The sequence below is a fragment of the Felis catus genome, chromosome A3 (genome assembly GCF_018350175.1).
Source record: "Felis catus isolate Fca126 chromosome A3, F.catus_Fca126_mat1.0, whole genome shotgun sequence".
NCBI lineage: Eukaryota > Metazoa > Chordata > Mammalia > Carnivora > Felidae > Felis > Felis catus.
This window is the reverse complement of record NC_058370.1, coordinates 26,493,387-26,622,651: the sequence shown is the minus strand read 5'-3', so window position 1 is coordinate 26,622,651 and position 129,265 is coordinate 26,493,387. Positions and strand designations below refer to the sequence as shown.

The 129,265-nt window shown below is 46.4% G+C and overlaps 4 protein-coding genes and 1 long non-coding RNA gene across 9 annotated transcripts; 3 read left to right on the top strand and 2 right to left on the bottom strand.

Moving 5' to 3' along the window:
- Positions 1 to 8,181: 8,181 nt before the first annotated feature.
- On the bottom strand, positions 8,182 to 13,586 carry LOC111559887 (putative testis-specific Y-encoded-like protein 3). The gene is given in 5 exon segments (XM_023252173.2): positions 8,182 to 10,588; positions 10,590 to 10,693; positions 10,695 to 11,209; positions 11,364 to 11,508; positions 13,488 to 13,586. Coding segments are annotated over 5 exon segments (963 nt in total). The 3' UTR covers positions 8,182 to 10,488.
- PLAGL2 (PLAG1 like zinc finger 2) lies at positions 13,584 to 27,257 on the bottom strand. Of its 2 annotated transcripts, none has more exons than XM_023251350.2 (3): positions 27,108 to 27,257; positions 21,295 to 21,671; positions 13,584 to 18,717 (listed from the first exon to the last, which is right to left on the bottom strand). In XM_023251350.2, the coding sequence occupies exons 2-3, from the start codon at positions 21,552 to 21,554 to the stop codon at positions 17,487 to 17,489; spliced, it is 1,491 nt and encodes a 496-aa protein (XP_023107118.1). In that variant the 5' UTR covers positions 21,555 to 21,671; positions 27,108 to 27,257; the 3' UTR covers positions 13,584 to 17,486. The 2 variants fall into 2 exon arrangements, with proteins under 2 accessions (XP_023107118.1, XP_044909703.1); XM_045053768.1 differs by lacking the exon at positions 27,108 to 27,257 and adding an exon at positions 24,414 to 25,822.
- A 56-nt stretch (positions 27,258 to 27,313) lies between these two features.
- On the top strand, positions 27,314 to 54,207 carry POFUT1 (protein O-fucosyltransferase 1). Of its 2 annotated transcripts, XR_002154580.3 has the most exons (8): positions 27,314 to 27,541; positions 29,194 to 29,315; positions 33,597 to 33,779; positions 35,157 to 35,269; positions 45,559 to 45,751; positions 47,571 to 47,813; positions 48,786 to 49,013; positions 50,631 to 50,769. XR_002154580.3 is itself a non-coding variant. In XM_003983628.5 (7 exons), exons 1-7 carry the CDS (start codon positions 27,409 to 27,411, stop codon positions 50,817 to 50,819), a joined length of 1,176 nt encoding a protein of 391 aa, XP_003983677.1. In that variant the 5' UTR covers positions 27,316 to 27,408; the 3' UTR covers positions 50,820 to 54,207. The 2 variants fall into 2 exon arrangements, 1 of the variants encoding a protein (XP_003983677.1); XM_003983628.5 differs by lacking the exon at positions 48,786 to 49,013 and having other exon boundaries at positions 27,316 to 27,541; positions 50,631 to 54,207.
- Positions 54,208 to 77,822: 23,615 nt separating this feature from the next.
- Positions 77,823 to 119,364, top strand: KIF3B (kinesin family member 3B). 3 transcript variants are annotated; one of them, XR_006595251.1, is made up of 10 exons: positions 77,823 to 77,967; positions 100,758 to 102,226; positions 105,242 to 105,343; positions 105,558 to 105,680; positions 105,799 to 105,917; positions 111,785 to 111,898; positions 112,577 to 112,682; positions 114,855 to 115,033; positions 115,920 to 116,245; positions 118,170 to 119,364. XR_006595251.1 is itself a non-coding variant. In XM_003983627.6 (9 exons), the coding sequence occupies exons 2-9, from the start codon at positions 100,823 to 100,825 to the stop codon at positions 116,014 to 116,016; spliced, it is 2,244 nt and encodes a 747-aa protein (XP_003983676.1). In that variant the 5' UTR covers positions 77,823 to 77,967; positions 100,758 to 100,822; the 3' UTR covers positions 116,017 to 119,364. The 3 variants fall into 3 exon arrangements, 2 of the variants coding, with proteins under 2 accessions (XP_003983676.1, XP_006929918.1); XM_003983627.6 differs by having other exon boundaries at positions 115,920 to 119,364; XM_006929856.5 differs by lacking the exon at positions 77,823 to 77,967 and adding an exon at positions 96,241 to 96,499 and having other exon boundaries at positions 115,920 to 119,364.
- A 2,027-nt stretch (positions 119,365 to 121,391) lies between these two features.
- On the top strand, positions 121,392 to 128,679 carry LOC123384330. The gene is made up of 3 exons (XR_006595249.1): positions 121,392 to 125,267; positions 125,934 to 126,074; positions 127,589 to 128,679. It is a non-coding gene; the product is annotated as an uncharacterized LOC123384330 (long non-coding RNA).
- The last annotated feature ends 586 nt before the right edge of the window (positions 128,680 to 129,265 follow it).

The window sequence follows — 129,265 nt, the reverse complement described above, 5'->3', positions numbered from 1 at the left end:
GGAGGGGCAGAGAGAGAGGGAGACACAGAATCCGAAGCAGGCTCCAGGTTCTGAGCTGGCAGCACAGAGCCCGACGTGGGGCTCGAACTCACAGACCGCGAGATCATGACCTGAGCCGAAGTCATACGCTTAACCAACTGAGCCACCCAGGCGCTCCTACTTTGTGTAACTTTAAACCTTATCATGGGTATGTATGTGTAGGGAAGAACATAGTATATATAGGGTTTATACTCTTCATGGTTTCAGGTGTCCATTGGGGGTCTAGGAATGTATCCCCTGCAGATAAGGGGGAACTACTATATTTTTTTAAGTAAGCTTTACACCCAATGTGGGGCTTGAACTCACAAACCCAAGATCAAGAGTCATATGTTCTACCAGCTGAGCCAGCCAAGCAGCCCAGGGCTACTGTATTTTAATCTCCTTCATTGGCTTATTGGATATTCCTTCCTGGTTTGATATTTTAATGATTACTTTAGGATTTGTATATATATCTTTAACTTATCACAGTCTACCTTCAAGTGATATTATACTACTTTACATAAAGTATAAGAACATTAAAATAGTATGCTTCCATTTCTCCCTCCCCAGCGTTCATATTATGATTGTCATTCCTTTTTACTTTATAAATTCCACAATATACTCGTGCTATTTTTATTTAAACAGTTGTCTTTTAAGAATTTAAATAACAATAATAAAAAAATCTTAGCTAAGTGCCCAGGTAGTTACCATTTCCAGTAGTCTTTGTGCTGTTGTATAGATCCAGATTTCCATCTGGTATCTTTTTCCATCTGCCTGAAAGGCATCCTTCAATGTTTTTTATAGTGAGGATTCGCTAATGATTAATTCTTCTAACTTGTGTATGTCTAAAACATCTCAATTGTACTTTCCTTATTGAAAGATATTTTTGCTGGGTATAGAATTCTAGGTTGACAAGTTTAACCGCCCCCCCCCCCCCAGCTTCCTAGTACTTTAAAGATGTTACTCTGCTCTCTTTTATTGCTTGTATTACTTCCAACAACAGATCTGATGTCCTCATATTTGTCCCCTCTATATGTAACAAGTCTCTTTTCTCTGACTGCTTTTTCTATATCACTGGTTTTGAACTATTTGATTATGGATATTGATGTAGTCTTCTTCATATTTCTCATGCTTAGAGTACATTGAGCTTCTTAGAACTGTGTGTTTATTGTTTTCAGTAAGTTCAGAAAGTTTTAGACCATTATATCTTCAAATGTTTTTTCTGTCCCCCATCTCTCTCCGTTCCTTCAGCAGTTCTTTTTTTTTTTAAAGTTTATTTATTTTGAGAGAGACAGAGATAGTGCAAATGGGGGACGTGGAGACACACACACACACACAGAGACAGAGAGAGAGAGAGAGAGAGAGAGAGAGAGAGAGAGAGAGAGAGAGAGAGAATCCCAAGCAGGTGCCACGCTGCCAACACAAGGCCCGATGCAGGGCTCAAACTCCCAAATTGTGAGATCATGACCTGAGCCAAAACCAGGAGTTGGATGCCTAACCAACTGAGCCACCTGGGCACCCCTCCTTTAGCAATTCTAATTGTCCAGTATGTTAAGCTATTTGAAGTTGTCCCACCGCTGATGCCCACCCACTGATGTTCTTTTCTTTTCTTTTGTTTTTTAAATTATTTTTTCTGTGTTTCATTTTGAATAGTTTCTGTTGCTATTATGCCTTTAAATTCACTCATCTGTCATGTCTGCTCTGCCATTAACCCCATCCAGTATGGTCTTCATCTCAAACATTGCCTTTTTAATCTCTAGAAACTTGATTTAAGTGTTTTTTATATCTTCCATACATCTACTTAACTTTTTGTGTAGAATATGCAAAGCATACAATAATTTACCATTCTAGCCATTTTAAAGTGTATAATTCATTAAGTACATTCATAATATTGTGCAACCATCACCACTAGCTATCTCCAGAATTTTTTTTTAACATTCCAAACTGAAACTCTGTACTCATTAAACACTAACTCTTCATTCTCTTCTCACTGTAGCCCCTGGTGACCACTACTCTACATTCTGTCTCTGAATTTGACTACTTTAGTGGAATCATACAATATTTGTCCTGTTGTGTCTGGCTTATTTGACTTAGCATAAATGTCTTCAAGGTTCATCTACATTGTAGCACGTATCGGAATTTCACTCCATTTTAAGGTTTATATTCCATTGTATGTATATACCACATTTTGCTTATCCATTTGTCCACCAGTGGACAGTTGGGTTGTTTTCATTTTTGGCAATTGTGAGTAATGGTGCTATGAACATGGCATACAATGTATACAATGGTATATAAATATCTGTTCAAGTCCCTGCTTTCCAATTCTTTTGGGTATATACCTAGGTGTGGAGTTGCTGGATCATGTGGTAATTCTATGTTAAAGTTTTTGAGGAACCACCATACTCTTTTCCCCAATGGCTGTACCATTTTACGTTCCCACTCTGAAAGTTCCAATTTTTCCACATCCTCACCAACACTTCTTTTCTTTTTTTTTCTTTTTGATAATACCCATCTTTGTGGGTGTGAAGTGATATTTCATATTTTTTATTTGTATTTATCTAATGATGAGCAATATTGCACATTTCTTTATGTGCTTATTGGCCATTCGTATATCTTCCTTGGAGAAATGTCTATTCACATCCTTTGCCCATTTTTTAGTTGAGTTGTTTGTGTTATGTTATTAAGTTCTTTATATATTCTGGATATTAATTCCTTATCAGATATATGGTTTTCAAAATATTTCCCCCATTCTGTGAGTTCTCTGTCCTTTCTGTTGATAATGTCCTTTGAGATACAAAGGTTCAATTTTGATGAGGCCCATTTTATCTATTTGTTTTGTTGCCTGTGCTTTTGGTGTGACATCTGAGAAACCGTTTCCAAATCCAACATCATGAAGCTTTCCCCCTGTTTTGTTCTAAGGGCTTAATAGTTTCAAGTCTTACAGTTGAGTCTTTGAGTTAATTTCTGTATGTGGTATAAGGTAAGGGCCCAACTTTATTCTTTTGCATGTAGATACCCAGTTTTCCAGCACCATTTGATGAAAAGACTGTCCTTCCCAGTTGAATGGTTGGCATTTTTTTGTCAAAAATCATTTGACTGTATTTGTGAGGGTCTATTTAACTTTTTAAATGCATGAAACACAGCTATAACTTCTAATGTCCTCAATCTACTCATTTTAACATCTGAATCTGTTGTGGGTTGGTTTTGATTGCTTGTTTTCCTCATTATGGATCATGTTGCCTGCCACTTCATCGACCTGATAATCGTTGATTGGATGCCAGACACTGTGAGTTTTACCTCGTTAGGTAGTGGATGTTTTTGTAATCCTGTAAACACTCTTGCGCTTTGTTCTGTGACAGTTAAGTTACTCAGAAACAGTTTATCCTTTTGGATCTTGCTCGTACGATTTTTTTAGGCAATTCCAGAGCAGTGCTCATTCTAGGGCTAATTATTGGCCGCTTTTTTTTTTTTTTTTTTTAACGTAGACTTCATGCCCAAGAAGGGGATTGAACTTCATGACGTGAGATCAAGAGCCACATGCTCTACCGACTGAGCCAGCCAGGAAGCCCTTATTGGCCACTATTAAGGCAAGACCTTTCTCAGTATTCTCCCCAATACTTCATGATACTCTCCCCGGTGCCATAGCTGTGGGAATAGACACTATTCCCCACTCGTGAGCACTAGGCACTAGGCACTAGTCCCTTTAATCCCGCCTGATGGTCTTTACCTGGCCCTAGTTAGCTTCCTCATATGCTTGTGCTGGTTAGTATTCTGATGAACACTAATTGGTCAGTGTCCAGAGCCTTGAAAACCACTGTTTCATGTATTTTATCTGATTTTCTGGTTGTTTCAGGTGAGAGGATAAATCTGATCCTTGTTATTCCATCTTGGCTAAAAGCAGAAGTCTACTGCTGCCTTTTTTTTTTTTTTTTTTTTTTACCTGTAAGACCACAGGGTCTCGGTGAAGGACTGTATCAGTTCTGGTAAGTGAAAAGGTCACTCACACAGTAGGTTCTCATTTATCCCCTTTTCACCTACCAAAGGTGATTCTAAAGACGCTGACTCTTAGGAAACTTAGTTAGGCAGTGAGTTGGCTAGACTTAAGGAACTCTCAGGTCCAGAAACCTTGCATTTGGACCTGCACTAGCCCAGAAGTCAGCGCCCTTGAACCCGGAGGGCCATCATGGGGTGAAAGTGCCACTGGGGGCATCCCACACGAGGGCTGAATTATGACTGTGAGCTCCTAGAGTTAATGACCTTAGCTATCCCACTGGACATCGTGGACATCCATTTCACTTTCCTGCTCTGATGCTTGTCCTGAGCAAGCCGTGACATTGTGCTCTCTCTTGCCATAACTCATTCAAGAGTGAACATGTTGTACCCAGCTCTGGACAATTAGATGCAGGATCTGGAAAGTCTGGAAAGATGCAGCATCACAGAAAGTTTCTGTGAAAGTTTTTCTCCATTTTTTAAAAATTTTAAGTGTTTATTTATTTTTGAGAGAGAGAAATAGAGCGTGAGCAGGAAGGGTCAGAGAGAGAGGGAGACACAGAATCCAAAGCAGGCTCCAGGCTCTGAGCTGTCAGCATAGAGCCCGATGCGGGGCTTGAACTCACGAACCGTGAGATCATGACCTGAGCCAAAGTCAAGACGCTTAACCGACTGAGCCACCCAGGTGCCCCAAGGTTTTCCCCATTTTAAGGGAGTCATGGGAAGACACAATCAGCCTTCTCTGGAGTTACTGTCTCCTAAAATGAGTCTTGGAGCTAGTGCAACCATCTTGGCACCACGTTGAAGATGAAACCAACAGGAAAGACAGCAGATCAGAGAAGAAGTCCTAAGTCCTTGAAAACATAATTGAGCTCCTAAATCACACAGCCCCCAAAGCCCATCTCACCTCTGGATGTCCACGTAAGGAAAAACATCAATTAAGGTCAGAGTTTCTGTTAGATGCCACCAGAAGTATTGTTGCTGAGCCAGCCACCTGGCGGGCTGGAGGTATACATGGAGGTGGGACACCTTAAAGGAACTTTCTCCCTCTACTAAGGAACTTCAAGTTCTTTGTTAGATGAGAAACAGGCTGAAAACTGCAGAAAGACATGCCCAAGGCCACACAGTGGGGAATCAAGAGCACACAGGCCTACCAGCCTTCCAGCTGGTGCCTGGTGCCTACTCGACCACAGCCCTGTGCCCTTGAGATCCTGAGTCAGCATTGATGAGGGGGCTTGTAGGGTGGGGGCCTCAAAGTTCACCAACCCAAGTCAGCGTACAGTTCTGCTGAGCAAGGGCAAGCAGATACCAGAGACTTCCTTGAATTTTTGTGTTGAAATCACGTCCTTGGAGGAAAAAAATCAAAGTCCCCCAAACCGTAATCAGGGCAGTTACAGGTAACGACTGATTGCAATAGTTTCGGAACAGATTTTTCTGATTGTAAAAACTTGTCCAAAGTTCCTCCCCAGGCCAACAAAGTGGGCGGACTCCTGAGAGCAGAGGCGAACAAAGACCTGAGGTCAGAGGTTCCTGGTGCTCTCCATGCCAGAGCAGGAAGCCCCTCCTCACATTGACCTCCTTCCTCCACCCTTGGAGCGTGTGTGAGGCAGGCAAGCAGCTCTGTAGGAGGAACCAGGAATGAGCCCAGACACTGCCTAGAAAACAGCTACAGTGGCCGCACAGAGTTCCTATCCCCACAGATATCATCTTCCCCTTGCCCATCTAGAAGACCCTTCTAAACTTTGAGGATGTTAAAGTACTTACTGATCCCACAAAGAGTGTCTGAACCCTGAGCTGTGCCGGCTGAGGGGTATCCAGCAGTGAATAAAACAGGTCCTCACATAGGTAGAGAAAAAGGCAGGTACATAAATGAATAAATGCATATAACATTAGGTGGTTGTAAGTGCCCTAACAAGAGCCAAACCACAGAAAGGGAGGGACAGCCATGGTGGTTTTGAGAAGGGGTCATCAGGGAAGACTTCCTGAAGAGGTAAAATTGTAACCAATGAGCTGAGAAACCTTAATGAATCGAGAGCCAGCCATGCAAGTATCTGGAGAAGGTTCCAGGCAGAGGGAAGAGCAAGCAACGTTCTGAGCCTGGTTTGAAGACCAGAGGGAGGTGGTGTTGTTGGAAAGTGATCTGGAGGAGGCGAGGCAGAGGAGATGAAGTTAGACAGGTGACAAGAGGTCAAATCATGAGGCTCTTGAAGGTCATGAGGAACATGTTGGTTTTTCCTCTTGCATGAGGTGGCAGCTTTGGAGGGTTTGGAGCAGAGGAAGGACATGGCCCAACCCTGGTCCTGAGCACCACCCTGGCTGCTGTATCCATGTAAGCCCATGGGACATAGCAGGTGCTCACTAAATGTCAGTGGTTGGATTCACTGCTTTCAGCCTCACCATTGGACTCTTGAAGCCACAGAGGGCACAGATCAGAATAGTCCTCTTGTGCCCCCCAGTGCCCCATATGGAGGGGTACTCAGACACATGAATGAGTGAGCAAGCAGGAGTAGGTTCTGAAGACAAGACTCATGCCCCAGATGGGTGGCTGGGACACATGGTAGCCACAGCCCTTTGCTGAGGTCAGTCACAGGGTGAAAGAAGGGTGCCACCGGCGTGCAGCAGGAAGATCAGGTAAATGCCTGCTTTGGTAAGCACCGTCATCTAGGGCCTAAGAATGTGCAGGATGCAACTGGGCCCAAATTTAGGTTGCAGGAGCCAAAGTTGCACCTGCCAACCACCAGTGCAGGGCAGGCAGACGACATGGGGCACCAATTTCTAGGATCACCACGATGTTTAGAGGCTCACTCTGATTCCCCTGGGAGCATCACGGACAGGTGTTTGGCACAAAAAAAAGAAACCCAGAGAATGTAACCCAGCCAGGCACTGGTATCCAAAATTTGGGTTCTAGGCTGTACTTGGAAGGTGGCAGATTGTTGTGGTCAAAGACGATCATGGAGGGCTTCCTGGAAGAGCTGCAGCCTGAAGTTAAACCGAAGACACTAGAGAGCTGGAGTTGCAGATACTCCCCTCTCCTTGTGTCCAGCTGCCCTGTGAACTCTCTTACCTCCGAACCACATCTAATATTCCTCCTCACTATCCATGGGATAATTAATGCCTTGGCTTTGAATTCAAAGTTCCTATTTCCAGAAAATGGCCTTAACTTACCCCCCCTCCCCACCCAGCCTTGTCTCTTCCAAGCAGCCACACCCAGGGTACATGCTATGCCCTGAACACATCACGCATCTTCTACCCCAGTGCCTTTGGTCAGGTCATGCCATTTGTCTCTCAGGAATTCCCTCTCCAGCCCCACTTTACCTGAACTACTGCCTTTTCCTCATACCCCAGCTCCTGTGTCCCAACTTCAGGGAAGTCTCCACCCTCCGATCTATCACTCACACTTGGGGTGAGCTGCATGCCAAGCTCGACTTGGTTGGGTTTAGTCTCTTTGGGGTGATCATTCTGTACCGGTTAGGCTACAGACTAATAGCGTAATTGTTAGTCGTGCCTCTTTCGCCCCCAGATGTGTTCCAACTCAACAACAAATTACATGGTTACCCTGCACTGCCCTCGCCCTTCTCTGCCCAGCTGAAATCCTCTGGGCAGGAACTATGCCTCATTCTTTGCTCTGTCAGGGCCCAGGGTAATACCCTGACACATCTGGATACAGTCATTCACTCACACAAGTGATTTCTGAGGTGTGACGGGGGCAGAGCAACAGATGGAAAGGCCCCTGTTCTCCTGACCCATCAGAGGTGGAAGGAAGAAGAGAGGAAAACAAGACCATTTCAGGGAGTGACGACGATAGGGAGAAGGCCACGAAGAGGAGGAGAGAAGATATAGAAGGAGGTAGATGACTTTAGACAGGCAGGGTGGGGAAGGCCTCTGGAGAAGTGGATTTGACTGAGGCCTGAAAGAATTGAGGGAGCTAGAGATGAGAATATCTGCAGGTAGAGAATTCCAGAGAGAGAAAGGCAAGTTCAGAAACCCTGAGGCCGGGACGTATTCAGTGTGTTTAAGGAACAGCAGAGAGGCGGGTGCAGGGTGAGTGAAGAGGAGATCAACAGGAGATGTCAGCAGGGGCCAGACAATGCTGGGCTTTGTCAGCCATGGCAAGGAATCTTCTTTTTTTTCTGCCAATGGAGGGTTCTGGATCGGGGAATATCACGATCCAAATCATTTTTTCCCCCAGACTGAGAGGTCTTTATTTTTCAATCACGCAGATAGAAGACAGAAGTGCCATGACTCCTCTTCTGATTGGATAAAGCCACCCCATGAACATTTCTCTGTTTAGAGGCAGACACGTCAGTTACAGCGATGTCAGTTACAACACGGTCACCAGGTACCGAATCATCAAGACCTTACCGATATCATTCTGGCGGTTACCCTCAGAACACGGTAACAGTTTCTAGTCGTAAAGTCCTACAAACCCCTTATTCATACTACTTCTAAGTACAGGGCTATGTTAACAGGCCACAACAACTTGATAACAACCATGAATAGCCATCTGAGTTTCCAAATGGTGTGGTGTAGAAACATTACATGGACATTCTTGTAAATGCTCTCAGCTAAAAGCAACAAGCAGGCCTGGATAGCTCAATTTCTCCACTGAGTGGAAAAGGGGAAGTAGATGCCTAGGGTCTTACTTAAAAGCAGTGAAATGAACAACATACAGCATTAACTTTATACATGCACAGGTCATACCTGAGCCAAGAGAACCTCTAAAGTTGCAGTGTTCAGTTAGTAATTCTTCTAATTCAAAAAACATCTTGGTGAATCAGAAAAGTTCAGAAGAATCAGGGGGCTCTCCTCCCTACACCCTGTGGGCTCTCAGCCACCCTGCCTTTCCAGCGGGCTCTGGCTTCAATTGCATTCCCCTGCCTAAAGCATCCGCCACTGTGTTTTGTGTCAAGCCCTCCCCTCCCCATACCCAGGTCCTGGAGAGCAGAGGACAAGGCCTTCCAAGGGAAGGGGGACTCCAGGAAGAGCTAAGCTCTTCTACCTATACAATCCCACCATGGGGGGTTAGACCCAGTGGAAGAAGAAAGGAGACCAGGGCTAGAGTTGGTCTAAAAGAACCCAGCACCAAACAAAACGATGAAACAGCCCCGCTCCTGGGGACCCTTGCTGAAGGGGGTAAAGAGGCTGCAAAGATCCAGCCCAGGGGTCTACAGCACAGCCCTCCCTCTCTGGAGCCAAAGAGGGGCAAATTCAACAAGAAAGACAGTCTCCTTAGCTGTTCTTAAGAAGCTTGCTTCTTCAGTTGTTTGTTTTTGAGCTGTCATTTTAAAGAAAATGAGAAGAAATATGTGAGATCTGAGCAGGTATGGACAGGTCCCATGACTAGAAACAGCCCTGCTGTAGTGCAACCTGGCAGCCTAAAGACGGGCAGAGACTGGAGATGGGGGCAGGGGCCCAGGGGATTCTGTGTGGGCCCAGTGACTGGGGCTCAGGAAGGTAGGCTTCTGGGAAAGAACCCCCATCATTGCCCCTGCCTTGAGCACATGCCCGGATATGCCAGTGTGGCAGAGTTCCTAGGGGGCTGGGGGTTTTCTTGCGCATTGGCAGGCGATTGTTGAGGTCCTTACAGACCTGGGAGCAGGCAGCACCGGTGGGAGCCTGGGTGGAACTCAGAAGGGATGATGGCCAAACACTGGCAGGATATCACAGATCTTGATAAGCGGATAGCAGGCCGTGGGGTAGTACCAATGCAGGGGTAAGAAAAGCAGTGTGATCACAAAGAATGCCTTGCCCACTGCTTCACAGCCTTGACCTCATCATGTGGTCCTGTAGTCCTGAGGCGCTGAGGCTATGGAATGTCCAAGACTGGCTGACAGGCAGCACCAAATGCATCCCCTTCTTGGATGATGAGACTCAGCTTGCCATAGCCAATATTCTGGATACATAAATACGAAGCCCAATGTGTTGTGGCCTTGAAGTAGTGGGCCTCCAAGAGGCCCTGGTCCTCCTAGTGCTGACTTGTGGGTGCCCTTGTCAAAAGTGGGAGGGAAGGGGGCGCCTGGCTGGCTCAGTCAGTAGAGCATGAGACTCTCGATCTCAGAATCACTGAGTTCAAGCCCCACATTGGACATAGAGCTTGCTTTAAAAAAAAAAAAAAAAAAGTGTGGAGTGGGAAGGCTATGATCAGAAGCAGGCTGGGGCCACAAAGATAATGGGAGTACACATCCATAGCACTGGGTGCCTGGGTAGAACTGTGGCATGTGACAGCTATGTGATGCCCAAAGGCCGCATGGAAACAAAAGAGCTTGGCCACGGAGGCCACAATCTTGGAGCAGAGTCCACTGAATGTTCGGAGGGGCCAGGGTGCATGAAAGAGAAAGCAGACAGCAGAGCTACGTCATCGGCTTGAGCACAGGTCCACAAGAAGCAGAAGGCAGTCTTATGTAGGTGTCAGGTCCTAGCGCAGGGCTTAGCCAGATTGGTACCTGCAGGACATAGGAGGGGCCTCTGTGCGCCACCTTGCTAGACCTCTGCTGGCTCCGCGGGAGGTGAGGTGGGGGGTTGGGGGGGGGTGTCTTTCCCCAGTAGGTAGTACTGCAGGAGTTTGGGCCACAAGTCCTCTAATAATCTGGGCAACCTTGTCAGCCTCTGGGAGGTTGTTCTGTGAGAACCCGCTGTAGAAGCTGCGAACAGTGTCCCAGTTCCTGTGTACCAGAACAGGGGGTTCCTTGGCCCTGGTGCCATCGGATGAGACTTGCAACTGACACCACCGGTCCTGAGGATCTGCACTCATACTCCTTCACGAACACCTTGTTCCAGAAAAAGGGATTGTTCCAAAACTTGAAACTGCAGCGCGTCCTGGCATGCCTGCGCTCCCTCACCTCCAAATTCACCAAGTACCAGGGCACGTCTTCATCACGAGGAATGATCATGTCTGACAGATGCGGGTGGTTCAGAAAGGCAGTGACCCAGAAGCCAGAAATATTCTGGATGATGAAGCGCCTACGTACCAAGTGCAGACGGCGCATGCGTCCAAACCTGCGCTCCAGCCGCAGGTAGGACCAGTCCGCCTGGGCGCTCACAGCCTCCAGCTCCCACTGGATGGCCTCCGGCAGGTCCGCGGCTGGGCGTTCCAGGTTTATGGGCCCCGCTGCACCGCCTCTCCTACCTCCGGGTCCTCCTCCCCCACCAGCCCCTCCGCTCCTCCGCCCCTTCCAGGAAGATGGCGCCCTGCCCAGGCGTCACTTCCTCGGCCTTCCCGCCGCCTCCCGACCGCGACCCCGCCCCCCAACCTCCGCGCGGCGGGTCTCAGGGGCCTCGGTCCGACTAGGCCCGGTGACAGGCGGGGCGGTCCCGGGGGCGGGGGCGGGGCGCCCGCGTGCAGCGGCTTCGCTGACCCAGCGGCGAGGTCGGGCGACGGGCGCGTGGCGGTTCTAGGCCCCCCGCCGTCTCGTCCACCATCACCTGAGGTAGCCTCTCGCCTGGAGGGGCTCGGGGTGCGTGGACGACACCGCGGGTCCCGCCGGAGGGGCGGTACGGCAGCTACGGGACCATGGCGGGAGGTGGGAAGGCGCGGTCTCCCCCTCGGGGCGCGCTCCGCTCCTCGCGCCCTCCTTCGGGGTGTGATTCGCAGAGGTCCCCCTAGCTGCGAGGGACGAGGGTCTTGCCGGCCTGGCTGAGTGGCACTGGGCTGCCTGAAGGGGATGCAACCGCAAGCGCCGGACGGAACTGGCCCCAACATTAGTAGGACAATGGCAATAAAGATGGGGTGAATTGCAGGGGTGTACCCAGCAAGGAATAGTTCCGAGTGGGCACCAAGGATCAGGCACAACTCCGGTCCCGGACACATAGAACTTTCCATCACAGCGACCACGCCGGGCGATTACTCTTCCCGGCGGTGGACACTGGGGGCCACCGGGCACCCACACTCGACTGTGGTTTGGGGCAGCTGTAGGAGACTTGCCGCTTTGCACAGGGTAAATTATTCAAGCATATGCAGAAAAGACTATGCGGACTCAAACTGGAAGCCGCAGACGATGGTAATTACCTGGCACGTGGAGGTGCTCGAAGTACTTCTATAGAGAAAGGTAGAAACAAACTTGGGAGTACAAGGATCTGGGGCAAGGGAAGGTCTCAAACGCTGGCAACGGGGAGCATATTGGCATCTGTATGTACAAACTATCTTCCTGGGCTTGTAGACTGAAAGATGGACATTGTTTCACCTTGCCCAATGCCCAGAGGCTGCCTCTTGCTCTATACCAGACATTTCACAAAAGTGAACCCGTCTGAAATGCAGGGAATGTGCTTGGATAGGATAAGAGCCTGGATGGACCAGCCTTGCAGCCCTGATCCTGTAAATGCATCTGCACTCCTGTGGTCTTGGCTCCCAAACTTGTGGCTTATGGAGGTCAACACACCTAATTCCCCCTATGCCCGGAAGTCCCTGCTACCTCCTCCAGAAAGCTTTCAGTCTCCTCCTGCCCGATGAATAGGGTGGCGCTGAGCCCCCAGACCCATCCTGGGGTATACACTCCCTAGAGAGCAAGGTGTATTCCCTTGGGGCTCTAGCCAGGAATCTGACCCATTGGGGTGGACATTCAATCTTTGTCAAGTAAATGGAAGGCCAAAGAAATGAAGGGCTAGCCCACTGCCTTTGTACACAAAACACCCGTAACACACATTAACAGTTGTTAACGTCCCGTGGACTCTTGGGCTGGACTCAGGACTGTGTGGCTGTGGACAATGGCTTCAGACCACAGAATAGTTAATCTGAGCCCTGGATAGGAGCATCTCAGTATGAGTTGCAGGGCCTATGATGATGAGAACTACCTTCGTTAGACTGGCAAAGCAGCAAGGTCAGAAGCCACGTCAGCCTTTCAACAGTTTGTCTGAACCCAGTGAGTAGGTACAAGTGTGACAAGGTCAGGTCCTAGCTCTGTCACTTGCCAGCTGTGCACCTCAGGCAATGGATGACATCTTTTCTTGGACAACCAGTATCCATTCTTCATCCTAACAGAAGCCCCAGTTTCCTTTGAGAAACCACTCCTATCTCAGCCTTGCAATTGCTGGCTGGCTTGGGGGAGAGCACAGAGCCCTTTCAAGGCCAGTGAGACAGGAGATGCCTGGGAGGTGGGGGGCACTTCTGTGAATACAAGGACTCCTCTCTCCTTTCTCTTTCTGGTCAGCACTGAGAATGACGGATATGGAGTCATGGCAGCAATTGACTCCTACACAAAGGGATGAGCCACTTTGTAGGGCCTGAGGATGAAGTCCCGACTACACAAGAGGGTGGAGAGAAATAGGAATGACCAACCATGTTTGAGTTGCTGGATCCATCCTAAAGACTGTGCTAGATCTGGCATTTTTAGTTACATGAAATTTTCGTGAGGCCAATGAGAGTTTCCTCTTGCATCCAAGTTTAAGTGATAGCATGATGCCACTTAGCTCAAGATCTTTCATTTCAAAGTATAAAGTCTGTAGGTGCTAACGTGAAGGCTTGCTACTGTCTGCCCCACACTCACCATCCCCTGGGATGCTAAAGATGTCTGTTGTTTCCAGTTCTTCCCCAGGCACTCTCCAACCCTTGCCCAATCAGACAGGTTCACAACTTCCAAACGCATCATTCAGAAGTTTTTAATAAACAACTTCATTATAAAAACTTTTTTTGAAAATGTAATTCTGTAAAACATTGAAAAATCTACTTTAACAAAGATACGCCCTGTGCATTTTCTAATGGCACTTATATTTTACAATTAAAAACCTTGTTTTATATAAAGCCAAAAATACTCCAAGAGGTTATTCACTGTGTTTACAAAGTGCTAGAAGGTTTTTGTCTTGTATTTTTCTCTCTTTAAATAATCTGGCATTACGAAAGAGTGGCCCCAAAGCCTTGATCACCAGGAGGGAGGGAGGCAAATGAGAAGTGGTGTCTCAGGAGTTCTAGTGCCAAATATTTAGAGGTGGAGAGGGGCAGCTATGGAAGTGAGCTTGCATCTGAAGAAACCGGGCTGGGATACTTCTTCCAGACCCCTCCACAGAAGCACTAAATTATCACGGTGAATCCTTCTCCTGTTAGAACCGGGACACCCCTTCCCTTGCCACAGACCCTCCTCTCCAGTGGTGAAGGTCATAGCCAATTCCTTCCACAGCAGGTTCAGAGCTCCAGGAGAGGCCAGGGTGAGGTCCCAGAGGAATCTGGACTTTTCTGGCCAACACCTGCCTAAGGCAAAGTTTCTTATTACATAAATATCCTTGTTAAAAAGCAAAATATTGATCCTGTACAATATAAACTGTTAAAAAAAATCGTGCTTAAAGACAGCTCCTAGATAAGAGGGAAGGTAGAGGGAATGGGGAAAACAGCTACCAAAAAGAAAGGGGGGTGGGCAAGGATTCAGACTACTAGGAGAAGTTTAGGGCAGTGGAAAAATTTCAACTTAGGACAATATCTACGAGCAAAAAAGTAATCACACCTGCTTCCCGGATTTCCATTAAATGCCATTTGTATAAGGTTGGGGGGAAACTCATTGGTGCTCCTTTTCCCACCTCTTCCCTCTTTAAAAGATGTGCACAGATCCTGAGCTGACACAGCTGGGTAGGTCATCCCCTGGCCCCCAGGACTGCACTCAACCTTCACCAGCTGTGTGCAGGATGCGAGGTGCCTGCCCCCTGTTCAAGGCAACTCATCGCTGACAGAGGTTGGAGGTGGTGGGGAAAGGGGTCATTACCCCTTTTTCCTGGTCCCTGTTTGGTCTCTGCCACATGCCATGGCTCCTGTTGTGGGCAGACACCCCTCAGGCTCTCATGGCCTCAGTAAAGGTACTGAAGTGGGTTTGGTACTGAACGTAGGATAAAGCTATTCTTATCCTTTGAACAACCAGGCCAATAAGGCTTTTTTTTTTTTTTTTTCTTTTTTTTTTAACTTTGGGAAGGGAAGTTTAAGAAACAGCTGGGTGGCTATGGTCCAAAAAAAGGTGAAGGCAGATGTTCCTCTGTACCAGCAAAGTTCACAGTGATAGGGAAATTCCTTGTGTGGGGTGAGAGCACTGACGGAAGAGTAAAGGAGAAACAGGATGGAAGGAGAGGGGAGAAGGGACAAGGCCCCACTTACAAGGCTTTAAATAGTTGCTCTGCCTGTTCTAGGAGTTTCCCAGCATCACTAATGGGGGAGAGAATTCAAGGAAGGGACAGGAAAGGACAGGCAGGAAGAGTGGACTCTTTAAGCCTGAGATTTTATACTCCATGGCCAGAGGCCCACTTGCCTCTATAAATGAGGTGTGCACGGAAGGTGGCAGGGAGCGGATGAAGGGTTGCTGGGTCTAGTGATGAAGACCAGAGACAATAAGGAGAATGGCAGCACTGAGTCCTGCTTGGATCCTCACGTACCATTTCCTATAATACGAGTCCCAATAACATGCACAGCATGCAGGAGGTGGCTGCGTACCAAGGTGGACGCTTTTAAAAATAAACCTTAATTAGTCCCTGGGACTCACTGAAACGAATTTTTAGAAGCAAATCACCTAGTCTGATCCTAACCTTGCCAGACATTTTTATATCTGGTTTGTTTTTTCAAAAGTATGCCAAGCTACCCTGCCTAAATCAAAACATGCTTATTCACTCCACATTGCTTCCAATCGAGGGCCAGGGAGCTACATTTTAAGGCTTGCACCTCAAAGAGTACTGGCCTGGGCTGAAGCAAAAGCCTGGGTCTTGGACCTGCTCAGTTCCTGATGATAAAGCAAAGTGATGTCTAGAAGGAAAGAGGGGGTGTGAGGACTGAGCGGAGGCCGAGGCAGTTCCTTGGTAGTTTGTCCTGAAACCCTAGTGGAAAAGCCAGCATGAGGCACCGCTGAGAAAAGTGCCCAGAAACTACTGGCTGCATGTGTAGAAGTTAACAGTAAAGAGGTAGAAGTGTGTTTCTGAATCAGACTGGAGGTGTCTCATGAGGGTCCCACATTGGTGGTCCCTGAGCTGCCTCCCTTCTGTGAGTGGTGAGAGTAAAGCCCGTGCGGAACTGAGAAATGAAGCAGGGATGGGGTTCGGCTGGGCAAGGGCTGTGCTTTCTGTGGCAGGGAGCCCCACAAGCCAGAAGAGTGAGTCATCTGTTGCGAGAAACCCTGCTAAGTATTGGGGGCAAATTGAGGGGGGGCCACAAAAGGAAGGTGGGATTACTTTGATGGGGAGCAGAGAGGCCTATGCACAGTGGCCCTGAGTCCACTGTAACTGCAAAGTAGAGGAGTGGGGAGACTGTGGATAAGAACAAAGGTTGGTATGGGAGCCAATGACGTACCCACAGGTTAGGACTCAACTATCTGCCCAGCCCTAACTTCCTGAAGACTGTTCTTGCAACAATTCCACAACTTCCTGGAAAAGGGACAAGCAGGAGAGACACATCAGGGGTTCATACCCTCTCCTTTGCTAGCCAACCAGCTTAGAACCCGAGTCCCTCCTTCCAAGACTAAGGATAACAGCTCATGATGTTTGGGGTGGGGGCTGGGGAATGGGGGCGATAGAAGCGGGCATGCCTTTCATTTCTTGCCCTCTCCTGTTCAAGAGGAGGAGGAGGGCTCATGATGTACTTGGAGAAAAACAGAATTGCAGACCTGTGAGAAACCTGCTCCAATCTTCTTGCCTGTCTCGCAGACACTGCCGAGGAAGGCAGGAACAGACAGTCATGGAAGATGGCAGAGACTGAAGCAGTCCAAAGTCAGTTTATTTCCCCACAGGGGAAAAATGTGACCTCAAGTGAAGAGAAGTCAGTGAGACCCGACTCCGCCTTGTAAACAGGGCTCCAGTTAACACCGGGTACCAAATGGTTCCGGCTGGTGCCAACTGGACTGGACTGGTGGGAATGAATTCACGGCGTGTAAACAATGTTCACTGCAATCATTCTAAGGCTAACAGCTTGGCAAGGGAGGTGAAATGGTGTGTCTGAGGCGACTGTGTAAACGGTACCGTTGCTGGACAACACTGACTGGAAATGGAGGTGCTGCTACAGGAGGGACGGGGCTGGTGGGCAGGACAGAGGCCCTCTCTCCTGCCTATTGGTGGGAAGCAGGCGACGGAGCCAAGTGACCCTTTGCAGCAGGGCCTGACCAACTGCCGTAGGGTCTGCAGGTTGGGACCAGAAGGCGGGCTTCTTGGGCTATTTCTCTCGAGGTCATCCAAAGTGAAACGCTTTGTGTCTCCAAGAGGCCTCCCCCTTCTCCAAAGAGGAGGAGGTCTGACACTTTGGAGAGGGAGAGGGCGAAGTGTGGCTCCCGATTCAGATCAAAAAAAGTAAAAGTAAAAATACCTGAAGTTCTATGGTATGAGATCTTTTCATGGGGTTGGGGCTCAAGGCTCCTCCTAGAACTGATCCTGGAGCTTGAGCCCCCAAACCAAGTGCTCCATACAGATACTGGAATTTTTTTCTTTTTGAACCCAGCTCTGAAAGCTCAGCTGCCTTCATGGGAGATGCAGATGGGGTGGGTACAGAGGCTCCCTGACAGAGCCTAAGACTGGGCTGAGGGCCTCCTTGGGGGCTACTGGAATGCCTGGTGGAAACGAGGCAGGGTGGTGGTGCTCAGGCCAGAGGTGAAGACAGGAGGCAAGGAGTGCAGAGGTCCAAAGTTCAGTGGTCCGCCAGCTCCCGGGGAATCTTGAGGCTGAGCTTGCAAAGTGGTGAGTAAGGGCTGTGCCTCGGCCTGGGAGTAGCCCATGACCAGGCCTCCGGTGGCCCCGGGTGGGTTACACGGGGGTAGGTTGAGTGGAAGAAAGCCCAGTAAGTGGGAGAAGTCCACATTAGCAGCGCAGAGGGCCTCAGAGAGGTTGGCGGGGCTCTTGGTGAGCAGTGCTTCATCTAGGAGGGCCGCAGCTGCCGCCGGCTGAGGTGAGGCGGGCTGGGGTTCAGCGGACGAGAGAGACAGGCTTCCAGGAAGCTCCGCCAGAAAACTATCCACCTCCACTTTGGGCAATTTGTCGGGCAAGTATGAGGTAGATCCAAGCTGGTATTTTGGAGGAAGCTGAGCTGGGGAAGAGATAGGTGAGGATTCCAGGGGGTAGCTCATACCCATGGGCAGCGTGTTGTGCACCAGAGAGTGTGGCATGCCCGTGCTGGGCATGGTAGGGATGTGGGCGCCATACATGCCCATGGGCAACATGCCAGGGAAGGCCTTGGCCCCCATCACGTCCCGAGAGGCCATGCATAGCACAGGGCTCAGCTCTTCCTTCACACTGACTGTGGAGCTGCAGCTGAGGAGGCCTAACATGTCCACTGGCTCTGTCTTGATTTTGAGCAACTCCTGCGAGTGGCTCTTCTTGACATGACGTGTCAGGTGGTCCTTGCGGCCAAACCGCTGGGCACAGTACTGGCACAGGAAATCCTTCCGGCCTGTGTGCACCACCAGGTGCCGCCGCACATCCTTACGAGTATAGAACCGCCGGTCACAGTGGTCACAGGGGTGCTTCTTCTCCTTGGCACCACCTGCTACTCGGCGTGAGTGGGCCTTCAGGTGCTCTAGCAGGGCCTGGGTACTCTCAAAGGTCTGCAGGCACACCTTGCAGCTGAGGTCACCGCTGCTGGCGGCATGCATAGCCAGGTGGCGCCGGTAGCCTAGCTTCGTATTGTAATTCTTACCGCACTCAGAACAGTGAAGGGCCTCTTTGTTGGGGTCATGGGTCTGCAGGTGGTTCCGCAGATGGTCCTTGCGGTGAAACATCTTATCACAGTACATACACTGGTGGGGTTTCTGGGCTGAGTGGGTGGCCATGTGCCTGGGGGTAGGGATGGAGGATAGAGGAGAAAGAAAGGAGATCACAAGGGCTGGCCAGACAACTGAGGTGTCCATTAACAGGGAAGTAGATACAAAAATTATGGTAGAGACACGCAAAGGAATACTATGCCAACTATATTCTATAGATATCCTCACCCACCTGCAAAATCACATATGTACTCCTAGTCTTTGCAGCACTGTTTGTAGTAGTAAAAAATCAGCAACAATCTAAACGTCCGTCAATAGGGAATCGGTGAAATAAATTATAAGTTCAAAAAATGACTCAAATAAAAAAAAAAAAGGCAGCTTTATATGTACCCACGGGGAACAAACTCCTAGGATACAATGAAGTGGTAAAAAGCAGTGGGACAGGACAGTGCATGCAGAATGGTACTACGCATAAGAAAAGAGGGAAAACAGATGTATGTTTGCTTGTATGTGCTTAAAAATATTTCTGGAGGGATATATAAGAAACTAACACTGGTTCCTTATGGGGAAAAGAGATAGGGAAGCTTATGGGTTTGATGGAGAATTTCCATTTATACCTTTTGACACCTTGTGAATTTTATGTGAATGTATTTCCTTTTCAAAAAATTATATTTAAAAAATTTTAAATGACACCATAAAAGAAAATTGAAAAGAAAAAATCTAAACTTCTCTATCTGGAACAATCCCAAAACATAATGAAGGGTTAAATCAAAACAGGAAGTTCAGTTTGGTGCGTGTAATCTAATCCCTTGTGAAAATAAAAAGGGAAGGGAATACATATTTCAATGTCTTAGCATGGATACACAAGAAACTGACCCCACTGGATACCTCTGGGGAGAATGGTAGCTTCCAGCATAAGGACAATGCATTTTTCACTGAATGCTCATTTGTACCATTTAAAGTGTTTGCCGTGTAAACCAGCAACATTTAAAAAAGTGTTCCCATGGTATAGTACCTCAGTGTTCCTTGGTTTACCTGCTCCCATCTGGAGGGACAGGAGCTCAGAGTGCAGGAGTTACAATCCAGAGCTCTACGGGACTTTCAGAATCAACTCAGTAAGACTTCGAGGACCCACCATCTGCCAGGCCCTGTGTGAGTTGTCATTAACCTTGTTCTCCACAAGAGGCCGAAGCACAGGACAGTAAGCGGCAGTAAGATATCCACGTCAGTAAGTGGCAGAAACTGAATTTGAACACAGTCCTTGAAACCTGGGTTCACTCAGGTATACCACAGCTGTCTCTAGTATAGCACCCAGTGATCCTTCCTACCTGGAAGGTATCAAGCGCAGCCATTACCCTCAGGCTAGGTGTGAGTGCTCACACCACCAAGAGCTACTATTAACCTCCTGTGACATATCAGACACGGTAATGTACGAGAGGGAGGTGTTGATGGACCCACAGTCCATTTTCCTCATTTTACAAGTGAGGAAACGAAGGCACTAAGAGGTTTAGTGACTCGCCTAAGCTCACGCAGTGACTAAGGTTGGAGTCAGAGCTCCTGCCTCCCAGACCCTATAGGACCTTTCCTGTAGCCTCTCGCAGACACCCAGATTGTCACTAAGGAAGCCTAAGAGGATGGCCCCAACTGGAGTCCACCTCAGACACAGGAGCACACAGTTATCAAAGCATTCCTGAGGACCACAGAACCTGGTCACGCTGCCCTATTACCTGCTTTAGTTCCTTCCTATCAACTGTTTTCCAGACAAGAACTGAGGCTTTCTTTGGTCATCTTGTTCATGCATTTACTTGTCTGCGGTCTGTCCCCACTATTGAGATAGACTCAAGGAGCACCCCCATCTGGCTCACTACTCTGTCCAGGGCACTTAACACCATGTGTGGTATGCAGCAGGAGCTCAATAAATTATAGTTGGCTAGATGAGTGGATGAAGCAGTGTGCATCAGGCAGTCTATCTCATTTGTAAAGGGCATATTCCTGTTCCTCTGATGGAAAGGCAAGGATAAAGTCAAAATCACTCTGGGGCAGGCGCCCCTCCCTTCCAAGCTCCTCTGCCATATCTACTTTATACTAGCACTTTCACATTCTATTTCACTTTATGTAGGGCTCTTGGGCTTAAAGTTTCAGGAAAGCTGCTGACCGAGAGGACGCCAGAGATTCCACAGAGACGGAAGTAATCATGTGAGTAGCAGGCTGGTTCAGAAGAGGCACTGCAGGACCAAAGATGCTATGGGACTTTGGGTAAGTTACTACCCCACTCTGAGCCTCCACTTTAAAATTTACAGATGGGACCAGAGGGTCTCCTCTTCCTCCTCAAGTTAAGACTGATTTCTAATTTCTGGCTAACATTATCTGGCATTACCTGGCAAAGGTGGGGAGAGTAGTATTGAAAACATCGTTTAATCTAGTTTGTTCATGACGGTCTGATATTTCCCCATCAGAGTCTAGTGTCTGAATACAAATACCACCGGTAGCTTTTAGTGAGGGATTTCAAATTGTTGGTGTTCAGGGTACACTTATGGGCCAATAAACGTCTACTCTTCTGTCACAGATAAAGCCTCCCACTCAGTGGAGTCTTTCTGGCTTTGTCCTCTGGGAACCTCAGGGCAGGAAGAGGTATGGGAGCATCACCTACCTATACAGCTTGTACTTGGAGGCAAAAGCCTTGCCACAGTGCAGCTGAGGGCAGCTATACGGTCTCTGCTCTGGATGGGGGAGGCTGTGAGGCCTCAGCTTCTCCCCATTTGAGAAGGGCGTCCCCGAGATTTCGCATTGGCACTTCACTTGACTCTCCGCCTCCCGGCCCCGAGGCCTGGGAACTAGTTTCCAGCCCACTTCCTCCTCCTGCTTTGCATCTTGAATCCAGGGGGGGACGCTGGTGAAAAATGTGGTCATGGCAAGACTAATGGCGAAGGGCCATGTTATTCAGAAAGCCTCCCCATCAGCTCCACACGGGCTCTCTGCTCTGTCACAGCCTCCAACGCAGCAGCCTTCAGAAAACAATCTCTTCACCTGAAACATCAGAACACCTGGTGTTAGGGAGCCCAATACCATGAAAACACGGGCTCTGGAGGCAGACAGATCCCGTTCCGATCCCCGCCCTTCCACTTCAAAGCCACGTGACTTTCAGCCAATTACTTCCCTGAGCTATCTCATTTACAAAATGAGTTTAATAATCTCCTAAATCATAAGGATATTTCGAGGATTAAATGAGATAATGAATACACAGTATTCAGCAGAAGGCTGGGCACCTAATAAGTGCTTAATGGTAACTACTGTTATTAGTTCTACCTAGGCTAATAAGAAACGAGATAATCTAAGGAAGTAAAAGCCCTAAACTCCAAATATTCTCTTCCGACTTCACTTTGATATCCTTTCCACTAAATTTAGAGATGGCAGCTCCTCCTCCTTCTCCTCCTCCCCCACTACTTTCCACAATTCTCCTCCTCATGAAGGTGCTAAAGAGCAATAAAATGCCCAAAAGGCAACAGAGAAGGAAGAAGCTTTTGCTTAGGAAATTTACACCCTGGAAGGACAGCCCCTGAGCCAGATGTGTTTCTCAGTGGCACATCAATAAGAGGTTCTGCCTGAGGAGGCAACAGCAGACTCAGCATTTCTCCTAAACCAGTCCTGGTCCCATCCCACCCTCCACCACCTCTCTGGGTCTCCCAGGCCATGCTTCTTTAGCAAAGCCGTCCAACACGCCACGTGCCGAGCAGCCCCTCCTGCAGACCTTTGTAGCACACATACATTTCTCCATTATGAGCAGGAAGCATACTAGCATTAGAACTCCTCCACCAAATTGATTCTTTGAAGGCTCAGATCACAGTTCTTTCATTTCCATACACTTAGCATCTAGAAAAGGACTCTCAACTTTCTTACCGTTCGATGAGTAAATTAGTCACTGAATGCAAGTTGATGCAAGGCTCACTTATGCTCACAAAGTTCTGGTTTAAACTGGTGTCACAGCTCTTCCAAAGTGGGGAGCCAATACCTTGAAGTCTGATCCTCTCTCTTGTTGAGGCAGGGGGAGGGGAGGGGTGTGGGAAAGGGGAAAACTGGAGCAAAGATGACAGAACTTTTCTCCTGACATTAATTCAGAGAGGATGGAGATTACTGTACTGACTCTCCAAAGGGGGACAACAGACCCACATTCACACTAATAAGATTACCAACTGCAAAGCAACTTGCTACAACAGGGGGATTCCTTTTGAAGAAGTCATGCCAAAATTTGGTCATGAGGCTTTCCCATGTGAAGGGAGCAAAGGACAGTGGGGACTGTCCACGAGAATCTGGGGAGGGCTCCAACCGCACAAACAGCTGTGGGCCACAGAATGCTTGCTCAGCTCATTAGCACCTGCTGCTTACAGTGACCATTCATCTAACAGACTGGCGGTGAACGAGATGATGGGATCAGCGGGTTCATGCCCCAGAGAGCTTTGCTCATCATTAACGTGAGCTACGTCCTGTTCAGGAACCATTCCTCTTGTTGAAGAAACAGTGCAGTGTAATATGATAAACATTTCCCCATCACGAGTGGAGATCTGCCCAGAAAGATCTGCACAAAGGTGGCTGCATTTTGCATGAGTCACATGCCGGGGAGGGGTAGGCAGTGCTAAAAAAGTAGTCCCACTTGAGCCTTCAAGTCATCGTGGCATATCTGCCTGCTTCACTATAAATCTCCAAGGCCTCTGACGTCTGCCTTTCATGGGTTAAGTCCCTCCTTCTCAAGGGTGGAATCACCTGTTTATAAAACCAGCGATTACTACGCTACCTTGGAATCGGGCAGGGAGCAAGCGTGAATTCGAACATCTACTTTGGAGGGAATTTACCCCACCCTCAAAGTCAAGTTCTGCTCCCCGCTGCTATCTAAAACCGTGCATCTCAGCCTCTGAAAAGCTGGGAACGGCAGCCAGAGGGAAGCAGGTCGCATCACTTTGGCCGACACGAGAGGGGAGCCTAGCCCTGGAAATTCCACACAAACTCAGAAAGAGAACAGTACGTCCCCCACCTCCCACACATACACCTCTTCTGTTCTCCTGAACAAGCACAAACAAGACAGAGCAGTTTAGTATGCCGCTTCTGAAAGAGTGAGTAATGGGCTTCTAGGAAAGAGGCTGGTGGTGGCTAAGGAGAGCTCAAGAGGTTGTAATGACAGAACCAAAGGAGGGAGGCAGCCATGTGCTTGCCTTGATCTGCGTTTAATGGGGCTATGGCCTTAAAAAAAAGAAACAGCCAACACCCTGATCCTATTCCCCCTAGCCTTTCAAAAAGGCACAGGGGAAGCCCTCACCCATAGTCACCGACAGGCTGCTGCCGGTGTTACCTTAGGAACCCTTTTGGGAATCTAGTCTCTCTCCCTCTGTCCTTTGTCTGCAAAGTCCTCTCCTCTAGGAAAATTCCTGGGCCTCTCTCCTTCAGACTTCCTGGGCAAAACTGAAAGAATCCTGCTTCTCTTTCAGAGCCGCTCTTCTGGTCTCACACTCTAACCTTAACAACTGTAGAGAAGCTGACGGAACCTGTTCCCATAAAACAAACACAATCAATCCCTCCCAGTTACTGGTATAACTCGGTGTATTTTCATCCAAAGATCGCTTCTGGCGCCTGATCTCAAGAGGGAGGTAGTGCGGAAAGAACCTTGGACTTGCCATCCGAAGAGCTGCCACTTACTGGCTGTGAAAGCAGGCGCAGGTTACTTTGTTTCTCTGAATCTCAGATTCGTCAGTTTCTAAGATAAAGACGTCTTCTCCTTACCTAGAATGGTCTCACAGAGGACGCAGCGTCTGACACAAAGTGTGCGCACACATGCAGTGCCGTCTACACTGTGTCTGCCTCTTTTCCGCACAGGGCCCGAGCAGCACTTCTTTTTTTTCCCCCTTTAATGTTACTTCTCAGGCCTCCGAGTGAGTTTCCTTCCCTTCACATCGCCCCAGAACGCAGCCTTCCCCTTTTCCCTCGCCATCAGCCGCCAGCACATCCCCTCGAGCCAGTCGCCCTTGCGCTCCCTTCCTCCAGCGCCGTATCCCCGTATCCCACGTATCCCCGTATCCCGGGCCGGAGCTCTCTCTCTGAGTCCCTTCTGTTACTAAGGCTCCGCGCCCCAAACACAAGTGCTTTCTAAAAACTCCCGAAGGCCCTCTTTGGCAGCGGAAAGGAGACAAACTGCTCTCCAGTCTGTCTGTCCTGCTGTGTGCCATGATGCCTGCTGCCCTCTGACGAAACTATAGTTTTTATGGTGTTACATCATCTCTATAGAAACTGCGTTCTTTCTCCATTATTAGCCTGTTTCCTCATCTGTAAAGCTAAAAATACTTACCTCACAGGCTTGTTGTGAGGATTATTTTAGTCAGGTATGCAAAGGGCTCAACATAGGGCTTGGCTTGCTGTAAGTCCCCAACAAAAGGCAGCTATTATCTTTGCCTTTGTACTGAGTTGCACGTTCCCACCTTCTGCTGCCACACTAAATTGTCCCAACCCTCCCCAAACCGTGGAGAGGCAGCCCCCCTGCAGCAAGGAAAGCGTTAATCTCTAAGTGTTCTTAACTAGAGAGACCCATAGAGGATTAACAGCTCCACTTCAGTGACTACCCTAAAATAGCTTTTATCCCTCCCGCCCGAGAGCTACTTGGGGATCTGAAGAACTCAATTCAACACCTGCCCAGGAGGAAACGTACCCGGGAACACACCCTGGAACGTTCTTTAGGGTGGACAGACTCTTCCCTTAAGCAGAGCCCAAAATAGCAACTGGGAAATTATAAATAGACCAAGAAAAAAAAACCCAGGTCTTGACCCCAGCACCAGAAACAAATCCAAAAGACACACCGACTGGCTGGAAAACAGCGAGAAAGGGGAAATGAGCATAGCTGCCCCCCTCACTCACTCTCTCACACACACTCCAGAGTGGTGGGAGAATTAAATTACAGGGAGGCTGGAGAGTCTCAATGACTTGCATCATTCCAAGAGACATCAAACAGGATTAGCAGGGGTTGGATTTACTCTCGGGCTGCTAGTTCTTCTGTCACTGTAGATGGGCCCTCTTCGGAGTCCCTTTGATTCACTATTTCCTCTGAATCCCGCTGCCCCCCACTCCTGCGGAGGCCTTGAGCAAATGGCTGCAGCTCACTACAGCCCCATTTTCATTAAGAGGAAACCTGGTTGGACACCCCCTAGTATTCCCAACCCCCCCCCCCACGCAATCTAGTGGCCTCACCTTGGGGGGCAGGGTTAGAAATCCAAGGCCAGACTCTATCACAGTCCCAAGCTAGCAAGATGGAACAACACACAAGCCAGGAGATGGGCTACTCGTGCAGGTGAAAGCACCAGCAACTTCCCCCCCCCCCCCCCACCTCCCCAGTTGTCCTTACAGGTCCCTTTCTCCCACCAAGCTGGGGCCATAGCAGGGGACTGGATTTGCAGGGAGTAACCAGGCTCCTCCGGCAGCTTCTAGACCACTCCACTGTGTGGTGGGAAAGGTTAAACTCCCCGGGAGCTGGGAGAGATGGGAGTGGACGCCTGCCGGAGAAGGGAGAAGGCACAGAAATTCAGGGAGAAGTCTGGAGGAGGTCTCAGGGATGGGAAGGAAGGGCAAGTGTGATAAAGAATCATTAGCAACTTAACTGGGTCTCTAAGGGACCTCCCCCCGGCCAACAGAAAGAAAGAAAGAAAGAAAGAAAGAAAGAAAGAAAGAAAGAAAGAAAGAAAGAAAGAAAGAAAGAAAGAAAAAGGAAGGAAGGAAGGAAGGAAGGAAGGAAGGAAGGAAGGAAGGAAGGAAGGAAGAAAGAGATGGGTTATAAAGGCTGGAGGATTCCAGGGATTGAAGATAGAAGTGAATTCTCTGAATTTCAATGGTCTCAAAACGGGTAACCAAATAGATGATAAGGTTTGGAAGTGTAGTCACTGAGGAAGGAATTATAGGTAGGGCTTATCTGGGTTCTCCAGAACCAGGTATTTGAGGTAAGTCTCAAAATGGGCTATGCGGTTCTGGAAAACGAAACAGAGAGTAAAAAGCGACTATTTGGAGCAGGAAAGGGGGTTATGTGGGTCTGAGTAGGCGTGTCTGAGGGGAGGGAGCAGGTGCAGCTTATCTGCGTCCCCCAGACCCGGGTCCCTGGTAAGGTCAGCAGCGCGTTATCTGGGTCTCCAGGGAGCCTGGGGGTCAAGAGTAGGGGACCCTCAGGGCTGCGTCTCCAGGTCTCGGTAGGGAGGGAGCCAGTGGGGTTTCTTCCGGTCCCCCAACCCAGGTATCGGTTCCAGGGAGAGATTTCGTCACCCTGGGGCCTATCTGGGCCCGAACTGGCGTGGAGGGGGGCCCCGGTCGGGGGTGTAGGCGACCGCGCCGTGGGGCCCGAGAGGAGAGGCGCCGCCGCTCCGGGTGTCGGGCGCGCGGGCGCAGCGAGACGGCCTCCCGCCCCGCTCCCCGCCGTCCCCCGGGGCCCTCGCCGGCACTCACCGCGCTCGGGGCCCCGCGCCGCGGGCCGGGCCGCGCTCGGGCTCCGCCAGGCCCGCTCAGGCCCCGGTAGTGGCGGCGGTCGGGCCATTGTGCGGTGCATTGTGGGAGCCGCGCGAGCGGGCGCTCGGGCCGTGGAGGGGGCGGTGCCGCGGGCTCTCTATGGTCCCGCCCGCCCGCCGGCTAGAGAGGCCGGGGCGGCGCGCGGGCGGCGCGCGATGACCGCCGGGAGCGGGGCGGACGCTCGCGCCCCTCCTTCTCTCCCCGCCTGTGGGCTACCCCGCGCTCGGGCTCCGGAGCCGTCATGGGCGCCGCCGCGTGGGCACCGTCGCCCCTGCTGCTGCGTGTGTCTCTCCTGATTCTGATTCTGCCGCTCCCGGGGCTGCCCGCGGGCTCCTGGGACCCGGCCGGTTACCTGCTCTACTGCCCATGCATGGGTAAGGCCTCCCGAGCCCTCTGCTCAAATAGGGAAACTGAGGCCCAGAGAGGAGAAGGCCCTCTTCTGAGGCACTCAGAGATACCTTGACATGTCCAGGACAGAAACCCAGCGCAGGGCATGGCCTGCTCCTCGCCTCCCTACCCCAGTTGCAGTGGCCCTGAGGGACCTCTGTGTCCAGCCTTCCAATGTGGCAGATGAGGAAACTGAAGCCGGAAGAGGTGATGTGTCTTGTGCAAGGTCTAAGCCATCCCAGAGTTCAGTAAATGGAGTTTGCTGGGGCAGGACTTGATATGACTGACTCAACGTTGGCTCTGGACGATTTTTTCACCAACCAATAGTATTTATAGGACCCTTACTCTGTGTCCAGCCCTGTTTTCTGCTCTGCGGATACAGCAGTGATAAGCTAGAAAACGCCGTGCCCCTGTAGAACCTTCATTTTAGCGGGGGAAAGACAGACAATAAAAGATACACATAAAAAATAAGTAACTATGTGGAGTATCATAGAAGAGGATGAACACCGCGGGAAAATAAAATAGAGAAGAGCAAGGGGGAATCTAAAAGCTGGCTGAGGGGTGCAATTTAAATGGGGTGGTGGATCGTCATCGTAGAAGTCATTTCTTTTTCAGACCCTGCAGATCTTGATGATTTGGCTCTCTGCGCATCATTACCACCACTCCCTTCTCCCCAGGTCCTCCAGCTGCAGCCACTCTTTATTCCCTCTCTGTTTTTCACACATAATCAGGTCCTGAAGTTTGTGCTATTCCCTCTGCCTGGAACACCTTCCCCTTCACTTCTGCCAGATCAACTCCTTCCCATTCTTAGGTCGCATCTTAAATGTCACCAGAAAGGGCTTCGCTGACTCAATGCAAATAATCTCCACTTTATTGTCTATCAATCACCAAACTTTTTCTGTCTTGAAATCATCAGAATGTGTCACTGTATACTTGTTTACATGTTTAATGTCTCTGTAGCTGGACTGTGATTGCCTCGAAGGCAGAGACTTTATCCTTCTTGCTCAATCCCGTATTCCAGTACCAAGCAGAGAGCCTGGCACATTGTGGCATCTCTCTATTTGTGGAATGAATGAATGGATGTCATGCTAGGGACAAGGAAAAGAATCAGATAGGGTCCTCACCCCAGGCCCCCAAGGTATTTACAGGCTGAAGACACAGCCAGTACAAAGGCCAGGAAGTGAGAAAGGACATTTGAGGAAAAGTGAAGAACCGGAAATAACTCCAGTCTGAGGTGGGAGGCAGAGGAGGGGATTCAGGATAGCAGAGGGTTGGTGAAAGGATCCCAGTGAATGAGGCACTGGAGTTGCCCCTATCACACACAAGTGAGTGGAGATAGAGGTGGAAAGGCAATTCTGGATAAGAGAACCCCAGGAGCAAAGGCATGGGGTGAGGATGGAAAGTGTAGAGCATGTTTGGGAACACCAAGGCACCTGGAAGGTCTGAGGCAGAGGGGTAGGACCTGAGGGCCTTGATTGTCAGACCCAGGAGTCCACACCTGGATCCTATGCTGCCAACTCCCCTGGCTCTCCTTGGTGTCCCAGTCCTCCTCACCCCTGGCTCTGCGTCCTTTCTGGACCCTGCATGCCCCATGCCCTTCATGCCCCAGGCCTCACCTCAACCACCATATACCATCCAGGGCGCTTCGGGAACCAGGCCGATCACTTCTTGGGCTCCCTGGCTTTTGCAAAGCTGTTGAACCGCACCTTGGCTGTACCCCCTTGGATTGAGTACCAGCATCACAAGCCTCCCTTCACCAATGTGAGTACCTCCCACTGACCTTAGCCCTTGTCCATCTTACCCCAGTCCTGCTTACCTCCTCCTGACCCCAAGTCCTTCTCTGGGGCTTTACCTCCCACTCCTCTGAGCCTGCCCTGCTCCCCACCCAGAACTGTCTTCCCTGGCTACCTGGCTAACACTTATCCAGTGCCTTCGGTCTGCCAGGCACTGTCCTGAGCACTGCAGGAGGACTAGCTCTTTTCTCCCTCGTTACATGCCTATGAGGAAACAGGTTCCCTGAGGTTAGGTAACTTGCCCAAAGTCACACGGCTTTTAAGTAGTGTAGAGCTGGAACTCAAGCTCATGTCCGTCTGACTCCAGAGCCTGTGATAGGAACGTAAAGCTCCATTTCCACCCCTGATTGGTCCCACCCTCTGGGCATCCCATTAGTCAAAGGGTGATGGATGCTAGTGTCAGTCTGAAGGAGAAACTGAGGCACAGGTTAGTTAATAATGTGTCCAAGGCCATAAACCCAGGCGGTCTGGCTCCAGAGCTGCCCCACCCCATCACAGTGATACTCAACACCCTCTAATTCCTTGCTTTTTATTTGTGTCTTCCACTGATCCTATGTCTGTCTTTGTTCACACTGTGTCCCCCAGAGTCTGGCAGTAGGAATTGAATTAATCTGATGAACTGACTTTAAAAGTTTTTAATAAACTTTAAAAAACGATATTTAGTATGTACAAAACACTGTATTTCATTCTTACAGCTTTTTCTCTGCGTAGGTTTTATTTATTTTTATTTTTTTCTTCTGCATGCCTATATTTAGAGAGGTTTTTATCAGAAGTTAAAAGCCAGAGTACCTGAGATCATAGTTTGGCTTTGCCACTTACTGGCTGTGTAGACTGGACAGAGTACTTGATCTCTTTGTGCTCAGTTTCCTCATCCTTAAAAGAGGCTGATAGTAATTGTGGCCACCTCCCATAATGAGTGAGTGATTGTAGCATGCCTTGAACATTGTATGCCTCTCTCTTAGAATCAACTAAGTTCATAGGGGCGCCTGGGTGGCTCAGTCAGTTAAGCGTCCAACTTCGGCTCAGGTCGTGATCTCGCGGTTTGTGAGTTCGAGCCCCATGTTGGGCTCTGCGCTGACAGCTCAAAACCTGGAGCCTGCTTCAGATTCTGTGTCTCTCTCTCTCTCTGCCCCTCCCCCGCTTGTGCTCTGTCTCTCAAAAATGAATAAATGTAAAAAAAATTTTAAAAAGAATCAACTAAGTTCATCAACGCAAAGTGTTTAGGACATAGGAAGTCCTCAGTAACTGGGAGCCACTGATGTGCTGATTTTTTGCACTCAGTGTTATAGTTTAGACATTGTCTGTTCATCTCACTCTGGCTTGTTTTCTTTCTCTGGCTTTGTCTTCTCAGCCAAAAATCTTTCTGAGTCTCTACTTCTTGCTTTTTTTGGGTTACTCAACCCGTCCAATTACTCTCCTCTTCCCCACTGGGGCTGTTCTCACAGAGGTCACCAGGGACCTCAGAATTGCCAAATCTAGGTGTCATTTCTCAGTCTTTCCCTCAGCTATTCTCCTGGTGACACCTGGTCCTGTGAGCCTTTCTCCTTCCTGAACGTCCCTACTCTCCTGTCTTCTAAGACACAGCCTATTCCTGCTTTAGCCCTGACCTCTCAGCATTTTCCTCTTTGTGTTGTATTGGAGGCTTTTCTCTCTCCACTCACTGTTTAAATATTAGTGTGTCTCCTCCTCCTGTTTGGGTATTAGCTCTGTGACCTCAGTTGAGTTATCTGGATTCTGTCTGCCTGGGTTTCTTCATAAGTACATTGGAGATAGTTATATTCCTACCTCTTAGAATTAGATGAGCAAGTCCATGAAATGTGATGAGCATACTAAGTCAGCACTCAATAAATATTAGTTGCTGTTATTACCATCATTTGCTTTGTTGTAAATTTCTGTTAAATCTTGTGGCTTTCACTGTTTTCCACGTACCTCCCAACTTACCTGAGGCCCAGATCCTCCTCTGATCACAAGCCTGTGTTTCTAATTCCTAAGCCCTTGAGTCTATTTGGATGTTCCACAGATACCTCAAATTCACAAAGCCAGAACTGAACTTGGCATCTTTCCCTCACAAACCTGTGTCACCTTCTATATTCCCAGCCTTAGTTTATGTTACCTCCATTCACCTGGATACCATGCCAGGAATCTAGAAGTCATCCTGAATACCTCCTTTTACCCGCTACTTCATCTTCCTTTACCTCTCCTAACCTGTCCATGCCTTCCATCTTCACCTGGACTTATGCTCAAAAATATATGTTGAATGAGTACTTGAACAAATAAAGGGATCTTTGCAGTAGCCTCCTGATTCCTCTTCCTCCTCTAATCTTACCATCTATATGTTCTCTCCTCTGCCACTAGAGTGATCTAAGAGGCAAATCTATTATTTCTGTTTAAAATCCTTCAGCAAGACCTAGTTGCTAATGGTTAAGTGCCCCAAAGTCTGTTGGAATGCCAATGGCTTGTGAAGGAAGGGTGCAGTGGTTAAATCAGCTTGGGAAATTATATTCTCAATACCCCAGCCTCCCAAACTGGAGATTCAAACTACGTATTACCATACTGCAAAGTCCTGTAGTAAAGAAATCAGCTCAACACAGTGTTTCCCAGGTCTGTGTAACTCTGGAGCCTTTTGATTGCAGAACTCTTTATTCTCCTGAACTAGTGGAACATGCTTGGGAACCCTGAGCTATTGGATAAAGTCTACATTTTTATTCCATGGTGTTCTAAAAAACTTTTTTAAATCCAGAAAAATACAGAGATTAATACAGTCACCATCCATGTACTTACCACTAGAAGTGATCGTTGTTAACATTTTCTTCTTTGCTTCATCTTTCTTTTTTTTTTTTAATAAAAGAAATAAAATATTATTACAGATGAAGTTGTTAAAAGATAAAGCCTCACATGGCTCTGGAGGCTAGTCCTGCTCCCCTCCCAGTCCCAGAGGCAACCACTGTCATGGATATAGTGTCTTCAGTGTGACTCCTTCCAAGGTCTTTCTTGTACTTCTGCTGCGGCACTGAGCATCCTTACACCCAACTCCTGATGCAAAGTGGGAGAGCTTCTCTAGGGAAAATACATAGAGGTGCAAGGAACATTTTAAATTCTAGTAGATGCTGCAAAATTGCATTCTAAAGTGGTTGTTCCAAAACGTATACTTTGACTACCAGCCAGGTACAGCAGTCCCTGTTTCCCCACATCCTTTCCAAAAACTAAAGTTTTTAGGTCCTGGGTGGCTCAGTCAGTTGAGCGTCTGACTATTGATTTCGGTTCAGGTTTCATGGTTCAGAATATTGATCCCCATGTTGGGCTCTGAGCTGATAACATGGAGCCTGCTGGGAATTCTCTTTGTCTCAAATAAATAAACGTGAAAAAAAATTTTTAATAAAGCTTTTTAAAAATGTTTAGGGGCGCCTGGGTGGCGCAGTCGGTTAAGCGTCCGACTTCAGCCAGGTCACGATCTCGCGGTCCGTGAGTTCGAGCCCCACGTCAGGCTCTGGGCTGATGGCTCAGAGCCTGGAGCCTGTTTCCGATTCTGTGTCTCCCTCTCTCTCTGCCCCTCCCCCGTTCATGCCCTGTCTCTCTCTCTCCCAAAAATAAATAAACGTTGAAAAAAAAAAATTAAAAATGTTTATTTATTTTTGAGAGAGAGAGAGCACAAGCTGGGGAGGGGCAGAGAGAGAGGGAGACACAGAATCCAAAGCAGGCTCTAGGCTCTGAGCAAATTACTGTATTTGCCCAGAGCCCCACACGGGGCTCAAACTCACAAACCGTGAGACCTGAGCTGAAGTCAGATGGTTAACCAACTTAGCCACTCAGGAGCCCCTAAAGTTAAGCTTTTAAATCTTTGCTGGTCTAATGAGTGAGAAGTGGTCTTGTAATTGCAATTTGTTTTTTTCTAATTACTAGTGAGTTTGTATATCTTTTGAGTGTATTGGCTATTTGGGTTTTCTTTGCTGTGTAAGTTGTTCACTCCTCTCCTTTGCTCACATTTTCTCTTACAGCCTATGTCTTTTTTCATCTAGATCAGCAAGCATTTTTGAACACAAGGGGTGTTACTATTTCTTTGTTAGTTTGCAGATAAATTCTCCCAGCCTGTTTCCGTTCTAAGTTTGGTGTCCTTTCCTAAAAGTTTTTCATTGGCTCACAGTCTGAGTTATCTGGGTCTTGGATGCATGCTTTTATTAAATGTCTTTAAAAGAGCCACTAGGATACTGAAGAGGGACCTCTGCCTCTCCTTTTCCACCTTTTCCTGTAGCTCCATGTGTCTTACCAGAAGTACTTCAAGCTGGAGCCCCTCCAGGCCTACCATCGGGTCATCAGCCTGGAGGACTTTATGGAGAAGCTGGCACCCACTCATTGGCCCCCTGAGAGGCGAGTGGCATACTGCTTTGAGGTGGCAGCCCAGCGAAGCCCTGATAAGAAGACGTGCCCCATGAAGGTGGGTCTGGGGGACCCTTTATGCCTGTTCCACGTCCTCTAGGCCCCTGAGACGCTGTGATGGCAATATGTGGGGGATGGCACTAGAAGGGCTTAGAGTAGAAAGATGGAGATTTAAGTCCCATTTGTGACATTTGTCAGCAGTGTCACTTTGGGCAGAGTTCCTTGATTCCCTTGAGACTTTATTTTACCAGCAAAATAAAGACACCAATCCCTGCTCTGTCTCACTCATAAATGTCATGAGGGTCAGGTGTAAGAGTGCTTGTAAACTGTGAAGTGCCACATCAGTAATAATAACTAATACCCATATGGCACTTACTACGTGCCAGGTACCATGCTTAGAGCTTTACACATGTTAACCCAGTTACTCCTCAAACTGCTCCACTAGGGAAGTACGATTAATATCCCCATTTTATAGACAGGACATGAGTGTAACACAAAGAGGTTTGGTATTTTCCCCAGGGTTACATTAGCAAACAAGTGGTGGAGCTGGGATTCAACCCCAGGTGATTGGGCTCCATTGTCCACCCTCTTAACTTGTATACTTTCCTGCCTTTCAGTGGGTAAATAAGAAGCTGTCATATTTTATCAGGAGAAATTTATAATTTTCTGGCACTTTGGGAATAAGACAATCCCCAGTATGTCTGTAGGTGCTTATGCTAAAGTCTGGGGAGGGTGGTTGGAGGAGCCACAAAACTTGAGAAAGGAAGACTTGGCTTACAGCCCCAGCACTGGCCTCACCTTGGGCAAGTGTTTTACCCTGTCTGGACCCTGGTTTCCATCTTGAAAATACAGGCATTGAGGGGCACCCAGGTGGCTCAGTCAGTTGAGCTTGATTTCAGCTCAGGACATGATCTCACACATGGTTCATGAGAGTGAGCCCCATATCTGGCTGTGCTCTGACAGCCTGGAGGCCGCTTGGGATTCTCTCTCCCTTTCTTTCTGCACCACCTTCTCTCTTCCTCTCTCTTAAAATAAATTTTAAAAGCATTTAAAAAGAAAAGAAGAAGGGCGTTGTATTAGCTGGTCTTAAAAGTCTCTGGAAGCTCTAGTCCAAGATCCAAGGCCCAAATCCAAGGTTCACTCCCTCCCCACTTACCCCACCAATGCTGCAGCTTCAGTGGGATATGGCATGTAAAGGAGGAAAGACTCCTTTAGACACTGGTGAACATTTCCTGCTGAAAACCAGGTTGGAGGCCCAGCTGCTCTCCTCAGGTCTCCAGCCCAGGCTTTACAAAGTGGCATTCCTATTGGGCCATCCCATGAGGTGTTTCAACCTGTGTCCAGTCCACCAGAGTTCCCCCACCCACAATTCCTTGGCCCCATCCCCAAAGGGCTTTCCCTCCTCAGTAAGCCTTTGATCACTCTCTTTCTGCAGGAAGGAAATCCCTTTGGTCCATTTTGGGATCAGTTTCATGTGAGTTTCAACAAGTCCGAGCTTTTTGCAGGCATTTCCTTCAGCGCCTCCTACAAAGACCAGTGGATCCAGAGGTACTTGGAGGGGGCAGTGTTGCTGGGTTTAAGGGAGGGGCCTGGGGCCCATGAGCATTCAGCACCTTCCTGACCCTCTTCCCCTCCACCACACCCTGATGTATGAGACCAAAGGTGCAGCCGTTCTATCTGTTGAACTTGGGATCCTATGTGATCTGTTCCCATCTCAACGCCTGACACGGTGGGACGTTGACCTGCCACAAGGTTGAGCAAGAGTTTATCGGCTGATAAAGGATGTCATAAAAAGATTATTGTGCAGTCACATGGGTCCCGATTTCCTCCTCTAGGCGTGAGAATCATTCCCCTCTTAACCTTCCTCCTCACAAGGTGAAAATTGGAAGCAGCGTCTAGAGAAAAGCAGCTTCAGGTGCAGACTGAGAGATGATGTCATCCAGATAATAATTGGATGTGCTTTATTAATTGTGCTACGGTAGGCCCTATTAAAAAAAAAATAGGTTAGCAGGGCACAGGCACAGGCTGTGAAATATTTATAGAGCGTCTGTCATGTATGAGACATAGTGCTCAAAAGCCAGAGGTGATATATAAAAATGAAGAAGACCCAGCCTCAGCCCTCAGGGAGCCACAGGCTGGTTACAATGATGATAACTATCAGAGTGCGCTTGCCTTGATGCTAGAGCATGGCAGGAATGAACGTGGGCTTGAAAGTCAGACAGGTTGGGAGCTGTGAGGGACATACGAATTCACACAGGGTCACAGCACTTGGCATTCAGTAGACCAAGGACAGACTGATGTAGAGAAAGGAGTCACGCTCATGATAAGTCAGACCTGGGCTCTGATTCACCCCTGCCTCTTTCTCAGGCGACCCTGAGCAGCCTCTCCAGCTGTCTGGCCTGAATGGAAGGAGCACTATGGTATCTGCTTCCTAGAGCTTAGAGCGCATGGCACATAGTAGGGGGCCAACCAATGTTAGCTGTTACTGTTGTTATTCACATGCTTTATTTCATACAAGCCTTTGAGAAACTTCATGAGGTGGGTATCATGATCAATTTCCATTTGGCAGGTAAGGAAACAGCTCAGTGAGGTAAAATAACTTGCCCAGGGTAACTGAGCTGGTGAGAGGGCAGCTGCAGTCCAAATGTAACTCTTTAATAGATGAGAAAGCTACTGTTTATTTAGTGCCTGCTGTGTACCAAACACTGTTCCAAGTTTTCCTTTCACTACCTAAGTCTTCTAAGGTTACTTACTCGATACTTCCACAAGTCTGTATGACAGGCATTATTGTCTTCTGTGCTTTACACTTAAGGAGATTGAAGCAGAGAGGAGTGGAATCATGTGTCCAAGGTCACACAGCTTGAAGTGACAAAGCTAGGATTTGAACCCAGGCAGTCTAATTCCAGAGCACCCATTCTTAATCACTGTGGAGAAAACAGCTGTGCCTGGAACAGGTGGCAATTCCCATTTGGGACTTCCGAGCTAATTAAGGAGCTACTGAGGACACTTGGTCATGGCAGGTTCCACTCCTCCCTCATGATTGGTCTAGGACATTCCCATTTGATCACCTACTTGGTTCTTCCTATTCAGTTCTGAGTGACCTGGAGCTATTACCAAAAGGTAGATCTGCCCTCCAAGGGTGGAGATTTTTCTCCTATTGACAAAGTGCCAGGAAAAAAGTATATGACACCAGCTCCAAAAGTAGTTCCAAAGCAAATTCCAGAAAACCAGAAATATCACACAAGCCTGGTTGGAAGAGAAGGTACAGTGCTGCATGGATGCATCAGTCAGGGAGTGTTGCTAAAACGCTTGCTCAGTGCCTCACCATCTTGTTTGAGTTCACTGAGTTGTAGGAATTGCATGATGGCTTGGGAAAGCTTGGGCTTTACAGCCAGAATTCCCTCCCCTCCCCTCCCCCCCCCCTTATTTAAGAAGCACCTGCTGGGTGCCAAGCACTGGTCTGGACACTGGGGATACTGGCAAGAATAAGACAGATAAGGTCCCTGCCCTGATGGAGCTGAGTCTAATGGGAGAGACAGTGAATAAGCCTTTACAGAAGATAATTCCAGAAGACAAAGTACTATGAAAGACACACACAGATGTTGTGTGTGAGACCTTGTCTCAGTCAGCTCAGGCTGCTATAACAAAATAGCACAGACTAGGGGTTTAAACAGCAGGTGTTTATTTCTCGTGGTTCTGGAGGCTGGGAAGTCTGAGACAGGATGCCAGTATTGGGTTCTTGCATTGGGTTCTGGTGATCTCCCTGGCTTACTGCCTTTCTGCTGTGTCCTCACATGTTAGAGTGAGAACAGGCTCACTTATAAGGCGCTAATCTCATTATGGGGGCTCTACCCTTATGGCCTCAACTAAACTTAATTGCTTCCCAAATGCCCTACCTCCTAATATTATCACCTTGAGGGTTGGGACCTCAACAATGGATTTGGGGGGACACAAGCATTCAGTCCATGAGAGACCTGAAGAAAAAGACCCATCCGTGGAAAAAGCTGGAGAGAAAGGTAGTTCTTCATGGTGGGGACACGGAGAGCAGAGGCTCTGAGGCAGGAACAAGCTTAGTATGATCGAGGGGCAGACAGAAGACCAGTGTGGCTGGTGTGGAGTGAGCGAGGAGGAGAATGGGAGACTGTGCCGTTGTCTTTTGCTGCATAATAAACCATTCCAAAACTTAGTGGCTCAACAGCAGTGTATTATTATTTCCCAGAGTTCTGTGGGTTGACTGGGCTCAGCAAGGCAGTTCTTGTGTTCTTTGATTTTCCATGTTCTTTATAGAATCCCAACTGTACAAAGTTTCAATTCATGTTAAACATCAAATTTCTTGGTGTAAGTATCCTTTAGAATACCCATCACAGATTTGGTGGGAGATTTTTTTTTAACTTTTTAATAAAGAAGAAAATTAAATTTACTCCTAATCCACCACCCTGTCAAAAAACACTCTTTGCATTTTGATGTATGTACTTCCATTCTCCAGTGCTTTTTTTAAATGTCTTTTTAATTTTTATTTTTGAGAGAGAGAGAGAGAGCACGTTGCATGAGCGGGGGAGGGGCAGAGAGAGAGAGGGAGGGACAGAGAATCCCAAGCAGGCTCCGCGCTGCCAGTACAGAGCTCAAACTCATGAACCGAAGATCATGACCTGAGCCAAAGTTGGATGCTTAACCGACTGAACCCCCCAGGCACCCCTCCAGATACTTTTATACAAATCTACTTACCTATACAGATGAACTTAAAATTACTGCATGTAGTTTGTAATTGAATATTGTTTATCATTTCTGAAGAATAATTAATATCAGTATTTACTAGGTTAGTAAATATTGCTGGCAGGATTAGTTCTAAACATAAAAATGTGAGATTTCAAAAAATGGTTACCATGGTGTATATATGTGTATTTGTGCCACTGGAGTGTGTGTGTTATTTATTCATTTACCATTGTAACCACTTTTTTAAGTGTACAATTCAGTAGCATAAGCACAGTGAATTGTGTGACCACCACCACCATCCATCTCCACAACTTTCTCATCACCCCAGACAGAACCTCTGTACCCATTAAACACTACTCCCCATTCTTCCACACCTCTGCCCATCCCTCTATTCAATTTTTCTGTCTTTGAATTTGCCTGTTCTAAGTCTCGTATAAGTGGAATTATATGATATTTGTCTTTTCATGCCTGGCTTATATCACTTGGTATAAGGTCTTCAAGTCTTGTCTGTGCTGTAGTATATATAAAAATTTTAGTCCTTTTAAGGCTAAATAGTTCATTGTAGGTACAGACCACATTTTGTTTATCCATTCATCTATTGATGGACACTTGGGTTAGCTGGGCATGTCTTGCTTTTTGGTCAGCTTTCAGCTGGGGCTGGAGTCTGAAAGCTCAGCTGGACTGCACGTCCACAAGGGCTCGCTCATGGCTAGCAAGCAGGTAATGCTGGCTGTCACCTGGGAGCTCGACTGGGGTAGTTGATTGGTGTGAGTACACTTGACTTCTCCATGTGACTTGGACTTGTGACAGCATATCAGCCAGGTTGCTGAGGATGCATCCAAGGGAATGAGTGAAGAATTGATCTGCCACACACAAGGAGATTGGAGAAGCGGGCAGGGGTCAGACTGTGCTGGGCTTTGTAGGCCCTGCTGATGCGGTCTGATAAGAAGCCTGAGTGCTTTGTAGGGGTGAGCTGGCGAGTATACATATTTTAAACATTTTCTAAAATAGCGGACACTTGCTCGCTGTAGAAAGTTGTCCTCTGGGCCCGCGGGTATGAGTGTAGGGAGAACGGCATTGGAAAAGGTCAGGCTCTTCCCTGGCTTACTGTATGATTAGGCAGATTGCTTCCCTTCCCTGGCCAGTGTTCTAACTGTAAAATGAAGGAGGAGAGCAAGATCAGTGGCTTCCATACTGTTCCTCAGAATTCTTAAGAAGTGCCTGTAGTCCCACGAGGCTGGCAGTGCAGAGCCTGCTTGGATGGGCTCTGGTCCCCTCCCCCACTGCCTTTAACCAGTAATTCTCTTGTGTAACAACTGACAGTTTGGATGGCCACAGATCTAAGTGTATCAGGCATAATTTAAGCTACATGTTACAGAAAACCCCAAATAACAGCAGATTAACAAGATAGAAATGTATTCTTTCTTTTTTAATGTTTTATTTATTTTTTATTTTTTTAATGTTTATTTTTGAGAGAGAGGGAGAGGGCAAGCAGGGGAGGGCAAAGAGAGGGCAGGGGAACAGAGGATCCAAAGCAAGCTCTGTGCTGACAGCAGAGAGCCCAAGGTGGGACTCAAACTTACGAAGCATGAGATCATGACCTGAGCCGAAGTCGGAAGCTGAACCGACTGAGCCACCCAGGCACCCCAGAAATGTATTGTTTTCTTAAGTAAGAGAAGCACTAGGGTATGCAACCCACGGCTGGAAGGCAGCTCCCGTCTCTCTGCCCAGCCGTCCCAGTACTGACTTTTATCCTCAGTGTCCCCTCACAGGGCTGTTGAAGCTCCAGCCATTACATCCTTGCCACAGACAGCTGGAAGGAAAAAAGGGCAGAAGGGGGCCACAGCCTCACCTTTTTAAGGAACATTTTTAGAAGTCCCATACAACCCTTCTTGAATCTCATTGGCTAGTTCTTAGACACATGGCCTATACCTAGCTGCAAGAAGGACAGAAATCTTATTTGGGGCTCCCATATGTCCAGCTAAAAATCGGGTTCTAGGAGAAGGGATAAGAGGTATTTCTTCCCCACTAGGTGATTTCTGAGAATCCTTCTAGCTCTGCTGCTTCTGAGTCTGAATCCCCTGGTGGAGGTTTAATTCAACAGACATTTATTGCACGTCTGCTGTTGGAAGACTGTGGACCATCATGCTGAACCATTCTCATGGCATGAAGGTAACCAGTATTTGGAGCTCTTAGGAAATTCTATCACCATCACCACCATCGTCGGTATATTGCGTGAAACCCACTGCAACTTTTTAGAAATTCGACTTTATGTTTTAGAGATTTGGCCACGTTGATCATGTTAGCTTCTCTTGAAATTTTCCATTTTGCACAAATAAACACAACAGCTGTGGTGGGCACACCCCTTTCTTCACACCCAACGCAAACACCTCCCAGCTCTCCAAGACCAGTCGCCGCTCCCAAGCTACAGCTCCTACAGGAGGGCTCCCTGTCCCACTTCTCCTCTGCTGCCTTCTGCACACTGATGGGCTCAACAGCCGTCTTCCCTGCTCTCACGTCAGCCCTTATTCTTCCAGGCTGCAGCCTTCCTGAGAGGCCCTAAAGAGGTGACATGTAATTGGCAGGTCGGAGACTCGAAGGATGAGGAGCCAGCCAGGCAAAGAGCGGGAGAGAAAGATAGTCCTTCAAGATAGGAACATTAAGAGCAAGGCCCTGCCTTGTGCAGGGTGTCCCTGCATCGTCTGTACTCAGCATGGTGTTCATCCACTGTCCCACAGATGTAATCTGGGCACATAAGTGGTTGCTGTGCATACAGAAACCCTGGCTTGGTGGGGGAATCTCAGTAGAGTGGGGGGGGGGGGAGAAGAACCCCAGACGTTTACTGCACCCAGCAACAAGAGCATATGCCTTGTTCAGCTGGACAGTGACCAGGCTAAGGGCCTGATCTAGGGCACTTAGGCGTATGGAGCTAGTCAATCTTTCTTTCCAAACAAGATCCCTAATGTTCCCTTGCTTTCCAAACAACACTTTCTTCTCTCATTGGGAGTAAATAAACACATCATTCTCGGCCTCTTGGTGCTTTGACTGCTCAGAGCTGATGTCCCAGTGGTGCAACCATGTGCCAGTCCAGTTCTAAGGAGAGGGGAGGGACATTCCAAATCTAGAAATCACGAAGGGTCAACTGCAGGTTCTCTCCAAGAGGGCAGAGTGAGCACAGATCCTGATTTATCCTAGTGTTCTAGCCTCCCTGGGAGATCACAAACTCTGGCTTTCCTTTTAAAATCTTTTGAGGTGACCTCTAAAAGGAGTTTGGCTGAGGGCCTGGCAGTAGTAGGTGTTCAGCTCATACTCACTTCTTTTTCCTCTGACCCCTGACAGCCTGGCCTGGTCTTTCTGGTAAGACCCTTAGATTCTTCCCATCCACTCATTCATTCATTCTAAAGGTACTGATTGTACCTCCTGTGTTAGGGGTTGGTGATCAGAAATAAGACCCAGACCTGGCCTTTGAGGGGCTCGTTGATGGCACTGGGGGGCTGAGAGAGAGGTGCATAGTTAACACAGGTTCTGGGGACACCTTGGTGGCTCATTCGGTTAAGCATCTGGCTCTTGTTTTTGACTCAGGTCATGATCTCACAGTTTGTGAGTCGAACCCCGCGTCAGGCTCCATGCTGACAACTCATATGCTTGGGATTCTCTCTCTCCCTCTCTCTTTGCCCCTCCCCAGCTCGCTCGCTTGCTCTCTCTCTCTCTCAAAATAAATAAACTTTAAAAAAAAAAAAAAAGGACAAGCCCTACATCAAGGCATCAGCGCAGAGCCCACTTCAGATCCTCTGACCCCCTCTCTTTCTGTCCCTCCCCCACTCACACACACTTGCTCTCTGTCTCTCTCTCTCTCTCTCTCTGTCTCTCTTTCCCTCAAAAATAAACACACACACACACACACACACACACACACAAAACCCACACAGGTTCTGGAGCAGACTGCCCAGACTCAAATCCTAGCTTCACCAGTTCCTAGCTGTGTGACCATGGGCCTGTTACTTAACCTTTCTGTGCCTCGATTTCCTCATCTGTAAAAAGAATAACGATAGTGCTTACTTCACAGGGCTCTTGTGAGAATCAAATGAGTTCATACATGTAAAACAATTAGAACATTGCCTGTTGCATAATAAGGCTTGATAAATGATTCACATGCACATATGTATAAAATTATTATAACAAAGAGCCAGGATGTCAGCAAACACTTGATTGTTGCTTCCTTGGCATAGGCCCTGGACCAGAGTGTGTGGGACTCACGGTGAGCATGACTGCCCAGACTCCTACCCTCGTGGGCTGACGTGAGAGCAGGGAAGACGGCTGTCGAGCACATCAGTGTGCAGAAGGCAGCAGAGCAGTGGGACAGGGAGCCCTCCTGTAGGAGCTGAGGCTTGGGAGTGGCGACTGGTCTTGGAGGGTTGGGAGGTGGTTGCAGAACGAGGTGTTTGGGTTGGGTGTGAAGAAAGGGGCGTGCCCACCACAGCTTTTGTGTTTATTCGTGCAAAATGGAAAATTTCAAGAGAAGCTAACATGATCAACGTGGCCAAATCTCTAAAACATAAAGTCGAATTTCTAAAAAGTTGTGGTGGGTTTCGCGCAATATGACAATAATGATGGCAATAGAATTTCCTAAGAGCTCTCTATATGCCGAGTATTGTTCTAAATGCTTTGCTTATATTAATCCATTTAATCTGCTCAAGAGCACTGTGACTTAGGAGCTATTATTAACCCTATTATACAGATAAGGGAACTGATGTACAGAATGGTTAAGTCACTTGTCTAAGTTAGTAGGTGGCATAGTCAACATTAGAACAAGGCTGTCTGGCTCGGCAGCCTGTGCCTTTACGATTACACTGTGTAAAAAGCACACAAAATAATACCTTTTTGTACAAATAGTAAAAGTGTAGTCATGCACAAAACCACAATATCTTCTGGGAAGAGGAAGTAAAGGAGGGAAAGAGATGACAGGATAGACCTTTTATTTTGGTCTTTCTTTTTTAAAAAAAACCTGAAACAGAGCAAAGTATTAACATCTGCTAATTTGGGTGGTGGGTATGTGGGTTGTAAAATTATTCTCTGTATTTTCCTGTATGCTTTGAAATACCTAATTTTTCATTGAGATTTTTATGGAGGTAATTATAGAGTCACACATTGTAAGAAATAATACAAAGACAAGAAAACAACAACAAAAAGAAGGACCGCAAAGAGGTCCCAGATCCTGTCCACCCAGTTTCCCCCAAAGCTGGCGTTTTGCAAAACTGTAGTGTAGTGTCACAGCCAGGATGATGACATTGACACAGCCCACCCACTGTATCCGGATTTTCCTAGTTTTACTTGTACTCGCTTCTCTATGTTCATGTTTGTAGGTTTGTGCGTATGTTTAGGTCTATTCAATTTTACACAAATTTTACACATAGGTAGGTTTGTGTGTCTACCATCACAGAACACCTGAACGATTCTAACTTCCCAAGGATTCTCTGTGGTCAGTTTATAACTGCATCCATGTCCCTAAACACGCACGCATGCACGCCCACATGTGCACGCACACCCTAGCCCCTAGCAACCACTAATCTCTTCTCCACTTCTGTTCTCTATTTTGTCATTTCAAAAATGTTATGTAAATGCAGTCACACAGTATGTAAGATTGAGGGCTTGGCTTTTCTCACGCTGCCTAATTGCCTTGAGATCCATCCCAAATTGTTGCCTGTCTCAGTGGTTTGTTCCTTGATATCTCCGGGTCGTATCTCATGGTGGGATATCCCACAGTTTATTTAACCTTTCACTTGTTGGATGTTCGAGTTGTTTCCAGTTTGGGGCTAATAGGAGTAAAGCTGCTGTGAACATTCATGTACTGGTCCGTGTGTGAATATAGGTTTTCGTTTCTTCAGGATAAATGCCCAAGAGTACGATTGCTGGGGGATATGGTAATTCATGTCTGTCTGTCTGTTTATTTGTTTAATGTTTATTTATTTTTGAGACAGAAACAGAACATGAGTGGGGGAGGGGCAGAGACAGAGGGCGACCCAGAATGCGAAGCAGACTCCAGGCTCCGAGCTGTCAGCACAGAGCCCGACGCGGGGCCCGAACCCACAAACCGTGAGATCATGACCTGAGCCGAAGTCGGACGCTCAACCAGCTGAGCCACCCAGGCACCCCGCATGTCTGGTTTTATAAGAAACTGCCAGACTGTTTTCCAGAGTGGCTGTGCCTATTTCATAATTTTAAGAAAAGGTTTTTGGCTGACAGAGGAAAGGCAGTCCAGGTCGAGGCAAGAAACATACAGAGATCTGGAGCCGGAAAGTGCATTCAGGCTTGTGGAACCAGCAGGATGTGTCGTGTTGCTAGGACAGACTCTGGGGTTAGCTGAAGAGGGAAAACAGGTTTGCTCCTCATTCAGTCAACAAACACTTACTGGGCTCTTCCATGTGTCAGACACTGTCCAGCACATGGAAGCACCACCTTCAGAAGCCTGTGTCTAGCAGAGAAGACAAGGTGAAATAATTACAAGGTCCATAGTTGACAAGGGTGAAGGAGAACCTTCGGGAGGGTGTGACGAGGGCATCTGCAGACATCAGGTGCTTTCTGTGAAGGTAGGGACGTGCCTGTCTTGTTCTCCCCCTGGGCCCCAGCACATAGTAGGCAGTCAGCAAATATGTGTGAAATGTTGAGCAGATGCTCTCACGCAGTGTACCCACTCCCTGTGAGCATGTCCTGTCCACGGCCCTCTGTAAGCAGCCGTGTGTCCCAGTCCCGCCATGTGGGTAAAAGGGCAGAGGCGAGGCCCAGACACCCCACCCCACAGTGAATTACCACACCACAGATTGGAAGCCAGCGTGACATACAAAAGGTTGGAATGCTCTACTGTAAATTTTTAATTGTTAAACAAGCAAAGAGGGTTGTAAATTCCGTGCGACGGGACAGTATTACATATTGTGCCTGTTGTCGCCGCCACGGTTTCTTATCAGCCCGTTGGGGTTTCACAGCCTCTCGTGCTTCTTGCATGTTAGAGGGGCCCCTCCGCAGGGTCTCTGGGGCATGGTGTGACACCATCCTCTTTCCTGTGGGGGTGGCGGCCAGCTCTCTGTGTGTCCTCCATCTGACTTCCCCTCATTCCGTCTCATGTCTAGATTTTCTCCAAAGGAACATCCAGTGCTCGCCCTCCCAGGGGCGCCGGCCCAGTTCCCCGTCCTGGAGGAGCATAGGCCACTCCAAAAGTACATGGTATGGTCGGACGAGATGGTGAAGACGGCAGAGGCCCACATCCGCGCCCATCTCATCCGGCCCTATGTGGGCATTCACCTGCGCATTGGCTCTGACTGGGTAATTTCTCCCTTCCTCCCATGGCTGGCTTGACGTGTCCCTGACTAGGGCCCATGCCTGTGGGCGTTGAACACTGAACCCACTGCACCGAGTCCCAGGCAGGACAAAGAGGTCTCATTCAGCCAAGTCTGGTACTGTATTCCATGATCCTGCCATAGGCACATCGGAAATGTGGCTCCAGAGTGCTTACTTGCCAACCCTCATTTTGACAATTGCCATTTTTGTCCGTCCTTTGCAGATGGAAAAAGAAACATCAAGGTAGACTCCAAGTCAGGCAGTAAGCCAGAGAGAGACCTGCAGCTCAGAGTCCTCTGGTCCAGCTCAGCGTTTAGCCAGTAGACTCTGTTGAAAAACAAGCTCTGGAGATTGGGTGGGGCCCCCAAGAAATGAAGATGTCATCCTCCAAATTCGGAGGCTGCTTAAATATGCAGAAACCTCATCAGATTATCTTCTGTGTGGAAATAACAGAGCAACGTAGACAGTCTCCTTAATTTACACCAGAAGATGTATGTGTGTATGTATATTAGAAATGCTCATTGTGGAAGACTTGAAAAATACTGACGAGTATAGAAATTAGATCAAAATTCACTCAGAGTGCATTGAGGAAGTACAGGTGACCCTTGAACAACTTGGGTTTGAACTGCGCAGGGGCACTGAAATGCTGATTTTGTACAGTGCAGTGCTGTACCTGTGTTTTCCTTACGACTTTCTTGGTAACTTTTTCTTGTTTCTAGCTTCCTTTGTTATAATACAGTACGCGGTAAGTATAACATACAAAATATGTGTTCATTGACTATTTATGTTATCAGTAAGGCTTTTGGTCTACAATAGGCCATTAGTAATTATGTTTTGGGGAAGTCAAAAATTATGTGCAGGTTTTTGACAAAAATTATAAGCATGGGGTCGGGGATAGTGTCCCTAACCCCTGTGTTGTTCAAGGGTCAACTGTAGTCACACGCGTATGCCCTTGACTCCCTTCCTGCCCTCCTTCCACAAAGAAAAGGAGCCAGGCTCGGAGTATCTTGGCCCAAAATATCTTGTGAATGGTTTCAGCCAAACCTTTAAGAAACAGTTTCTGTCCATATGTGCTTAGAACATAAAAAGATATAAGATGCCATTTTTTATAAAGCTAGCATAGCACTAAAGCAAACTCAGATAAGGTCAATTCAGAAGAGTAGATAGTGCCCATTGTCACAAACACAGATGCCCAAATTCTAAGTAGAATATTAGCAAGTAAACTCCAATAACATATTAAAGAGCATGTAACACAAGTAAACTTCATCCCAGGAATGTAATTCACCATATTAGCACCCAAAGAGGAAAAATCACATAATCATCTCAATAGAGGCCAAGAAAGTATTTGATGAAAGTCGACACTCATTCATGATTTAAAAAAAAAGAAAAGCAAGGAAAAGAAAAACTTCTTAACTAACCGGGAAAGAAGGGACCCACCTTAACTTGATAAAGGCTATCTCTCCGAAACCCACAGCAAACATGTACTTCATGGGAGCTATCAGAAGTGTTCCCACTGAAGTCAGAAATCAGATAAGGCTGCCCATTATCACCACCACGGCTCAGAATTCTACTGGAGTTCCCAGATAATATAGTAGAACTAAGAAAAAAATATTTTGTAAAAAGCCAGTACGCCACTACACGGCAGTAACCGCTGTTACTGTTTTGATGCGTTTCCCTCTTCCCTCGGTGCTTTTTTAAAAAACACAATGCAGCTTCTGCACAGCCTTTCTCCACTTAGTGGCTCCTGCCCCTGGGGTCCCGGGCCGTCTGCAGCCTTTAACCCTGTCCCCCTTCAACACTGCAGAAAAACGCCTGCGCCATGCTGAAGGACGGAACCGCAGGCTCCCACTTCATGGCCTCCCCGCAGTGTGTGGGCTACAGCCGCAGCACAGCGGCCCCTCTCACCGTGACCATGTGCCTCCCTGACCTGAAGGAGATCAGACGGGCTGTGAAGCTCTGGGTGGAAGCGCTGAACGCCCGGTCGGTCTACATTGCCACGGATTCTGAGAGTTATGTGCCCGAGATCCAAGAACTCTTCAAAGGGAAGGTGTGTGTGGGCCCGGTGGGGGTGCGGCGGGAAGGGAATCAAAGAAAGCTCCAGGGTGGCCCCACGGCTCCCTCTACGTGCTTTATGTCCTTCTGACACTTAGGCATTTCCGCTCCGGTTCCTATCCTTCCTTCAAACCCTGGCCCAAACACCTTGGCCCATTCTCTCCGGTTTCCCCTGCATTCTTGTAGCTAATGTGTCCCTACTGGAGCTGTCACAGTATTTTATCACAGCTGCTCTCGAGGCACTGTCTAGTCTGTGTGAGACTAGAAACACGTCCCACTTCTTCCCAAACGTTGTGGCTTCTTGAAGGCAGGATCAGAGGCTGACTCACCATTCTGTTCCTTAGCTTGTAGAGGCCTTGCCGTCACCATTGTCTAGGTCGGTGCTTAACACAGTAGACACTCGGTGACTGTTGAATAAGGGCTTAAAGAGTGGGCCCTTGGGAGAAATCCAGTGTAACAGATTAAGAGCTGGACTCTGGAGCCAGAGAACTTGGGTGCTACTCATTGTGCAGTCTTGCACAAGTTACTTTAGTTCTCTGTACTTCTTTCGTTTTCTGTAAAATGGGACTGAGAGTAGTCCTGTTTCATAGGGTGATTGTGAAGATCAGATATGAAGAAAATAAAACCATTCCAGTGCAAAACAAGTGCTCAATAAAGTTAGCCATCACTGATAGTAGGAGTAGGTGGTTGATGAATAAAGGGAATGCTCTTTTGTACTTCGTAAATGCTTAAGGAAGTGGTGAATAGTAAATATTCAGTGTGTGACTAAAGAGTGGGATGTGCTTGGTGCTCTATCAGTGGAGGGTAGGTAAGAAATATCAATAAAGTGACTGAATTAATACCAAGCATTCAATAAGGTTTTGTGGAATGAATGAAAGCCCTAAACACCTGCACAGACCTTAAAAGGTTTGCTTACTAACAGTGGGAACCCTTGGCTTTATGTGAGGGGCTCCCTTCTCTCTTTTAGCCCAGACACCAGCAGGAAGCCCTGACTTGAAAAGAAGGTGCCAAGTCAGCGCATCCTGGCCTGCCTCCTTCCCACCCGCTTTTTAGAAGACCATCAGAGCTGGGAGAACTTGGGGCTCCTCCAACTCAGCCCCTGCATGTTATAGCTGAGGAAACCAAAGTCCCAAGAAGGGATAGAATTTACCCAGGAGGTCTCAAAGCTAATGATAGTGGGTATGACACGGAGCGGGTAAGTTTCAGGGCGTGGGTGGAATTATTCGGGGGATTTTGGCCATGATTATACTAGTATTATTTCTCTGCTACCATCCAAATAGCAAGATGATGATTTTTGTTAGATCAGAAATATCTGTGTGACAGCAAAGCACTTTCAGCCCCAGCTCTGCCCACACCCCCACTTCTGTACTAAGTTGAAGCATTTGGAGAGTCCCTGGGAGTTTTTTCGTGAGTTTTTAGAGTTGATATATTTGTTACACGTTAAAGTCTCTTGCCATTTTCTATTTCCTGTTCATGTGCCACTGTTGTCGTCCTTGCCTACTCCTCAACCCCTCTGTGCATGGGGTCAGAGCCCACCCTTGCTACTCCGTTAGGCTGGGCCACTGCTGAGCTGAGGATGCTGATAGATAAGATGTAGTCTTGCCCTCCAAGACTCCCAGTCTAGACTCAGGAAAAGAGACTTTGCACAGAACTCTAATATATGCTGCAAGAGAGGTCCGGGAGCTTGAGGAGAGGCAGGGGCTCATTCATTCCTGTGTCCAGTCAACAGATATTTATTGAGACAGGCCCCAGCCAGCAGTGACAAGAAGACCCCACAGCCTGGCCCCATCAAGTACAGGAGGCTGATTTTAATCAGAGTGAAAACTACAAGCTGAGATGTGTGCTCCAAAGTAAAGGAATGTGGTTCTGTGAGAGTATAGAGCAGAGGACCCTGGCCTAGACCAGGGTCTGCAGAGGTGAGACTGGAGCTGCAGTGAGGGTCAGGTAAGAAGCAGACAAAAAGATGAATGCCTCAAGCAGAGGGAGAGTGCATGCAAAGGTCCTGAGGCAGGAAGGGCCTGGTGGATAGCGGCTAGAGCTCAAGGGATGATGGGGGAAGGTATGAGAGGTGGAGAGGTGGCTTGGACAGGGCCTTGTAGGCCACAATTCAAGATTTTTCATCTTCATCTGAAGAGAAGTAGGGCACCATTTAAGGGTGTTCAACTTGCAGTGGAGGGAGGGACAGAGAAAAAGTTGCTGCTCTTTGGTTCCAGCTGCTCTGTGGTAAACACACAGAGGCAGTGAGGGGACCCATGAGGAAGTAAGAGATTGTGGTGGCTGGGCCCGTGGAGTGATGGTCCACCAAGAGAAGGGGTCACTTTGGGGGAGTATCTCGGGGACAGATTGAACAAGACTTTGGGGCTCAGAGGCATCCAGGCAGCAGAACAGGATGGGTGGAGCCCTATGTGATCAGATCACAGTTTGATGGGGAGAGCCACACCTGCTGGCCTAGGGCTTCATGAGAATGGTGGAACTCGAGCTGAGCCTTGAACTAGAATAAGAAAGAGACACTCCAGGCAGAGGGAACCACACCAGTGAAGGAACCACACTAGAGGGTGAATGATGCTGTATTTGGAGCTGAGGCTGGCAGTGGGGGAAGGGTGTGCCATGTGGGGGTGTGCTGAGACAGCATCTGGGCAACACTGCCGGCAGAATGCCCGACCCCATGTCTGAATCCTCTGTGCACCTCCTTTTGTGTCTGGCACTTCTGTGCAGGGGAAGAAAGCTGGGGGTATGGCTGCAGGCCTTGGCCAGACTGGCCACCTTTGCCTGCAGCCACCCTGGTGAAAACGTTCTGCCCTCCCTCCTCCAGGTGAAGGTGGTGAGCCTGAAGCCCGAAGTGGCCCAGATCGACCTGTACATCCTTGGCCAAGCCGACCACTTTATTGGCAACTGTGTCTCCTCCTTCACCGCCTTTGTGAAGCGGGAACGGGACCTCCAAGGGAAGCCGTCCTCTTTCTTTGGCATGGACAAGCCCCCTCAGCTGCGGGATGAGTTCTGATCCTGGCTGGAGCATGTCACCAGTCTTAGCTGGTCACACTTGCCAGGCCTGACAGCCAGCAGTGCTCCCAGGACCGATTCCCAAGGATGCAAGCTCTTTCCTCGCCAGAGACAGGAAAGCACCAGGGACTTCTGGAGGAGGAGGACTCCATCTCCCGGGGCACAGGGCTTTCAGGCTCCCGAGCCAGAGCGTCTCTAGTCCCTGTGTGCCTCTGCTGTTTCTCCTGGGGATTTCTCACACTGGCAAAGCAGTCTGACCTCCATCTTTTGGTCTGCCCTGCTCTGAGCAGCCTAGGGGGCTGAACTCTTCTCAGTGATTTTTTTATATAAAGAGAGACAGAGGTTCTTATAGTTTTGATATGAGGTCATGACTACCCTAGAACTCTCCCTCATTTTTAAAAATCAGTGAAGTTCATTACTGTAGGTATCTAAAGTGACCTTGAATGAGGATGAGGCCAGGGGTGGAGCGGTTGTATTGACCCCTTTTCCAGCTGACCCCCAAAGTAGCCCTTAGACTGGGTCAGAGCCAACCCCACTGCCTGGCCAGAGCCATTATCTACCCCTCTTCCGAGCCCATTTCCATGCTCATTGGGGCATGAGCACTTGTCTCATTATAAACACTATGCAAGTAGAAGTTAGGAATCATGATGCTGTGCACTGCTCTGCTGCAGACACGGAGTGCTGCCCACACAGCACGTTCCAAGTAAGGAGCACCTGCCATCAAACGAGACCATCATGCTATTGCTCTCAGAGTCTCCTGGTGCTTGGTGACCTACCACAAACCTGGCTCCATCGAGATCTTGGAGCGTATCACCAGGGACCAGCAGTGGATGGCCTGGCGGCATCCTTCTGAAGGCTGCCCTCTCCTCCTTCATCTGTGTCCTAAGGGGCCTGGTTGTAGAATTTTGCCATTAAGTCGCTATCCAAAACCTGTCCCCGCAGCCTCCTGCCTGTGGCTGGAGCTCTGAGGCCATATTCTCACAAGGGGGCGTTTGCTAAGCCTCTGACCAGGTAGGAGATACCCCTGACCCAGAAGCCATCAGATTCCCAATCTGCCCTTTCCTGTCCGATAAAATCTCTGCCAACCCCATGAGGCTTAAACTATTACATTGTGCAGTTTTTTTGTTTTTGTTGTTATTGTTGTTTGTGGTTTTTTGTTTTTTGGGTTTTTTTTTTTTACTTTCAGATGCTACAGTTGTGATAATCCATGACTCCTAAGATTCTGTGATGTTTTGGCCTTGTGGTTCTAAAATTCATGTCTAACACCTGCTGGTGTCTTCCCTGCCATGTGCCTTCCCTTGGCCTTCAATCCTGGGAAGGTGGAGGAGAGTCTAATGAGAGCCAAGCCCAGAGCTCCATGCAGGGCTTCTCCCTTAAGTTACCTTTGGGAAGAAACATTGTCAAGGCCAGAGGTTGCAGAGCAATAAGGATTTCAAACACCAAAGGTGGCCTTTGCTGCTTGGAGCTGCTGCCCGACTTGAAGCAGAGAAACTAGAGAAAGGGCTTGGGAAATGTGAGATGTTCTAAATCCTGGGTGGACCCTGAGAGATGGCTTGTCTGTTCAGACTTGTTCACAAGCTTCACTCACGGGTGCAGGGGCCTGTGCACGCCTGCCTCTGTGGGGTCGTTGGGGAGGGGCGGCTCACTTCTGGTTTTGTGTGCTGAATTTGTTCGCTGTTCACAGCCTCACACTAGGCACACGCTTTAGAGTCTGGGGCTCTGATGGGCCATCCAGATCACTTTGATTAGCGTTGGCAGTGGTAACAACTCGTGTTTCTGGCGAGAAGATGCCAGCGTTGTAGTCAGATTCAGTTGTGTTCCACAGGCAGGCACTCTATTCCTCTTTGACCCAGTTGCCTCACCTATAAAAATGGTGATAAAAACCGACGGGGTTGTTGAAAGCCTCAAATCAGATAAAGCATGTATAAGAGGACGTTGTAAACTAGAAAGAACCAAAGGCGCACATATGGCTGCTGATTAATTTGATGGCCTGTTGTCGCACACCTACTCTGTGCCAACACTGTGCTTGTCAAGTGCTTTATGGGAATTTAGCCCCCACTCCAGCCCTGGGCGTAGGAACTGTTAATATCCTTCTCTTGCTGCACAGGGAAAAACTAACACTCGAAAAAATTCTCATAATTTTCTCGAGGCCACATAGCTGGTGGTGTTAAGCCAGGATCTGACCTCCCAAAGCAATTACCATTAGCCCCACACACCTCCCCCCTTACTGCTGCCAGTTCACAGGATGTACTTTACGCAGTGGGGGTGGGGAGCGGGGTTCAGATGGGAGAATGATCAGCCACTTTAGTTCCCACTGGGCTCCTGCTATGGGTCTGTTACTGCCAGGAGGTTTTGGGGAAGGAGAAATCACCCAAAAACAAAGCCCACACGAGGCTTGTAGTTATTTCGGTATTTATTCCCACATTCTTTCATTCGAGTCACCAACTATGTGCCAGGCTGTGTGTTAGGTACTAGAGATTCAGCAGAGAATCAGACATAAAGTCTGTTCTTAAGGGATTTGCATTGTAGTAAGTACACGACCCAATGAAGACATGTCCTGGGGGAGGTACTGACCAACTGCTATGAAGAAAAATAAAGGGTCTGGGGTGTTCGCAGTGCTGTTCTGGATGAGGAGTTCAGGTAAAGCCTCTCCCAAGAGCTGCCAGAGAGAAGGAAGGGGCCACTCATTCAGATATCTGGAGGCAGCACATTCCAGGCAAAGGAAACAGCAGGTGCAAAGGTCCTGAAGCTGGAATGACTGAGTGAAGAGTGGCAAGGAGCTTGCATGTTTGGAATGGCAGGACTGAGGCAGGGAACAGAGCGGTAGGTCAGAGCAGGCAAGATCCTATATCCTGGAAGCCAGTGGTAAAGTCCAAACTTTTATTTGGAGAGATGGGGAGCTTTTGCAGGGTTCTGAACAGAGAAGGATCAAGATCTGCTTATAGTTTGAGGGACCCTTCTAGCTGCATGTGGAATAAAGGTGGGAGGGTGGAAGCATGGAGACCAATGCAGGGCTGGTGCTGGGATACAAGCCAGGTGGTGGGGCTCAGGCAAGGACCATTGCATTGAAGGTGATGGGAAGTGGGCAGATACTGGATATATGAATTATTTTTAAATTTCAAGCTTTTTTATTTTTTTAAGGTTTTATTTTTAAGTCATCTCTACCCCCAATGTGGGGCTCAAACTTAGAGCCCTGAGATCAAGAGTCACACACTCTACTGACTGAGCCAGCCAGGTGCCCCATTAAATTTCAATCTTTTTTAAAGATAGGAGTCTTTGTATATTTCAATAATGCAATGTATACAATTTCATATGTTGTTTTTCACTTAATAGTATATCACATTTTCCATGTTGGTACACATCCTGAATAAACGTTTTTAATGACAAGATTCTATTGAGGGGCGTCCCATAGTTTAATGTCCTATTAGGAGAACTTAGTATGTTCCCAATTTTTCACTATTATTATTTGAATAATATTTTTATTTACTTTTTTTTCCTGTAATATGTTCATGAAGATAAATTCCCAGAAATGGACTTTATTTTTATTTTTTCATTTTTTAAAGTTTATTTATTTATTTTGAGACAGGGCGTGTGAGTGGGGGAAGGAGCAGAGAGAGAGAGAGAGAGAACCCCAAGCAGGCTCTGCACCATCAGCACACAGCCTGATGCGGGGCTCCAACTCACGAACCATGAGATCATAACCCAAGCCAAGGTCAAGAGTCAGATGCTTAACTGACTGAGCCACCCGGGTGCTCCACAGAAATGAATTTTAGATCAAAGACCTAAAGGTAAAAATTTTTATTATGGAAAGCCTTAAATCTACATAAAAATTGTGAGTAATGAACTCCCAGATCAGCGATTCTCAACATTTCACGGGTCTTGTGTTATTTGCTCTTCCACCCCCAAGTCCACATGCTGGAGTCTTTCAAAGAAAATCTGAATATGTTTTGAAGGAAGAGCCAACAGAATTTGCTGAGGCACCGAATGGGGGGTAAGAGGGAACCAGAGTCCTAGGATGCGCTAAGGTTTGGGGCCCAGGCAATGGGAAGGAGTCGTCCCCGACTTACAGGCTGGCCTTGAAGGTGGGCCACCTCACCTCCAAGTTCCAGGTGCTAATGGTGGTCCAAGCAGTTTCTTCGAGGTGGTCTTCAGAGACTCCTTAGCTGGTTGACAAGGCAGATTCTGGGGACCCGCCCCCCTGAGGAATCAGAATGTTTTATAGGTAGTGCCTAGGTATCTGCATCTTTTTTTTTTTTAATGTTTATTTATTTTTGAGACAGAGAGAGACAGAGCATGAACGGGGGAGGGGCAGAGAGAGAGGGAGACACAGAATCCGAAGCAGCCTCCAGGCTCTGAGCCATCAGCCCAGAGCCCGATGCGGGGCTTGAACTCACAGACTGCGAGATTGTGAGCTGAAGTCGGACGCTTAACCGACTGAGCCACCCAGGCGCCCCTCCAGGTATCTGCATCTTAAGAAGCACCTGCAAGTGATTTTGATGCCCAGTGGCCCAAGATCTATCTACTCACTTGTGGTCCTCAGACCAGCAGTATTGACATCACCTGGGGCAGCTTGTTAGAAATGCAGACTCCCAGGGGTGCCTAGGTGGCTCGGTTGGTTGGATGTCCGACTCTTGATTTCATCTCAGGTCATCTCACCGCTTGTGAGTTTGAGCTCCATGTTGGGCTCCGAGCTGATGGCACAGAGTCTGCTTGGGATTCTGTCTCTCTCTCTGCCACTCCCCCTCTTGCTCTGTGTCTCTCTCAATATAAATAAATAAACTAAAAAAAAAAAAAAGGGCAGACTCCCAGGCCCCATCCCAGACCAGCTGAGTCAGAGAATCTCTGGGAATGTGGCCCAGGATTTTTTTTTTTTTAAGATTTTATTTTATTTTTAAATGTTTATTTTGAGAGAGAGGGCACACATGAGCAGAGGAGGGGCAGAGAGAGAGAATCCCAAGCAGGCTCTGAATTAGCACAGAGCCCCACATGGGACTCCCATCTCATGAGCCATGAGATTATGACCTGAGCCAAAATCAAGAGTAGGACACTTAACTGATTGAGCCACCAAGACACCTTTAGATTTTAATCTGTCCCCCCTACCTGGGTCTTGAACTCACAACCCTGAGATCAAGAGTAGCATGCTCCACCGACTGAGCCAGCCAGGCACCCCTAGCCCAGGAATATTTTAACAATCTCTCCAGGAGCTAAAATCTGAGCAAAGCTGCCTGCTGCAGGATGTGGGGATCATGCACTGTGATCAGCCAGCAAGTGTTAATGGAGGGCCTTTTCAGCAGGCCCCTCCCTGACAAGCCTTGAAGTTCCCACCAAGCGTGGTCAATGGGGTAGTTTTAGGTGCCTGGTAGTTCTCAGTTTGGGTTGTGACTAGACAGAATTTGATTTATTGAATTTCATTGTTTTAGGATGGGGTCAATTCATGTAAGCGAAACAATGGGAATTACATTTTTTAAATGTTTTATTATTTTTGAGAGAAAGAGCACGGGTGGGGGAGGGGCACAGAGGCGGTGTGGGGGGGGGGGCCTGGGGGGACAGAAGATCCGAAGTGGGCACTGCACTGACAGCAGTGAGCACTCAGATTCAGGAACTGAGACCATGACCTGAGCTGAGGTTGGACACTCAACCGACTGGGCCACCCAGGTGCCCCACATTTACAAAAAACAAACAAACAAACAAAAAAAAGTAACTCCGGTAGAGGCAGGATGTAGATTAGGCAGAAATGAAAAAGCTGGTATTCAAAGGAACCAAAGCTGGGAAACGCTGTCCTGATACATCATAAATCCTTCAGAATATATGGAATGGAGTGAAAAGGAAGCTTCAGAGAAGCTTAGTGAATAATAAGATTTGCCTGGCCCCAAAATAAAGATCCCTTTTCCTCCTCAGTTTTCTCTCTTTCATTAGTGGAGTTGACAGAAAAAAACCCGTAGCCTAAAGGCAAATCCTGCACTCTGGATTATGTTGTCAGAATTAATTCAAATTCTTACTTGAAACCTTGTTTATTTCAGAGCTGGGACGTTTCCCTTGAAATAACATTATTTAAGGACAAGCAGGTTTAGTTTGTTTTTACGTCTAATCCTTTATTGATCATCAGCTCAGGGTGCCAAGCCCAACCAGGTGAACAGCGGGACTGGACGGAAAGGGACAAAAGGCCTGCCCCAGAAACTGTCTCCTTCTCAGGTACGGTGACTCAGCACAAGTGGGGAACAATGCCCACCCAGGGGTGGCAGAGGAGGAGCCTGGGAAGATGCCCCATCCCTCTCTGAAAATCTGCCTCTCTTAAAAAAAAAAAAAAAAAAAAAAATTGGCAGTGCACCTTGCCATTTGACATGTGTTCTCTCGAGTGTGGGGGATATTTTCCTCTCTAACAATGTGCTCAATGGCTTAGGGGGTACAGGGCGCTAGCAAAAGAGAATTATCTTGTTTTCTCACTCCTGCTAACAATGCCAAAGAGAAAGTCTCAGTTCAGTGCCAGCAGGTCATTAATTTCTGTACCACTTGCTAATAATCTGCCCGGGCAACAGAGAGCAGACCTCAGAGTCAGACATTAGCTAGCTAGAATTTAGTGACACTGTTTTGCTTTCATTTTGTTTATGTCGGAGATGCTTTGTATTTGCGTTTTGTTCATTTACAGATGTGGTTGACAGCTTCCTTTTAAGAAATGTATTTAGTTTACAAAAAAGTGAGTTGGTGTAGAGAAATGTATTAAGTAAATGATGTGGTGTGGATTATGAAGGTGAAACCTGGGAGACCTCACTGAGCCTCATCTTTATGCCAGGCCCTGGAGACCCTCCGAATGAGACCCACAGGGCTGTCAGAGGGGAGAAGCAAGTGCTGAAATTACCGAAATTACCGTAAGAGAGAAACCCCACTGTGCATTCGTATTCCACTCGCCCTTCATGTCTCCACGCTACTGTTTAGGCTTTCCCTCTGCTTATATCACACTCAGTAGTGTTCCAAGATCTTACTCTAAGAAATTTTCCTCTCCTGAGCTCCTAGGACCTTGAAATTGTAGTAATACCCAATATGTATCGTTTACCACTTGCCAGGCCATGTTTAGGCACCTTATATAAGCAACCATCTAGTTCACAGACTAACCCTATGAAGTTGATCCTCCTATTATCTCCATTTTACAGATAAGGGCACTAAAGCACAGAGAGGTGGAGTAACTAGCTCAAGGTCACACAGCTTATGAGGAACCCTGGAAGTAGGAGATTAAGAACCAGTGTCCTTGGGGCGCCTGGGTGGTTCAGTGGGTTAAGTGTCTGACTTCATCTCAGGTCATGATCTTGTGGTTCATGAGTTCAAGCCCTGCATCGGGCTCTGTGCTGCTCAGAGCCTAGAGCCTGCTTGGGATTCTGTGTGTGTCTCTCTCTCCTTCTGCCCCACCCCCGCTCACACTGCATTGCCTCTCTCAAAAACAAATAAAAAACATGAATAAAAAAAATTAGTGGCACCTGGGTGGCTCAGTCAGTTAAGCGTCTGACTTCAGCCTAGGTCATGATCTCACAGTTCGTGGGTTCGAGTCCCATGTCGGGCTCTGTGCTGACAGCTCAGACAGAGCCTGGAGCCTGCTTCAGATTTTGTGTCTCCCTCTTTCTCTGCCCCTCTCCCGCTTGTGCACTCTCTCTCTCTCTCTCAAAGATAAACATTAAAAAATAAAAAATAAAAAAAAACTGAGGGGAAAGACTGTGAAGTGAAAAACAGAAAGAGAGCTAAGTTTGTGGGGAGCAGTGAGCAGTGTTGTGTGGGGATCCAGGGAGTTGGAGAGCAGAGATGAGGTTGCACAGGAAGCCTTAGCCTTTTCCCTCAGGGAGCCAGAGAAGGCTTTTCAACCTAGAGTGTTTGATCACATTTTAATCAGGGCTTGTCTCTGGGTCAAGGGCAAGCAAATAAGGTGATGGTGGAAGGAGGGACTTTTCAGGGCTCACTAAGGGGCCCCCTGAGCCATCTATGTGCAAAGGGGTCCCCGTGGTGCCCCTTGAGGGCAGAGCTCTGACTATGGAAGTTATTCAAAAATTTTATTGAAAATAAATTCATGGGGGCGCCTGGGTGGCTCAGTCGGTTAAGCGTCCGACTTCAGCTCAGGTCACGATCTCGTGGTCCGTGAGTTCGAGCCCCGCGTCGGGCTCTGTGCTGACCGCTCAGAGCCTGGAGCCTGTTTCAGTCTGTGTCTCCCTCTCTCTCCGACCCTCCCCCGTTCATGCTCTGTCTCTCCCTGTCTCAAAAATAAATAAAATGTTAAAAAAAAAAAAAGAAAAGAAAAGAAATTCATGCTCAAGGTAAAGCATTCAAAAAGTACAAAAGAATGTACCTGTAGAGTGAAAAAAAAAAAGTGTCTGCTCCTAGCCCAGAACCCTCCCCAGAGGCAAACAGTGCTAACAGTCTCTTGTAAGCCTTTCAGAAATTTTCCATGCTATCTCTGGAGCTATGTCTATGTATATATCCTCTAAAAAAAAAAAAAAAAACCCACAAAGTCGTACTGTCTGGCTTTTGCTTTTTTCACATAACACATTTAGAGCTTTTTCAGTATCAGGTGTGCAGATCTTTTTCATTCTTTTTTCCCTCCTCATAATATCCCACAATATGAATGGAGCATAATGCATTTAACCTATTCTGAGATATTCGAGTTTGGTGTTTTGGCCACATGTGCAAATACATCAGTGGGATACGTTTCTGGTGGTGGACCTGGTGGGTCAAAAGGGGGTGTGTATGTGTTGGTGAGATGCCTCAGTTTGTCTCCACAGGATTGTTTGCGTGTCCTATCAACACTGGCTGTCTTCCCCCAGAGTGAGTGATTCAAGAGACCAAGGCAGAAGCTGCAGTGTCTTTTATGACCTGGCCTCATAGACCATAAGTCATACACCATCACTTCTGTCACTTTAATTGCTCACACACGCCAACCCTCTTCAATGTGAGGGGCAGAGGTAGGAGGAGGTGAGGATCATTGTGGGCCGTGTCGGAGCCTGACTACCACAAGCTGTTTGTTTGTTTCAGTTAACATGCAATAAAATTAACTCTTTTTTTTTTTTTTTTTTTTTGGTGGATAGGTCTAGGAATGTTAACACGTGCCTTTGTGTAACCACCACCGCAGACAGGAAACAGAACAGTTCCATCACCCCTCAAAAAACCCTTGTGTTTCCCATTGTAGTGACACACTCTCTCCACCCTTAACCTGTGTTAACCACTGATCTATCACTCTAGTGTTTGTCTTTTGGAGAATGTCACATAAATGGAAGCCTGTAGCATGGCACCTTTTGAAACTGGCTTCTTTCGCTCAGAATAACGCCATCGAGAGTCACCTAAATTGTAGCAGGTGTCAATAGTTCATTCCTTTTCGTTGCTGAGCTGTGTTCCGTTGTATGGATGGACCACATTTTTGTTTATTGATTTACATATTGCAGGGTAAATCCAAATTGGGAGGGGAGATGAATAGAGCTGCCAGAAGCATTCATGCACCAGACCCTCTCTCCCGTCCTTCTACTCTGATGACGACCGCTGTGTTAAACCTTTTAACATTGTGCCACAGGTCCCATAGACCCTGCTTATCTTTTTTCAACCCTTTCCCCTCTGCTGTTCATATGGGGCAATTTCTACTGACCTGTCTTTGAGTTCATAGTTTCTTTCTCTCCTGTGACATCTCCATTCTGCGGTTGAGCTCACCTATTGAGTTTAAAATTTTTGTTTATTGTATTTTTCCATTTCAAATCTATATTTGGTTGGGGCACCTGGGTGGCTCAGTTCGTGAAGAGTCCAAGTTCGGCTCAGGTCATGATCTCTTGATTCATGAGTTCAAGCCCCACATTGGGTTCTGTGCTGACAGCTCAGAGCCTGGGGCCTGCTTCAGATTCTGTGTCTCCCTCTCTTTCTGCCCCTCCCCTGCTAGCACTCTGTCTTTCTCTCTCTCAAAGATAAACATTTTAAAAAATTGTTTTAATAAAAAAATAAGATAAAAAAATCTATATATTTGGTGTATATCCATATACCAAATGGAGATCTTAATGTATATCTGCTACTTATGAAAAAACTGAAGAAAGCCCAGAGTCTCCATCCTTACTTCTTGGAGTCTTTTTTTTTTTTTTTTTATTTTTTAATGTTTATTTATTTTTGAGAGAGAGAGAGAGAGAGGGAGAAAGAGAGACAGAGTGCAAGTGGGGGAGGGGCAGAGAGCACAGGGCCTGACGCGAAGCTAGACCTCACAAACTGTGAGATCATGACCTGAACTGAGGTTGGATGCTTTAACCAACTGAGCCACTCAGGCGCCCTCTGCCGCCCCTCACCCCGCTTTTTTTTAAGGAAGCTCCAGCCCCAATTTGGGGCTGGAACTCATGACCTTGAGCTCAAGAGTCACATGCTCTACTGACTGAGCTAGCCAGGCCCCTCTCAAATTTACCGTTTTAATCAATTTTAAGCATACAGTTCAGCGGCAGTGAGTACGTTCCCACGGCTGTGCTGCCATCACCACTTAGCCATCTCCAACCCTTTGTCTTCTTCCCAAACTGAAACTCCATACCCATTAAGCACTAACTCCCCCTGCTCCCCCTGGAGTATTTTTACAGCAGTTGCTTTAAGGGCTTTTCCAGATCTTTCCAGCACCTTCGAGTTGGCATCCTTTCATTGTCTTTTCCCGAGCAAGCTGAAATGTTCCTGCTTCTTTGTATTGCGAGTCACTGACCCTGGACATTTTTAATATCATGTTATGAGCTCCGGGTTACATTGAAATCCTGCAGAGACAGTCGATGTGTTTGTCTCAGCAGGTAATTGGCAAAGTGGGTTTGAGCCGCAAGCTCTGCCTGCCTTCTCTGGGTTGTGGTTCCAGTGTCAGCCCTGTTTTCAAACCCTCTGTGACGCCACATACATCTGTCCCGTGCGAGTGTCACTCACTGGCCAGAACTCCGGCATCAGCCTAGTTCATGATTCAGCTTCTCAAAGTGTGCGGTGAGCTGTTTAGGCTAGATCCACTCATGCGCAGCTACTGGGTGAGCCCAGAAGTCCATAAATAACTTTGTGGGGTCACTTTCCCAAAGTCCTCTTTCCTGGCAACTTTGTGGTTCCCTGAAGCTTCATTTACCTGACTCGGATGCGCATTTCCCACAGCTGCACCCACATCTGGGGCCAAAGCAGTATGGGTTCATCCCACCATCTTGGGAGCCACAACTCTTGGGCTCTTGGGAGCCACAGCTCCTGCAGTTAGAGAGGAAGGTTCTTCCTCATAGTTTCAGGCTTCTGTAGGCACCGGCCACTGCCTCTACCACCAGGAAAGCCTGAGGGCTAGGATACAAGAGAATGGGGAAAAGAAATGGGAATCAACCTCATCTCTCTGATGGTTAAGAGACCTCATTCCTGTTTCTGGAGCCAAAACTAGAAGGTGTCTCTCTTTTTTCTTTTTTTTTTTTTTACGTTTATTTATTTTTGCAAGAGAGAGAGAGGGAAACAGAGTGTGAGCAGGGGCAGGGCAGAGAGAAAGCGAGACTCCAGGCTCTGAGCTGTCAGCACCGAGCCCGACATGGGGCTTGAACCCATGAACCGTGAGATCATGACCTGAGCTGAAGTCCAATGTTTCACTGACTGAGCCACCCAGATGCCCCTAGAAGGTGTCTGCTGTCACCCCCTCCACTTGCACTGATGCCCACCTCTAGGTTTGGGGCTTCACTGACACCAGCCCAGGGAACACCAGAAGGAAAACCAAGTGTAAACTCACTGCCAGGTTGGTGGTACTTCTTCCCCGGTCTGCCTGCGACTGTTGACTTTTCAGAGCCTGCCTGAACTGCTCCAGGCCTCTGTCCAGAGTTTGGAGCTACCTTCAGCAGCAGAGGTCGGGTGGAGACTCCTCACCATCCTACTGGAAGTTGAGGCATGACCTGGGTCTCATTACATCAGCCCCTCTGGCTGTCAAGCATACCGTGGACTGACACGGCTGGGTTGGGCACAAGGAGGCCTGTGGGGCTGACAGGGGAACCATCACAGAGATGCCCCATAGGTTGAGTCTTAAAGATGGGTGGTTGTTTTCAGAAGGCTGGATTGGGTATAGAGCTTGCAGGGCAGAGGGATCAGCGTGAGCGATGTCTTGGAGGGGTTTAAGAGCAGATCAGGGAGTCTGGGGCGATGTCTGCAGGACTGAGGCAGGGTGAAGGGGGAACACCATGGGAGAGAAGTCTAGAGAATAGGGTGGGACTCCATGTTGGGAGGTGAGTGGTTGGTTGCTGATTTCTATGTGTTGAAGAAAAAGGCCAGGTAGTGTTTTCCACTAGTGTGCACAGAAAGGAAGCCCCCACCCCCAGACCCGAGACAGGATGTGGGGATGCGCGTGGGCGTCTGAGGTCTTGGCAGGGAAAAATGGCATCTAGGCTGAAAAGGCCAATGTCCCAGTTCCTGTGGAGAAAGAAGGGCACAGTCTTACAGCTGCTGAAAGGGGACATCACGCTGCTGCAGACTTTCTTGGGTCAGATGATCTGTGAGAAGGGCGAGGGACATGTCTGCTTCTGTCCCCAGGATGATAAATCTAACATTCCCCAAGGCCTTACTCCAAATTAAGTGGGGGTGAGAGGAGAGGATAGAGGACCAGGTGAGAGTTTAGAGGTGATAGTGACAAAGAGTTTCTACTACATCCTTTTTAAAAAAAATTTTTTAATGTTATATTTATTTTTGAGAGAGAGAGAGACAGAGTGTGAGTGGGGGAGGGACAGAGAGAGGAAGACACAGAATCTGAAGCAGGCTCCAGGCTCTGAGCTGTCAGCACAGAGCCCGATGTGGGGCTGGAACTCACGAACCGTGAGATTATGACCTGAGCCGAAGTCAGACACTTAACCGACTGAGCCACCCAGGCACCCCCTACTACATCCTTTTTTATATATTTTTTAAAATCTCAAACCGCACACAGTAATATATTGTTGCAAATAAATTACTCAGTAATTTATTAAACTTGGTAGCTTAAAACAGTGGACATTTATTACTTCATGCAGTTTCTGAGAGTTAGGAATCTGGGATCAACTTCATTGGGTGGTTCTGGCTCAGGGTCTTTCATGAGGTTGAGTCAAGATGGCCAGGGTTGCAGTCATCTGAAGGCTTGACTGGGGCTGGGGGCACCTACTTCCAAGATGGTTCATCCATGTGACTGTTGGCAAGAGTTATTCCCCATGTGGGCCTCTCCGAACGGCTGCTCATGATACAGCAGTTGTTTTCCCCAGAACAGAGAGAGAGAGAGACAGAGAGAGAGAGAGAGAGAAGGAAACTGAGCCAAAGCTGCAGTGCCTTTTAGAACCTAATCTTAGAAGTGGCACACCAACATTTTTGCCATATTCTATTGGTCATACAAGCCACTGCAGTTCGGTATGGGAGGGGACTATGCAAGGATTTGAATTCAGTGTGTGTGAGGGGGTCTTTGAGGGTGTCCTTGGAACCTGGCTACCACAACATGTGAATGGATCACTAACAATTCAAGTTTTTTTTTTTTTTTTTTTGCAAATTTAAAAAGATCACTGAGACTTTGTTATTGAGAAAAAGCAAGTTGAGTTTTTCTATTGTCTTACTTTAAAAAAACCACAAAACCTATATCTTTCTATTATACCCACATATGTAAATGTATAGAAAAAGGTCTGGAAGGATACACTTAAAACCGCTAACTGCATTACCTCTGGGGAGTAAGATGGAATGAAATGTTGTGAAAAGAAATGTATCACTTTTACACATATTTTTCTTTATGGCTTGGATCATTGGGTTACTGTTCAAATTTTATGTTGCTGGAGATCAAACCACCCCAAACTTAGTGATACAAAGCAACAATCCTTGGGGTGCCTGGGTGGCTCAGTCGGTTAAGTGTCCAACTTCAGCTCAGGTCATGACCTCACAGTTCGTGAGTTCAAGCCCCACATCGGGCTCTCTGCTATTAACACAGACCCTCCTTTGGATCTTCTGTCCTCCTCTGTCTCTGCTCCTTCCCTGTTCACATGCACTCTTTCTGCCTCTCTCAAAAATAAACAAACATTAAAAAAAAAGAAACCTGCCACAGTTCTATAATTTTAAAATCTATTTCAGGTAAAAAGTGGGAAATAAAACTTTCCCGCTGCCTTTCCTGGGAGCATCTAAGCATATACTCACAGCTGCGGCATCTAGACTCTTAGGTACTTCTGTTCTTTGTGCCCTTGAGCTTGAGAATCTCAGAGAAATTGAGATAACTTGACAGTTACAACTCATACATCTTACAAGCTATACAAGCTATTCAGTGCACAATTCTTTTCTGTTGTTGTTTCTTTTCTATACCGGGAACCAAGCCCGTTATGTAAGTATTTATTATAGATTTATTTCTTCCCCATGCCTTGTTCCAAAAAGGATTTGAGGAAGCTTATAAGAATTCATACAGCATACTCATATGATCAAAACATATAAATAGATCAAGAAACTAAGGTGAAGGGAAAGGAAAGTTAAAACAGTAAGTTGAGACCAGAAGGGGAAGTTAGTTCTTAACAATATATGCTGCAAAGTCGTAAGTAAATATTTGACATTGCAGGGCCAGAAGGGACTAGATGTTATTTGACTCAGTTCCTCAACTGGCTCTTGAAATCCCTTCCCAACACCCCCAGTGAGTAGCCAGCCAGCTTCAGTTTGCACACCTCTGGTGATGGCAAGCTCACTACATCCCAAGGCAGATCCAACTACTAGGAAGTGTGAACCCAGTAGTCATAAACTCAAATGCTTCCAGGGGCTGGACAGGCAACAAAAATGAACGAGGCAGGTCAGTGGGAAGCTGGGGAGCATCTGACAGAATGGAACACACACATCAATTGTCCCTGGGGCAACTGTGACTCCCTCCAGCTAATGATTGCCACATGGAAACCCAGGTCCAGTGTGGCCAAGTCTTGGAGATCCCAATTTATATGGGATCTCCCAATTTATATGGGTTTTTTAACATTCACAACTAATTCTCTATTTTACAAAGTGTTGAGTAGGCCAAATAAAACACAACTTCAGGCAGATGTTGCCTGTGGTCCTCCGCTTTGTGAGTCCAGAAAAGGCCAAAGTTGTGGGCTTTCAAGCTGCATTAGAACAGACTTTGACTCTGGCTCTGCCCCCTTATTCATTTGGTAATCGCTCCATAGCCTCAGTTCTCATCTGTAAAATGGGGATAATAATAGGTCCTACCTCTTAAAGAGATAGCTATGTGGTAAGAAAGGCTGTAAAGTACTTACACAGTGCCTGGCAGAAAGGAAGCACCCAATAAATGCAGTGCTGTAAATAAATAGTTTATAAATAAGAGAGGAGGGGGGGGAGGGAGGGAGGGAGGAAGAGATGGAAAAAGAAAGAAAGAAGAAAGAGAAGAAGAAAGAAAGAGGATATTTATAAATAAACACACAGTGCTAAATAAATGCAATAAATAAACGCACTATGAGGGACTTTTCTGGGCTTCCTTCCATCCACTGATCTCAAGTCTGCCTATGAAGGTTATTTTTTGATCAGGGTTGAGAGGTTTTTGTGTCCAAACTCTGGGGACTTTGTTTTAATTTTAATTTAATTGTTTTTATTTAATTTAATTGTAATGTAATTGTGTAATTGCATATATTTTCCCATCAGGTGCTAGAACACACAGCATATTCCTATGTCCAGGTGGGGGTGAGGAACGGATAGGGACAGAGATGTGCCATGTGTGTGTGTTTGCGTGTCCATGTGTAGACGGGGTTCAGGGGAGAGAGCATTCTGGCAGGGAGAACCCCTAAAACAAAGGCACAGAGAGGCCTGTGAGCTGGTAGAGCCAGGCCAGAGAGAAAAGAGAAGAAACCCACCGACAGTGACAGGAGGAGCCTGAGGCCTGTTCCTTTGGAGAGGAGGAGGCCTCAGAGAGTTGCGGGCAGGGGCAGGTCTGCAGGGGCAGGGGTAACTGAGAATTATCATGGTTTGCCAATCACTGAACGTGCTGAATGTGCTTCTGTGGGCCTTACCTCATTTCGGAGTAAAGCGTTTGTGTCTCCTGTCCACAAGACTGGCAGCCTCCGAGGAGGAGGGGAATAGAACATTTTTTAAATCTTGCTGCCTTAGAGACATGCCCATTACCTGCAGAGGGCTTGAGAGAGTGAAGGGCCTGCACGGGGGCCACCAGACTGAGCGCAGAGGTGAGAGTGTGGGCTCCGGGCTCACGTGGGGACTCTGTCCCCTTGGCCAGTTTTCCCATCTGTAGGGGGATGATGTAATCATACCTTCATGCTAGGGGATTGTAAGGATTGATTTTTTTTTTTTTAGTGTGTATTTATTTTTGAGACACAGAAAGAGAGGGAGGGAGGGAGAAAAAGAGAGTGGGAAAGGGACAGAGGGGGACAAAGGATCCAAAGCAGGCTCCGTGCTGACAGCAGAGAACCTGATGTGGGGCTCGAACTCACAAACCATGAGATCATGTCCTGAGCCAAAATCAAACACTTAGCTGACTGAGCTACCCTGGCGACCCTGATGTTCTTGACTTGTTGTAAATGCTCCATAAATGTCTCTTCTGGAACTTTCAGCTCTCCCAGTGGCCTTCCCCTTGGTCTCCTTACCATAGGCCACCATCTTGCTTCTGTGGATTATCTGTCTCCCTCCCCATCTCATCTGCTCTTTCTCATTTCATCCCTTGATCCCACCACCCCGAGGTCTGTCTCTGTAATTCTGACTACTTTAAGTACCTCCTGTACATGGGATCATGCAGTACTTACCTTTGGTGTCTGGCTTACTCATTTGTCATCAAGTCTTCAAGGTTCATCCTGCTGTAGCACATGTCAGGATTGCCCTCCTTTTTTCTCCCTCCCTCCCCCCCTTCCTTCCTTCCTTCCTCCCTCCCTCCCTTCCTCCCTTCCACGTAATTTCTAGACCCAAGGTAGGGCTTAAACTCGACCCTGAGATCAAAAGTCGTACGCTCTACCGACTGAGCCAGACACGCACCCCAGAATTTCCTTCCTTTTTAAAGCTGAATAATGTTTCATTGTGTGTTTATATCACATTTTGTTGATCCATCCAAAGGACCCTTGGGTTGATTCCACCTTTTAGCTGTTGTGAATAATGCTGCTGTGAACATGAGTGTGCAAATATCTCTTTGGGACCCTGCTTTCAGTTCTTCTGGGTGTGTGTCCAGAAATCCAATTACTGGATCATATGGTAACTCTATTTTTAATATTTTGAGGAACTACCATACTGTTTTCCACAGTACTGGCACCAGTTTATATTCCCACCAACAGTGTGCAAGGGTTCCACTTTCTCCGTATCATGACCAACACTTGTCCTTTTCTGTTTTCTGGCAATAGCCATCCCGATGGGTATGAGGTGATATCTCATTGTGGTTTTGATTTGCATTTCCCCTAATGATTAGTGATGTCGAGTTTCTTTTCATGTGTTTACTGACCATTTGTACATCTTCTTTAGAGAAATATCTATTCAAGTCCTTTCTTTGCCCCGTTTTTGAAATCTTTTAAATTTTTATTAAAAATTTTTTAATGTTGATTTATTTTTGAGACAGAGAGAGACAGAGAGTGAGAGAGAGGCAGATGCAGAATCTAAAGCAGGCTCCAGGCTCTGAGCTGTCAGCACAGAGTCCTTCATGGGGCTCAAACCCACGAACCGTGAAATCATGACCTGAGCCAAAGTTGGATGCTTAACTGACTGAGCTCCCCAGGCGCCCCAGTTCCTCCTGAATTTTTAAACATTGGTTGGAGTTGTACCTTCAGCAGATGAGCAGGAGGGCAGTCAGAGGAGTGAGGGGAGGGGGAACTCAGATTGAGGGCCAGGAACCCCCCAGGTCTGGTTTGTTCCCCACCACTCAGTTGTCCCTGAGATTCTGGTCATTCCTCTTCTGTAAGTGAGGAGTTGATCCAGAATGTTCCCTTACATTTCTGGCATTCTTTCAGAGTGCCAGTAATCATGATGAGTTTTTGGAGGGAGGTTGGGGTTCATGGGGTTCAGAGATGACAGCCAAGAAAGAATTCTTGAAGACATTTTTGGTGCAAAATGCGATTTTATTAAAGCATGGGGACAGGACCCATGGGCAGGAAGAGTTGCCTTAGAGAAATGTCTATTCAAGTCCTTTGCCCAGTTTTTTTTTCTTTCATATTTATTTATTTTTGAGAGAGAGAGAGAGAGACAGACAGACAGAGCGTGAGTGGGGGAGGGGCAGAGAGAGAGGGAGATGCAGAATCTGAAGCAGGCTCCAGGCTCCAAGCTGTCAGCACAGAGCCCAATGCGGGGCTCGAACTCACGGACTGGACTGCAAGATCATGACCTGAGCTGGAGTCGAACACTTGACTGACTGAGCCACTGAGGTGCTCCTCCTTTGCCCAGTTTTTAATCAAGTTGGTTTTTTGTTGAATCATAGGAGTTCTTTATATATACTGGATACGATTTGCAAATATTTTCTGTAGGTTGCCTTTTCATTCTGTTGATTGTGTAACAGACTGTTTCTCAGTGACCACCATGGAACGTTGAAAATTTTCCTAATGGGGGGCGCCTGGGTGGCTCAGTCTGTTGAGCATCTGATTCTAGGTTTGGGCTCAGGTCATGATCTCACGGTTCATGAGTTCAAGCCCTGCATTGAGCTTCACTCTAGCAGTGTGAAACCTGCTTGGGATTCTCTCTCTGCCCCTCCCATGCATGCTCTCTCTCAAAGTAAATAAATGAACTTTAAAAAAAAGAGAGAAAGTTTTCCTAATGGATATAAATACCCTATCTCTCCCCTAATTCTATTTTCATGAACATTTCCCCTTATCATTAGATGCACTTCAAAAACATCATTTTCAGTGGCAACCTAATGTTCCTTCTTACTGACAAATCTTAGTTTATCTGACCATTCTCCCAATATTGGACACAATATTTCCCTATTCCAAATTAAGCTGGGATGAACATGTTAGTGTCTAAATCTTTAGGAGCATCTCTCATTATTTTCTCAGAATTGATTCCTTGGAGGGGCGCCTGGGTGGCTCAGTTGATTAAGTGCCTGACTTCGGCTCAGGTCCTGATCTCACGATTCTTGGGTTGGAGCCCTGCGTCAGGCTCTGTGCTGACAGCTCAGAGCCTGGAGCCAGCTTTGGATTCTGTGTCTCCCTCTCTGCCTCTCCCCTGCTCATGCTGCCTCTGTCTCTCAAAAATAAAGAAATGTAAAAAAGAAGAAGAAGAATTGATTCCTGGAAGTGGAATGGGCTGACTCAGATGGTTCTTAGTCATCGTGTTAATTTTCCTTACAATTTGCCAATTTCATCCCATCAGCAGGGGATAAAAGTAATCCTCTCTCTGTCCTTGCCAACATTGAGTATTATGCTTTTAAAAATCTGCTAATGTGAAATATGAACGTTGATATTATATCAACATTAATTTTTTTAATGTTTATTTATTTTTGAGAGAGACAGAGACAGAGTGTGAGTGGGGGAGGGGCAGGGAGAGACAAGAGACACAGAATCCGAAGCAGGCTCCAGGCTCCGAGCTGTCAGCACAGAGTCCAATGCAGAACTTGAACTCACAAACTGCGAGATCATGACCTGAGCCAAAGTCGGGCACTTAACTGACTGAGCCACCCAGGCGCTCCTAGTATGTTTTTTAATAGTGTGTTGTGTGTTGCTGTGCAGAGATGATACAAATAACTATGACAAAACCCAATCCTGGGACTTTAATTCAGGTCCTAGTTCTGTCACCAGACATCTATGACCTCCTTAGGGCTCTGAGATTTTAATTATCATGGTTTTTTCTTTTTTTTTTTAATGTTTATTTATTATTTTTGAGAGATAGAGACAGAGCGTGAGCGAGGGACGGGCAGAGAGAGAGGGAGATCGTGACCTGACTAAAGTCTGATGTTTAACCGACTGAGCCACCCAGGCGCCCCTGTTTCCCCGCCCCCCCCCCCCCCCCCCCCCCCCGTGATTTAAGGTGCCTTACAGCTGGGAGAGCGGTTTCCCACCCATTCTCACAGCAACCCTCCAGGAGGCAAATGGGGAAATGAGGTCCAGAAAGGTGAGTTCACTTGCCCAAGGTCATACAGCCAGTTAAGGGCCTGAGGAAGAAGCAACTAGCAGCCAACTCCATCTGGCTTTCTTCCTAAAACATCAAAGATGGGAATTTAGAAGGCATTAGCTTGATTCTCAGCTGATAGAGCCTCCCTCAGGTTGCAGGCCTTCATCCAAACAACCCAGGCACTCAGCCAAGTGAGAACCATCCAGGGTATCTCAGATGCTTGGCCTTGGTCCAAGCCTGCCATCTTATTTCTTCCTGAAAGGGGCCCTGGGATGCCATCTCCTTGCATGCTAATAAATCACTCCCTTTACAGTCTTTTTTTTGAAAATTGAGGTATAATTGACACTATATTAGTTTCCAGTGTACAATGTAATGATTTGATATTTGTATATGTAGCAAAATGGTCATCACAATAAATCCGGTTAACATCTAGTCACCGCGCCTAGTTACAAGATTTTTTTTCTTGTAATGAGAACTTTCAAGATCCTCTCTTTCAGCTACTCTCAAAATGCAATATAAAAATCATTGACTTCACTCATATGAGGACTGTAAGAGACAAAACAGATGAACATAAGGGAAGGGAAGCAAAAAGAATATAAAAACAGAGAGGGGGACAAAACATAAGAGACTCTTAAATATAGAGAACAAACAGGGTTGCTGGAGGGGTTGTGGGAGGGGGGATGGGCTACATGGGTAAGGGGCACTAAGGAATCTACTCCTGAAATCATTGTGGCACTATATGCTAACTTGGATGTAAATTATATAAAAAAAAAATTAAAATTAAAGGGAAAAAACCACTGACTATAGTCAACTGTGCTGTACATGACCTCCCTAGGACTTATTCATTTTATAACTGGAAGTTTGTACCTCTTGATCCCCTTTACTCCTTTGGCCCACCCTCCACTCACCATCTAAGGTAACCAACAAGATGCTCTCTGTATCCATGAACCCACACTTTTGTTGTTGTTTTTGATTTTGATTTTTGTTTTCCACATGTAAGTGAGATCATGTGGTATTTATCTTTTTCTTTTTGACTTATTTCACTCACTTTTGCAGTCTTTTCACATGACCCCCTTTCAGCCCACTTCTCCAGATGGTATTAAGTTTCCAAAAAGATCAAACTCTTTCAATTTTTTTTTAATGTTTTATTTATTTTTGAGAGACAGAGCATGAGCAGGGGAGGGTCAGAGAGAGAGGGAGACACAGAATCCCAGAGCCTGACACAGGGCCCAAACTCATGAACCACGAGATTGTGACCTGAGCCGAAGTTGGATGTTCAACCAACTGAACCACCCAGGCGCTCGAACCCATAAACCATGAGATCATGACCTGAGCCAAAGGTGGACACTTAACCAACCGAGCCACCCAGGCATCCCAAGACAAACTCTCTTAACCAGCAGAACTACTTACATTTGCAATTATTGTTTCCCTGGAGGACACTATAGCCCTCACTCAATAAAGGAAAGAAAGAGATCCACCATTTACAGAGCACCTAAGTGCCAGGCATTGTCCCACACCATGCCTCAGTAATCTTTACAACAAATCTGCCCAGTAACATTAATAGCCCCATTTTGCAGATGAGGAAACTGAGTCCCAGAGAGTTAATGTGACTTGCACTGGGTCATTCAGCTATCTGGTGAGACGTGGAGCTGGGATTCAAACCTAAGACCATCTGGACCCCACAATCTAGGCTTGTGATTTTTCATAGCCCAGAGCTGCACTGTCCATATAAACTTAAATTAATTCAAATTGAGTAAATAAAATTCAGTTCCTCAGGAGCACTAGCTACATGTCAACTGTCAATAGCCACATGTTGTCGGTGGCTACCACATTAGACACTGCAGATATAGAAAATTTCCATCACTGTGGAAAGATCTTTTGGACAGTACTGCTCTAGAATATCAAAGAGAAGAAAGAAAATTTGGTGATTTTCCCCTCACAAGAGGATCCAAGCCACCTGTCATTTGTCAACCCTGTGGGGAGTCCATCAGAAGTTATTTTCCCTGGATGAGGTCACCATAAAACCGTCTATGAGTGTTAATGCTGTGTTTTACCTTTCTCCTGGTTTGGAAGGAGACTGCAAGCTGGATCCATTCAGTCCCATCCATGCTAGGTACCAGCAGATCCCTTTCTTTATTCTCTTCCTGCCCCAAATCCCTAGGTATCCAGTACTCTCCTCTGTCACAGCGCATTGGGATGTCTCCAACCATTAAAATGAGATGTCCCCACAGGACAAGACAGATGAGGACTGAGAAAAATTTCATGGCACAGTGGGCTTAGTTCTGGCTTGGATGGTCACTGGGTGACATCCTTGCTCCTGGGGAGAGGCGTCCTTACTCCATAATGATGAGGGGGAGGACTGATGGAGCTCCTTGGCAAGGGGATGTCTGATCATAATGAGATATGTTTCTCCTGCCTACCAATAGAACTCTTTCCAGAGTTTGGGAATTCTCACTTGTAAATAAAGGCAGAGCTTCCTGCTGTCATAGAAGCCCCAAAGTTCGGATGTTTACCTTTACAGCTTCTACTACAGGTAAGAGATGGAAACATGTGATCAAAGCTGGACCAATCAGAACGTGGGTGACCAAGAAGCCGGGACTTGGGGAGGGTGGGTGAGAGTGGTATTGAGACAGTGTCCATGGCCAGATGTCCATGGTAATAGCTGGGCACCCAGTGTCTTCACCAGCCCAGCCAAGTAGTACATACTCCCACATGACTTGGCCTCCCGCATTCCTGGCCACTTTGAGAAAATTCCTGGTGATTTTTTCCCATTACGCTTTTAATAAATCCCATCGCTGCTGCTGTCAGTCAGAGTTGGTTTCCTTTGCTTATGATGAACAGTACAACTCACTGGAATTAGACCAGATCATTTCTAGCCTGGAATTTGTTCCAGCAGGCAGGGAAGGGTCTCTGCTCTGGTCCACATGATCTTTCTATAACAGGACCCTTTGTCCCTACCCCATTGGGCTCATTCCCCTTGTTGCATTCGTGCCATTTCTTCCCTCAAACTTAGCAAATCTCTGGAATCAGGAGGTTGGAAACCCTGCTCTGACTTGTCAATACTTCTTTCATTCTGAGTCCCATCTCCAGGAATCTGGGGACTCAGAAAGTCCTATCTCTATTTTTCTGCTGAAATACTTCTTCCCTGAACATTAAATGCCCCATAGTCCAGGTTGGATGGAAAAGGGGTCTCACTGTGAAAAAGAAAGGGAACATACTAGTAATATATCAAAAATATTGTCCTGCCACACCAGGCTCGCCAGGCACCCCAGTTTGGGGGCTTTCTTGGGACATGAGACTTTTGGTGCGAAAACAAAGAAGGTCCTGTGCAAACCAGGGTGAGTTGGTCACCCTACACTTTAGTACTGTTATTACTACTACTAATCCTGTTCTTCCACATAGCACTTTACAGCTTGCTAAGGACAGAATCAAGACCAGACTCGCATCAACACTGTTTTATGAAAGGTATTTTTTCTTTCTGATTAAGTGAAAACAAAATCTTATGGTTGTTGAAGATTTCATTTTCTTCAATATGAGTGAGCAGAAGCATCTTTTCATATGTTTAAAACCATGTTTTCTATTCCTTTTCTTGGAAATGTCTGTTCATACCCTTTTACCCACCTGTTTGTTTTTGAAAATTATAAAGCAAAAAGGACACCCAGTTAAATATGATGGATTGATGATACTTATATGAACCCCACCCATCTGATAATAAGGAATAAAAGAAATCATCAGCTCACAATGCTAATGGTACAGGAGGGAGATATTAATGGTCCAGAAACTTCAGCAAACTTTTTGCAGACAGAGACAGAAGGGCAAGTAGTAACCAACTTAACAGGGAGGGAGTTATAACCTAGAGTTTGCAGAAGGAAGTATTGATGACTGAAAGAAGTCCAGAATCCTTCCATAGAAAGGATGAATGCTAAAGTTGAGGAAATCTCCCAGAGAGTAGAACAAAACAGAACAAGACAAAAGCCCAAAAGAGGGAAAATAAGAGAAAAACAATGAGAAAAAATTAAGGGCTCAGTCTATGAGGTTCAACTTCTAAGAAAATTTCCAGAAAGAGAAAACAGAGGGGAAAAAATAGGGAGGAGAAAATTATCAAAGAAATAATACAAGAAAATTTCCCAGAACAAAGAGATACAAGTCTCCAGATGGAAAGGACCCAGCTAACACAACAATGAGGAAAAACACTCACTGAGGGGAGTTATCAAATATTATAATGTTAGAGATAAAGAGAACCGCTTAAAAGCTTCCAAAGATTAAAAAAAAAAAATTAGTCATAGACAAAGGAACAGGATTCAGAACAGTGTCAGGGGTCTTAAATGTAGATACCAAAAGATAGTTATGCAATGCCTTAAAAATTCCAAGAGAAAATACTTGTCAACCTAGATTTCTATACTCTGCTAAACTATTAATCAAGTGTGAGAATAGCATAAAGACATATTTAGGTATACCAGGGCTAAACGTATTTGTTTCTATGTACCCTTCCATACTGAAAGATGTGCTACACAGAAATGAGGGAGTAAATCCATGAACCAGAAGACACTGGGTCCGGGGAACAGGGACTCCAATCTAGGAGAAAGATGTAGGAAGGTCCAAGTATGACAGTTCTGCATTAGGTTTGGAGAGCACCAGTCTAGATTGGAGCTGAGGTCTTCAGGAGAAAACAAAACAAAACTCATGGACTTTTTGTTGTATTTAAGCATCTGGAAAATTCAATTCTAAGCATTTACCTGATTTATTGACCCTATTAGAAAATAACAATAGCTATAAAGAATATTAATGAAAAAGAAAAAAAATCAAGAAAATTTTTAACCTCAGAAAATACAAAAGATATAGAAGAAATGAAACATAAACACAGTGAAACACAAACACATTATTTGATTCAGTAGAAAATAGCATTTGTAGTCCTTATAGGGTAAACATGATTTACTGACTTTATTGAATAACGGTGGGTAGAATAGTAGGGTAGGTAAACAGGAGAGAAGTAAACTGGGACCCAGAGGGTGATTCAGAGTTAGGTATCTTAGTTGGGACCAGCTAACTACGGTGACAAAAGCCTCCACATCTCAATCACTGAATCCAACAAACATTTATTTTCTTGTCCACCTTAAGTGACGGAGGTTGGTTGGCTTCCTGGCCAGCTGCCCTTTTTTTTTTTTTTTTTTTTTTTTGTTTTATTTATTTATTTTGAAAGAGTTCGAGCAGGGGAAGCACAGACAGAGAGGGAGAGAAAGAGAATCCCAAGCAGGCTCCACAGTGTCAGCAGGGAGCCGATCCTGGCTCAAACTCAAATCCATGAGGTCACAACAGGAGCTCAAATCAAGAGTTGGACATTTAAGTGACTGAGACTCCCAGGCGCCCCCAGTGGTTTTTAAGGAGTTCCTTCCATTTTGCAGCTCACTCATCTCCTAAGCCTTGGAGTCCTTCACTTTTTTTTTTTTAAAGCTTTTATTTATTTTTATTTTTTAAAATGTTTATTTTTGAGAGAGAGAGAGAGAGAGCGAGCGAGCAAGCAGGGGAGGAACAGAGAGAGAGGGAGACACAGAATCTGAAGCAGGCTCCAGGCTCTGTGAGCTGTCAGACCAGAGCCCAACCCGGGGCTGGAATCCACGAAGTGCAAGGTCATGACCCGAGCCCACGCTGGAGGCTTAACCAACTGAGCCACCCAGGTGCCCCTAAGCTTTTACTCTAATTCCAGTTAGTTAACATACAATGCTATACTTGTTCCAGGTGTAGAGTGGAGTCCTTCACTTTAAAGCAGAGACAGTGTGAACAGTGTATGGGAGGTTTTTATGGGTCACGCCTGAGAATGTACACATCATATTCAATTGGCCGGAAATTGGTCTTACCTGCAAGGAAGGCTGAGAAATGTAGTCTAGTTGTGTGTTCAGGAGCAAGGAAAAAAGTTCTGGGGAGCAAGTAGCAATACCTGCTACCGTAGGCAAAAATAGGGTGTGGGATGAGGAAGAGCATCTCAGAGCATTCATGCAGCACTCAACACATATTTACTGAGCACCTGCTATAGACCAGACAGGGTTTTAGGCATGGCAGCTGTAGTGGCAAATAGAGACTCTGCTCTCATGGAGCTTCTGTTTAGTGGGGAATGGCACATGGATTCTTACTAGGTGGGGGGGGGGGGGGTTGTGGCTGTGAGGGGTGCTGGAATCTGGCCTTCTAAACCATTGTGGCTGGAACAGACTTTTAGCAGTTTTGTAGGGATTTTGGATGTGATTCTAAGACCAGTGAGAATTCCATCAAAGAATGTTAAGCCAGGAACATGACATGATTTAGTTTGCTATTTATTTGTTTGTTTATTTATTTATAGGCTCCATGCCCAACGTGGGTCTTGAACTCACTGGCCAGATATCAAGAGTTGCATGTTTTACCTACTGAGCCAGCCAGGAGCCCCTGTTTTACCTTTTGAAGTGATCACTCTGGAAGCCTTGGGGAAAAATGGCTTGGCAGAGCAGGGCTGGACAGGAGTAAAAGCAGACGTTTCAGGCAATCTAGAGGGGAGGGGAGACCTGCCTGGCATGGTGCGGCGGTACTGAAGATGGAAAAAGGTGGAGAGACAGGAGAAATATTTGAGAGGTAGACTAAGAGATACGGTGACTGAGTGCATGTGAGGGCGTGAAGGCGAGGGAAGAGAAAGGAATGATTCCTAAGGTTTTTGGTTTTTGTTTTTTTTTTTTTTGGCTTGAGTGCGTGACCCTAAGTGGGAGCAGTCTCAGTAGCGGTTTGGGACCCAAGCCAGATAATGGATGTGAAAGCGCTTTAGGAAAGGTCAAGCGGCGGCTGAAATCGCATGGTGAGCCCGAGGCAGTGAGTTCCATCTTACATTTGGGGAAATTGAGGCACGAGAGACCGGCAGGTGGGGTCAGGCCACGTCCCACACCTCTTCCGTGGATGAAAGGACAGAGGCGCGTGAGGTACCTGCTAAGCGCCCGTACTGTGCCCCGCCCCGCCGGCTTCCCTGTCCGCCGCTCGGGTCCCAATAAAGTTATTGAAATTGACACCGGTTGCCAAGGAAGTGGGTCGCCGAGCCGGGTTGCTAAGGAAGTGAGCGGCGACCATCTCTCCCCATCCGGGGCAGCGGGGAATGGCTGAGCCCGGGGCTTGCCGCCGCCCCCGCCGCCGCCGCCGCCGCCGCCGCCGCCGCCCGCTGTCGGCTCGCGCCTCAGGTGAGTCGGGAGGGGCCCGGGCGCCACCGGGGCAGGTCCGTCGCGCCCGCCGCCCGCGATCCGCCCGGAGGCCCGCGCCGGCGCCGCCGCCTGGCTCTGCTGCTTGGCGAGCGGGAGCATCCTCTGCCCTGACTCCCGGGCATCCTCCGGCCGTCCGGGCGGCCTCGCCCCTCCTCCTTCGGGCGGAGGCGCGGCCTGACCCTCAGACCTGGCCGCCAGGGGCCGGGGGCCACCCGGGGGCGTCTGGGGCCGCGGTCAGGGACCCAGCACTGGAGAGAGGCAGGGGAGCGAGAGCCTGGGGACCGAACCTCGACCGCTGCCCCGGTTCACTGTATGACCTTGGGCAAGTCCCTTTCCCTCTCAGGCTGCAGCCGAGTGTTTGTCCAGGGGTCTCCTAACACTTGCTGCTCAGAGTGCTTAAGAGGATGAGGTGGGTACGTTGAAAGAGCCCTAAATGGGGCGAGGGAGAATTCTTAGGGCCCCCTGACATGGGGACCAAGAGTCCAGTTTTAAATCGGGAGTGTCTGCGTTGGAGACCCTGCATCTCCATTTGGTGATTGTTTGGCCTCGTCTTGGGCGAGTTGATCTCTGAGCCTTCATTTTCTGTAAAATGAGTTAATGAACCTCTGTGGGAAGCCAATGAAACAGAGTATTTGTCAGGTCGCTTGGCACATAGTAAGTGTCCCACAAGCCATTAGGAGGCATGTGGGGTGGTGAGGGCAAGGCTTCCAGGAGGTGACTTTGAGACTGGTGGGATTTAGGTGTGTAGAGCGCCAGCCTGTATGTGTACTCCTTCCCTGTTGACACCACCCCACCCCCCGCCCCCCGTTTTACTTCTCCACGCTGTGCAGAGCAGGGAAGGTGGTGGTGTGGACCTGCACAGGTAGCCCTGGGGGTGGAAACCCAGAGGTCAAGTCCTTGTAGATGGCTGAGGTTGGCTGTCATTTTCAAATACTTGGACCCTGTTGGCCCGTCCAGAGCAAAAAGATATCTTATGTCTTTTGGGACGTGCTTAAAGCTTAGTAGCTATTTGCAAGTGTATGATTAAGAAGCACTTTTCAGGTACATTATCTCATTTAATTTTCACGGAGGCTTTGCCAGGTAGGTGGTGACGTTATCCCCATTTCACAGATGGGACTGAGGCTCGGAAAAGGGAATGACTTGCCTGGGAATCTTACACCTATTAAGTACTGGAGCTGGACACATTTCCAGGTGAATCCTGTATTTTCTCCCCTGTACCCTGATGTCTCTGCTTTCTCAACCATAACTGTTACAAAGCCACGAGTATTCTTTTGTTTCTTCTGATTTCTATGGTTAGAGGCTTTTCTTCCCAGTGGCGAGGAGATAAGATCTTACATAAAACTTCATTTAAATAGATGCCTTCCAGGGACGCTTGGGTACTTAGTCCGTGAAGCATCTGACTCTTGATTGTGGCTCAGACATGACCTCACTGTTTGTGAGATCGAGCCCCGCGTCAGGCTCTGTGCTAACAGCATGGAGCCTCCTTAGGATTCTCTCTCCCTCTCAGTCTTGCCCCCCCCCCCCCCCGGCAAATAAATAAACATTAAAAAAATTAAATAGATACCATCCAAAGTGTGGACCTCAAAAAAGAGCTGGAATTTTTTTTTTTTTAACCTTCCTTTATTTATTTTTGAGACAGAGAAAGACAGGGCATGAACGGGGGAGGCTCAGAGAGAGGGAGACACAGAATCTGAAACAGTTTCCAGGCTCTGAGCTGTCAGCACAGAGCCCGACGCAGGGATTGAACTCATGGACCACGAGATCATGACCTGAGCCGAAGTCAGCTGCTTAACCGACTGAGCCACCCAGGCGCCCCAAGCTGGCATTGTTTTAAAATTTTTAATGTTTATTTATTTTTGAGAGAGAGAGAGACAGAGTGCAAGGGGGGGGAGGTGCAGAGAGAGAGAGAGAGAGAGAGGGAGAGGGAGACACAGAATCCGAAGCAGGCTCCAGGCTCCGAGCTGTCAGCACAGAGCCCAACGTGGAGCTCAAACCCATGAACCATGAGATCATGACCTGAGCTGAAGTCAGACGCTCAACTGACTGAGCCCAGGCGCCCCTAGAGCTGGAATGTTTAAAAGGCGACTTCTCTGTCCTTCAGTTCCCTCCTCTTTAAAATGAAAGAAGTAGGCTAGATAGTATCTGAAGGCCCTTTCAGTGTTCTTGTGCAACTCTCCTTGCAAGCTCCTGGTTTTAAAAGCATGGAATCAGGCCGTCTGGGTTCAAGTCTCAGCTCTGCCACCTCCAAGCTGCGTGCCACTGAGCAATTTACTTCCATCTCTGTGCTGCAGTTTCCCCACCTGTAAAATGGGGATAATGAAAGTATCTATCATGTATGGCTGTTGTGAGGATTCATTGGAGCCTAATACGTTAAAGTGCGTGGCCTGTTTGATAAATGTTAGCTCTTATTATTTGGGCTTCACCTATACTACATATTATATTTATATACTTTATATCCTGTTTACGACTGGTGAGGGAATAAATTGAAGTATGTGCATACTACCAGGCTTGTCAACTTCAGAAGGTCACCGCAAGCTTGAAACAGTAGTTGTCACGGTAGAATATTAATGTCAGTATTATTATAGGGTCGCTCCAGGAACGTGCAATCCCCTGCCAGAATGGGTTGCAAAGAGAGATGAAAGCCGGTGGGAGGATGTCAAGTCCCAATTGAGTAAATGTGTACTAAATCCCTCTGTGCCAAGCACAATAGAAGATGTGGAAATCAGTCCTGGGGTGTCCGGGTGGCTCAGTCAGTTAAGCATCCAACTCTTGATTTCGGCTCAGGTCACGATCTCACAGTCTGTGAGTTCAAGCCCTGCTCTGGGCTCTGTGCTGGCAACATGGAGCCTGCTTGGGATTCTCTCTCTCTCTCTCTCTCTCTCTCTCTCCCTCCCTCCCTCCCCTGCTTGCACTCCCATACAGTCTCTCTCAAAATAAACATTTTAAAAATTAAAAAAAAAAAAACCCAAAATCAGTCCCAATGCCATATACTTCAAGGACCTCAGAACGTAGTTTGTAGGTTACTAGCTTTTGAAATGATTCGACTTCTTTAAATGAATTCATGACTTGTGTTTAGCCCTACTGGAGAGTAAAGCTGCTTGTTCAGATCTCTTCTTTTTTGTCCCTAGGCTTCTGTTGGGTGCCTGGGTTAGCAGCTTCGTTTTATCCACTGGTGTGTGGGGCCCTGAGAAAGATCCTTCTCTTGTGCCACTTCATAATACAATGCTCTCCGTGTGGTTTACAGAAGTGCTTAAGCGTGCCTTCACTCATTTGGTCTTATTAATAACCCTGTGAGGAAGGTAGGTTACAGATTTAATTTCCCCATTTTGCAGTCCAGGCACCTGAGGGAAGAGAAGCCCTGCTACCAGTAAGTGGCCCATTTCACATGGGAATTGGGTCTTCCTGCTCCAGGTTCAGTGCTGCTGCCCTATGCAGCCTCAGTTTGATTAGCTCCACATTTGCTGAGCACCTGGTATGTGTCAGGCCCTGTTCTAGCCTGGAGATACGATGGTTCCGAGATGGATGAGATCCTTGCTTTATGCAGCAGACATTCCAGTGCAGCGTAGAAAAATAAACCAAGGCCACCATTTGGAAAAGTGGCAGAAGGAACAGCAAGGGTAAACTGCTCCAACAGTGGCTGGAGCAGGTGAGTTGGGGTGGAAGGAGAGAGAGAGAGGAGAGGGGGGCTGATGGGGAGGGGTGAGGCCTCAGATCATACAGGGCCTTGTAGGCTAGAGTAAGCACTTGTGGTTTGATTCTAAAAGCTTGGGAGGCCAGTGAAGTCTTTAGGAAGGGGAATGACCGTAGTCGATTTTGGGTTTTTAAAAAAATCATTCTGGCCTCTGTGTGGCCAATGGATTTTAAGGGGAATAAGCATGGCGGCCAGGAGGGTAGTTAGGAGACTGGTTGAGAAGTGATGAAGGCCTGCTGCAGGGGTAGCAGTGGAGGTGGGTCCAAGAGGGTGGACTGGGGATATGTTTTGGAGGCAGAACCAGCAGGATGCTGGTTGAGAGAAGAGCTGAAGGAATCAAGGATGATTCCTGGGTTTTTGGCCTGAGCAATTAGGTAGATGTTGGGTGGTGCCATCTGCCTTTAAAATGATGAAAGGACTTTTTGGTAAGGTGCCATGTGGGGAAGAATTCGCGGTGGTTCACTCCGAACCTGTTGGAGGGGCAGAGGTATAAACATCATACCTTACAGTTCGTGGGGACGAGATCCCAGATTATGTGCAGGAGCGCAGACAGATGCATCTCCCTGAAGCCCTCACCTTGGACTTCCGCAAGCCCTACTTTTCTTGCACTCTGGCTCTTTGCCGGCTAGTGGAGTGGCAGGCGTGGGCTTTGCCAGGGCAGTGCCCATCTGTCTCATGCTGTTGGTGTTGCTGTCCTGACTCGAGATCTTGGCTGATGAAGGCTGGAAGGAGGCTAGCCAGCTCTGGGAGAGAGTGAAGCTCACTGTCAGGGCCTCAGACGGCCACGGTTTCCCTGCCAAAGTGGTTCTTTTCCTTGGCCCTCAAATGACATTTCTAAAGTTTCAGAGCTTTTGATTTGGGAATCCCTTGTGAAAAGCTGTTGTGTTCTGCCAGAATTCCTGGAGGATCCTTGAATGGAGTATCTCTTCTGAGCAAGAGAATTCGAGCCTTTTTTTCCTATAGGCTAATACTTGCACTGGTAAATGTAGGCTTACGATGTTGCAAGTTCCACATGGTGAATAGAAGACTAATAATCCCACCGCCTCCACTCGTATAGCCTTGTTTGCTGTTTAAAATGTTCTTTCCTGTGTGTTCTTATCTAGTAATGCCAGTCCATGGAGGTCATGTGGAATATGTACCAGTCCCCAGTTTACAGACGAGGCATTGAGATGCCAAGAGGTCGTTGTTTTTGTCAGTAATGTTAGGCACCTGCTAGGTGCTGGGTGAGGGAGATTCTTGCAGCTCAGGGGGTGTGTTTTTCATGTCAGAAGTACCCTTGTCCCCTGGAGCTTGCTAGAAGCGCAGAATCTGGGCCTAGATCTAATAAACCGGGCTGCATTTTACCAAGACCCCTGGGTGTCTCCTGTGCAAGTTAAAACTCGAGAGGTGCGCTTATTTGGTACTAAGTGGCAAAACTAGGGCTTGCCTGTGATAACGATAATAAAAGTGACAGGAATAGCTAACATTCATTGAGCCGAGCACTGTTGTAAGTACTTGACCCACGTTGTCTCATGCAGTCCTCATAGCAACCCTGACCATGGGTACTGTTACGAATCCCACTTTCCAGAAGAGGAAAGCAGAGGCACAGAAAATTCCCATAACGTCCCCGGATCCTTTGCTCTTTCTGCCGCTGGGTTTTCCAGGTGGGCAGTCCGTCCCTGCTGTCTTGTCCAGAGCCGTTCTCTTCTGTACGTGATACTAATGTTACATGCTGCTGAGAAAGTGACTTGAAAGAATGTTTGAGGAAATCAGGGGAAGAACCCTTGAGCTATTTTAACTGAATGAGATGGATGTCAGTCACTTGACCCATAGTCAAGAAACAGATATGCAGTTTATAAGATAAGCACCTCTCACACTTCTTAACAGTCCAGCACTCAAGGCCGAACAGCTGATGTGGGTAGGAACTGCGAGCCTGTACTGAGTCATTTGACCCTACACTGTTTCCTGATGGTGGTGATAATATCTGTGCCGAGAAGAGGGCAGCCAAAGTCCCATACCACCCCCTGACTGGCTGCAAAGGATGCCTCAGTTTTCCCTCTCTGCCCTGTGGCCTCATTGTTTTCCTTTCAACATCTCCTTATCTCAGAGCTTAAAGTCTTAGAAAGATTTCTTGGTCAAGGTATGCCCGTAGAATCTTAGGTTTCTTGGTCACAGGAAATTCTGGTGTGAAAAGGCAGTGGGATCAGGTGGGGTGGGGCAAGGATTCTGGTAGCAATTCTGCCACTTGCTGTGTGACCTGAGGCAAGTGATTCAACCTCTCTGGCTCTCAGTGCAGTCTCTCTCTCTCTCTCTCTCAGTCTCAGAGTCTCAGTCTCAATATATACAAAATAAGGACCTGGAACAACTTTCCAAGGCTCTTCCAGCCCTGCCTGGAAGACTGAGTGTGGAGTTGAGTGGTATTTTCTTTCTTGGTGACTTCATGCTGGGCTTTCACCCAGGCCTTCCAGGGTGGGGCTTTTAAAGCACATTTCTGGGCCGCCAGAGATCCTTGATTGCCATCAGCTCATCTTATCAGCCTCACACATCTGCATTGCAGCTGGGGATGTTTCTGTTTAAGGCTCAACTAGTCCTGGTGACACATTGTGTCTCCTCACTTTGTCACACTGCAGGCATTGAGCTCTTCACACACAAGCAGATCTATCTTTAGTATGCTGATTTATTTAAATCAGAGTTTGCATTAGAGAGCACCAGTGATCATTATGGTGGGTGTGGTTTTATTTTTACAGTTTTTGGCAGGATATTTGCAGCACTTGCATTTTCTCATATTTGAACATGGTGTATAAGTGGAAGCGGGTCCAAGGGAACAAGGAATTAGAGCAGATTATCATGCTCTTACCTACTCTGGGGTCCTTCACATCACCTTCAGCAGAGGCTCCAGGAACTGCTTGCTTCGGGGCTGTTGTGTGGGAATAAAGTCAATGGAAACTAGAAGCTCATGGAATGGTCTCCAGCAGTGTAGTGGATTGCAGTAATCATTACTTTATAACACATTTCAGTAACCTAAGCAAAAAAAAAAAAAAAAAAAAAAAAAATCTAGCTAGTAAATCACAAAAGATTCCATTCAGGTAAGATAAAATATCAGCTCAGGTTACTTAAGATAACCACAAGAAGATTGTTCTTGGTGGAAATAGTTACTGGTTTTGCAAGATCTGCAGTAACCAGTCAGATTCTAGCCTAAGAAATATATCGTGTTTTTCCTTCCTTATTTCTTCAGTTGGCAGCATTTTTTAATAGCATTTTTTTTTCCTGTTTATAAAAATAATGAATTTCTGTTGAGGAAAAATGAGGAAAGTCCTGAAAAGATCCAACTTAAGATTCACTTTGGGGCACCTGGCCGGCTCAGTCAGTGGAACATGGGACTCTTGATCTCGGGGTTATGAGTTCAAGGCCCATGCTGGGCATGGAGATTACTTAAAAATAAAATCTAAAAAAAAAAAAAAAAATGCTTTGAAAGATTCACTTTAGGTGTGTCTGGGTGCCTCAGTTGGTTAAACGTCTGAGTTTGGTTCAGGTCATGATCTCGTGGTTCGTGAATTCGAGCCCTGCATCAGGTTCTGTGCTGACAGCTCAGAGCCTAGAGCCTGCTTCAGATTCTGTGTCTCCCTCTGCACCTCCCCTGCTCGTGTTCTCTCTCTCTCTCTCTCTCTCTCTCTCTCTCTCTCTCTCTCTCTCAAAGAATAAATAAACATTAAAAAAATTTTTTTTTTAAAAGAGTCACTTTAAGTCCTACTGCCCAAAACTAACCACTGTAACATCTTACTATCCAAAGGCAAAGATATCCCTAAATATATTTTATCTAGTGGATGTACAGTTCTTACCTATTTCCCCTATTGTCATTTAGGCTAGTTTCCATGTTAAATATTATAAATAATGCCACAGAGAACATCTTGATGATTATCTTTGTGTAAACCTTTGTCTGCATTTCTGATGATTTCTTTAGATTATTTAATTAAAAAATTTTAATTACAAAGGCAGCCTCCTTAAATCACATTTTTAACAAGGCAATGTCTAAATAAAGTTGGAAAGGCAGACATTTTACTACAATTTGGTGGAGAGGAGTTGCCTATGAAAATGGTATTCTAACTCAATTTCGGCATTCTTGTCTACTTGCAGATATGTTCTTAGATAAATGTACACTCAAAGCGTTACCTTTCATGTTGCATCTGGAAATGTTCATTTCATATTTCAGAACCGCGTTTCCATGTTTAGTAGTTATGAACTAGTAAACTTTCCCTGGCATTGGGCATTTGTTTCCAGACTTTTACAATGACATAACAGACTCTAATGAACATCTTTGCTTCTCTCTCTCAGCCTCATAAGAGAACAATTCTAATAAATAAATAGATGGTTTGGGAAAGGTTAGAATTTTCAAAGTTCTAAAGGAGAACCATATGTTTTCCTTCTTAAAATTTTATTGGGATCCTCCAAAAGTGTTAAAAAAAAACAACAACTTTATTGAGATATAATTCCCATACCATAAAGTATCTTTTCATAGTTTTTCTCAGCCTTCTTTGCTCCTTCTCCTGCATTTTCTTTTTGATACAGAATTCCCACTGTATAAGACCCAGAACACGGGCCTATGTAACCCTCCGTTCCCTGAGCAGGCTGTTGGCTGGTGACATTGACTGGAAATACTGTACATACATTATCAGGTTTGTGCACTGCACGAGCTCTCACTATGAGAGCAAGCATATCATTGTGGAATTGGACAGTCACCATGACAACTGTGGACTTTTGGAGAGGGATTTTTAAAAAACATTTAACTCATCAATTACTGAAATAAGTTCTATGATTTATGGGAGATTCTGCTTCGTCAGCTTTGGGAACTGTTTGCTATAGAGGTGGCACATGTAGGGCGAGCTTCTCCAACATGAGTATACACGCAAATCATCAGAAGTCTCAATACAATGGGATTCTGATTTGGGGGGATATAGATGGGGTTAGATTCTGCAGCGTTAAACCAGGTAGAACAGGAGAAGATTTTAGGTCGCACTCAATACAGCATCCAAAATTATATTGAATGACATGGATTAGGATGAGGTTGTTAGCGTTATTCCCTTTTTTTTAATTTTTTTAAAATTTTTTAACGTTTATTTTTGAGACAGAGGGAGACAGAGCATGAACGGGGGAGGGTCAGAGAGAGAGGGAGACACAGAATCTGAAATAGGCTCCAGGCTCTGAGCAGTCAGCACAGAGCCCGACGCGGGGCTCGAACTCACTGACCGCGAGATCGTGACCTGAGCCGAAGTCTGAGGCTTAACCGACTGAGCCACCCAGGCGCCCCGCGTTATTCCCTTTTAAACTTTCTTCTGGCTATGACAAGGAGAACATTTGTGTGGTTCCCGTCTATTTCTTAACACTTGCTAAGTTGGTTTTCTAACCACGAGAGATCAGACCGTCAGCCCTTAGGTAAGCCATAGTATCTAGCTAGAATTTAGTGACGTTGTTGTGTGTCCTTATATTTATTTTCATAGTTACCTTCTGTGTATAGTAAGTGATACTGATTTTCTATTCATGCTAGTGATACAAAGTTTCTTTGTGTTAGAAGAAAGTAGATTTAAAGAAAAACCTTGAGTAAATAATAGTACAGGTGGTTCATGGAAATGGTAAAAATCGTGAAGAGACAATCAGATGACTGATATTTAGGGCTGGTGTAGGAAAAAGGCCATGAACTTTGGAGCCAGGCAGACCTGGTTTCTGCGTATTTTGCCACTTATTAACCCGGTGTGCCATGTTACTGCCCTCTCCCCTGCTCAGGGCTTTTCTCCTCCAGATTGGGTCAGGGCAGAAGCACCTCCTGTGGGCCAGGCCCCGTAATGCTTGTCTCCTCTGATGCTCAGACAACTCCATGTTGCAGGGTATTGGTGGTCTTCCCATTTCACAGACAAGCAAATAGTCTCAGAAGGAACTTGTGCCGGGTTCCAGAGCTAGGAATGGTAGCACTGGGTTTCAATCTCACGTGTACCTGAATGTCTCTTTTCATTCCTCCAGGCCACTTCCCTCTTTTAAATGTAGATTTTGCTCTGGCTCTCTACCCAACTGAATGGCAGTCTGATTAAAATGAAACGTCACTGAGGGGCGCTTGGGTGGCTCAGTCAGTTAAGCCTCTGACTCTTGATTTTGGCCCAGGTCATGATCTCATAACTCATGAGTTCGAGCCCCACATGGGGCTCCGTGCTGGCAGTGTGGAGCCTGCTTGGGATTCTCTCTCTCTCTCTCTCTCTCTCTCTCTCTCTCTCTCTCTCTCTCTCAAAACAAATAAACTTCAAATAAAATAAACAGAAAATAAAATTGTTAAAAAAAGAAAAGTCATTGCGCACACCCATGTTCACTACAGCATTACTCACAATTGCCAAGAGGTGGGAGTTGCCCAAACGTCCCTGGACAGACCAGAGGATAAAGAAAGTGTGGCATATACACACAATAGGATATTATTTAGCCTCAAAAAAACAAGGTGATCTTGTCACATGCCACAACACAGAGGCAGAGTGGTGGTTTGCAGGGGCTGGGGAAAGGGGGAAATGGGGAGTTTCTGCTTGATAGGTATAGAGTTTCAGTTTGGCACGATGAAAAAGTTCTAGAGCTCTGTTACAATGTGGATGTAGTTGGCACTGGATTGTACACTTAAAAGTGGTTCAGAGGGTACATTTTGTATATAAGTGTAGGGTTTTTTTTACCACAATTAAAAATTTCTTAAAAGTAGAAAAAGAAAAAAAAGCCATTGGTCAGAAGGCATTTTTTTTTCATTTTTGAAAATGTCAAGCATACATAAAAATAGACTAATATAATGAACCATGAACCCATTACCCGCTTCCAGCAGTTATCAGCACACGGCACTTCTGTTCTACCTACAACCTCCTGTGCACCCCACCCCACTCTGGCACACAGTACGTAACTTTATCTGATAACACTTTTACGTGTACGCCTAAAGTAAGAACTTTTTCTAAAGAGCACCATTTTCACACCTAAAAAAAGGTAACGATAATTCTTTAACCACCTAATATCTGGTGTGCAAATTTGCTCGATTGTCTCATACATTTTGTAATAGTGGGTTCATTTGGCTCAAGATCCAAAAAGGGCCCCCATCAAGCACCAAATGTTATATTTGGTTGATTTAACTGTCTTACATCAAAAGAGTGTATACATTTTTATTTATTTATTTTTTTAATTTTTTTTAACGTTTATTTATTTTTGAGACAGAGAGAGACAGAGCATGAACAGGGGAGGGTCAGAGAGAGGGAGACACAGAATCTGAAACAGGCTCCAGGCTCCGAGCTGTCAGCACAGAGCCCGACGCGGGGCTCGAACTCACGGACTGCGAGATCGTGACCTGAGCCGAAGTTGGACGCTTATCCGACTGAGCCACCCAGGCGCCCCAGAGTGTATACATTTTTAGCAGAGAAACAACTTCACTTCTTTCCTGGATGAGTACTTGGAATGAGAAGTTCCTGGAAGGAAGGCTGTTCTGGCTTCATAGTCTAGTGGTGGTTCAGAGTGTTAAGTTCTGTGTGTTGGGCTGGTGTGGGCAACAGGGTGCACTGGCGGTGGGGGGATTAGTGAGACAGCCTGGGGAGGGGGTAGATGGCGCCCTCTGTCAAAAAGGAACCTGCATAGCTTTTACAGCTCTAGGAATGGATCCTGCTAATTACTCCTACCTGTAGCTAAAGGTGTATGTTCAGGATATTCACTACGGCATCGTTTGCAGTAGCAAAAGATCAGGAACCATGAGAAGATGTCTCGGTAGTGGAATAATCAAACACCTTAAAAATTTATTTTATTTATTTATTTTTTTAAGTAAAGTCTACACTCAACTTGGGGCTGGAACTCATGACCCTGAGATCAAGAGTCACATGCTCTACTGACTGAGCCAGCCAGGCGCCCCATCAACCACACCATGACGTCTAGGCAGCTGTTTGAAGGAGGGGGGTGGTGGTAGTGCAGAAATTGCTTTCAGGATCTATAAAGTAAGATGGAGAACGGTACGTAGTATACTTCTACTTGAGTTAAAAAAAAAAAAAAAAAGATGTGCGAGCAATACAGATACATTAATGCTTAGGTATGCATTGAGTATTTCCCCAGGGGTCGGGGGAAGATTACTTGCTCATTACTGTACAGCCTGAATTGTTTTAATCTATGCATATATTGATATACACATGTACATATGCATATATATGTGTGTATTAAGAATAAGTTTATAGGTAGGCCTTTAAATAAGATAAGCCTAGTTTTGAATCCTGATTGTTCCACTTAATTGCTCTGAGACCTTGGGCAAATTAATTTCTCTGAACCTCCCATCCTTATTTTTAAAATGAGGCTAATACCTATTCCTCATAAGGTGATGTTGAGGATTAGAAGAGGAATATACGTTAAGCTCTTGATACACTGTGAATTGCAAGTGTCGAATATGACAAAACCTCAGACCTACACTGATCCTAATAAGAAGTAGCCTCTAGATTTGACTATATTTTTATGAATGTATTTTCTGAATGTTTCACAACTGGATTAAAAAAAGAAAGGATTTCTTTCCCACTTTTTCCCTCTAAATAAATGCTTTCTTTGTCTGCCTGTTTGGGTTATCAAATGACAGGGCATGCATGGTGCCAGTTTGAATTCAGGGCAGGAATTTATTTGTTCAGGGTTCTTGTATGTAACCTTTGTAGGTTTCTTTCCAGATAAGTAGCCTATCTTCCTAAAACACTTAATCTGAAATCAAGTTGCTAGACTTTTTCCCCCCAAGGAAACAATAGCTCCATTGCCATCCCCCTTCTTGATTATAAGAAACAAAATATATGCAGCTGTCAAAAAGGCCAAAGGAAGAAAAAAAAAATCACTTGCAAGCTCAGTCCCAGAGTAAATTAACTTTACTAATCTTGCACTAGGCTAAGCACTGAGCATTAATTTATTGGTGTATTTAATCCTTAGAACAGTTCTTTAAGGTATGTGTTATAAACTGCATTTTATGTAAGAAACTATGACTTAGGTAACTTTGTCAAGATTTTGTAGCTAAGTGGCAGTGCAGAAATTAAAACCCTGACGTGTTGGACGCTAAAGCTCATGCTTTTAGCGCAGAGCCTGCTTGGGATTCTCTCTCTTCCTCTTTCTCTGCCCCTCCCCAACTTGCACCGTCTCTGTCTCTCTCAAAATAGATAAATAAACTTAAAAACAATAATAAAGCTCATGTTTTTAACCATGACTTTACCCTGTTTCCCTCACGTCTTTTTCTGTACATGTGCGTGTACACATGTAAACATAAATCACGTCACAGTAGCTCTTCTCTTTGGTAGCCTGCTTTTTTTTTCACTCAGCCAAATGTCACGAATATCTTCCTAGATGTAAATACTTAGAGGTTTATTGCCATTCTTAATGACTGCATAATTTCCCATTGTAGAGATGTGTTATAACTTAACCAGTCCTTTACTGATGAGTATTTAGGTGGTTATAGGTGGTGCTGTAATAAATATAAACATGTGTGTGCATCTTGCATATATATTCAGGGATTGATGTCCTTAATTAGATCCTTAAAATAATTCCAAGAAATGGAGTTGCTGTTTGAAGGGAGTGTTACGTTTTGACTATTACACTTCAATGGATTGATTGACTGTTTGATTCAAGACATTGATTACTCAACTGTTAGCAAATAATCTGTGCCAGTTTGAGATGCTGTGGTTCTTATATGTACTGTAAGGGACAGTCTGAAAGTTTTTAGACAATTCACACAATTATCTGGTTATAAACAGTACCTGTAATAACAACAGACTGTATTTTATTAACCTTTGGTCTAAATGCCTTTAGGGCGGAGACTACATGACATGCTACAATGACATTAGAATGTTAAAGAGTCTAGTACTGTAGACCTCATGGAAGCTCTTTTAGACACTTCACCATAAAGTTGAGATAAGTATTTTTACTCCTAGGGCCCTTTGTTCATCAGTTAAAACATTGCCTTTCCCTTCCTGCCTCTCTTTCTTCTTTCCTTCCTTCCATCTTGACGCCCAGCCTGGCTCTCAGACCCACGACCCTGAGATCAAGAGTCACATGCTCCACACTGACTGAGCCAGCCAGGCACCCCAAAACATTTTTACTACCTTATATTCATGGTGGTCAGTAAAACTGGGTAGATGAAAGGAAGAAAATAATGAGTTTTAACAATTGATATTACTTTACTAATTAATTTCACAAAATTTTTCCATCTCCTTTTTCCCCTAATTTTATTTTTCTGACCACACAGTATATTCCCACTAGTCAAAACCCAAGAGGTCTAAAGGGTATACATGCAAAGTCTCCCTCCTGCTCTTACCCCACGCCGTATAGCTCTTTCCTTATAGGCAGCCAGTGTTGTTATCTGGCTCATGAACATCCCTTAAAATATATTTTATGCACATATAAGCAAATATAGAACTGTTCCCTCAACACAAATCCAGTGTCATTTTTTTTTAAGTTTTTTTTTTTTTTTTTTTTTTAATTTTTGAGAGAGAGAGAGAGACAGACAGACCGAGCGTGAGCTAGGGAGGGGCAGAGAGAGAGGGAGACACAGAGTCCAAAGCAGGCTCCAGGCTCTGAGCTGACAGCACAGAGCCTGACATGAGGCTCAAACTCATGAACTGCGAGATCATGACCTGAGCTGAAGTCTGGCTTTCAACCGACTGAGCCACCCAGGTGCCCCAAATCCAATGTCCTTTTAAACATTTTTAAACATGTTTAAACATTTTTTTTTTTTTTAAGAGGGGGAGAAAGAGAACTTGCACATGCATGTGAGCACAGGGGAGGGGCAGAGAGAAAGTGGGAGAGAATGAATCCCAAACAGGCTCTGTGCTGTCAGCGGAGAGCCTGACTCAGGGCTCAATGTCACAAACTGTGAGATCATGACCTGAGCCAAAATCAAGAGTTCGATGCTTAACTGACTGAGTCACCCAGGCACCCCCCAATGTCCTTTCTTTTTTCTTTTTTTTTTTTTTTTTTTAACGTTTATTGATTTTTGAGACAGAGAAAGACAGAGCATGAACGGGGGAGGGTCAGAGAGAGGGAGACACAGAATCTGAAACAGGCTCCAGGCTCTGAGCTGTCAGCACAGAGCCCGACATGGGGCTCGAACTCACGGACCGCGAGATCATGACCTGAGCCGAAGTCGGCCGCTTAACCGACTGAGCCACCCAGGCGCCCCCCCAATGTCCTTTCAAAAGTTCCTCAGTGATGTTACTTTTCAACAAGAGATGAATAATCTTGTTTCAAAAATTGTGTAACTCCCATTAATGGGAGACCCAGAATTGGGCTTGCTCTCTGATACTTCAAAACAGCGCTGGTTGTGAGAGTAGTGTTGATGGTGATGAGGTAGATACAGAGTAGAAAACAGCCTCTTCCCTTGAGAGAAACTTGCACAGGGAGTTGGCTTAAGCCTGGTTAATAGGGAGCTGCTTTATCTTCTTGCCCGAGAGTTGCAGTGTTTCTCAGATGGCCCACGTGATCTGTGGCTTCAGCTGCCTTTCAGATCCTCTGAGTCCTTGAACTCCAGGCCAGGGCGGTTGGCAGGTGGTTGCCTGGTCTGATCTTAGAGGACACTGCATTGGAATGCATTGATTAAAGATGCATTAGCATGCACTCTGTGCACCTGCAGATTGCTCCGCCTTGCAGGGCTGTTTCTGGTAAATTGTCAGACCTTTATTTTTTTCCCCTTTGAAGATACCACATGCTCACTAAAGAATAGATCACTATTGATGTTTTGATGGGACTTATTTTTATATAATTGTGATTGCATGCGTTCAGTTTTGTAAACTGCTTTTTCATTTGTGATAAGCATTTTCCATGCCATTACAGACCCTTGGTAAGTGTCATTTAAAAAGGTAGATTAGGGGAGCCTGGTGGCTCAGTTGGTTAAGCATCTAACTTCGGCTCAGGTCATGATCTCTCGGTTCGAGCCCTGCATCGGGCTCTCCATTCTCAGCACAGAGCCCACTTCAGATCCTCTGTCTCCCTCGCTTTCTTCCGCTACCCTGCTCGGGCACTCTCTCTCTCTCAAAAATAAATGAAAACATTAAAAAAAAAAAAAAAGATAAAGGTCTAGGGGCACCTGGTGGCTCAGTCGGTTAAGCATCCGACTTTGGCTTAGGTTATGATCTCGCAGTCTGTGTGTTCGAGCCCCGCGTCGGTCTCTGTGACGACAGCTCAGAGCCTGGAACCTGCTTCGGATTCTGTGTCTCCTTCTCTCTTTGCCACTCCCCCACTCACATTCTGTCTCTCTCTCTTTCAAAATTAAACATTTAAAAACAATTTAAAAAGATAAAGGTCTAAAGAAAACCTCCTCTTAAAAAAAAAAAAAGACTTGCATGGCAGGTCTTTTTTTTTTTTTTTAATTTTTTTTTTAATGTTTATTTATTTTTGGGACAGAGAGAGACAGAGCATGAATGGGGGGGGGGGTCAGAGAGAGAGGGAGACACAGAATCCGAAGCAGGCTCCAGGCTCTGAGCTGTCAGCACAGAGCCTGAAGTGGGGCTCGAACTCACAGACTGTGAGATCGTAACCTGTGCCGAAGTCGGACGCTTAACCGACTGAGCCACCCAGGTGCCCCCAGGCCTTTCTTAATCAGATCATGTATACGTGAATTTGGTTATAGACAGAGATGCCTATAGGAGCCAGGCAGGAAATACAAATGGGCAAAGCATGTTGGGTGTGACTGTAGAGAGCGGGGTTGGGGCAGATTGGAGAGGCTGGGCTCTCCAAAGTGGCAGGTGTTTTCTCAGTTCCCATTGCTACCATTTGGGTCATGGGCTAGGGGCTGTCAGATACTCCTATTCTTCAAGAGAAGCAGAAAACCTGTTTTTTTTTTTTTAATTTATTTTTATTTTTTATTATTAAAGAAACTTAAGTTTATTTATTCACTCTGAGAGAGAGAGAGTGTGAGCATATGTGTGCAAGTGCGCACATGAGTGGGAGAGTGGGGTAGGGGAGGGAGGGGCAGAGAGAGAGGGAGAGAATCCCAAGCAGGCTCCACACCATCAGTGCAGAGCCCGACACAGGCCCGATCTCACAACCATGAGATCGTGACCTAAGCTGAAGTCAGGAGTTGCATGCTTAACTGACTGAGCCATTCAGGTGCCCCAAACCTGGTTTGTTTGTTTTTTAATGTGAAATTGGTGGGTTTTTTTTTTTTTTCTTTTTGAGAAAACAAATTTTTACATATTCAGAGAATAATATGGGAAACAATCAGGATTGACAGCAGTTAACATTTTCTCTTATTTTCTTCAAGCCTCATTTCCCTGGGGTTTTTGTTTGTTTGTTTGTTTGTTTTATTTTGTTGTTTTTTGTTTGAAGTAAACTCACCTCCCAATGTGGGGCTTGAACTCATCACCCTTAGATCAAGAGTCGCATGCTCCACCAACTGAGCCAGCCAGGCACCCCACCCTGTTCTATTTTTTTAAGAGGAATGATAAAATATTACAGATAAAATTGAAATATCCTTCCCATTATTTAAAATTTTTTTTTCAATTTTAGAGAGAATGAGCGCATGAGCAGGAGAAAGGGGCAGAAGGGGAGAGAGAGAGAGAGAGAGAGAGAGACAGAGAGAGAGAGAGAGAGAGAGAGAGAGAGAGAGAGAGAATCCCAAGCAGGCTCCATGCTCCACGCAGAGCCCTCTGTGGGGCTGACCCCACGACCCTGGGATCATGACCTGAGCAGAAATCAAGAGTCGGACGCTCAATTGACTGAGCCACCCAGGCGCTCCAAAATATCCTTCCCATTTTTAATCCCATTCTCCACCTCTCACCCTGCCCAGTTTGGGCAGCTGCTATCATAAATTGTTGTATATCTTTCTATCCCATTTTTTAATACTTACAAATGCAGCTCTATGAGCACCCTATTATTTTATAAATTTTTTGTTGTTTTATAAATTTTTAATCATAATTATCACTCTGTACTTGCTTTTTCACTCAGCCCGTTTATTTATCCATGTAAACATATATAAGTCTAATTCAGGCTTGGCAGACTTTTCTGTAAAAGTTCAGGCAGTAAATATTTTAGGTTTTCTGAGCCAGACTGTCTCTGTTACAGCTACTCAACTCTGATACTTTATAGCTAACGCAGCCATAGGTAATGTGTAAACAGAGGAGGTATGGCTATGTTCCAATAAAATTTTATTTACAAAAACAGGATGTGGGCCGGATTTGGCCCCTGGGCTAGAGCTTGCTAACCCCTGCTCTAATGTATTCCTTTTTCCTACTGAATAGTATAGTGTGTATGATATGATTACACCATATGCTATTTTTCAGTTCCCCTGGTTTAGGTTGTTTCCAGCTTTTCTATTTTAACATGCTGCAGGAAGCATCCTTGTCCATGTTTCCTTGTGTACACATTCAAAGGTTTTTCACTAGGACATACACATAAATAGAAGTGGAATTGCTGAGGCTTTTTTTTTATTTATTTAAACAAATAAAATGGGCTAAATAAAATGCTTCAGGTAGAAGAATGTAACCAGTTTGAAACTTCTGTCCTAGAATCTCTATAGGAAGCCAATAGTTAGTGAGAATCCAATCCACACTTACTTCTAGAATTTGAGGTAAGAATCCGTGACAACCAGCAAAGATGAGGGTGCATTCACCCAAGTATAAGTATAAGAGAAGGATCTGGAAGCGTGTGACCGCCATGAGAAATGCGTAACTGACTTCCTCAGCGGACAAAAGTGGTGAAGTTAGGAAGAAACTCAGCTTTTCGTGGGTAGTGGCCATTCAGATGGTGGTTGTTAACGTCGGAATGATCAGTTCTAACGGAAAAGCTATTCAGGATGAAGGTGACGAGCTGCTGACCTGTGGTTGCTTCTTTCCTGGCAATGCTGTGAGTTCCTTTAAAGATTTATCACTGCAATTAGACCGGCTAGAAGAAGAGTAAGGAAGGTAATAAAGCAAAGAAAGAGCGTCAGGGCATCCTTCCAAGAAAACCCTCTCCTCTGAGGAGGACCCAGAGCAAGTTTTTAAGCCCTGGTGGCAGGAAATTAAATTAGCCCATCTTCCTGAAGCAGTATGGCAACAATACATGACTCGTGCAGTCGAGCTCAGCGAGCTCAGCAAAGAAATGGTATTATTCTGTGTTCCGAGTTGAGATTTAATTAAGAGGACTCGGGCTTTGGGAATTCCTTCTTTTTGAAACATTTTAAGCATGATTGTAGGTCATTATCGTTCCTTTGTTTTTATCGTTTGGAAGAGCGCAAAAAATATACGGTCACCCTGCGGTGGACCTTTTCATTTTTTTAAACAGGCTCGGGGCCACCTTGTTTTGATAGGTAAAAGCTGGACAGCTCTGCCTCTTCTGTAATGCAGAAAAATTGGTCTCTCCTCTGACCCATTCTCCTCTTACCCCCCTTATGTTTCCTTTAAAATTATTTTATTTTATTTTATTTAAAAATTTTTTTAATATTTATTTTTGAGAGAGAGAGAGTGAGAGAGAGAGAGAGAGAGGCAGAGCATGAGCAGGGGAGGGGCAGAGAGAGGGAGACACAGAATCCGAAGCAGGCTCCAGGCTCCAAGCTGTCAGCACAGAGCCCGACATGGGGCCGAACCCATGAACTGTGAAATCATGACCTGGGCCGAAGTCGGACGCTTAACCGACTGAGCCACCCAGCCGTCCCTTTTCTTTCTTTCCTTTTTTTTTTTTTTTTAAGTTTTATTTAAGTACTCTCCACCCAACGTGGGGCCCAAACTCATGACCCCAAGATCAAGAGCCACATGCTCCTCCCACTGAGCTGGCCAGCCTCCCTCCCTTACGTTTCTTACTCCAAGTCTATGGGATCTTGTCTAAACCATCCCATGTGCTGCAGCAGAGGCCTCCCCATGGGAGGCTCAGGGGCTTGTGGTTTGAGCTTGGCCCCTGACTTTTGCAGGTCTCTGCTGACATGGAGGTAGAGACAGGCAAAGGATCAGCTGCAGTGGTAGCTTGGGGGCCATTGCCCTGGAAAAGAAAGGGAGAACAGACCGGCCATTCTAACGTCTAGTTCTTTCTTATCATCAGACAAAATTGTAATAGCGTATAGAAAGTGATGAACGAGGGGCTGTCTACATGCTTTTCTTTAAATGGCTGGAGCTTCACTTCTAATTGAACATGGATTAAGTATTTGGATCTCAGTTTAATCTGATTTTTTTCAGGGTGATAACTATAAAACTGAACAAGAGAATAAAAGTTAGGGCTCACTAGTCATCTCTGGAATGATCGTTTGACAAAGGTTTTGGATGAATCTGTATTAGTTAATTTTAATTCCGCTTTATGTTAGTTCATAAAGTGCTTCCACCTTTGTAAGTACTGCCTAGTGTCACGATCGTCCACCAGGAAGGAGCATTATCCCTCTTTTACCAATTTTAAAGAAAATGGGTTCAGAGAGGGTAAGAGGTTTTCTGGTTCTTCATTCTAGACATTATTTTATTACATCTAACAACTAGAGAAGTATGAAAAGTAAATTTCCGTGTTTCCGTGTGCTTAGCAGCAGAAGAATCTTTTATAAAAGCTTAGTGGGGGAACACGTTGACTCTCTATTAACCTGCAGCACATTTGCCTAGAACGGCCCGTCACTGCTTCACATTCTGCCACTCCTTTGTTGGCAGGGAATAGGTCATCCTCACAACTAAAAAGAAATTGTTATCACTGTTCTAAGTGTCTATTAAAATTACAAATGCATATATCCTGTGAGCCGGCAGGTGCACACCTAGAAATTTAACTTACAGCTATACTTGCTCACACATGCAAGGATGTGGTTCCAGTTTTTTCACAATAATACCAGAAACAGCTTAATACTAGAACTTAAGCTGCCGTACGGTGGGATATTTTGCTGCTGTCATAAGGAATAAGGCAACTCTGTGTCTACTGAGCGAACAGACTCCAAGTTATGTTGTTATTGAGGAACGGCAAGGTGCTGGACACTGTTGTTCCTGTGTATAACCTTCTACGCTTGTGTTAAAAAGGAAGGGGGCAAGTGGGTGCCTGGCCGGCTCGGTTAGAGGAGCGCGTGACTCTTGATCTTCAGGCCCCACGTTGGGTGTGGAGATTTGCTTGAACAAAGAAACTTAAAAAAGGGGGGGGGAGGGTAAGTGTGTATTAAACATATTTGCTTGCTATGCATAAACTGGCTCAGGAAGATTAAAAAGCTAATAATACTTGCTGTGTGGGCAGGGACTTGGGTGGCTAGAGAACACGTGAGGCGAAGGGACCTGTCACTGAAGAGCGATTTGAATCAAGAAGCATGAGAATTACCTATTGAAAAAACCCCAAAACCCACACCAAGGTTTTTGGGAATTTGAGGTCCTCATACATACCTCTTTACTCTGATCTGTTTGCTCTCTTCCCCTTCCCAGAGGACCCACTTAATCATCCTTTCTCTTGTTCCCCGAGTTTTCTGGCACCACCAGATGAAGTTACTTAAAAAACATTCTTTTTTTTTTTTTTTAACGTTTATTTATTTTTGAGACAGAGAGAGACAGAGCATGAACAGGGGAGGGGCAGAGAGAGAGGGAGACACAGAATCTGAAACAGGCTGCAGGTTCTGAGCGGTCAGCACAGAGCCCGACGCGGGGCTCGAACTCACGGACCGCGAGATCATGACCTGAGCCGAAGTCGGATGCTTAACCGACCAAGCCACCCAGGCGCCCCTAAAAAACATTCTTAACACCTATTTTCTTATTTGCATTCAGATTGTATTAAGTTTGTTGATTGAATAAGTGCTTTCTCTGGTTGAATACGTTTTGCACAAGCCATAGTTTATGATTTTAGGGTGGAAGAGAATTATGGGCACGAGGTGGGAAATTCAAACAGCACAAACAAGTGCACAGTGAAATTTTTTCTCTCTCTTGACCTGAGAGTCCTCTAGGCCCACAGTCCCCCTGCTGAGGCTGCCACTGTTACCACTTTGTTGTTGTGGTCACCGCTTTTATGTGCATACTTCTAATAATATTGTTTTGCCTATCAGACATAAACATGCATCCACATATCCCCATGCTTACACAGTGCTAACCATTCTGTACACACTGGTTCCCATCTCCTGTTTTCAGTTAGCAGCACATCTTAGTATAGGGTTACATTTAGATTAGCACATTCTTCTCAGTAACTGCATAGGATTCCCCTGTATATACTATTATATATGTTTAATTTATTTAATCAGCCCCTTCTTAATGGGCGGTCCCAGGCAGTCTGTAGCTGTAGTCTGTCGCTACTACAAATGATGCCACAATGAATATCCTTGTATCTGTGGGATAAATTCTTAGAAATACAACTGCTACATCAGAAGGTACTGCTAGATGGTTCCAAATTGCTCTCTGTAGATGCCATAGTAGTTCTGCAGGATGGAAGATCATCCAGGCTTTGAAAAGGTTTTGAGCTGCCACAACCTATAGTCTGAGATAAAGTGCCAGGTGGAGGGAGGACGAGCTTGTGCGCACTACTGGTGGACTAAACTTTTTCCTTTCCCGCCGCAGCTCGTTAATACCTGGTGAAGAACTACAGTGTGCATTCAAGTCATCAAAAAAATTAAAAAAAAAATCTTTTTAATGTTTATTTTTGACAGAGAGAGAGAAACATAGCATGAGTAGGGGAGGGACAGAGAACGAGGGAGACAGAATCTGAAGCAGGCTCCAGGCTCTGCGCTGTCAGCACAGAGCCCGACGCGGGGCTTGAACTCACAGACCACGAGGTCATGACTTGAGCCGAAGTTGGACGCTCAACCGACTGAGCCACCCAGGCGCCCCTAAAAAAAATTTTTTTTAATGTTTGTTTATTCTTGAGAAAGAGAGAGACAGAGCATGAGTGGGAGAGGGGCAGAGAGAGAGAGAGAGAGAGAGAGAGAGAGAGAGAGAGAGGGAGAGAGAGGGAGACACAAAATCTGACGCAGTTTCCAGGCTCTGAGCTATCGGCACAGAGCCTGACATGGGGCTCGGACCCACGAACCGTGAGATCATGACCTGAGCCTACTGAGCCACCCAGCCACCCCTTCAAGTCATTTAATGTAGCCATCAGAAGCTTGGTAAGACAAAGGTGATGTGGGTGTGTCAGGTGCTGTTGAGCAGCCCCCGGTGACAACTGTACTGTCCTTACTTACTTTTGCTTTTTTTTCTAGGACCTTAGCCTCCTGAGACATTTTGGATTCATAGCCCTCAGGGGTTGACCCGGCCAGAGTTCATCATGTCAAAGCTAAAAAGCTCAGAGTCCGTCAGGGTGGTGGTTCGCTGTCGGCCCATGAATGGCAAGGAAAAGGCGGCTTCATATGATAAGGTGGTGGATGTGGACGTGAAGCTGGGGCAGGTATCAGTGAAGAACCCCAAAGGAGTGGCCCACGAAATGCCCAAGACCTTCACCTTCGACGCAGTCTATGACTGGAATGCCAAGCAGTTTGAACTCTATGATGAGACGTTCCGACCACTCGTGGACTCTGTCCTGCAGGGTTTCAATGGGACGATTTTTGCCTATGGACAAACCGGGACTGGGAAAACGTACACGATGGAAGGAGTCCGTGGTGACCCTGAGAAAAGAGGGGTCATCCCTAACTCCTTTGATCATATCTTCACCCATATCTCTCGATCTCAGAATCAACAGTACCTGGTCCGGGCTTCTTACCTGGAGATCTATCAGGAGGAGATCCGAGATCTGCTCTCAAAGGATCAGACCAAAAGGCTTGAGCTCAAAGAGAGGCCTGACACTGGAGTGTATGTGAAAGACCTGTCTTCCTTCGTCACCAAGAGCGTGAAGGAAATAGAGCACGTGATGAATGTGGGGAACCAGAACCGCTCTGTCGGTGCTACCAACATGAACGAGCACAGTTCACGCTCTCATGCAATTTTTGTCATCACCATTGAATGCAGCGAAGTGGGCCTTGATGGAGAAAACCATATCCGTGTAGGGAAATTGAACCTTGTGGATCTCGCTGGCAGCGAACGGCAAGCCAAGACTGGTGCACAAGGAGAAAGATTGAAGGAAGCGACCAAGATCAACCTGTCCCTCTCAGCCTTAGGTAATGTCATCTCTGCCCTGGTAGACGGCAAGAGCACTCACATTCCGTATCGGGACTCAAAGCTTACCAGGCTCCTCCAAGATTCTCTTGGTGGCAATGCTAAAACTGTAATGGTGGCCAACGTGGGACCTGCCTCGTACAACGTAGAAGAGACTCTGACCACTCTGAGATACGCCAACCGTGCCAAAAACATTAAGAACAAGCCAAGGGTCAACGAGGACCCTAAAGATGCCCTCCTTCGAGAATTCCAGGAAGAGATTGCTCGGCTCAAGGCCCAGCTGGAAAAACGGTCCATTGGCAGAAGGAAGAGGCGAGAGAAGCGGAGGGAAGGTGGTGGCAGTGGTGGGGGTGGGGAAGAGGAGGAGGAGGAGGGAGAAGAGGGTGAGGAGGAAGGGGATGATAAGGATGATTACTGGCGGGAACAGCAAGAAAAACTGGAGATTGAGAAGCGGGCCATTGTAGAGGACCACAGCTTGGTTGCAGAGGAGAAGATGAGGCTGCTGAAGGAGAAGGAGAAAAAAATGGAGGACCTGCGACGGGAGAAGGATGCGGCTGAGATGCTGGGCGCCAAAATCAAGGTACCGGACCCCTCCCTGAGGCCCTTTCCTCTTTCAGTGCGCTCTGTTTTCGCCAAAAAAATGAGATGAGGGATGACGTCCCTTTCAGGTTTACGTTCCCAACAGCTTCCGGTGTCCGGTGTCCAGTAAGGATTTGTGGAACTGAAGTAAAAACAATTTCTTCAAATTTAAAACACGAAATATTGAATGCATAGGAAGAATAATTTTTATATATGTGCAGGGTATAGAAACCAGCAATAAAACCGACGCCCATGCCCCCCTCCCCGCCCCGCAGTGTGAGAAATAGAACATAACCTGCATCTTTACGAGTTCTTCGTGTCCCCCTCCCCCAGAGGTAAGCACTGTCTTAGGTTTGGTGTTTATTATTTCCTTACTCTTCTTTATAGTTTTCCCATTTATGTATATATGTCTAAAAAAATAGTTTCGGTTTCACATAATTTTTTACCTTTATATAAATGGGATCTCACGGCTGCAATTTGCTGTTACTTGCTCAACCTTACGTAATGAGATTTGTCCATATTGATGCCTGGAGCTGTGATTCATTCATTATTACCGCTCTGAGAATCATGTGGTATTCCATTCTCCTGATAGTGGGTTGTTTCCATTTTTTGCCACAAATGTTTTTGTACTTGGCTCCAGGAGAACGTGTATGAGCAAGAATTTCTTATCTGGCGCCATTAGGTCCTTGGGTATGTGCAGTCCTCATTTTACTAGATAATCACAAATCGTTCTCGGAGGTGGCCATGTGAATTGAAGCTTCTGCCAGCACATTATGAGCTTTGGTTGTGCCTCATCCTTACCGGCACTTGTGACTCTCCGACTTTTCATTTTTGTATGTCTGGTGTATATAAAATGGTATCTCGTTGTGGCTTTAATATGCAGTGACCTTGTGACACAAGATACAGAACAGTTCCTTATGCCCTTGTAGTCAGCCCCTTCCCTCAACCTCCAACCTCTGTGAGTCACTGGCCAAGTAGCATTCTAGAACGCGGGGACTCCTGTGCATTTTCTTTCTGGTGCCAGTGGGCTGGACTCTGGGCTGCCACGGGGCTTTAATGGCAGAGGAGGGGACAGAGCTAACCCTGGCAATCTGACGACCATTGCCTGACCACAAGCCAGAACTGCTCTGAGGTGTTGGGTTCTTTCTTAGTGAATTCACGCAAAATCTGGTTTCAACTCTCAAATGTATCCTTGTTTATTAATTTAAAAATGACAGTGACCTCTTCCTCTCCTCTCCTTTCCCCATCGCTGTATGAAGCCATGCTTTATCTGTGGCTTCACAGTAGCCATTTCACAGAGCTGGGTTCTGTTTTACTTCAGAAGCAGGGGTCTTTTCCAGAGCTTTCAAGACCTGATATGAACATGGATTCCTATACAACACAAATAGAAGGTCACCTTGTCCTGTGGATTCCGTCACTACAAATGCCACTTCATGCCTCTTCACTCCTGCACTTGAAGTGTTAACAGGGTGTGCCCGTGTTTGGTTTGCATGCTGGGTTTTAGGATCACATCTATTAACCAAGCCCAGGAACACCTAGACGCTCTAAGCAACTTGGGTTATTTGGGCGACTCTCAGAGGCCAAGTGTGGCAAGACTCAATATAACCTCAAGGTCACATTTTGTTTATGGCAGAATGGTATTACTTCTGTCTCTTGAGATCTCTAGATGCTGTAAAATCATAGGACAAAAGTACTTTAGAGCTGGAAGGAGTGTGTGTGTGTGTGTGTGTGTGTGTGTGTGTGTGTGTGTGGCAAGGGGATGGTTGATAATCCAGTCCAGTCACTTCCAAACAGGCTCAAGGGCTCACTGAAAGATGGCTGTCATTAATGTTCATAAGTTTCTTTAAAACAAGGTTGTGGAGTTTGTGGATTCCATGCTTTTCAGGAGCCAATCATTCCCATGGCTTCAGGTACCATCTAAATGCTCAGGGTGTCCTATCTGTATAGCCAGCCCAGAGCCATCTAACATCCAAGCCTGATGTCTCTGCCTACTGGACATTTCCAGAGATGACCACGGCCACCCAGAGCCTATTCCTGCCTACCTTTTCTCAGTCAAGCCAGAGCCCTAGGAGTTATCCCTGCTGGCTGTCCCTCGTTCTCCCTTAAGGCCCAGTCAGTCCCAAGGCCTCTGAGTCCTGTGCCATCAGCTCTCTTGGACCCATCATCCTCTTTGTTCTCTCCCACCCCTGCTGCCCTAGCCCAGGCCTGGATCCTCAAAGCAGCCTCCTGTTCTGGTCTCCCTCCACCAGGCCTGTCCTTTTCCAGTCACCCTTCCTGTGGTAGGGGAAGAATGTTTCTAAAACACAAATCTGACTGTGTAACCTTATGCTTAAAGAACAGTCAGTATGATTTGTGTGCTTTGCAGGATCAAGTTTAGTCTTTGAGGTTTTTGAACTGACCCGTAGTTGCTTTGCCAGCTTCACGTATCAGTACTCCCTACCCTACCCTCTCACACACATAACATTTTTGTTTTCTTAGCTAATTCCTATTTTTACCTCAGCGCTCTTGAGACAGGAAGCTTTTCTTGACTCCCTCCAAAAGCCTGAATTCTCTCCCTCCCATGTGCCTCTCCCATTATTATTGTGTTTTCCTCATGATGGCGTCTGACTCCATAGGGTAAGAGCCTGCTTACTTGTCCGCGGCCCTCCGTGAACTCTTTAGCCTTGTGATTTGTATTCAGTTGCATCCCCAGTACCTAGCACGTAGGAGGTACTCAATATGTTTTAGGTAGGGTCAATGCTTGGTCCATACAAACCAAAAAAAAAAAAAAAATTTTTTTTTTTTTCAAAGAAAGCTGAAATTCCTGTATGCCTGGGGAAGCTACATCTTCAGTGTTTCTAAGGTAAAGCTCCACAGCGGTGATAGTAAGGACACTGCCGAGCACAGTCTGTGTTCCCCCAGAGTTCACCCCTTTGGCTCAGTCCTGAGCTCGTTATGTTTTACAGGCTTCCCCAGGAGGAGATATGTTCTGAGGGAGATCAGTCACGAGATGGATTCTACTTTTTCTCTCACTCAGGCCATGGAGAGTAAGCTGCTTGTTGGAGGGAAAAATATAGTAGATCACACAAATGAACAGCAGAAAATCCTGGAGCAGAAACGGCAGGAAATCGCAGAGCAGGTGACTTTTCATTCCTTTTTGAGGAGAAGGGGGTGGGATACGGTGCATTAACGCTACAGAGAAAATGTCTCTTGTATTAGATTCTTCAGAAGGAGTGGAAACGAGGTGCTTAGCCCCTTCCTAGCGGGAGACCCTGATCTGGAGCCCCCCAGCCCTGTGTTCTTGTACAGACATTGTCTCTAGGCAAGCTGATGAATTTTGTGATGTTGCTCAGAAACGTCGAGAAAGGGAAATCCAGCAACAGATGGAAAGTCGAGATGAGGAGACCTTGGAACTTAAAGAGACATACAGCTCACTGCAGCAAGAGGTGGACATCAAGACCAAAAAACTCAAGAAGGTATAAAGGAACGAGGCCGGGCAGAGGTGTCTTGAGACTTGGCGGTGGGGAGCGGGTAGGGAAGAACTCTGTTGTCTGGAGGGCTGCCCTCCTCACCGGCCTCTCGCCTCGCTTCCAGCTGTTCTCCAAGCTTCAGGCGGTGAAGGCAGAGATCCATGACCTCCAAGAAGAGCACATCAAGGAGCGTCAGGAGCTGGAGCAGACTCAGAACGAGCTCACCAGGGAGCTGAAACTCAAGTAAGTTCTGGGCCTTTTGTGGCACCCCCAGCCATTTGCTGGGTGGTTGCTTGTTCAGTACGAAACATGTCTCTGAGGACGGGGCCCCTGCCTACTTCTCTCTAGATCATCTCCTGCCACCTTGTCTGTTTTCTGTTTATTCTTGAGAAAGTCACTTTCTGTCTCTGAATCCCATCTGTTAAGTGAATGACTTCACCAGATGATCTCCAGGTTTGCTTCCACCCTACTTCTTGAAGCTTTTAAAGGCTCCAGCCTCTGTTGACAAGAGGGGATCTTTTATTAACTAGAATTTTCTGAATGGTATAATGAATACCCACCACCCAGATTCATCGATAAACAACCTTTTTTTCATTTATCTTTTCATCGAAATATTCTAAAACCTCATGTAATGTTAACCTCATGTTATCTCATTCCTGCATACTTACATACATGATCACAATGCTATTTTAAATTTTTAAAAAAGTTATTTATTTATTTATTGTGAGAGAAACAGTGACAGCATGAGAGGGGGAGGGGCAAGAGAGAGGGAGAGAGAGGATCCCAAGCAGGCTCTGCACCTGTCAGCACAGAGCCCACCGTGGGGCTCAAACTCACAAAACCATGAGATCGTGACCTGAACCGAAAGAGAGAGTCAGACGCTTAACCGACTGAGCTACCCAGGTGCCCCCATAATGCTATTTTTAAAAATGCTTTATTGGCATGTAATTTACATACCATACAGTTCACCTATTTAAAGTATACAAGTCCGGGGGCACCTGGGTGGCTCAGTCGGTTAAGCGTCTGACTTTGGCTCAGGTCATGAGCTTACCATTTGTGAGTTCGAGACCTGTGTCAGGCTCTGTGCTGACAGATCAGAGCCTGGAGCCTGCTTCAGATTCTGTGTCTCCCTCTCTCTACCCCTCCCCCACTTGCATTCTGTCTGTCTGTCTCTCAAAAATAAATAAACATTAAAAAAAATGTTTTTTAAAGTATACAAGTCGGGGTGCCTGGGTGGATCAGTTGTTTAAGCACCTGACTCTTGATCTTAGCTCAGATATTGGTCTCAGGGTTGTGAGTTCAAGCCCCACGTTGGGCTCTGTGCTGGACATGAAGCCTACTTAAAAAAAAAAAAAAAAAAAAAAGGTATATAAGTCTACAGGGTTGTAAAACCATCATCACAATCTGATTTCAGAACATTTTTGTGTCCCCCTTTCTCCCCAAGGAAACCCTGTATCAGCAGTCATTCCTTATTACCTGCCTCCCCCACCCTAGCCCTAAGTACCTACTCATCTACTATCTTATAAATTTGTCTATTCTGGACATTTCATATGAATGGAATCCTATAATATGTGGCCTTTTGTGACTGGTTTCTTTCACTTAACATGTTTTCAAGGATCATCCTTGAATGTAACATGTCAGGACTTCCTTCTTTTTTATGGCTGAATGGTAATGGATAGTATGGATATACACACATTTCATTTATCAGTTGATGGACATTCGGGCTCTTTCCCTTCTTTGGCTATTATGGATGCTGCTGCTGTGAACATTCATGGACAAATTTTTGTATGGACATGTTTTCATCTCTCTGGGATATTTACCTAGGAGTGGAATTGTTTACGTTGTACAGTAACTCTGTGTTTAACTGTTGGAGGAACTGCCAGACTGTTTTGAATGGCTGCATCGTTTTATATTTCCACCACCAATTTCTCCACATCCTTGTTGACACTTGTCACTGTCTGTCTTTCTGAGTGTAGCCATCCTAATGGGTGTGAAGTAGTATCTCTCTGTGATTTTGATTTGCATTTCTGTAATGACTAACCATGTGGAACATCTTTTCATGTGCTGTCTAGCCATTTGCATATCTTCTTTGGAGGAAAGCCTGTTCAAATCCTTCACCCATGTTAAAATTGGGTTATTTATTGGGTCTTTTTATTATTGAGCTACAAGAGTTCTTTATATATTCTGGCAAAAGTCCCTTATCAGATACGTGGTTTGCAGGTATTTTCGCCCATTCTGTGGGTTGCCTTTTCATTTTCTTTATGGTATTTTGTTTACGGCACAAAAGACTCATCATGAGGTAGTCCAATCTATCTGTGTTTTCTTTTGTCACTTTAACTTTTGGTATTGTGTCTACATTTTCCTATTTTGGGCATTGTGTATAAATTTATAATGGAATAAGGTGGCCATTTGTTGTTGTTCTTGTTTTTTTATTTTTTTTTTTAATTTTTTTAAGATTTGTTTATTTTTGGGGCGCCTGGGTGGCTCAGTCGGTTAAGCGGCCAACTTCGGCTCAGGTCATGATCTCTCGGTCAGTGAGTTCAAGCCCTGCGTCAGGCTCTGTGCTGACCGCTCAGAGCCTGGAGCCTGTTTCAGATTCTGTGTCTCCCTCTCTCTGACCCTCCCCCGTTCATGCTCTGTCTCTCTCTATCTCAAAAATAAATAAAAACGTTAAAAAAAAATAAAAAAAAAAAGATTTATTTATTTTTGAGAGATGGGGTGTGAGCTGGAGAGGGGCAGAGAGAGAGGGAGACACAGAATCTGAAGCAGGCTCCAGGCTCTGAGCGGTCAGCACAGAGCCCGACGCAGGGCTTGAACTCACAAACCGCGAGATCATGACCTGAGCTAAAGTCAGCCGCTTAACTGGCTGAGCCAACCAGGCACCTCATGTTGTTGTTGTTGTTCTTGTTGTTGTTGTCATCGTTGTTGTTTTTTAATGTTTATTTATTTTTGAGAGAGGGGGAGGGGGAGACGCAATGTGAACAGGGGAGGGGCAGAAAGAGAGGGAGACACAGAACCCGAAGCAGGCTCTAGGCTCTGAGCTGTCAGCATAGAGCTGGATGCAGGGCTCAAACTTGAGAACCATGAGATCATGACCTGAGCCAAAGTCGGATGCTTAACCGACTGAGCCACCCAGGCGCCCCACATGTTGTTGTTTTTTTAATGTGGCCATTTGTGGCTGGCTTCTTTCACTTGGTATAGTGTTTTTAAGGATCATACGTGTTCTAGCACATACCAATATTTCATTCTTTTTTATGGTTGAATAATATTGTATGAATACATCACATTTTAGTTTTTCATTCACCAGTTGATAGACCTTTGGACTGTTTCTGTCTTTTAGCTATTAGGAATACTACTGTTATGAACATTTGTGTACAAGTTTTATTGTGGACTTATGTTTTCAATTCTCTTGGGTCATCTTAGAGTCCTAAAGTCTTAGGTCTTACATTTAAGTCTATGATCCATTTTGAGTTAGTTTTTGTGTATAGTCTGAAGTAGGGTTCCAAGTGCATTCTTTTGCATGTGGATATCCAGTTGTCCCAGCACCATTTATATAATTTTTTTTTAAGTTTATTTATTTTGAGGGAGCATGAGCAGGGGAGGGGCAGAGAGAGAGGGAAAGAGAGAGAATCCCAAGCAGGCTCCACACTGCCAGCGCAGAGCCCGACTTGGGGCTTGAACTCACAAAACTGTGAGATCATGACCTGAGCTGAAACCAAGAGTTGGACACTTAATTGACGGAGCCACCCAGGTGCCCCTCTAGCACCATTTATTGAAAGGGTCTTCATTCAGTGTCTTTGAACCCTTGTTGAAAATCAGTTGACCGTAAATGTAAGGGTTTATTTCTGAACTCTCAATATTGTTCCATTGATCTTTTTGTATGTCTTTATGCCAATACCATACTGCCTTGATTACTGTAGCTTTGTAGTAAGTTGTCCTCCGACTTTGTTGTTCTTTTTCAAGATTGTTTTGGCTATTCAGGGTTTCTTGCATTTCCATATATATTTTAAGATCAGCTTGTCAATTTCTGTGAAAAAGCCATTTTGATAAGGATTGTGTTGAATCTAGACATCCATTTGGAGAGTATTGTCATCTTAACGGTTAAGTCTTTTGATCCATGAATATGGGATGTCTTTTTATTTATTTAGATCTTCTTTACTTTCTCTTTTTAAATATAATTTTAATGTTTATTTGTTTTTGAGAGAGAGTGTGTATGTGTGTGAGCAAGGGAAGGGCAGAGAGAGAGGAGGGTAGAGGATCCGAAGTGAGCTCTGCTATGACAGCAGAGAGCCCTATGTGGGGCTCGAACTCATGAACTGTGAGATCATGACCTGAGCCAAAGTCGAGGCTTAACCAACTGAGCCACCCAGGCGCCCCAAAAAGATCGTCTTTTTCTGTTAAGAATGTTTTGTAGTTTTCAGTGCAAAAGTCTTTGTGCTTTTTTTTTTTTAAATTTTTGTTTTAATCTTAATTTTTTTGTGTGAGAGAGAGACAGAGTGTGAGTGGGGAAGGAACAGAAAGAGAGGGAGACACAGAATCCAAAGCAGGCTCCAGGCTCTGAGCTGTCAGCACAGAGCCCTACCTGGGGCTCGAACTCATAAACCTCGAGTTCATGACCTGAGCCAAAGTCGGATGCTTAACTGACTGAACCACCCAGGCCCCCCTGCACTTCTTTTGATAAATGTATACCTAAGTTTGTTTTTTTTCTTTGTTATTGTATACGGAATTGTTTTCTTTAAAAACATTTTTTTAACATTTATTTATTTTTGAGAGACCGAGACAGAGCATGAGTGGGGGAAGGGCAGAGAGAGAGGGAGACAAAGAATCTGAGGCAGGCTCTAGGCTCCAAGTTTCAGCACAGAGCCTGATGGGGGGCTTGAACCCACAAACAGTGAGATCGTGACCTTAGCTGAGCCACCCAGGCACCCCAACCCCTGGGGTTTTTCTTTAAAGACCTCTTCAGAGGGATTCTTTTCATGACCAAGTTTTAAATTTGGAAGGAGCCCTTAAAATTAAGTGAGTCTGCCCTCTTTCTGGGTATGTACCCCTAGGAAAAAAAAATCAGAACAGGATATGTCAAACTATTAATAATAGCTATCTCTGGATGGTGAAATTATATGTAATTGTATTTTTCACATTTTCTACCGTAAATAGAAGCTTTAAAATCAGAAAAAAATACAATATATTTCATGAAAAACAATTTCTTACATGTGTCAAATAAAATGAATAGAAAATTTAATCTCTCTGAAATATTTTTTCCCTAGGGAAGCCATTTTCATTGTTATTTCTCTTATTCATATCTTTTGAATAAACAGTGAGTCAGCCTCTTTCTCAAGGTCAATACCCTCCACCTCCACCTCCACCTCAGTGGTGTTTGTTGTGTGTCTCTCCCAGTTAACACCCCTTTGGCATTGTTCTGTCCTGAGGTTTTGAAAGCCTGAATACAGAGATGTGGCAGGGGACAGTTATCACCATGGAGAGACACAACCCAGTGGGTTCCAGTTTCATTGTTTGCCATGTTCCCTGGCACTTCTGAGGCAAAGACTCTTCTCAGGAAGAGGTCTTTATTCTCAGTGGTCTAAGGGACTGAAATCCACTCAGTCTTGCTCTGTGTCCTAGTGATTGGAACGGAGAGCTTTCTAGCTTGGGCAACAACCCATGGGATTAGAAGAAGGCCGTTTAATTCCTAATCGGTTTTCCGTATTTTGGAAGTTAATGTGCTGGGTTGGCAGTCCCAGTGGCCCTCTAGAAGACACTTCAGATAGCACACGTTCACTCCGATACGGCCCAGGCATGGTCACTTTTCTGCAGTCCTTTCACCTTCTCAAGCCGCTTCTCCTCGGGCAGAAGTGGCCTCCCTGTAGTCCTAGGGCAGCCCACTGTCGGGACCTGTCACAGCTAAGACGGCTGCACCATTACCTCACCGAGTGTCATTCATCTCTGTATGCCAGCTCTCTGTATGATGGTGGGCCCATCGTGCCTGCCCAGTAAATGTTTGCTGAGTGGCTTGACTCTCATCTAATGACCTCCTACACATGGGACCAGGTAGCCAGTACTCCATCTGCATTCTTTCTCTACCTGTGTTCACTCATGTATGTGTGTTCTTACAGGCATCTTATTATAGAAAACTTTATCCCCCTGGAAGAAAAAAGTAAAATTATGAATAGATCCTTCTTTGACGAAGAGGAAGACCATTGGAAATTACATCCTATAACCAGACTGGAGTAAGTCCCTACTGACTTTAAGGTGGGGAGGAGGGGAAGAATGTTGGCAAGCTGGGCCTTGGCCCGAGGGGTTTGGTGAGAACACAGTGTGAATCATTTGAATTGGAACCAGCCGCATCTCTGACTCTGTGACTGCCAAGGTCCCCGAAGTAAAAGACGGCAGAGTGGTGTTAGGAATTGGGAGACTATCCCAGTGAACTCACACCCTTTCCCAAATTCCTGAATTTCCGCTTCCTGAGCTGTCAGGTGAAGTGTGCTAGGCCAGGTGAGGGGCAGTACCTAGGTGCCCTCTTGTGTGGCAGTCTGGTGGGGGGTTGGGGGGGATTTTCAGTCTGAGCCTGGGTCTTGCTGGAATCATGGGAGACTGTCTGCTGGGGACACGGGGGTGGGGAATATTGACAGCCATGTTTTACGCCTGCCACCTAAGAACTGGATGATGACTCACCCCTTCCAGCTTAAGAGATGCAGGACACTAAGCATTTGGATCGGAATGTGGCTCAAACAGAAAATAGCAGCAGCTCCTGCCCGATTCGCCTGGCAGCCTTCAGTCCAGGGCTTCACTTGGTTCAGGTTCTGTCTAAATAAGCTCAGTGTCTTCTGAGAGTTGGTTCCACAGGATGATCCTGGGACTGTGGGACACACTCCAGTCAGGCTTTAACCACTGCAGTCCATTTCCAGGAACCAGCAGATGATGAAGCGGCCAGTCTCAGCTGTGGGATATAAGAGGCCTTTGAGCCAACATGCAAGAATGTCCATGATGATTCGTCCAGAGGCCCGATACAGGGTGAGAAGATCATCCATGTGTTTCTCCCCTCTCTCTTTTCGAGGAGTTTAGATTTATGTAAACTCTTACGCACCATTCTGCAAAGTTACAGAGTTTGTATCCTGACTCTTTGCAGAGGTTTCTGAGGACATTTATATTAACATAACAATGATGCCAAATAGTAAAGCAGTATACTAAATAAATAACAACTAAAAAGAACAAATTACTATGAATAAAAAGGTAAAATCAAATGAGATTTAGAAAACTAGGACTAGGGAAGGAGGAGACTACAAGCACACTGTCCTAATGGCCGATAAACATCAACACTAAGCCTGCAAATGGTTCTGTGCGAATGCTGGAGGGAATGCAGGTGTGTGATGACTGGAGATGAGTTAAAGAACTTCTGGTACGTCCATTTAACGGAATGTGGCTCAGTCAGGTAGTCATTTCAAGTGACATAATTGAGGACTATTTAACGACCCAAACATATTTTACAATAATAATACTGTACGAGCTGCTATTTATAAGTGCTTGCTGTATGCCAGGCATGTACTCAGTGTTTTAGTGGTTTCTCTCATTGAACCCTCCCACCTCCTCTATGCAGCAGGTCCTGTGGATGAACCAGGAGACACAATGTATTGTTAAGCTGTAAAACAATTGGTGCTAGAGGTTTACATATGAATCGAACCAGCTGCAAAATATATCAAAATGTGAACTGATTACCTCTGGTTAATGGAAGTGCACTCAATTTAAATTGCCTTCTTTTTGCTTATCTATATTTTAAAGTTTATTTATTTTGAGAGAGAGAGAGAGAGAGAACAAGTATGTGTGTGTGCGCACACGCACACACATATACACACACATACACACACACGTGAGCAGGGGGAGGCACAGAGAGAGGAGAGAGAGAAAATCTCAAGCAGGCGCTATGTGGGCCTTTATCTCACGAAACGTGAGATCGGGACCCGAGCCAAAATCAAGAGTCGGCTGCTTAACCGACTGAGCCACCCAGGCGCCCTTGCTTATCTGTATTTTATATTGGTGGGGAACCTGTATTATTTTTTTTTAATGAAAGATTTTCACTTGAGAACTTTAAACTGTTTTTGAGTCCCTTGGCCGCCAGAGCAAAACAGATGGGGATTAATTAGTTCATCAGGTGCTGTTTCTCCTGGCATCGAGTTATTTAAAATAAAGGAAGCAAAAGCAGAAAAGATACATCCGGTGGAGTTTTCTAGAGTGGAAGGTGAATGATGTATCAGGTGGAATCCTCAGAAGCATTTTTTTTTTTTTTGTAGCAGTTTCAGAGGGTGTACACCTTGTCCATTATTTCATGTCTCAAAACAGCATGATTTCAAAGCCTACAAATCAAAACATGTGGGTTTCCAGGGGCCTAACCTGATCCAAAGGTAGAATTTAAGGCAGTGGCTCTCAGATGTTGTTAGCAATGGACCCACTCCATTAAGAGAGATTTTAAGCAGCATCTCCACATATAAAGTGGATCGAGGGAGCCACTCCATCTCCCCACCTTCTCCCTGCAGTGGCAACCTCCTGCCCCCTCTGGGGCTCTGGGGCTTGGACTCCACTGGGTAGGAGGACCTGGAGGAGGAGATGTGTACCATAGGTGTTCTTCCCTCTACACACTCATCTCGGTGTGTGGGAGCCAGGGAAAGGCCCGCCACAGGATATCAGCTGGGGGAATCCAGCCATAAGGCCAGTTATGAGGCAGGACCCAGTACGACTTTTGAAATGTGGTTATATATGCCACACAACTGCCACACACTCTCCATATATGTGCTCCAGGCCTGTCTCCTCCCCAAAAGGTTCATCAAAGCTGCTGTGGGTGGTGAGATGATCAGTGATTATGATCTTCTTTGTATTTCCTTATATTTTCCCATTGTTTGCAGTAAATGGGTTCTACTCTTTTCCCTGATTATTCCCCTTAGGGTATAATATATGTTCATTGTTTAAAAAAATTCTTTTTTAAGGAACTAAAGGAAAGCCTAGAGAAGAAGATAAAAATCATCTGTACCATCACCAGGAAAAAAAGTTATAAAACTGTGTCTCTACAGGCTCTTGGTAGGCTCTGAGTAGCAAGAAATGTGCAGTTCTGTTTTTTTGGAGGGGGGGCGGTCTAGATTGCTTGCGCTGTCTGATCGGAAGCCAGCCTCACTGGTTATGGCTCTGTTTCTGCAGGCAGAAAACATCGTGCTGTTAGAGCTGGACATGCCCAGCCGGACCACCAGAGACTATGAGGGCCCCGCCATCGCTCCCAAAGTCCAGGCTGCCCTGGACGCAGCTCTGCAGGACGAAGATGAGATACAGGTGGATGCGTCATCCTTTGAAAGCACTACAAATAAGAAATCCAAGGCCAGGTGAGTGACTTTTGATGACCTGTGGTTAAACAGAACATGTTTGAACAAGGACAAACGAAGGCTGAGGTTTATCGTGGAAGGCTTCACAGAACACGCCAGAAAGTATTGCCATATTGCTCCTGTGTTTATTATTTGTTCCACAAATATTTATGGCTCAGGCATTATGCCAGGTGTTATGAATACCAGAATGCCCGATGTTCCCAGTTCCTGCCATAAGGATCGTGGGTTCTAGTGAAGCAGGGGGCAGTTCTTTGGTCCCCACCAGGTACTAGGCAGTTCTGAGTGCTTGAAAAAAAATTCTCTTCATGATTTCCTGCAAAGACTTAAAAGGGAAATATTATCATCAATCCCATTTTACAGTTTAGAAAACGGAGTCTTAGAGAGTTTGAGAAAGTAGCCACATTCAAGGATGTAAGTACAAAGCCAAGGTTTAAACCTCGGTGTGTCTGAATCCACCCAGGCTCTGAACCTCAGTGCTGAATTGACTTCATTTAAATAACCTGTTGAATAACCAAGTACTTAATTTGATGCTAAATTAGAAATTCTACCTTATTAAATTTTGGATTAGAAGTTTAAGGAAAACAAATGGGTAAAAAAGCAAAAATGGAAGAAATTCTACCTGCACACTTAATATTTTTTACCAATTCGGAGAAGACAGTCAAGATCTGATTTAAATGGAAGAACAGTTTCTGAGAACCAGGTCCCTTCCCTGAGCTGTCACACCCTGGCCACACACCGAGGGTCAGGCGCTGCCTGACAGTTGAAAGTATACCGGCTCTCAGGCCATTAAGGAAAGGCCCAGGGTCCTTGATGAGGTAAGGCATCTGATCTGTGTCGAAGATAGAGGCAGGGACGTGAAATGTAAACATGTGCTTGACCTTTGCAGGCCCAAAAGCGGAAGGAAGTCGGGACCCTCCTCCTCTTCCTCAGGAACCCCCGCATCTCAGCTTTACCCACAGTCTCGAGGGCTGGTTCCAAAATAAAGCCAGTCCCTCCTCTCCCAGGGTGTAAATAGCATTTGCCTTCTGAGAGAAGAGACAAGCAAAAACCCGCCGAGAGGACTCAAGCCCAAACTCAGAACCGTGCCCCTGGGGAGAAGCTATGGCCTCTTTGCAGATGAACCACCCGAATCTGGTTGAAATGTGCTGGTCCTCATCTGGCACTCAGCAACTCTGGGAAACGCCCTTTAATTAGCATCTCAGAAATGCATGGGTAAGGTAAAGTGTGATAGTCCACGTGGAAAGCAAGAGAATGACCAGTGACCTTGCTTCCCCTCTCCCTTGCCTTCTCCTCTCCCTTTGCTGAACCTCCCTTCCTCTCACCTCTCCTTTTCTAGCTTATTCTTTGTACTGAGCTCCTTTCTTAGTGAACATCAGGGCAGAATCGGGAGTCACCTGAGCAGGACCAAGTCTTTGGAGCCTCAGGATAAAATGACAGTGAGGTTGAAAAGTAAACGCCCTAGAACTTGAATAGGTGCTTGTTCCTGTGGGTGGAATGAGAATTCTCTTATGGATCCAAGCCCCCGATAGGCATGATCCGAGCACCTCAGTAAGAAGGGGATCTGTCGTTCAGGAACTGCTGAATAAGGAAACGTTTTCCAAGAATGTTGGAAGCAATAGAAATAACATTCCCTTTGCCTCCTTGGAGAGTTTAGGGAAAACAGCTTCTTAAAAACCTTAAAACCACGACCATCCTGTCAAAGACGTAAATCTGTAAGCTGATGCCACATCCATACACTATGTCACTTTACTCTTCATCTGTCACCATCTTTTCCCTTGCACGCATCCTCTGAGTGTCCCTGCCCAGGCCCATCCTCTGCCTCCAGAGCATGCTCAGCCGTGGGCCTGTTTTGTGGGAAAAGGGAGGTTGGCTCTGCTTTCTCTGGTGGGACAAGAGCTGGGGGAACGAGACATACAGTGGCACTTTTGAATTCCCCATTTTGTTCCATATTTGCTTAAGGGTGACCAGGCAGTGCAGAGACAGAGACGTGAGACTCGGGGCAGTGGGAGAGGAAGATATAACGGACGGGAGCAAAGGAGTCCTGCCTGCCTTCAGCAGAACACCTAGAACTGTGGCTCCCTGCAGCCAGAGCCCAAGGTGGGGGCCAGGAGTGGCGGCGCGATTGAATAGGCTCAGAGGAGAGAGTTAGGAATTCCCCTTTACATATACTAGTTTGGTCTGTAAGTTTTAGTTCTTTGTATTATTGAAATTCAAAGCTTCATTTTATGTTGGTCATTAGGTGAATGTTACTCATTTCTGCCCGCGCCCCCCCACCCCCCCCCAGAGCGGCTCATAAGTGTGTGTGGGTGTGCAAGCACAGTGGTGCCTGTGTTCTTTGAGTGTGTCCATGTGTGTCTGTAAGAGAGAGACCAAGGACTTGTCCAGTTTTAGAAATACACTAATGTGCAGTTGTTGCCTTTGTCTGTATTAAAGGCCCATTGACTGACTAATCCAGGCTGGATGCGCTCCCATGTGAGTGTCTGAGTCCACGAGCCAAGCCTAAGGAGACAATAGGAGTCCCCAGGTTGGCCACCCTGGTGCACCTTGCTGGCACGGTGCCCCAGGAAAGTGGCGACTCAGGTGGGCCTTGAGTTCTATTTTAACTCTGCTGCTGAGTTCCCAGGGCACATTTCTGGATCAGAGCCTGTGGGAAAGAGGAGGTACCAAGTGCAATGTCTTAGCAGTCTACAAATGGAGATCTGGCATCTGGCAGCTTATCTCCTGTTTAGTTACCATTCTTTCTGAACCTGGGGCCCTTGTCAGCAATTCCCAGAGCGTAATGGAGCCTTCCCTCATCTTTCTCGGGATCAAACCCTGCTTCCTATTTATTAAGATTTACCTGTTTGAGTAGGAACCAAATGATGAGGTGGATAGTCTAAGATGGTTGTCTGCCAGTTACACCTGTCTCTTGCACCACATTCCCTCACAGCTAGTCTGAATTCCATAGGCAGAAAATATTCATCTAGCAAATCTGAGACCTGAACACCGCAGTTAACACTGTACCTTAATACTGATGTCTCAAGGTGGTTGTTCTGAGCAAGGGTGGTTGAGTGACCGTGGGACTCTTCTAAGAAGGTGAAAGAAGAAAGGCAAGTTGACAGGCAGGATTATTAAAACAAGCTTGCCTTACACGCAGCTGTGTTCGTCTGGCAGCCTGTGAAAACAAAGTAGAACACCTGTGAGGAGGCGAAGCTGTCCCTCCCCAAGCAGTCTCCGGTGCTTTTCTTCTCTCCAAATGGATCCGATAAATATTTGAATAGAGCAGACAGGAGAGTGTCTTATTGCTACCAGGAAGCTGCTGCTTTGGGCTCTGAACTGAGCCAGCTGTGTAGAGGACCGACCTGGTTTTTGCGTCTGTAGTCATGCTAGAATGTTCCCAGCCATCTGAGGGTCTTCACGCCAGCAGCAGCTAGTGAAGTGTGGAAGCAAGTCTGAACAGGATCTAAGAAGATCATCCGGGAGAAGGAGTTTGAGACTGTGTGCGCAACCCCCATCCAGCCCCCTTTTGCTCTGATCAATAGGAATGTATCTGGCTTCATATTTTCAAGTCCCACGTCTCCCAGGTCCCTGGATTCAGAGCCCACGGCCACAAATCATAGGCATGAAGCACTTTCTTGAGACTCTGACCTAATGTTGGATTGTTCCCCGTCGAATGCCTGCATGCTGCTTGAATTGTACCACCCACACCTCCATGACCAAGGGCGTCAGAGAGTTCTGCAGTTCAGGCCTGGGCCACTCTCTGCTTTTCCTGTCTGACTCTTGTAAGTCCTCCCTCACTGAATGTAGAATTGTCGCCAAGTTTTTGAGAAGTGTCGATTCCCTGTGAACATGGGATATCAGTTCTGCCTCACGTTTCCCACTCACTGTCGAGGCTCGCTGTAAACAACACCTTGGGCCATCGCAACACCATCAGTGGACAAAAATGGGGCTATTAATACACTCTAAAAGCCATAATCAAAATGCTCAGAAGGAACTGGATACGGACAGTGGGCCTGGCTATTGTCTACTGCGCAAGGTTTTGCCTGGCACTGTTTGGAAATCTGCCACCTTTCTCCCAGCCCTTGTTTTCTTGAATGAAATGCTTTTGAGATTATTTATGAAAAGAGTGATCCTGGAGCAGGCAGGAGGCAGTGGGCTTTATGGCTCTTTGGAGTTGCTATTGATCTTGACCTTCTCTTTGGCTACCTTTAGACAAAGAATATGCCAATACTTGGGGCTCTAAGTTTTACAATTGATATTTATTTGTATCATCTCTTTGTCTAGGAATGTAAAAGTGATTCTAAACTAAGATGTGTAATAAAAATCAATCAGATTTATTGTACCTACAAAAAGGTGTCCTCATAAATGACTAACGCTTTTGAAAATGACAAGCCCTTGGCTGACACACTGCCACTTTCTTTAAACATTTAAAATTTTCCGGTGAAAGGAGGGTGGGAGTGGAAAATAAAGATTGAGTTGGAATGCTGGCATTACAAAAAAAATAGCAACAGGTAAAGGGACATAAAATGAAGAAAGAGCGACAAAGAAACGCCTCACATGGTTTTCCATGGAGGCTCCTGAGATAGGCCTGGGCAATAGGCATGACATTTCTTTTAACTTTTGTGTTTTGTGTTTAAAATTTTGTTAAGTTTGTTTCATATTATATTTTAAAATGTGTCCTTTTTTTTTTTTTTTAAACACAAACGTATTTTATGTTCTTTACCATCAGGTAAAAAAAGAAATACCAGAAATGGGCCACGTGTCGGTCTTGTGGTCCGTCATACACTCAGACCTCTTGGAGTGTCCCCCCAGAGGGTTGAGAAGGGAAGCACAGAACCTGGACTCTGAGCTGGGTTTGAGTTCTGGTTGTGTTTGCTTACTAGCTATGTGACTATGAGGAATTTAATTTACCTCTTGGGCTGCCTGGGTGGCTCAACTGGTTGAGCGACCAATTCTTGGTTTCGGCTCAGGTCACGATCTCACGGTTCGTGAGTTCGAGCTCCGCCTCAGCCCCACATCGGGGTCGGCGCTGACAGTGTAGAGCCTGTTTGGGATTCTTTCTCTCTCCCTCTCTCTGCCCCTCCCCTGCTCCTGCTCGCTCGCTCGCTCTCTCTCTCTCTCTGTCTCTCAAAATAAATAAACTTAAAAAAAAGAAATTTAAAAATCCCTTTAAACAAATAATAATTTACCTCTCTGAACCTTGGTGTCCTTGTCTATAAAATGGGGTAGTAATACCCACCTGCCAGGGCCATTACGAAGATTAGCAGTGCATTTAAAGCAGCAGCACACAAGTATGTGGAGCAGAGCAGCCATTTTAAAATGTGGTTATTGCTGTGATGGGGCCCTGTGTTCAGAAGACACCATGAACAGTGTGTTCAGCAATGACTGGGCATGTTTAGAAAATCCTAGGCCTTTACAGAAAAACTGCTAACCATTTAACAAACATGTGTTAAGTACCTGCTATGTGCCACACTGTTCTGGGCCCTGGATATATAGATGTGAGCAAGACTGTCTTGGTCCCTGGCCACATAGAACTTGTACTTTGATGGAGAGGGAGGCAAGCTGAGTGTTAAAATGCACACAAGTGTACAATTACACATTACGACAGGTGCCATGAAGTGATGTTATAGCATATTACAAGAGAGTGATAGGTTTCTAATTGGGGTTGGGTGGGTAAATAAGGGAAGGGCTTTCTGAAGAAATGGCACTTACAGAGAGATCTAAAGGATGAGAGATTTGGGGCGCCTGGCTGGCTCAGTCAGTAGAGCATGCGACTCTTGATCTTGGGATCATGAGTTCAAGCCCCACGTTGGGTGTAGAGCTCACTTAAAAAAAAGCGGGGAGGGAGGATGAGAGGTTAGCTGGGTCAGAGAGTTGGGGAGGGAATTTGTGAAGGTCTTGTGGAACAGAGAAGCCGAATTTCACAGGGAGGTATCTGCGTTCCTTTCTTACCCTCACTACAGGGAAGCCCGGGGAACTATTAGGGAAAAAAATTACAGCATGAGACTTTAGAAAAACCCAACAGATTTAAAGAGCATAGAGAGAATAGCGTCCTATGTGACTTATTAGGCAAAGGATTTGTAATTGTGTTTCTTCCTGATGCCCTCAAACTATGTATAATGTTCCTGTAACACCCTTTCCCCCTTTTCTTCCAAAAAGCTAACCATAGTTTGGCTTGACCTAAATAATTATTAGTTTAGAATAATTCAAAATCCATTAGCCAGAAAGCAAGAATTCAAAGTATGATTTGAAAACTTCTGAGTGGGGGCACCTGGATGGCTCCGTCAGTTAAGCGGCCAACTCTTGATTTTGGCTCAGGTCATGACCTCATGGCTGTGGGATTGAGCCCTGCATGGGGCTCTGCAATGGGCATGGACCTGGCTTAAGATTCTCTCTGTCTCTCTCTCTCTCTGTCTCTCTCTCTGTCTCTCTCTCTGTCTCTCTCTCTCTCTCTCAGATCTCTCTCTCTTTCTCTCTCTGCCCCTCTTCCCTGGCTCGCACTGTTTCAAAAAAAGATGACCAAGAAGAAGAATTGTGAGTGTGTTGTTGAAAGTGACAGGATTCTGGATAGACCAGGGGCTAATTCATAGGGAGGCACAGGGCAGTGTGGCTGGGCAACTTGGAAATTCCTGTGACTCACCAGGTTGTCTTCTCATCTGCTGGGCTGTTTAAAAAAAAAAAAAAATCGAGAAACTACACAAACCCTGTGTGATTCAGTAAGAAATACATGTTTGGTTTTTGTCCCTGAAGAGCTTCTACAACCCTTGGAATTTCTTGAGTGACAGAGGTGAGTGATAGGAGGATTTTGTGGTATTCCTAACAAGCTCCTTTCAGCCCTGTCTGAGCCTATGCTAATAAAATGACTCTAAGTGGGCCCCTAGATAGCTTCCTAATGGGGGCTGGTTGCCAGAGGAACCAATCGTGTGTGACTGAGAGGGTGGGAACTTTCAGCCCCACCTGCTGACCTGGGGGTGGGGTGGGGGGGGGAGAGGAGCTGGAAACTGAATTAATCACCAGTAGACAGTGATTTTAATCAATCGTGCCTATGTAATGAAGCCTCCGTAAAAGCCCCTATATGATGAGGGTTCTGAGGGCTTCCAGGTTGGTGAACACATCAAGGTGCTGGGAGGGTGGCGTATCTGAGGACAGCTCAGGGACACCACACCCCTCCCCCCATACTTTGCACTGTGCATCTCTTCCATTTGACCGTTCTTGAGTTGCATCCTTTATAAATTGGCAGTAGTAACTAAAACACTCTCTTGAGTTCTGTGAACTGTTCTAGCAATTATCAAACTTGAGAGGGTCATAGGAACCCCCTGCTGTATAGCCAGTTTATAGTTGGGCAGAAGCATAAGTGGCAGCCTGGGACTTGGAACTGGCATCTGAAGTGGAGCAGTCTTGGACTGAGCCCTTAACTTGTGGGGTCTGTGCTGACACTGGGGAGTGTCATAATTACAGGACACCCAGTTGTTGTCCGGGGAATCAAAGATTTGGTCGTCAAACGGAGAGGAAGAAACCTATCTATTTGGTTGTCGGAAGTGCTGTGAATAATAAGAACAGTTAGCTCTGGAAACTGTATTTTGAACTTCACACTAATGGCCTAAGTCTTGGGCATGCAATTTTGGCAAGCCCTCTTGTACTAGAGTTTCCATCTGGTTGAAGTTTACCTCGAGAATCTGGTTTCCAAGGACCACGTGGTGGTCACATCTGTCGACTGGGTTGTCAGTGGCATTTGTCAAGGACATAACTGTAGCTCTTGCAGCTGCTCCTGTTTTCTCCTCTTTTTCCATCACCAGAATTGTGGCTAGCCATCGCCAGGTGCCTCAGTTAGGTGAGCCATCTGGAGACCTGCTTTTGGAGGTGGGGGAATGGGCAGAGAGGTGGTTCACCCGCATCTTCAGCGGGCAGTGGAGCCCTCAGGAACTTGTTGGGTGCCCATTTTTGTGCCGCGTGCCTTGCTCTGCACTGGAGATAGGGAGTGGAATGTACCTGGGCCCTTTGAGGACACAGGACGGACAAGAAGGCCCGCCTCCTCTCCTTGCACCGCTCTCCCAGCCCTCTGAAGCTGGAGCCACACAAGCCCTCCTTTCGGTTTCTTGATTGTGCCAACTGCTTCCATGCCTTGGCACCTTCACGTGTGCTGTGCCCTCTTTCTGGAGACTTCTCCCCGCTCTTTGGTTGACTGCCTCCTACTCATCTGTCGGGTACCAGTTTAATGACCCCTGTCCCAAGAGACCTTCCCCAAGCATCCATTCTGGTTTCTCCCCATCTTCACCTGGCTGTGTGGTAGCCTCTGTCTTGTTTCCCTCTTAGCCCTTTTCCCAACTTACAATTATGTATTTTTTTTGCTTTGGTCTCCCCCCCACCCCTACTAGACAGTAAGTTCCCCGAGGGCATGTCCTATAGTCTTCTCAAGCTTGACGCTTCTATGAGTTGGATGGTTCAGTATGTACTGACACCTACAGCCGCTTTTCTGTCAGAGGAAGAGGTGATGTGGCACTCCAGGAAGGAGGGGTGGAGAAGGGTTTTGCAAAGGAGGCAGCATTTGAACTGTGCTCTGTGAAAACGGGTAGGGCTTCACCTGGGAAGGAGGGAGGAGCACGCCAGACAAAGGGAATAATATGAAGGAGCTGCTGGGGAGTTCCTGGTGATTGGGGAACCTGAGAGTGATGGGAGTGAGAATGAGAACTGGGCTGGGAAGGGTCTTGACTCCATGACACAGGCTGAAGACAGAACCCTCAAAAGCCTGTGTGTGTGTGTGTGTGTGTGTGTGTGTGTGTGTGTGCGCGCGCGCGCGCGCGCATGCCCGTGAATGTGTGTGAAACATGGCCCTATTTACACTTGAGCATTTTCTCCTTAAGCCAGCCTCACATGCTATTATTTCTCTTTGAGATAACAGAAAGCAATTTCACTAAGTGCTGCTTTAAGTTGCCTGCTGTTCACAGGTTTTCCGGGCTCGGCTGGCAAATTCCATTCTGCAGGGAGCTTTCTCTGGCACAGGGACCCAAGGAATTCCAAGAAGCACTTGAACTTGACTTCAAGGTCTTAGTTTCCTAGGAATGGGACTGAGGCATTTTTCAGTGCGGTGGGCTCGAAGGTGGTCCCTTGGCTGCATTTGGGAACTGAGAAATTGCTGTTGGTTTTGAAATTTCTCCTTGCCCAGTCAACAAAAGATTTATGTCTGCTATTCATTCAAGTCTGCGCTTGGTGTCATGGGCTACAGCTCAGGACCTTGCCCTTCCAGAGCTGCCAGTCCGGTAGGGAATTGCTGCCATTTACAAATAAGTCCAATTCAAGGTGGTCAGTGGCCCCTCCGAGGGGATGCAGAGGGGGTCGAGGCATGAGTGGGGGAGGGGCAGAGAGAGGGAAACACAGAATCCGAAGCAGGCTCCAGGCTCAGAGCTGTCAGCACAGAGCCCGACGCGGGGCTCCAACTCAGGAACCGCGAGATCATGACCTGAGCCGAAGTCGGATGCTTAACTGACTGAGCCACCCAGGCGCCCCAAGTAAGGAGCATATTAAACGCAGTGATCAGTCTCTTTGCTGGATTATCTGAGGGGTGGCAAAAGAAGCCAAAGGTTTGGTATTAGATTAATGTATTTATTTTTTGAGTATCTACTATGTTCTAGGCATTGTTCTCGTCCCAGGGATCCAGGATACAGCCCGTGCACTCAGGAATGTCACATTCTAGTGGTGGAGACAGATGGTTAACAAAGAAGTATGTGTTGGGGCACCTGGCTGGCTCCATTGGTACAGCAATGTCTTGATTTCAGGGTGGTGAGTTCGAGCCCCACGTTGGGAGTAGAGCTTACTTAAAAGAGAAGTATGTGTTATGTCGGGTGTCAGAGGTGCTCTGAAGGGAAACAAGGGAGGTCAGGGGTTGGAGCGTGCCAAGCTGAGGGAGATGGTGACTTAGATTGGGAAGTCAGGGAAGACTTCTCTGCAACAGTGACATTACATTTGAGCAGAGCCCTGAGTGAAATGAGGGAGCAAGCGTGTGGGTATCTGCTCCGGGAGGAAGAGTATTCCAGAGAAAAGGAACCATGGTGCAGAGGCCCAGAGGTGGGAGTGTGTTTGAGGACAGCAAGGAGGCAAGACTGGCTGGTGGGCAGTGAGGTTGGGAAGGTGGCCATGGCTCAATTCTGAATTGTAAGTGAATTTTATTTTTTAGACCATTGGAAGCTTTTGAGCAAAAGAGAGAAATCTGACAGAAATGCTTTTAGAAGGCTCTCTCTGGCAGCGTTGTAGAGAACAGGTAGGGAGCAACGGGCAAGGTGAGGGACTGCTTGAAGGGGTCCGGTAGTTGGGGGGAGGGACCATGCCTGGGATGAGGCGCTGGGGGAGGAGAGGAGAAGAGAGGTTGACGCCTCAGGGTGTGGGTTGATTGCTGGTAACTGGATGTGAGCGGTGAGAGTAGAGGCAGCGGTGGGACCAGTGGTTCCATGGCGTTTGATCTGAAGCCAGTGGAAATTCCACCACTGCCACTTCCTTCCTTGTGTCCTCCCCCCTTTCAAAATAAAAGGCTTTACTAAGGTATAATTCACCTACCACACAGTGCACCCATTTCACGTGTATAATTCACTGGTTTTTAGTGTATTCACAGAGCTGTGCAGCCATCACCACCATCAATTTTTTTTTTAATGTTTATTTATTTTTGAGAGAGAGTGTACATGAGTAGGGGCGGGGCAGAGAGAGGGGGAGACAGAGGATCTGAGTCAGGCTCTGTGCGGTCAGCACAGAGCCCGACGCAGGGCTCAAACTCACAAACCTGAGCCAAAGTCGGACATTTAACTGACTGACCAGGCATCCCACCACCATCAATTTTAAAACATTTTTCCTCACCCCCAAAAGTACCCATTAGCAGCTGCTCTGCATCTGTTCCCAACTGCAGAGCCTTAGGCGACCGCTAATCTATTTTCAGTCCAGGTCTGGCTCCTTCAGGGTCTCAGAACCCCATTTGGCTCATCTATAACTTCATGGGGCGATTGTGAGGTTTAAAGGAGAACATGAAGAGAAACATGAAGACATGCCTAACGGGCCAAGCCAACTGGTCTAGCTCTTGGTAAGTCCTCAGGAGATGCCAGTCCTCCCCGCTGCCCTGGCTCCTGGTTCATCACCTTACGGAAGCAACATGGGCAATGATGAACAAGGTGGGCCCTGGGCCCATGCTGCTGGATGGTGAATTCTGAACTCACCATTTACTAGCTTTGCTATAATGGCACAGTTTCTTAACCTCCTTGGGCTCTCAGATTGCTCAACAGTCAAAAAGGGGTCATTGCAAGTACTTTCTAGGTTGCTGTGAGTCACTAGGAACAGAACCTGGCACAGAGCAAGCGCTCAGCCAATGGTAATTGTTGCAGCGTTGTTACCATTGTTAGTCAATTCTAAAGTCAGGCTAGGAATGGACATTTCTCTTTCTTTCTTTCTTTCTTTCTTTCTTTCTTTCTTTCTTTCTTTCTCTCCCTCCCTCCTTTCTTTCTTTCTTTCTTTCTTTCTTTCTTTCTTTCTTTCTTTCTTTCTTTCTCCCTCCCTCCCTCCCTCCCTCCTTTCTTTCTCTCTCTCTCTCTTTCCCTCCTTTCTTTCTTTCTTTCTTTCTTTCTTTCTTTCTTTCTTTCTTTCTTTCCTTCTCAAGTTTATTTACTTTGAGAGAGAGAACCAGCAGGGAAGGGACAGAGAAAGAGGGTGACAGAGGATCCAAAGCCAGCTCTGCACTGACAGTACAGAGCCCAATGCGGGGCTTAAACTCAGGAACCTTGAGATCATGATCTGAGTGGAAGTTGGACACTTAACCAACTGAGCCACCCAGGCACCCCTTTATTATTTTTTAATATATTTTTTTGAGAGACAGAGAACTAGTGGGGGAGGGGCAGAGAGAGAAGGGGACAGAGGATCTAAAGCAGGCTCAGTGCTAACAGCACAGAGCCCGATGTGGGGCTCAAATCCATGAACCGTGAGATCATGCCCCGAGCTGAAGTCAGATGCTTAACTGACTGAGCCACCCAGGCACCCCTTTAAAAAGTTTTTTTTTTTTATTATGTTTATTTTGAGAGAGGGAGACAGAGACAGAGTGTGAGTGGGGGAGGGGCAGCGAGAGGGGGAGACAGAATCCAAAGCAGGCTCAGGCTCCGAGCTGTCAGTGCACAGCCCGACTCGAGGATCGAACCCACATGTGTGGGTGTGAGATCATGACCTGAGCCGAAGTTGGATGCTCAACCAACTGAGCCACCCAGGTGCCCCGGCACCCCTCCCCCCCCCTTCTTTTTTAGAGAGAGGGAAAGAGAGAGACAGAGAATCCTAAGCAGGCTCCACACTGTCAGCGCAGAGCCCAATACTGGACTCAAGCTCGTGAACTGTGAGCTCATGACCAGAGCCAAAGTCAGATGCTTAACCAAAGGAGCCAATGGACATTTCTGAATCCAGATGGTTGCAGAGCTAATGGAGAGAGAGAGAATCCATGGGTCTATTTTTAATGTTGTCTTCTTGTTGGATCTGTACCTTTGCCAAAGTCACTTGTTTCGTCTAAGCCTCAAGTTGCTTATCTGTAAAGTGGGGGTAAAAGTCATTCTTACTTCACAGGGCTCTGTGGAGAATTTAGTGACCTACTGAGCACCTATTTGCCAAGCACTGTTGTGAACACAACAGGGAAAAAATCCTTGCCCTCCTAGAGCTGTGTGGAGCTAGAGGAGAGACCCAGAAAGTAAGTAATAATCACAAGGGTCATAATAATCACAATAAATAAAATATACATGAAGAAGAGAGAGTATACGTAAACCACCCGGTGCCTGGCCTGTGGCGAGCACTCCGTGAATGGTAGCTATTACAATCACTAAGTGAAAGCATTTTGTAAAGCAGGGCAGCACAGCAGAGAGGTAGGTCTCCTTGTGACAGACTGCGTGAGCATGTTGCTTCATTTAAGCTTTACCTCATCTCTGCCCAATTAAGTTTCATTCGGCTCCAAGGCCCCTCTCGAATTGCCTGCTTGCAATCCTTGTCTCTTATGGCGTAGAGCTTTCTTCCGTCTTCTTTTCGGCCAGCATTTAGCAAACGCCACTTTTGCTGGATGCCGGGGCTGTGAAGCAGTAGGGGTGTGGTTAGGAGGGAGGTGGGGTGTGGTTGGGGGGAGCCCAGAGACCAGGCAGAGGAGAGCCAGGCTGTGTAAGAGTATGGCTGCCTTGGTTTTATGCTGCCAGGAGAGACCCTGAAGGCTTCTAAACTAGGTGATAAAGTTAGCAGATAGACTAAGACTTCACATTCTTGCTTAAATACATTTCAATAAAAGTAGACATTTGCATTATGGTCAAAAGCATAATCTGTTTTTAAGCCCCATCAAGCGTGGAGATATGAGGACGTGTGGAAGTGCAAAGACCTCAGGGCAAATAATGTCTCAAAGTGAAGACGGTATGCTGCTAGATCAGCGAGAAATTCGGCAGAATGGAGCAGGGAGGTTTCGGAACTGGGTAAACCTGGGTTAGCACTTTTTACCAGCAGCAAGCTATTCCACCTTGGTGAGAGGGTAAATATCAACCCCACAGCTTTCAGAGTTGCTGAAAGGATTAAAGAAAACATCCACCAAGTGCCTGACACTAGGTGCATGATAAGAGGCATACATTATTATTATTATTTTACATTTACTTATTTTTGAGAGACAGAGATAGAGCACGAGTGGGTGGGGGGCAGAGAGAGAGGGAGACGCAGAATCGCAAGCAGGCTCCGGGCTCTGAGCTGTCAGCACAGAGCTGGATGTGGGGCTCGAATTCACAGATCCTGACCTGAGCCGAAGTCAGCAGCTTAACTGACTGAGCCACCCAGGGGCCCCGAGTTTCTTTTGTTAAGTGCCTGCTTAAGCCATTGTTATCTGACCATTTTCCTGTAGAGGTGTTTCCTATTGACTTTTTAAGAATTCGTTTATTAAGGGGGCACCTGGGTGGCTTTTGATCTTAGCTCAGGTCCTGATCTCAGGGTAGTGAGTTCAAGCCTCACTGGGTGTGAAGCCTATTTAAAACAGAACAAAACAAAACAATTCTATCAGGAATCTTAACTCTTTGTCGTATACGTGACAAATATTTTCCCCACTTCATTGTTTGTCTTTAACCTTGTGTATGATATTTTGTTGCTGTATATGCACTTTTAATTTTATGTAGTGAAATCTATCAGTTTTACCTGATGGGTCTTTTTTTTTTTTAACTTTTATAACATGCTTAGAAATCGTTCCAGTTCCCGAATTATAAAAATAGCCACTTTTTTTCCTCTCTC

Coding starts and splice junctions, on each gene's coding strand:
- PLAGL2 (XM_023251350.2), bottom strand. CDS start 21,554: ATGACCACATTTTTCACCAGCGTCCCCCCCTGGATTCAAGATGCAAAG. Junction 18,718..21,294: donor TCCAAGTACAAGCTGTATAG/GTAGGTGATGCT, acceptor CCCTACCCCCAG/GCACATGGCCACCCACTCAG.
- POFUT1 (XM_003983628.5), top strand. CDS start 27,409: ATGGGCGCCGCCGCGTGGGCACCGTCGCCCCTGCTGCTGCGTGTGTCT. Junction 27,542..29,193: donor GCTCTACTGCCCATGCATGG/GTAAGGCCTCCC, acceptor TATACCATCCAG/GGCGCTTCGGGAACCAGGCC. Junction 47,814..50,630: donor AAGAACTCTTCAAAGGGAAG/GTGTGTGTGGGC, acceptor TCCCTCCTCCAG/GTGAAGGTGGTGAGCCTGAA.
- KIF3B (XM_003983627.6), top strand. CDS start 100,823: ATGTCAAAGCTAAAAAGCTCAGAGTCCGTCAGGGTGGTGGTTCGCTGT. Junction 105,344..105,557: donor GGCAGGAAATCGCAGAGCAG/GTGACTTTTCAT, acceptor GATGTTGCTCAG/AAACGTCGAGAAAGGGAAAT. Junction 112,683..114,854: donor GTCCAGAGGCCCGATACAGG/GTGAGAAGATCA, acceptor CTGTTTCTGCAG/GCAGAAAACATCGTGCTGTT.